This window comes from Aegilops tauschii, chromosome 2 (assembly GCF_002575655.3).
Source record: "Aegilops tauschii subsp. strangulata cultivar AL8/78 chromosome 2, Aet v6.0, whole genome shotgun sequence".
In the NCBI taxonomy this organism is placed as follows: Eukaryota; Viridiplantae; Streptophyta; class Magnoliopsida; order Poales; family Poaceae; genus Aegilops; species Aegilops tauschii.
This window is the reverse complement of record NC_053036.3, coordinates 637,534,755-637,678,933: the sequence shown is the minus strand read 5'-3', so window position 1 is coordinate 637,678,933 and position 144,179 is coordinate 637,534,755. Positions and strand designations below refer to the sequence as shown.

The 144,179-nt window shown below is 45.9% G+C and overlaps 3 protein-coding genes and 3 pseudogenes across 7 annotated transcripts; 3 read left to right on the top strand and 3 right to left on the bottom strand.

Moving 5' to 3' along the window:
* Nucleotides 1–27,155: 27,155 nt before the first annotated feature.
* Nucleotides 27,156–67,119, top strand: LOC109765855 (uncharacterized). The gene is made up of 5 exons (XM_073507545.1): nucleotides 27,156–27,769; nucleotides 33,227–33,376; nucleotides 33,525–33,914; nucleotides 66,808–66,922; nucleotides 67,007–67,119. Exons 1-5 carry the CDS (start codon nucleotides 27,158–27,160, stop codon nucleotides 67,117–67,119), a joined length of 1,380 nt encoding a protein of 459 aa, XP_073363646.1. The 5' UTR covers nucleotides 27,156–27,157.
* LOC109765852 (uncharacterized) lies at nucleotides 27,953–32,896 on the bottom strand. Of its 5 annotated transcripts, XM_020324623.4 has the most exons (5): nucleotides 30,127–32,896; nucleotides 29,851–29,901; nucleotides 29,608–29,657; nucleotides 29,297–29,393; nucleotides 27,953–28,207 (listed from the first exon to the last, which is right to left on the bottom strand). In XM_020324623.4, exons 1-5 carry the CDS (start codon nucleotides 30,253–30,255, stop codon nucleotides 28,160–28,162), a joined length of 375 nt encoding a protein of 124 aa, XP_020180212.1. In that variant the 5' UTR covers nucleotides 30,256–32,896; the 3' UTR covers nucleotides 27,953–28,159. The 5 variants fall into 5 exon arrangements, 2 of the variants coding, with proteins under 2 accessions (XP_020180212.1, XP_020180213.1); XR_012203626.1 differs by having other exon boundaries at nucleotides 27,953–29,393; nucleotides 29,851–30,037; XR_012203625.1 differs by adding an exon at nucleotides 29,997–30,037 and having other exon boundaries at nucleotides 27,953–29,657.
* A 24,888-nt stretch (nucleotides 67,120–92,007) lies between the features above and the next one.
* On the top strand, nucleotides 92,008–93,830 carry LOC109765857 (F-box protein At4g22280-like; annotated as a pseudogene).
* Nucleotides 93,831–97,063: 3,233 nt separating this feature from the next.
* On the bottom strand, nucleotides 97,064–98,751 carry LOC109765858 (uncharacterized; annotated as a pseudogene).
* Nucleotides 98,752–113,218: 14,467 nt separating this feature from the next.
* On the top strand, nucleotides 113,219–115,481 carry LOC109765853 (heat shock 70 kDa protein BIP5-like; annotated as a pseudogene).
* A 540-nt stretch (nucleotides 115,482–116,021) lies between these two features.
* Nucleotides 116,022–121,197, bottom strand: LOC109765854 (uncharacterized). Its single transcript, XM_020324625.3, has 7 exons — nucleotides 120,471–121,197; nucleotides 120,161–120,366; nucleotides 117,379–117,484; nucleotides 117,197–117,273; nucleotides 116,921–117,012; nucleotides 116,750–116,847; nucleotides 116,022–116,529 (listed from the first exon to the last, which is right to left on the bottom strand). Exons 1-7 carry the CDS (start codon nucleotides 121,137–121,139, stop codon nucleotides 116,362–116,364), a joined length of 1,416 nt encoding a protein of 471 aa, XP_020180214.2. The 5' UTR covers nucleotides 121,140–121,197; the 3' UTR covers nucleotides 116,022–116,361.
* Nucleotides 121,198–144,179: the final 22,982 nt, after the last annotated feature.

Here is a 144,179-nt window from a genome sequence, read left to right as displayed (position 1 = left end):
GGTGGGCACAACCCACCAGGGCGCGCCTGGGCCTCCTGGCGCACCCTGGTGGGTTGTGCTCCCCTCGGAGCACCACATGCACTTCTCCGGCCCACTGGATGTCTTCTGGTCCAAAAAAAATCTAGGAAAAGTTTCACTGCGTTTGGACTCCATTTGGTATTGATTTCCTGCGATGTAAAAAACATGCAGAAAACAACAAGTGACACTTGGCACTATGTCAATAGGTTAGTACCAAAAAATGATATAAAATGACTATAAAATGATTGTAAAACATCCAAGAATGATAATATAACAGCATGGAACAATCAAAAATTATAGATACGTTGGAGACGTATCAACATCCCCAAGCTTAATTCCTGCTCGTCCTCGAGTAGGTAAATGATAAAAACAGAATTTTTGATGTGGAATGCTGCCTAACATGTCATCTCATATTATTTTCTTTATAGCATGGACATTTGGACTTTTATATGGTTTAAAGCAATAGTCTAGTTTTGACATGAGACTTAAATACTCAAGCATATCAACAAGCAACCATGTCTTTCAGAATATCAACGCTAAAATAAGTTATCCCTAGCCCATCATGCTCAATCATTGATCCATTCATGAAACACATTCACGTATTAGCTACACCCAATGCTCAAGTACGATCATAATGCCTCCTAGTTGGTGCTTTATAAGAGAAGATGGAGACTCAAATTCAAAATAAAAATTGCATAAAGTAAAAGAAAGGCCCTTCGCAGAGGGAAGTAGGGATTTGTAGAGGTGCCAGAGCTCAAAGCGAAAATTGAGAGATAAAAACATTTTGAGAGGCATACTTTTCTCACCAACGAAAATGACTTAGAGCTTCCAAAACTTTCCATGCTAGATATATCATAGGCGGTTCCCAAACAGAAAATAAAGTTTATTCCTTTTTCCACCATACTTTCACTTTCCATGGCTAGCCGAATCCAAGGTTGCCCTCCATACCAACACTTTCCAAGGAATTTATTATTTGACAACATAAAGTAAATTCATTTTTCATTTTGGGACTGGGCATCCCTAATACCTTTGCCTTACTCTCATGGAATGACAAGTGAATAAACACTCATCGTGAGAATAACACATCTAGCATGGAAAATATTGGCCACCCTCACCGCCTCGCGAGCGGTACGAGCACACAAAAGAGAAATTTATTTGGAAAATTAGAGATGACACATACAAATTTTCTTAGAACGGCAAAATAATACCGCATATAGGTAGGTATAGTGGACTCATGTGGGAAAACTGGTTTAAAGGGTTTTGGATGCACAAGTAGTGATCATACTTAGTGCAAAATGAAGGCTAGCAAAAGATTGAGAAGCGACCAACCAAGAAATGAATAATCTCATAAGCGAGCATTAAGCATAATTAACACCGAATAATGCACCACAAGTAGGATGTAATTTCATTGCATGACTATTGACTTTCGTGCTTGCATACGGAATCACAAACCTTAACACCAATATTCTTACTAAAGCATAATTACTCATCAACATGACTCACATATCACATCATCATATATCAAAGCTTTTACAAAGAATCAAAGTTTATTTTGTCCAATGATCTTCATAAAAGTTTTTATTATATCCTTCTTGGATATCTATCACTTTGGAACTAATTTTCATGTGTTGCTTTTGATAAGCTCAAACAAATATAAGTGAAGATCATGAGCATAATATTTCTTTCTCTCAAAATAATTTAAGTGAAGCAAGAGAGAATTTCTTAAAAAAATTACTAACTCTCAAACAAATCTAAGTGAAGCAAGAGAGCATTTCTTCAAAAATACTAAAGCACACCGTGCTCAAAAACATATAAGTGAAGCACTAGAGCAAATCCATAGCTCATAAAAATTGAAGTGAAGCATAGAGAGCTATTATAACAACTCATGGCATAATTTTGGCTCTCTCAAATAGGTGTGTCCAGCAAGGAATCATGACTTAGAACACAAAGCAAAACAAGCAAAGACTCATATCATACAAGACGCTCCAAGCAAAACACATAGTATGTGACGAATAAAAATATAGCTTCAAGTAAAATACTGATGGTCGTTAGAAGAAAGAGGGGATGCCACTCGGGGCATCCCCAAGCTTAGTTGCTTGCTTCTCTTTGGATAATAACTTGGGGTGCCATGGGCGTCCCCAAGCTTAGGCTCTTCTTACTCCTTATTCCTTCATCCATCGTAAGATAACCCAAAACTTGAACACTTCAATCACACAAAACTCAACAAAACCTTCGTGAGATCCGTTAGTATAAGAAAGCAAATCAATACTATGAGTACTGTAGCAAACCAATTCATATTTTATTTTTGCATTATATCTACTGTATTCCAACTTTTCTATGGCAAAAACTCATTAAAGAAAACCATATAATCATCAAAACAAGCACACAACGCAAAGAAAACAGAATCTGTCAAAAACAGAACAGTCTGTAGCAATCTGAATATTTTGAATACTTCTGAAACTCCAAAAATCTTGAGAAATTAGAAAAACCTGAGCAATTTGTGTAGTGATCTTCTGAAAAAGAATCAGGGCAAAAGCACGTTTCTGTGATTTATGAAAGTTATTTTTGTGAGTGCATAAGTTTCTGTTTTTCAGCAAGATCAAACAACTATTACTCAAGAAGTTTCTAAAGGCTTTGCTTGGCACAAACACTAATTAAAACACAAAAAACACAATCACAATAGTAGCATAATTGTGCAAACACTCAAGAACATAAAGCAAAAAGTAAAAATAAATTTTATTCATTGGGTTGCCTCCCAACAAGCGCTATCGTTTTACGCCCTTAGCTAGGCATAAAGCAAGGATCTAAGTTTTGTCATTCGTGGTTTTGGAAACTTTTGTAAGGGTTTTCTCAAACCCGGGAGGCTCTTTATGCTTCCCTAAATTCTCCGAAAAAGATACCATCTTGAGATCTAAAATATGTAGGAGATATGCCCTAGAGGCAATAATAAATGTTATTGATTATCTCCCTGTTCATAATTATGTTTATGTTCCATGCTATAACTGCAATGATTCTCGAGTCTGCAATATCCACGAGGCTCAGAGGAAGACTCATATGCACGTGTGGAATAATAAACGGTAAGAAGTATTCCTAGTCTGGCCTCTAAGACTAGCTCAAGTGTTGCATGATGATTCTGTTTTCCTGGTCATGGGCATGTCTATGCCAGCAACTTTGAGGGCACAATGTTAAGAGAACATTTGTGTTGAATCGACCCGGATTGATGTTATGCTATGAGATTCATTCGTCACAAGTTTATTGGTACATAACACAGAGATGGTTAACGTTTGCATGATTCCTTAGACCATGAGAGTATCGAGTTTCTTCATGCTTGCTTCATGAACTTTGGGGTTTGTTAAACGTCATCCGTAAATGGGTGGCTATTACGGCGGCTTACGGGTTCATGGAAAAGTGTGTCAAGTAACTTGATAGCTCAAGATTGGGATTTGCTCCTCCGACGATGGAGAGATATCTCTGGGCCCTCTCGGTGTTACGGTATCCATCATCGTCTGGCCAGACACTTTGTGATTTGATCACGGGGATGCCGGAACACGATAACGAGAAAAGAGAACAATACCGGTAACGAGGTAACTAGCATAGTGGACAAGTTGTTGATCCACGGGAATGCCAACATGTCTCACCTCGGGTATTTGTAACATATCGCGAAGCAACAGGAATAGCACACGGCAACTGGAGGTTCACTCGAATATTTATTCGTGTGGGTATAGGGGTCAATATGGGTGTCCACGGCTCCGATGTTGATCATTGATCGGAAGGGGTTCCGGGTCATGTCTATACTTCACCGAACCTATAGGGTCACACGCTTAAGGGTCATCTATCTGCTGAATACTAGACAGGGAGTCTGAGAGAAAATCATCGAAAAAGTTTCTGACACCGAAAAGTTTCGGACAGCGGAATCGTACCGCAGAGAGAGGTCATCGGATAAGTTTCGATGATACCGAAATGTTGTTTCGGGATACACCATTAAGTCAAATTGGTTTCGGCACATGCCTGATAATTCTTGGAGGATGCCAGAATCATTCTGGAAGCTTTTTGGAATTTTCTGAGATAAAAAACCGGAAATGTTCCGGAGCTGCCGGAGCCACTTCAGATGCGTTTCGCAGATGAAAATCACTAAAACCGGAATTGTTTTGGAACGCGTTGAAAATCATTTAGTGGGTATTGGAAATGTTCTTAGCCCACATAAATATTTTCAGTTCGATCAGACGCTGAAAAATGTCGTCGTGAATAGTGAAAATCAGCTTTATGGTTACTTTATGGAAAGCCACCTTTTGGGCTTTGCTCCAAAAGATCTTGGGGATGACATGGATGGATAGGAGCCATTTTTTGGGCCCCTCATGGGGGTGTGGCCGGCCACATGGGGTATCCCCCCTTGGGGACCCTCTTGTTCCTTGGTTTCACTCCTAGGTCCTTGTGGAAGTACTTCATTCATGTGCATTTTGGGTTTTTTGTGAAACTACCCTACCCCCTTGGGATTTCCTATAAATAGAGGTGGAGGGGCAGCCCTCCACACTCATCCCTTGCTCTCATACACATGCCATGCATTATCTGGCTTCTTCTCTCCCTCCCACGAAAAGAGTTTCGTAGAGCCGTAAGGCTGTCTGGGTTCCGGCAGGAACTAGTTCTGGACGGCGAAGCCCTGCCGGATAGATGACACCGCATGTGTGCAACTCTGTAGAGAGATCGTAGTTTCGGTCTTAGTTCGTGAGTGCCTCCCGAAGAGCTGTCCGTGTGACCGTCCGATTTTCGAAGGTCCTCCCGAAGGGCTGTCCGAGTGACCGTTCGAGTTTCGAAGGTCCTCCCGAAGGGCTGTCCGCGACACCGTCCGGGGGGTTGTTCGACCGCCTCCCGGAGAGCTGTCTGAGGAGAAGATGAGGGTATACATCCTCGCGGTTGGGAGGTTATAAATCCTAGCTGCGGGGATCTGCACCGCCGATCGTCATCGACTCTACTTCCCGCTGCACTACGAGTCAGTAACGAAAAAGATCAAACCATGTATGCAGTCTCCATAGTGGTCCTGGGCTGGTGCGTAGGTCGGAAATTTTTTGTTTTCTGCTGCGTTCCCCTACAGTGGCATCAAGAGCCGTGCTATGCGTAGATGCAGGTTTCGATCTAGAATACATGGAGATGTATGGGTATTGCATAATATAATTAGGTAGTAGATGAGATCTATTGCTGAAAATTATTTATGCGGGTGACAGATGAAATCTGTTACCCGAGGTTCTTGTTGCTTCCCTAGAATTTGCGTTTGCTCAATCTCGAGACAGCATGGTGGAATTTGACAAAGTTCTGGCAATCCGTGATCCTGATTGATCATGGAAGTGCTATCCGTTCTTTGGGTCCTGCCGTAGTCAAAAGAAAGATGAAATTCGCAGATGAAAGGGCATTGCAGATATTATCTGCACGGGGGTCATGCGTATGACGAAGTTTAGTATGGGGCTCGAGATCTAATTATCTCGTGTTTCATACACCCCGAGATGTTAATGTAGCAACTTGAATAATCATACTTGATGATAAAACGTTGGTAGCTGCGGTTTAAGTCAAAACCTTAGAAGCCACGTAAAATAAAATTTTGCATAAACCTATTAGAGGCGTCTAACTTGGTTTTGCAGGATGTGCATGTGATGTGGTATAGCAGTGCTCATACTAATTCAATTATGTATGAGATGACTATATGATGTAATTTGATTAACATGACTTGCGTGTCATGATTCGGCATGATGGCTGGAGCCATATGATTGCACTTTAATGACCTGCGTGTCAACCTTGTTGTAATGCATTATTTTGTTAGCTATAGAGATAGCAATATTATCTGGTGCATCAACAAGGTGGTGGCAATCTTCGCGAAGGTGAACACCGACGCGAATGCCGAAGACGAAGAAATGAAATACTTCTCCGTCAGAAAGGGCTATACCATATCATGCTATTATGAATTGCCTGAGATGTTTATCCCTTATGATGCACCCTTCTTGATTGCGCGGTAGTCGCTTTTATTAGGGTGATCTCTCACTTAAAATATCAAGTAGTTAGTGTTCTCCCAAGTGTAGCACCGTCACGGCACCTATCTTTTCGGGGTGCGCCATGGATGCATGGGTACGAACGACTAGAGAAGTGTGAGGCGGGTGAGGTCAGACCTCGCAGCAAGATCACTTGGTTGTCTTGACGTTCATGGCAGGATCGTCCTGAGCTCGGAACACACGCATCGAAAGATGAGCAAGAGTCACATAGAGATGTGATCGGCAAGTTGGCCTACCGATTAAAATTCCCGTTATGAGATGATGATTCTATGGCGATGAATTGAAGTCTGGATCTTGTATCACTCAAAATTAATTGTGAGAGATATTGATTTGAGTGGGAGCGCACTGTTGAATTAACATGTTTAATTCTCAGTGCAATTAATTATGAACACTGTCTAAGTGTTTCTTGCATAATAGTTGTAGAATAATGGCTCGCATTTCCACCTTCCCTATTAAAATTGAATAGCTGTTAAATATCTGGTTAAAACTTTACGATTGGTAACGTAATATGAGGATTGTCCTCAAAAGTGCCGAGAAGGACTTTGTCCTATCGCATGCTTTCCGTATCCTCCCGCTAATGCTATGGATCATGTGACTCTCGTCCTTTGATCCAAAAGCTAGAATTCTGTTATGGTCAAGTGGAATATGTTTGCTTCCATGAAACCCAAACTTCGAAAGTTGGGATAGTTATATGATATTCATGGAACTGAAAATTATTTTCAGATACAAACAAAGCAATGTTTGTTTGCAAGTATTAGTAAAAGTGTTTACTATGCATTTGACTGTTGGGAAAGGGATCCAGAAGAACACCTGTCATATAATGAAAGGTGAATAAAACAACAACTTAAAGAGAAAGGAAGTGTCCAAAGGGTGTTAGTATGACTTACACGCCTAGGAAGTCCGGGGCTAATGCCACTCTTAAGTTGGGTGCTTCTTCTGAGAGTAGGAGAAATACTAAAAGTTAAACTGCTAGAAGTATAAAGGCAAAAGGAAAGAAGACTGGAATATCCAGCTCATGTATGAATGTCATACAAGTTTTTGATGTATAGAAGGCTGGTCAAAGATATAGTTCTTGCGAATTATGGTTAAACATGTTAATCACTAATTCTTGGGTATTGTGAGTTCATCACAAAAATGCCCGCTCGATTGCATTCTGTTGCAACTCGATGTAAGAACTACTATGGCATGAAAGACTAGCTAGAAATGAGGTTAAGGTATACACATGGAACATAGTAAATGTTACTATACCTTCCATCGGTGTATTGCCGTCTGTATTTATTTTCATAATTCATTTAGAGTTTTACAAACTCTATCCCATTGCATAAGGCATCTTGCAAGAAGGTTGTTCATAAGAGAACTTTTTATGTTCGATGTTATGAATAACACAAGGGCCATACTTTCATTATGAATGAGATGTATGTTATGAATATTGATAATAATACAATACCTCTGGGTTTACTTTTCATAATTCATTTTAGAGTTTCATACACTCTAGCCCATTGCACAATGTTTGTTGCAAAAGAGTTGTTCATAAAAACAACAATTGTTGTTAAGTATTATGAATAACATAAGGGCCATACTTCCATCATCGATGGGACGTATGTTATGAATATTGAGGGTAATATGATACATCCATAACACTGACGCTAAATGTCGCAAGACTAAAAGAATACCACACAAGTGTGGCACTACATTTGGTCACATGGGAGAAACCCGCATGGAAAATTCCATTATGATGGATTTTGAAGTCTTTTTGATTTTGAATCATCTGACACTTGCAACTTTCCTCCGAAAAGTGAAGTGACTAAAATACCGTTCACAGGCCATAAGGAACGAACAACAAACTTATTAGTGATCATACATTTGATGTGTGTAGTCCGATAAGTGTTGTTAGTGGTGGATTTATTTATCTTCAGAAATGACTCAAGTAGATATACGGATATTTACTTGATGAGACGTAAGTCTGGATCTTTTGAAATCATTCGAAAGGTTCTCCAAAAATGAAGTAGAAGTTATTGTAACAAGAAAATTATGTTTCTGCAATTTGATTGCACAAAGGAATATTTGAGTTACATGTTTAGCGAATGTCTGATGAGTTGTGAAAGGGGTTTCATAACTTGCACCTCCCGGAACACCACTGCAAGTGGAAAGTCCGTGGAGATGTAATCAAACCATTTATGACATGGTAAGGTCAAAGATGACATAAATAAATTTGCCATTATCCCTTTTAAAGTGATGCTTTAGAGACTGCGGCTTTTACACTGAAAAGAGTTACATCGGGTCTGTTGAAATGAAGCCATGGTATGGTACGCCCAACCATGTTATATCTTTTCTTAACATTTGGAATATGGGGCTTGTGTAAAAGGTTACAAACCTATTCCAAATCAGACAAGTGCTACTTTGTAGGTTATACCAAAATGTTGGGTATTCCTCCCTCACTATACCGAGGCAAATAGTTTTGCCGCGAAACGGCGTGCTTTTAAAGAGAATGGTTCTTTCAAAAAGGTGAGTGGGAGAATAGTGCAACTCGACGAGATAAACAGTATCTACGTCATCAGATCAAAGGAAAGAGACCTTGGAAGTAATTCCAGAGTTTCCTACTGCGACTGATACGGAAGTCTCTACAATAAAATGTATGAACTTCGGTCGAACTTGCAGCTGAACCACGTAGGCAAGGCTCGTGCAAACCTCTCAGGTGCGCAAACGAGATATTGTTGTTAGACAACATTATACCTACGATACACAAGGAAGCGTTGATGGGCCCTGACTCCGGAATTGGCTAAATGCCAATACAACCCAAGTTAGTTTCCATATAAGTGATTCAAGATTAAAACCTTGATACACCTTTCGGAAGACTTAGAGTCTAACGAATATTTATGGAACTTAAAACTGATACGGATAAAATGTTTTATCCATAAAGCTTGACTTGTTGAAATAACAAGTTCAAGAGTTGACTACGATGAGGTTGTTTTCATCGTAGCGATGCTTAAAGTCGGTTCGGGTTGAACTAGCAGTTAATACATATTTCAATCATGAGATATGAAACATGGATGATAAAAGGATTTCCATCTGATGGAAATGAAAGCTAGGACTTGTATATGATACAGTCCAAAGTAATTTGTCGATCCAGAGGATGCTAGTAGGTGTGCAAACTTCAGAGTTCCAGCAATGGACAGAAGAGAGCAAAATGGAGTTGGAATCTTCGTGTTTTGATGAAATGGTCAAAGGGGTTTTGACTTCATCAATGGGTAACGAAGATGCTTGTAATTCAAGAAAGTAAGTGGGAGCGTAATAATATTTCTAAAAACCTTATGTGCTTGGCACATTGGTAATTGGAAATAAATTTCTTGACACAAATTAGGACTTCATTTGAAAATAGTTTTTCGATGAAGTGCTTAGGCTAAATAGCCTCAATATTAGGCATGATGATCTATGGAGATAGATTTACCTAATGGGGCTAAGCAATGAATACATATTGACAAGATGCTAAAACCTTTTAGCATTTAAAACGCCAAGGAGTGATTCTTGCCAAAGTCACATGGAAAGAGTTTTTGCAAGACTCGGTGTCCCAAAACACTGATGAGTAAAATACATGATGCATATTCCACACACTTTTGTGTTTGGATTAATCATGTATTCCATGGTATGTAAAACAACCAGATATGTCCGATACTCCCAAGGTGTTGCGAGTATGGATACCAAAGTGATCAAATTACTGATCATGGGACAACAGTGAAAGATGTCACAGAGTACTAGAGTAAGTACTGATGACATGGTTTTCTCGCAAGCAGAGATCATGAAGAGTTCGTTGTAAAATGTTACATCGATACAGTCTTCATCTTTTCTCCATGCGATTTTCGATTTAAATTAAGGGTTTTGTGTAACACACAATGTGGTGGCACAGTTAGTTGGAATTTGTTCAAACTAGTTACTGTGGCGAATTCTATAACAAGGGCTAAGTATGTTGACGCTTTAGAAGCGACAAAGAAGATGTTGAATCATATAGTTCATTCATGGCTTTTGACAATGGGACACTACTGCAGGTAGTTGCTCCATAACTCAGTCTGAGGAATCCAGGTTCGACCTGTGATTCACATACATACAAAGCCAAGTCCACGCAAAATATGAATTTTGTGAAAACGTGAAAACGCGTGGACATGCATAGATACACACGGAACTGAAGTCGTCAGATCCGTTGGACATCAGGCTATACCACAAGCGAAGCATATTTACACCGGTGTGCCACAGGTGTGAAGTGCATTAGCATAAGCTAGATTATTGTCTCTAGTGCAAGTGGGAGTCTGTAGGAGATATGCCCTAGAGGCAATAATAAATGTTATTGATTATCTCCCTGTTCATAATTATGTTTATGTTCCATGCTATAACTGCAATGATTCTCGAGTCTGCAATATCCACGAGGCTCAGAGGAAGACTCATATGCACGTGTGGAATAATAAACGGTAAGAAGTATTCCTAGTCTGGCCTCTAAGACTAGCTCAAGTGTTGCATGATGATTCTGTTTTCCTGGTCATGGGCATGTCTATGCCAGCAACTTTGAGGGCACAATGTTAAGAGAACATTTGTGTTGAATCGACCCGGATTGATGTTATGCTATGAGATTCATTCGTCACAAGTTTATTGGTACATAACACAGAGATGGTTAACGTTTGCATGATTCCTTAGACCATGAGAGTATCGAGTTTCTTCATGCTTGCTTCATGAACTTTGGGGTTTGTTAAACGTCATCCGTAAATGGGTGGCTATTACGGCGGCTTACGGGTTCATGGAAAAGTGTGTCAAGTAACTTGATAGCTCAAGATTGGGATTTGCTCCTCCGACGATGGAGAGATATCTCTGGGCCCTCTCGGTGTTACGGTATCCATCATCGTCTGGCCAGACACTTTGTGATTTGATCACGGGGATGCCGGAACACGATAACGAGAAAAGAGAACAATACCGGTAATGAGGTAACTAGCATAGTGGACAAGTTGTTGATCCACGGGAATGCCAACATGTCTCACCTCGGGTATTTGTAACATATCGCGAAGCAACAGGAATAGCACACGGCAACTGGAGGTTCACTCGAATATTTATTCGTGTGGGTATAGGGGTCAATATGGTTGTCCACGGCTCCGATGTTGATCATTGATCGGAAGGGGTTCCGGGTCATGTCTATACTTCACCGAACCTATAGGGTCACACGCTTAAGGGTCATCTATCTGCTGAATACTAGACAGGGAGTCTGAGAGAAAATCATCGAAAAAGTTTCTGACACCGAAAAGTTTCGGACAGCGGAATCGTACCGCAGAGAGAGGTCATCGGATAAGTTTCGATGATACCGAAATGTTGTTTCGGGATACACCATTAAGTCAAATTGGTTTCGGCACATGCCTGATAATTCTTGGAGGATGCCAGAATCATTCTGGAAGCTTTTTGGAATTTTCTGAGATAAAAAACCGGAAATGTTCCGGAGCTGCCGGAGCCACTTCAGATGCGTTTCGCAGATGAAAATCACTAAAACCGGAATTGTTTCGGAACGCGTTGAAAATCATTTAGTGGGTATTGGAAATGTTCTTAGCCCACATAAATATTTTCAGTTCGATCAGACGCTGAAAAATGTCGTCGTGAATAGTGAAAATCAGCTTTATGGTTACTTTATGGAAAGCCACCTTTTGGGCTTTGCTCCAAAAGATCTTGGGGATGACATGGATGGATAGGAGCCATTTTTTGGGCCCCTCATGGGGGTGTGGCCGGCCACATGGGGTATCCCCCCTTGGGGACCCTCTTGTTCCTTGGTTTCACTCCTAGGTCCTTGTGGAAGGACTTCATTCATGTGCATTTTGGGTTTTTTGTGAAACTACCCTACCCCCTTGGGATTTCCTATAAATAGAGGTGGAGGGGCAGCCCTCCACACTCATCCCTTGCTCTCATACACATGCCATGCATTATCTGGCTTCTTCTCTCCCTCCCACGAAAAGAGTTTCGTAGAGCCGTAAGGCTGTCTGGGTTCCGGCAGGAACTAGTTCTGGACGGCGAAGCCCTGCCGGATAGATGACACCGTATGTGTGCAACTCTGTAGAGAGATCGTAGTTTCGGTCTTAGTTCGTGAGTGCCTCCCGAAGAGCTGTCCGTGTGACCGTCCGATTTTCGAAGGTCCTCCCGAAGGGCTGTCCGAGTGACCGTTCGAGTTTCGAAGGTCCTCCCGAAGGGCTGTCCGCGACACCGTCCGGGGGGTTGTTCGACCGCCTCCCGGAGAGCTGTCTGAGGAGAAGATGAGGGTATACATCCTCGCGGTTGGGAGGTTATAAATCCTAGCTGCGGGGATCTGCACCGCCGATCGTCATCGACTCTACTTCCCGCTGCACTACGAGTCGGTAACGAAAAAGATCAAACCATGTATGCAGTCTCCATAGTGGTCCTGGGCTGGTGCGTAGGTCGGAAATTTTTTGTTTTCTGCTGCGTTCCCCTACAAAATATCCAATCGCTTATTGCAAAGAGTAATCAAAGTATTCATGCGATTGATACTATGAAAGAACATGCGGTGCCCCCATGTTTGGTTTTGGTAATTGATGACAATCTCTATGGACTAATGGTTGCTTTGAGTTATATTTGAAGGATTTGTCCATAGGCATTTCTTGAAGTCCATGTGTTGGTTTCAAGGAGTTTATGTGGTGACCAAGGTGTTATTAAGGAATTATCCAAAGATTGGTCATGTGAGAGTTGAGCTTATTGCAAACATGTCTTGAAGAAGAAGATTGTGTGATCATTCATGTTTACCTTCAAGACATCATCCAAATGAAGAGAGTTGGAAAGTGTCAAGGTTGATCAAGACTAAGTCAAGAGTGAATCAAGTTGATCAACAAACAAAGCGCACAAGATGTACCGAGGGATCAAGCGATCCCATGGTATGGTAAGCATTGTCAATTACGCTTTGTGTACTAACCCATGGTCTTCGTGAGAGTTCCTTGTGGGGTTAGGTTGCGGTGTGCAAGTTCAAGTGAAGCGGGCAAGTTCAAGTAAAGCATCACGAAGAGATCAAATGCTTGAAGCCATTGTGGTGACAATGGACTTGTGAAGATGTGTGGAAGGGTGGCTCACCCATAGTGGAGTATGGGGGAGCAATCAACTAGTCTTCATCGAGCCAACGCAATCAAGAAAGGTGGTCCATCTTGAGGGAGTCAAGATCGTCATCATCTAGCTCAAATGGACCATGTGCAAGGCAAAGGTTTGCTCTTGATAGATTTTCTATTTTACCGGTCTCATGATGGTAGTTGGGAGACCGGGTTATAGGATCGATTGCCGTACTATCAAGGGGGGCTCTCGATGAGTAGATTGATCGTATCATTCGTAGAGAGCTCAAACCAAATAAAATAAATAAGTTTTTTTGTTGTAATTAGAAACAAAATGGAATAAAATAAATAAGTTTTTTTGTTGTAAGTAGAAACAAAACAAAATAAATAAAGCAAAAGAGAAAACAAAAAACAAGGAAAAAAATTATGCCACCTACTGGGCCACCACGGCCTGAATACGACTTGAAACCCATCCATGGGCCAGGATTCAGGCCCGCAGAAGGCCCAGTAGGCCCCACAGGCAAAGAGAACGGTTAGGCCCGAAAGCCTGCAGTTGAGAGGAGCTCGAGAGGGTGGGTGCAGCAGCGCTTATAAACCACTCTCGAGCTGTCTCAACTAGCGAGGTGGGACTAAACTTTTGACGCGGGGCAGCACAAGGCCTTTGGTCCCGGTTGGTGCCACCAACCGGGACGAAAGGGGGGCATTGGTCCCGGTTCGTGGCACAAACCGGGACCAAAGGCCTTTAGTCCCGGTTGGTACCACGAACCGGGACCAATGAGTTGCCTATATATACCCCATCGCCACAGCAGAGCACTCCACAGTGCTCTGTTTTTTCTGGCCGGCGAGGGGAGGGCATTTGGGTGCTCTAGCTCACCTCCTATGCACATGAGGTGTTCGATGAAATGTCTGAGCCACACTAGTTAATCTTTCTCCTCTCGAAACTCGACCTCCGAGCTCCATTTTCCCCGAGATTTGTCTAGGTTTAGCGGTCCGTCACGTCCCGTCCCCGTCTTCACCGCCGTCGATCGCCCGCGGCGATCTCGTCGCCAGCACCACCGTGGTGAGCCTCTTGTTCTTATCTTCTTTCTGAAAGAAAAAAATGCTTACTTTAGATAGATACTTGTCTAATTTTGTTACTTTTATTATTCCTTCTTATTACATAGTGCGATGGTTTTGGTATCCGCCCCCGTCGGCCCTCGTCCTGTCTATGATTCGGATGTGGTATATATTATCTTTTTATAACTATTTGGTTCATTTATTGTTTATGACAAATATGCCGACCAACGTGACATAGATTTTATTTATCTAGGAGGTGGTTGAACCGGAAATTCTAACCGACCCTATTGTCGAGAGGTTAAATTTAGTTGAAGAAGAAAACAATTACTTGAAGGAAAAAATAAAAAAAATTGAGGAGGAGAAGATGATATTGGAGTTGCATGTTGCGGATGTCGTCGATGATCACAAGATCAAGATGGATGCAATGCGCTTGAAGATTAGAAAGATTAGAAAATATGCCATTCATACCGAGGCTTGGTATCATTATGCCGTTGGATCAATTGTTACCTTGGTTGCGATTATGATCGCATTTGTTTTCGCATTGAAATGTTTTACATAGTTTCAGTGTATGGTTTAATTAATTAGATGCTCTGGAGAGCTATATATATGTTGTTAGATGAGAACTATGTATGTACTTTGGTTTTAATGTGATGATGAACTTCTATTAATTTGGTCACTTAATTATCTATTCATGATGTTCTGTAATGGTTTTTGACACACTTAATTATATATAATGCACGCAGATGAACCGGCAATGGATGTACGGTGACAGACACACTTCGAGTACATTAAGGGCGTGCATGATTTTCTCGAAGTGGCTGAGGCAAACAAGCAGAATGGTTTTATGTGTATTCCATGCCCTATATGTGGGAATACGAAGTCTTGCTCTGACTGGAAAATCCTTCACACCCACCTGCTTTACAAGGGTTTCATGCCACACTATAATGTTTGGACGAGGCATGGAGAAATAGGGGTTATGATGGAAGACAGCGAAGAAGAAGAGGACGATGACAACTATGTGCCCCCTGAATACGGTGATGCTGCAACGGGGGAAGCTGCTAAAGATCAAGAGGAACCAGACGATGTGCCCAATGATGCTGCAAGGGGGGAAGCTGCTGAAGATCAAGAGGAACCAGTGCCCGATGATGATTATCTCCGCCGGGTCATTGTCGATGCAAGAACGCAACGCGAAAGTCAAAAGGAGAAGCTGAAGTTCGATCGCATGTTAGAGGATCACAAAAAAGGGTTGTACCCCAATTGCGAAGATGGCAACACAAAGCTCGGTACCGTACTGGAATTGCTGCAGTGGAAGGCAGAGAATGCTGTGCCTGACAAAGATTTTAGAAGCTATTGAAAATATTGAAGAAGAAGCTTCCAAAGGATAACGAATTGCCCAACAGTACATACGCATCAAAGAAGGTCGTATGCCCTCTAGGATTGGAGGTGCAGAAGATACATGCATGCCCTAATGACTGCATCCTCTACCACGGTGCGTACAAGGATCTGAACGCATGCCCGGTATGTGGTGCATTGCGGTATAAGATCAGACGAGATGACCCTGGTGATGTTGACGGCGAGCCCCCCGGGAAGAGGGTTCCTGTGAAGGTGATGTGGTATGCTCCTATAATACCACGGTTGAAACGTCTGTTCAGAAACGAAGAGCATGCCAAGTTAATGCGATGGCACAGTGAGGACCGTAAGAAAGACGGGAAGTTGAGAGCACCCGCTGACGGGTCGTAGTGGAGAAAAATCGAGAGAAAGTACCGGGCTGAGTTTGCAGCTGACCCAAGGAACGTATGGTTTGGTTTAAGCGCGGATGGCATTAATCCTTTCGGGGAGCAGAGCAGCAATCACAGCACCTGGCCCGTGACTCTATGTATGTATAACCTTCCTCCTTGGATGTGCATGAAGCGGAAGTTCAGTATGATGCCAGTTCTCATCCAAGGCCCTAAGCAACCCGGCAACGACATTGATGTGTACCTAAGGCCATTAGTTGAAGAACTTTTACAGCTGTGGAATGGAAACGGTGTACGTACGTGGGATGAGCACAAACAGGAGGAATTTAACCTGCACGCGTTGCTGTTTGTAACCATCAACGATTGGCCCGCTCTCAGTAACCTTTCAGGACAGACAAACAAGGGATACCATGCATGCACGCACTGTTTAGATGACACTGAAAGTATATACCTGGACAAATGCAGGAAGAATGTGTACCTGGGCCATCGTCGATTTCTTCCGACCAACCATCAATGTCGAAAGAAAGGCAAGCATTTCAAAGGCGAGGCAGATCACCAGAAGAAGCCTGCCATGCGTACCGGTGATCATGTACTTGCTATGGTCAATGATTTACACGTAATCTTTGGAAAGGGTCCCGGCGGACTAGCTGTTCCGAATGACGCTGAGGGACACGCACCCATGTGGAAGAAGAAATCTATATTTTGGGACCTACCCTACTGGAAAGAGCTAGAGGTCCGCTCTTCAATCGACGTGATGCACGTGACGAAGAACCTTTGCGTGAACCTGCTAGGCTTCTTGGGTGTGTATGGGAAGACAAAAGATACACCTGAGGCACGGGAGGACCTGCAACGTTTGCACGAAAAAGACGGCATGCCTCCGAAGCAGTATGAAGGTCCTGCCAGCTACGCTCTTACGAAAGAAGAGAAAGAAATCTTCTTTGAATGCCTGCTCAGTATGAAGGTCCCGACTGGCTTCTCGTCGAATATAAAGGGAATAATAAATATGCCAGAGAAAAAGTTCCAGAACCTAAAGTCTCATGACTGCCACGTGATTATGTCGCAACTGCTTCCGGTTGCATTGAGGGGGCTTCTACCGGAAAATGTCCGATTAGCCATTGTGAAGCTATGTGCATTCCTCAATGCAATCTCTCAGAAGGTGATCGATCCAGAAATCATACCGAGGCTAAGGAGTGATGTGGCGCAATGTCTTGTCAGTTTCGAGCTGGTGTTCCCACCATCCTTCTTCAATATCATGACGCACGTCCTAGTTCATCTAGTCGACGAGATTGTCATTCTGGGGCCCGTATTTCTACACAATATGTTCCCCTTTGAGAGGTTCATGGGAGTCCTAAAGAAATATGTCCGTAACCGCGCTAGGCCAGAAGGAAGCATCTCCATGGGCCATCAAACAGAGGATGTCATTGGGTTTTGTGTTGACTTCATTCCTGGCCTTAAGAAGATAGGTCTCCCTAAATCGCGGTATGAGGGGAGACTGACTGGAAAAGGCACGCTTGGAGGGGACTCAATAATATGCAGGGACGGATATTCTTAGTCTCAAGCACACTACACAGTTCTACAGAACTCTACCTTGGTGACCCCGTATGTCGATGAACACAAGAACAGTCTGCGCTCCAAACACCCGGAGCAGTGTGACTTTCAGCAGTTGGTTGGAAACACGTCTCAGAGGTGACACCACTATTTGTGATGAGTTGTACTCGTTGTCCAGGGGACCATCTTCGACTGTATTGATTTACAAAGGATACGAGATAAATGAGAATACATTTTACACGATCGCCCAAGATCAAAAGAGCACCAACCAAAACAGCGGTGTCCGCTTTGATGCAGCAACCGAGAGAGGAAAGGACACATATTATGGTTACATAATGGACATATGGGAACTTGACTACGGACATGATTTTAAGGTCCCTTTGTTTAAGTGCAAATGGGTCAATCTGTCAGGAGGCGGGGTACAGGTAGACCCACAGTACGGAATGACAACAGTGGATCTGAACAATCTTGGGTACACTGACGAACCGTTCGTCCTAGCCAATGATGTGGCACAGGTTATCTATGTGAAGGACATGTCTACCAGACCGAGAAAAAGAAAAGATAAGGAAGCGAATACATCATATGATGAGCCAAAGCGCCACATAGTTCTTTCAGGAAAAAGGGACATTGTGGGAGTGGAGGGCAAGACAGACATGTCTGAAAATTATGAAAAGTTTCATGAAATTCCTCTCTTCAAAGTCAAGGCTGACCCAAGCATCCTGATAAACGATGAAGATTATCCATGGTTACGGCGCAATAAGCAAATGACACAAGCGAAGAAAAAGTGAAGACTTTCTCCCGCAACTATTATGATGATACCATGCCAACTTTGTAACAGACGAGTATGATACCATTGTCCGTTTTGTACACGAAGTGCATCTAGTTTTTGCCGTAACGCTCTCAACTTTCTTGCACATGCTATGTGGATGAAATGATGATGCCATGCCAACTTTCAACCTTTTCAGAGTTCATTTGAAATGCTTTTCAATTTTAGGGTGTTATAGCTCAAAATTATTAGTAAAGGCATGAAAAATAACAGGCCAAAAATTAAAAATTATGCCACCTACTAGGCCACCACGGCCTGAATACGATTAGAAACCCATCCATGGGCCAGGATTCAGGCCCGTAGAAGGCCCAGTAGGCCCACATGCATGTACAGAGAGGTTAGGCCCGTAAGCCTGCTTTAGAGAGGAGCTCGACAGCTCAGGCGCACCGCACCTTATAAACAGGTGCGACTCTCTCTCAGCTAGCGAGGTGGGACTAAACTCCCACCACCACGCCGCTGTGCAAGGCCATTGGTCCCGGTTGGTGGCACGAACCGGGACCAATTCCACCCTTTGGTCCCGGTTGGTGCCACGAACCGGTACTAATGAGGCTGTGACCCCACGAGCACCTTTAGTACCGGTTCGTGGCACGAACCGGTACTAGAGTTTCTTACTAAGCAGTTTTTTAGTCCCACCTCGCTAGCTAAGAGGCACTAGGAGCGGTTTATAAGCCCTGAGTGCAGAGACGATGAAGAAGAGGCGCAATGCTCACCTTCACGTTGCTTAGCTTCAAGCCTTGAGGAATAAGGTAGACTGCATGGAGCTATGTGCAGTGCAGTCTACACTATTCCGAAAGGCTTGAAGCTAATCAACGAGCATTGCGCCTCTTTTTTATTTTTAATAACTTATTACAACTCCGGACTTCTTGTGTTACGACAAAATAAAATAAACTTTAATAAAATTTATGAAACTAAAATTAACAAAGTATTTTCTGTTCAAAACATTATAAGAAACCTCTAGTATTATTGAAACTAAAATCATATAAAATTGATGCAACTAAAATTATCGAAGTATTTTCTGTTCAAAATCATTGAAAGCAAAAATAATTCTCTCCCGATAACTTCAACACGAGGGGGGGGGGTCGATATAGCCCCTCCCCGATAATATTATTTTCCCATGTACGTATGTCATCGTTGTCGATATAACCCCCTCCCGATAACTTCAACACGTGGGGGGGGGGTCGATATACCCCCTCCCCGATAACATTATTTTCCCATGTATGTATGTCGTCGTTGTCAATATATATAACTCCCTCCCAGATAACTTCGACATGATGGATGGTCGATATTTATACCCCCTCTCGACTGTGATAACTTATACCATGGGAGCACCCCCCGACCCTCTCGCTCGACCAAAACTCTCGAGGACACCCAAACCCTAGAAAAAAACGATGTCGGTCTCCTGCCCCCTCCCGCCGCGCCCCTACCCTTGAAGCGTTGCCGAGGCCACCCCAAACCCGGAATAAGCTAGGTCTACGTTTGCACTAATATATCCACCTGCTGTCATGTTTGTGTAATAATTGCCATGTTGTAATATTTGCAGAAACAATGGAGCACGGACGAGACGAGCAAGCAGAAGAGGTGTTGGGGGACATAATCTTAGCCGGAGGTGATATCTTGTCGTATCTTAACGACAATGATGGTCTGAAAGAACAGGGTGAAGAAGCAGGCTACGGTGATCGAAGAGTGGAGGAGGAAAGACATGATTATGATGGCTCCGGTGACCCAATGCTAGTGCAAGAAGGAGCCCGTGGTGACGGCTCCGGTGCCGAACAGAGTCCGGCCAGGTAGATATATTATTTAAGCCTGTGCTGACTAGCTAATTGATGCATTCATTGTTTTGGTATGTACACATATTAATTAACACTCGTCTTTCTTCTTTTTTCTAGCCCTCCGGATCGAGCACAACTTCGGTAAAGAGACGAGGCCCGAAGAGAAAGTTGCGCTTGGATGAAAGGTTTGAGATCACAGCAATCGCGCGCGACGGCCAACCGATTGAACCCATCCGGACAAACGATGCATTTGCTGCTCAGTGCGGGGTTCTAGTTAGGGACAAGATCCCGATCAACATCCAGCAATGGTATAAGCCTAAGAAGGAAGACCCTGAGGTGTCTTATGTCAATGATATGCAGAAAGATGATCTCTGGACTGAGCTGAAGGCAAATTTCACCCTACCGCCAGAGGAGGATCCGGAGAAGCCAGTTAAAGAGCAATTAATCAAGTCTCATGCTCTTAAGAAGATGGCATACCTATTCAGGAGGTGGAAGAATGAGCTGAAAACGTTTGTCAACAAAGAAGAGACACCAGAATTCATCGGCCGGTATGAGAAGATCAGAGATCACTGGCCCGCATTTGTGGCCCACAAGACATCGGAAAAGAGTAAGAAGATGTCAGCGACAAACAAGAAGAATGCTGCGAAGAAGAAGCTTCACCATCGCACGGGGTCAGGTGGCTACCTCAAAGCCCGGCCTAAGTGGGCCAAGGCTGAGAATGATCTGCTTGAAAAAGGGATCGAACCACAGACAATGAACTGGACAGACCGTTGCCGGACTTGGTTCTTCGGGGCTGGCGGAACCTTGGACCCTGTATCAGGGAGGTGCGTTTGGACGAACGAGCTTTTGAGAATACCAGTCAAGAAGATTTAGCAATATATCGATGCAGCGTAGGAAGGGACGTTCTTTCCAGACAGAGAGAATGACGAGCTCACAATGGCCCTCGGGAATCCTGAGCACCCTGGACGGACACGAGGCACGCCAGGCTCCGTTCCGTGGAAGGCTGGTTTTCCGGACGCGGGCGGTTACAAAAGCCAGGAGAGGAGGAAAAAAGTGGAGCAGATCCAAATTCAGAAGCTGCACGAAAGGGTTGAAGCGCTAGAGGAACGAGACAGCAATCGACATGTCGAAACTACCCTCGAAGCTACACCGCCATCTCAGCGGAGAAGCAGCGTGGCTTCCACCGAGCTGCTTCAGTCGGAGCATGTCTTGACGGCTCCTGCTAGCTACCCCGTGGATGCTATCACGGAGTCTCAACATTGCCACCTTATGGCGCAATGGCAGAACTTCAAAGTCAAAGCGGCTGTTGGCTCTGTTTTACCTCCTGAAACCGGCGCAACCTACCACTGCCGGCCGATTCCAGAAGGATATGCTAGGGTGATGGTGGATGAAATAACGGAGGGATTTGAGGACCTCCAGCTTGACCACCCTACCGGTGAAGGGGAGACTCGGCTGGGTTCTGCTCTGAAGACTCCATGCCTATGGCGGAAGGAGCTCATCAACCTTCCGAACTGGACGGCTCCGGCGAGTAAGGGCACTCCGCCTCCTCCTCCGCCTCCTCCTCCGGCAAGTGATCAGGGCACTCAGCCTCCTTCTCCGGCGCGTGGCGGCACTCCGCCTCCTCCTTCGGCGAGTGATCAGGGCACTCAGCCTCCTTCTCCGGTGCGTGGCGGCACTCCACCTCCTTCTCCGCCTGCGCCGGCGGGCCAGAGCAGCCAGCCTCCTCCTTCTCCGCCTCGTCAGCAAGGGTGGAAGAGACCCGCCGCCGCTCCGGCTGCTCCGACGTGTCGTAGTCCTTCTCCTCCGCCTCGTAAGCAAGGAAAGAAGACAGCCGCAGCCGCTCCGTCTGCTCTGCCGGCGTCTAGCAGTACAGCTGCCAGAGGCGGGAGGCAATACAGATTCGGTCCTTCTCTGAAGACTCCAGAGAAGTTACCATACGAGAGGACCGAGGAGGAAACCAGGAAGATCGTGCGAGCCGAAGTGACAAACTTCTTTGAAGGGGTGAAAGCAAAGAAACATCCACCTCCGGAGGAGAAGGTAGATCCGGTGAAAGCAAAGCGCACTCTGGCTGCCCTGACAAAACCACCAAAGTCTCCGCCGAGAGGCAACTATGAGCGCATTCTTGCAAAGACATATGCCGAAGCGGAGCAGTCGGGAAGTACTGTCAGTGATCAAAGGTTAAAAGAACGACGAGCTGGAAAAAAAATTGCCCAGCTCGGCGAACAAGCGAGCCAATCGTGGCCCCCGCTCAAGGTGTCAAAAGACATCGTCGCTTAAGATCCGAGGATGGTGGCCGGTTATAGCAATCTTGGAGATTACCTGCCCGACGATGTACATTATGAAATCATGGAGGTGGACGAACACAAATACCATTACGGGAAGCCTGTCGTCAAAGATGAAAGATCTCTAACAACGATGATGCGAAGATTACATGATTGGTACATGAAAACCTGTAGAGAGTCTGATGGGATGAATACTTTGACGCTGAGAGTTAAACCGGAGCATGACCTCGTTGGAATTGAACTGCTGAATGTTCCATTTGAGGAGTTCTTCCAGTTTTTCAATCAAAAGGCCCTCGATAAAACAACGATCACTTGCTACTGTCTGTAAGTAGTACTACTTCTGTCATTAAGTCTCTCTATATAGGTCAGCTCTTTCATTGCATGTATTTATAATTATCCTCACTATATTATGCAGATTGAAGATCGCCGAATTGAAGAAAAGACAAATCGGTGATATTGGGTTCATTAACACAAATCTCATAGATGCATATACGGTTGAAAAACATGCCAAAGAAGCCGAGGCCAACTTGCTACGATCGTTGGTATTAAATCAAAACAAAGATATAATACTCTTTCCTTACAACTTCAAGTGAGTGTTACTGTCTTGTGCATATTCGGTTTCCCTTATTAGTTCAGGTTATGGTAATGTAATTGATGACTTATGCATGCATGCGCAGGTTCCACTATATTCTCCTAGAGATTAAGCTTGAGCAGGGAGTAGTAACCGTCTTAGACTCGAGACGAAAAGATCCCCAGGACTATGCGAACATGACTCAAATGCTCGAGAAGTAAGTTAAATCGATCATTATCCACCATATCAGCAACTTTGTTCATTTCCTGATATCAAGTAATTGTTTTCTTTGTCTGGCAGGGTTTGGAGAAAATTCACCACAAAAGCTCCAGGACTGCTGAAGAAGTTGCAATTTAGACACCCGAAAGTAAGTACTATAGTAGCATGTTCCGCCCATCTCCTAGTGATTCAAGCGCTAGTTTCATCAATACCATTTAGCATGCTTGCTTATCAGTTAGATTGACCTCTATTTCTTGTAAAGTGGTTGTGGCAAGAACAAGGGAATGATTTCTGTGGATACTACGTTTGCGAGTCTATCCGTCACACGACTTGTGAGCGGGGCTACTCTGACGAACAATATGAAGTGCGTAAGCAATAATATTCACAATTTTATTTTATCATTTGTGTCGAGTTTCATTTATTCATATATATATATATATATATATATATATATATATATATATATATATATTGACCCCCTTCTTCAAATTAGATGTTTCGGATGCGGGATGAACTCCTAGCAGAAGATCGTATGCGAGCAATTCAAGAGGAATTGGCGGCATTCTTCCTTGACCACGTGATCGCTGAAAACGGAGAATACTATGTGGACCCTGTGTTCTTACAATTTAATTAGGAGATTATATTGTAAGAGATAATTATTGTATATATATAGCCGGTAGTGTCAGATAGATATACGAGAACTTGTTGTTCGACCAATCTCTCGGAGAAGGAGAGGTGGTCGATATCACTTCTCTCTGTATGCATATGTTCATGACGATCTTCTGTTTCCTTCATTTGCTTACTAGCTAGCGTGTCTAGTCCTCTCCATACGTATATAGTACGTAGCGTCGACCAAGCACGAAGATAAGAGAGGACACTTCTCTCTATTAATTAGCTAGCTAACACAATATATGAAACACCTAAATTAACCCCCCCAAAACCCCCCAACCCCCCCTTTCAAAAAAAAACAAAAACCCCAGCCCCTGAAATGCTGACGCGTGGATGCCTATTGGTCCCGGTTGGTGACACCAAGACAAAAGGCCCTGCCCATTGGTCCCGGTTGGTGCCACCAACCGGGACCAAAGGCCCCCCTGCCTGGGCTGGCAGCAGCGGCCACGTGGAGGACCTTCTGTCCGGGTTCGTGTAAGAACCGGGACTAAAGGGTTAGGGCTTTAGTAACGACCCTTTAGTCCCGGTTTGAAAACCGGGACAAAAGGCCCTTACAAACCGGGGTAAAAGCCCCTTTTCCTACTAGTGGTTGAAACCCAGCTTGAAATATATGTGGATAGCATTGGATGCCCGGCTCCCGCATCCGCGTCCGCGAACTAGTCCCCCTGTCCGCGGCGAATGCCGGAGAGAATCTGCGGGTCAGCGTTGGAGATGCACTAATATCCCAAAAACAATTCTTGCAAATTCTACTCACGAGCGAATGACATGTGGTTTATTAATAATTAATTTAAAAAGATAAAAAAACAGGAGCCAAACTCCTCTTCTTTTTTCCTCTCCCCCTTCTCTTCTTTTTAAGGCGACGGCTACAGGCTACAGCTACGACCGTGCCATACCTTAGAGCATCTCTAGCCGTTGGCCCCCCAGGGGGCGCGTAAATTCGCCGCCTGGGGGCGAAGCGGCGCTAAAATCGGCGTGGGGGCTTTCGGGTTCCCAGCCGCCGGCCTGAGGGTCGCCCCCAGAAGGCGTTTAAAAAAAAGGTATTCGGCTAAAGTTCGGCAAACGGGACAAAGATTCGGCTAAAATTCGGCGAACGTGACATTACTTGGGCGACCTACATAATTTTTTACATAGCAAAGTGAATCACTTTTAAAAAAAGGTCCGCAACTACAACTACCGGCCGAAGAACCGACGTCGCCACCATCCTCGCCATCGTCCTCGTCGTCCTTCTCCTCCTTGACGCGGACGCCCCTGCTGGACCCCTGCCCGATGTCGCCCTGGCGGACTGGTGGCGGCGGCGCGTCGTTGTCGCTGTCGTCATCGAGGACGACGACACCTCCCTCGTCGCGGCCACGGCGCCGAGCGGCGAACTGCTCGTAGGCGCGGCACTGGCGCTCTAGCTCCGTCCGCGCCCAGTCTTCACGCGCCCACTTCAAGGCCGCCGCGTCGTCGATCTCCTCCTTCACGCCGCCGGCGAGCCCTGGCTCCGTCTTCACGGAGGCGAGCCCCGGCTCCGTCTTCGGCTTGACGTAGCGGGGAGGAGCCGAGGAGGAGGCGCGCCCGCCGCCCTCGTTGATGACGATGTCGGCGCTGCGGGTGCGCCGGCCGAGCGGCGTCTCCGCCGCGGGCTCGGCCTTGACGCCGAACACCGCCGGCGAGCCGGAGGAGTGGGAAGAGGAGCGGGAGGAGGAAGACGAGGAGGGGCCGAACCTCCTGGGCATCCATTGCCCGTCGCTCCGACGGTGTACCGGGGCGGCGGCCGCGGCAGGGTATGTTAGCGGCGGGTCGTTGTCGCCCTCGAGGTGCTGGAGAACCTCGTGGAGCGTGCGGCCGGGGGCGCCCCACCACAGGTGGCGCCCCTTGTTCTTGGTGCCCCCACCACCGGCGCGCCGTTGGTGGAGGCCAGCCGCTGTGCCTGCCGGTGCTGGAAATACGCCGCCCACGCCTCGTGGTTGTCGGCGGCGTACTGCGGGAGGGCGCGCTGCTCCTCGGTTAGCGACGCCCGCACGCGGTCGACCTCGTCGGCGAAGTAGTCGGCGCGAGCGTTGACGTCAGGCAGCGGGGGAATGGGGACGCCACCGGCGCTGAGCCTCCACCCGCCCGGCCCTGCGCGCATGTGTGGAGGCGCCGGGATGTTGGCCTCGAAGAGCAAATACGCCTCCCACGCGTGCAGCGAGCGGCGGTTGAAGCCGTTGGCCGCCGTCCCATCGCCAGGGAATCGCTCGCCCATCGTCGCGGCTGGGCTTGGGGAGAGAGGGGAGGATCATCGGCGGCGGCTGCGCATGAGGAGAGAGAGGCAGAGCACGTCGGTGTGTGGCCAGAGGCGAGGAGGATGCGTTGATTTTATAGCTGCCCGGCGCCGTGTGTACGCATGACGGGAGGGAGGGCGTCGCCGCGCCGCCCGTGAGGAAGCGCCGCCTCAATGGAAGGCTGACCGGCGGTAGCCTTGGCATTGATTCTCCGCGGGAAACGGAGGCGTTCTGAGGACGACGAGGGGGCGCGACTGGGCTGATTTTTGGGCGCCGGCGAGAAAAAATCACCCGGGAGAGGGGGGGGGGGGGGGGGGGGCGTGTTAGCATCACCGCCGACGCCTCAGTTCCGTCTTCGGGGGGCGCGTGGCCTCGGACGCGTCTAGCATCGCCGCCTCGCCGTTCCCATTCTTCCTCGGCTGCCGCGACATCCTGCTGCCGGGGCCAGTGTTTGGCCATTGGGTCTCCTTCCTTACTTCCTTCCTCTGAGGTACGAGCAACGCAGCTTCCATACTCTTTGCCGTTCAACTTAAATCAATTAATCACACTCGGCTGGTGCTGTTGCACGTTTCCATCTCGGAGTAACCGGACCCAATTGGCTCCGGGTTCAGTTCGTGTTCTAGTCGGACCTTCTTTTCAATAAAGGTGACAGCTTTGCAATTGCACGCTTCCGAATTTATTGATGTTATAATCATCCATGGAGCAGAATATTGCGCGCCGCCGATGCGTAAGCTCTTGCTAGCTTCTCTTCTTTTGGGGGTTCAGCTCAAATCAACTATTCATGGTCATGGACGATCTCGTCTTGCCGCAGAAGCCACAAGAGGAAGATAGGCTGGGAGCCCTGATTGACGACCTCCTGCTCTCCTGCGACGGCGGCAAGGACCAGCGCTCTGTCGACGCGCTGGAGGAGGCTGCCATGGCTGCTCCCTGAGCTTAACCTCCATCTCAGGGATTTCCTGCCCGTGCCATGCCCAGATTACCCTGTTGCTGCTGCTCTACGGATATTTTTTTATTCTAAAATACCAGCGCAACACATAAATCAAGCAATGGCGTCTCTGACAAGAGCCGCTAGGAGTTTCTTGCCCATCAATCACACCAGAACCGTCACAAAAATGTCCCTTGAGACCTACCTCGTTGGCAACTACTCGCATGACATTGGCCCGCTGGTCCGTGACGCCATCGACAACGGCACGGTAAGAGAGCTGGACCTCACCATTGCCGACGACGAGGATTTCAGGTGCAAACACGCAGATATGCTGCAGAAAGCACGGGACGTGGACGGGTTCTTCAGCGCGTATCCTAATGTGCTCCCTTGCCTCACGAGGCTCCAGCTCTACAACCTGCGCTTCGCCGAGGGGGACATGTTGCACCGCGCGCTGTTTGACTGCTGCAAGCAGCTGCAGCACCTCAGCCTGGACCACTGCGACGCCGGCGACGGCTCGGTGTGGCAGATAGACGCGCCGAGTTCGGATCTCAGGGTTCTGGAGCTCCGCTATTCCTACTTGAAGAGGCTCGAGGTGCTCTGCCTTCCCAAACTAGAGCTGCTCCGTTGGGAGGTCTGGCTGCACAATGAAGCCCCCTTGCATTTTGGTTCCGTGCCGTGTCTTAAGGAGTTATTCCTCCTATGTGGTGCAGACATCGATCACCCGGGGTTTAGTTTAAGCCGGCTTCTAGATGGTGCCACAGATATTCGTACACTGACCTTAAACTTCCAAGGAGAAAAGGTAATTTCATACTACTGCAGTATATATTGTGTGATGTGCTTCTAATTTCATCTGTACGAATTGTAAAGTTACCACAGATGGATTGCGGTTAATTACGACCATACGTTTGGTGCTATTTTTTTTATTGTTGCATGTCTTGATCAAGATATTTGATTTTGGGACTGTCTATTTGACATTCGACTATTTTTCAATTTGACAACATTCAAATTTCATAGCAAATGAACAGATGACACCTGTATGTCCCAAAAAACCCTCCCACCAGCCACTTTATTTTCTGTATTTCGGCAAAAACGGGTCGGGCATAACCCTGCCCCGGTTTCCAGTAAACCAGCCCCACCAAACTCTCCCTAGACCACAGCTAACAGCTGGCCACAACTTCCCTGCTTGCCATCAACTTGCTACGCACGGAAAAGGAAGGGAAACCCCTCTCCACCCCTCCTACATAACACCATAAATCTCAGCATAAATTTCACTGTAATCTCAACAGTAGAGAAAACTTAATACTCTGCAAATAGTTGATCAGTAGCAGTAGAAAAAACTTGCATAGTTGAAGAAATTACACTGAAACAACACCTTATGCCTGAAATGACAATACACAGGACAGTAGCAAAACCATGCCAACTTACACTGAAAATCAGGGTATTGCCTAAAATGGTAACAGACCTACAGTGTAACTGCCGATGAATTACAGTGAAATTTGTCAACTTACACTGAAACTACCTATGGAATAAACTGCAATACAACAATAATTACAGTGTAAATCCCATAGTAATTATAGTAATTCGAGTGTTAAAGTGTACAGGGTAAAAATACAAAACGAATTACAATGTAAAATTGCCAATCAATTACAGAGGGAAATGGGGAAATGGAATGTAACACAATTTTTACACTAGCAGAAACTTTCCGAATTATACTGTAATTCATCGGCAAATGGGGAAACCCCCCTAGAGATTACAGTAATTACTGTGTAAATCATTTGGACTGTTCTAGAGATTACAGGAATTATACTGTAATTCCTTTGGACTATACATATGTTTGTTGTACTAACACTGACATTTCTTTTCCAAAATATGCAGATGGGGAGCATGACAAGGATAATAACAGAAGACGAACTACTGTCAATGTCACATGAAGATCTCATCCTAAATGTAAGTACCAATAAACGTCAAAAACTTATAAGAAAAAGCTGAGTACATCAAAAACAAAATCTAACACACAAAAACACTGCAGGAATCATTTTCTTTTATTGCGCTCCTACACTCAGACATTATATACAAGGTAAGAAAAAATTCTTACAAAAACAGTACTACTTTTACAGCTTCTTGGAAAAGAAATGGGTTTCATTTGTTGTGATATTACAGCAAGAACTATATTTTATGAGCATGTTTCTTACAGGTACATTCAGCAAATGGAGGTGCATCGAGTAACAGAACTCATAACAGCAACAACACATCAGTCCATTCGACAGTAAGTGACAAAAATTTGGATAAACTATCATGATCTGACAAAAATAAGAGAGCTACTTACAGCTTCAGTACTATTCTGCAGACATTCGACGAAATGGAAACTGAAACTGCACCAACCGAAGAAGGTGCAACAGAAGAAAACCCCTAGCATGCAGACCCTTTTGGCACCATAAATGTGGAACAGGTAAAAGACCAAAATTCACTAACAAGATACATACATAGAAGTTGAAAACTAGTAAGAAATAAAATACTGAAGCAAATTGCTATGAATGCAGGTGGCTGAAGATGATGACCCCAGTTCAGCAGCAACAAGAGAAAACAATAGTTGCCAGAACAATGAAGAAACAAAAATACCAGAATCAGAGCACTCACATGAACAAGATGACAATGAATACCTCGATGAAGAAGACATTGAGAGATTCCTGCAAAATGAGCAAGAGGCTGCATCAGAGGGCAATCTAACTAGTAATTGACAAATGGAGGTGCATCGAGTAACAGACTGCATCAGAGAGCAAGAGGCTGCATCACATGAATGATGTACTAAAAAACAGTAAATAATAAAATGAATAAGCTAATAGTGAACGAGAGCATCATGGCAAGAGGAAGAGGACTAACCACATTTCTTCTACGAACAGATGATAACTTCCTCTTCAGTGATTTTCCTTTCTGAAAAAACATAAAGCCAAAAGTCACCTCAACAAGAGAAAATAACAAACAAACATAAAACAGCAAGAACAAGAAAAAAGAAGCAGATAACCAACTTGATTAACATAGAACTTGAAAAGAGCTTTGTCAAAGGCTCCTTCATCACCAGAAAGAAAGAAAATATAAACCGATTACATAAAATCAAAAAGAAAATATAACTAGAAAAAATAAGAGAGAAATAACTACCGTAGACATTGGATATGATCCATCTTCCGCAAAGTCATTAGGCACGAATGGTTCACGAATAGAATCTGCACTCTCAAAAGATGACATTAACGGAACATCCTGGTGAGAGACTTTCTGAAGCTTTCCCATAAATCTAAACCTGAAAATTACAGAGCTAAAGCATGAACATTACACTACAAAAAATAGGCGCAAAAATATATTATAAAAACATAAACTAAGCAAGATGATTACGGAATAAAACTACATTAAAACTACACTGAAAAAGGGGTAACTTTCCTCCCAGAATTGTTGTGTAATCATGACATACTAGATAGTGATTCTAGTGCATAATACACTGTAAAATCGGGGCATATACACTGTAAAATACATGAGTAGTTGGGCTAAAATTACTGTGTAAATGCTAGGACAAATTACACAGTGATTCCATGGCATAATACACTGAAAAATCTTGCATATCTCAGGACACTGTAAATCAAAGATTTACACTGGAACTAGGGGGAAAACTACACAGTACTGTTACGACAAATTACACTGTAATTGGATGATAAATTACACAGTAATTCTGGAGCATTTGGAAGTATTACACTGTAAATTACACAGTACTACTAGGACATGTTACACAGTAATTACAAACATGGGCATGAGAATTGCACTGTAATATGGGAGTATGACACTGTAAATTACACAGTCGTAAAACATGGGCATGAGAATTACACAGTAATTACAAAACAAATATGGGAGAATTACACTGTAAAAGCAGGGACAGTAGTTACACTGAAATTATGAGGGGTAAGATCCACAGTAGTTTTGAGCTACAAATACAAAGAGATCCACTTGCACGACTAAAAATACACTGTTGAAATTACTAGGATTGTGAAGTAAAATTACTGAAATTACACTGTTATTTACAGTGTAAGTACACCGATAGTACAGTGCCATTACATAGTTAGTACACTGATATTACAGTGCAAGTAACAAAGTAAATACACTGATATTACAGTGTACTTACATAGTTAGTACACTCATATAACATTGCAAGTTACAAGGTAAGTACACTGACATTAGACTACAAAATACACTAATAATACAGTGAAAGGAAACTGAAATTCGACTGGAAATATCAGTGGAAAACACCGGGCGGGGGGGGGGGGGGGGGGTAAAAACACTGAAATAGAAGCATCAAATTCAGTGAGATTACTTTAACACATTCAGACACACCTCAGCTACCAGGGGAAATCACGACCAGCCACCTACAACTATCATCTAACAGCAATAATACAGTGAAGGGGTATTACAGTGTAACTTTGGGGATGTACAGTGAAGAAGCACAAGATAACAATACATGCAGCACACCAACATAATACAGTGAACTTCAGAAATACATTACAAATATGCATCGGGCATGAAACTGCAGCAAATGAAAACTAGGGGAAAATACAGTCTAAGTCAGAGATACAACACATAGAAATTCAGAACCACACTGTGATGAAGGCAGTGCTACTACACATGCACAGTGAAGAACAGGGAGTATTACAGTCTAGAACAAGGGAATCTACAGCAGGTAGAAAATATGGGGATGAAATAATTCTTGTCTACAAGGACACATTAATCCCAAAAGCATAAACTGAAAACATGGGATGAAATACACAGTAATTACACTGGAACTACAACAGTAGCAAGGGATTACAGTGTAAATAATCGTAATTCTTGCGGATTACACTGGAAACAGGACCCTGGAATTAACAGTACTTGTAGATTACACTGAAATTTCGAGAAAAAATACACAGTAATTCTAGGTCAAATTACACAGTAATTGTAGAGCTCAAACTACGGGATAAATTACACAGTAATTCTAGGTCAAATTACACAGTAATTCTAGAGCTCAAACTACCGGGATACATTACACAGTAACTGTAGATTGAATTACACTGGAAAACAGGACACAATAATTATTGGGCAAAAAATACTAGAGATTTGACCTAGCGAATTGCACTGAAACTACAACAGTAAATCTAGAGTGAAATGGGGCAAAATACTAGTGCTTTCACTGATACACTGAAACTGGGGCAAAAACCACAGTAAAACTAGAGTGAATTACACTGAAAATGGGGCAAAAGAAAACAGAAGCACTAAAACTACAGGAACAGAAAATGGGGCAACAAACACAGAAATAATACTGTGAATTACACTGAAAATGAGGCAAAATACACAGTAAATATAGAGTGAGTTACATTGAAAGTATGGGCTGAATTACACAGTGACTAGTGCAAATTCATAGTATATGACATTCAAAACTACAGGGATTACAGTCAGTCTGGGGCAAAAAATGCAGTAAGTCCACGGTACATAACACTGAAACTAGGGGGATATACAGTAACACTAAACCTGCAGTTCAATCACCCAGGACTTAAAAGCACATACAGACACTCACAGGCCATAGAGGACATGCGCATTGCATCTAGCACAGCCCAAATGAGGAACCTAACCACACCTAAAGCTACCAACACACCAAAGGACGAACCCTAGAAGCTACGCACCGAGAAATGAACAAAAAAACACGCGCTCGAGAGGGAAATTGAGAGACCAACAAACAACAGGAGGGGGGAATCGAAGAGGAAGGAGAGAGAAATCAAGCTCCACTGGTGGGGGATCTCGGAATCGACATGAACAACAAGGAATCGCTCCGCTGCCCCGAGCGCCTCTTCCTCTCTCTGCCTCGCTATCTCCTCACTCCCTTATCTCTACAGTGCCGCACAAATGAAAGAGAAAAACGATGCCAAAAATTCAAAAAGGACAAAAACCAGGAGAGGGAGGGGCGACCCGGCGGACGGTAACGGGCTGGACAAAAAACCCGAACCCGACAAAGGAAAACAAGCCCGAAAACGAGACAGCCAAGCACGAATCTCCGCGCAACAGCAGACGGACAGCGATTTGAATGTCGGCGAATTGAATAACAGTCGAGTGTAAAATAGCAAATCCGTTGATTTTTTATTTATCATTGCTATGAAACATTTCGTTGATTAGCCTGGTGCGCACGTGATTTTTTTTCTCTACCTGTACAATGACGATCATTTTTTTTCTTTATTTGTCTGTTCACCAGCTTTGGATCCAGTCTGAAAGCAGGCAACTCCGCGCTGCATTCAGCAAGCTAAAGAAGCTGTCTATTCAAGGCATATATGTTGAGTTTGACCTGTTATGGACAATAAATCTCCTTGAAGCTACTCCAACCGTTGAGATATTTGGTGTCGAGGTACTAATTTTACCCGTTCCTTTCTCGATTGTTAGTTGACCATATATAAGCATTTCCTTCCTGGTTGGTGATATCATTTCATGATAGAACTTAGAAATAGGATCTCCTACTATACTTTATCTAATTAGGCCTTGGTTATTGGATACAGGCGTTTGAACATCCATGTTCCGTGCCATTTTGGGCACGCGTTGGCGTTCAAAGAGTGCAGCCTTCGTGGAAGACGCCTGGATTCACAAGCTGTAGCAAGTGGCAGCTGAGAGAGCTCCACGTTGCTAGCTTTAGTCCATTGGTGGGGCATCATATGTTATTTGTGCGTGAGGTGATGGGTCGAGCGCCAAAGCTGGAGACTGTTCTTTTGAAGGAAAATGAAGAGCCATGCAGGAAGTGCGAGGCAATGGGTGCACTACCTACTCCGATAGGAGGCATGTTTCCAAGGGGCAAAGATGAGCAAGAGGCCATAGCCAGGCAACTTAGGGACAAGAAGGTCGTCTCGTCGTCCTCGGCCAAGATAATTTTCAGCAGCACCGTTTCAACAGTGGTATTCTGAATAAGAGAACCTGTGTGCATGCCGAATGTAATAGACGCCAAGGCAAGGCTTTTTTTAATTAGTAGTTTGCTTAAAGGAACAGAACTGGTATGTAATTTTTGTGTTGTGGCAGCGTGTGGGACGATCATGACCATCCTATCTTGTATCCTTGGTTCTCTATTTCGAGACCAGTTTCTTTTTTGTGGATCTTTTGGATTTTTTTTGGTGTCAAATGACCTAATCCGTGGCTAGCACGCGCTATTTGTGGGGGATTTGTCTGGGTGCGTTCCTTAGCTGTGCCTAGTGATTGTTACTGGGGTTGATCTATGCCGGTTGGTCGGTTCCTTTCTTTCATCCGAGATATTTTGATATCTCTCTCTCTCTCTCTCTCTCTCTCTCTCTCTCTCTCTCTCTCTCTCTCTACCGGAACAACGTACTATGCCGACAGCCACGGGCCGTCGGCATAGGCCCCTCTCCCGTCGGCGTAGATCTAAGCCGACGGCAGCCGTCGGCTTAGCCCCGTCGGCATAGATAATGTCAGCTTAGTCTTGTCAGACCGTCGGCATAGATATGCCGTCGGCATAGGGGCCTATGCCGACGGCTTCCGTACAGCCGTCGGCATAATTTGACCGTCGGCGCAGTTTTCCACGGGACGGCCGTTGACGACGCCGTCACTGCGCCGGTCGTGCCACGGGCCGCCACGTGGTAGGGATAAGCCGACGGCCAGGCCGTCGGCTTATCCCTACCACGTGGCGGCCCCAGAACGCTCCTGGGCGAACACGTATTCCGACTAGCGTACACGACTTGCCCAACGCATCATCGCCGTATCACCTTACTATTAAAGGGGAGTCTATCGTCGTCGTGATAATTCGACCTCCCCTCCCTCGTACGTGTTTGTTCGACCTCATCGCACGATCTACACATCGTTCGTTCCACCTCCCCTTAGGTCGCCCCCATCACAAGTTCATCGTTCCCCGAATCCGGCCCCCAGTCAATCCGAACTCCTAGTTCCTGCAAAACGGCGTGCCCTATCGCACCTCCAATGTCCATTCTCGCCCCTGTTGTCGGTGTCAAAACTGGCCGATCTCGGGTAGGGGGTCCCGAACTGTGCGTCTGAGGATCGAAGGTAACAGGAGACAAAGGGGACACGATGTTTACCCAGGTTCGGGCCCTCTTAATGGAGGTAAAACCCTACTTCCTGCTTGATTGACTTTCATGAGTATAGGGGTTACAAGAGTTGATCTACCTCGAGATCGTAAAGGCTAAACCCTAGATGTCTAGCCTATATGAATTCTGATAGCCACTACGGACTAAACCCTCTGGTTTATATAGACACCGGAGGGGCCTAGGGTTGTACAAAGTCGGTTTACAGAGGAAGGAAACTATACATCCGGACGCCAAACTTGCCATCCACGCAAAGGAGAGTCCTATCCGGACACGGGGGGAGGCCTTCTTCCTTGTATCTTGACGGCCCATCAGTCCGGCCAATATCACACAGCCCAGACCCCCGAGGACCCTATAATCCAGGACTCCCTCAGTAGCCCCTGAACCAGCCTTCAATGACGATGTGTTCGGCACGCAGATTGTCTTTGACATTGCAAGGCGGGTTCCTCCTCTGAATACTTCAAAGCAGTCTTCTGAATAAGAGAACTATATCCGGCTCTGTATAACAGTCACAACCCTCAACCACGAAGGCAAAATACTTAATCAAAATAAGGTCTGTCTACTGACAACTTTTTTGGCGAAACGTTACGCCTGGCCTCTTTATCATTTCGAACTATTTTTTGGCCTCCCGCTTTCGAGGTGCGGCCTCCATTGACACGTCTTGTCAAAACAGATATCGTGTCCGCTTATTGTGGGTTTCTCATCAATATGGGTTTGGGTAATCCAACTGTGCCATTCGCACGACCCCTTGGGAACAGGCGAGTTTTAAGGCTTGAGGGAGGGGGGGGGGCGCTTGATATTCACTGCCTATATAAGTGGATAAAGATCCATCTTTTTACCTCACGCCTTCTTCCTTCCTCTGCTTTCCCGTCCTCGAGCTCCAACGCCCAAGCTTCAATCTTTCCCACCGCCACCAACCTCTCCGGCCATGTCTGGATCCGGCTCACAGGGCAAGTGGGTGGCCTCCTCCGTCACGGAGAAGGACGTCAAGGAGCTCCGGGAGGCGGGGTACCTGACTGCGGACGTCGCGCACAGGCTCCCTGCCAAAAAGCAAGTCATCCCCACTCCGGAGCCCGGCGAAAGGGTTGTGTTCATCCCCCACTTCCTCCGCGGGCTTGGGTTTCCCCTCCACCCCTTTGTCCGCGGTCTCATGTTCTATTACGGGCTAAATTTCCATGATCTAGCCCCAAATTCCTTCCTCCACATCTCGGCGTTTATCGTCGTGTGCGAGGCGCTACTCCGCATCCCCCCACACTTCGACCTCTGGCTAAAAGTCTTCAATGTGAAGCCGAAGGTGGTCGACGGGCAGCATCCGGACTGCGGCGGCACCATGGTGAGCAAACTCCCCAACACCACCTGGCCTAAAGGGGCTTTCATGGAGACCGTCAAGGTGTGGCAACAGGAGTGGTTCTACATCACCGAACCCCGCGGCGCCAGATGGGCGACCACTCCTGAGTTCAGATCCGGACCCCCTATGCGGCTCGTGTCGTGGACTAACAAGGGTCTGGACTGGGGGTCGACCGATGAAGTGATGATGCTGCAAAAGCGCATCAAAAATATGATAAGCAAGAACACCAGTCTCACTGACATGAGTCAGGTGATGCTCTTCCGCCGGATCCTCCCGTGCCAACGCCGGCCTCTCCATATGTGGGAGTTCAATCTGAAAGGGCCGCGAACCCTGCAACTCTTCTTCGGCACAACGCACGAGGAGATCTGGAAGCTGCTCTTCAAGGCCTAGAAGACGTGGCCGAACAAGACCGACGACATCGGCCTCGACAGCGCGAATCCGGCCACTCCGGTAAGTATTTTGTTTTCGAACATAATGTCGGTTATAGATCCGAGGGTATACCGAGCTTTCTATTCCTCGATCAGGGCTGGACAACGAATGCGGAGCGGATCAAGTGTCTAGCTCCGCTACCTGAAGACCCAACCACTCCTATGCTAACGAGGATGCTGGTTCCTGCGCCGTATCAGGTGCCGGAGAAGAAGGCCAAGAAGAAGAGAAAGGAGGCCAAGGGTGGCCTCCGCCGTAAAGGTGCTTCGGACGCAGTGTTCGGAGAGACCGAAGCCCTCTCCTTCCACGAGGGAGATGAAGACGAAGAGGAGGAGGAGGAAAGCGATTCTCCCCTTAAGGGAGGAGGAAGAAAAGGGCCGCCTCCGCAGACCCGGAGGCGGAGCCGTCCAAGAGGGGGAAGATAACCCTCTCGGATGGTTCGGACACAGATGCCGAACACACCCCCAAGAGGCGCCCCAGGGAAAAGCCCATGGCCATATTGTAAGTGCCAAAGGATACTCTATAGATATCCGGTCTTTTATGATTGTAATATAACATATTATGTTTGTGTGTTTCAGTCCGGCCTGCGACCTCCCCCAACCATCGTCATCTGAGGGGAACTCTCTTGCGCCGGAGATGGTGGAGAGCGAGTCGCCTTCGTGAGCCTCTCCGCCAACCACCGTGGACGACACCGAGGTGTTGTCCCGAAGGGCCTCTCCGGGCCATGGAGAGGTGAGGGAGGCCGCCAAGATGGCGCCAGAGGGTAATGCCTCCGCTGCCGAGAACATGGGGGTGCAACCCCCATGGAGACTGACGACGGGGGCCCCAGCGGAACACTATTCCGGAGACCCGTGTGGCTCCGGAATCGAGCGAGCAACCCTCTTCAAAGGAGGGGGGAGCGCTGATAACCCACAAGTATATGGGATCGCAACAGTTTTCGAGGGTAGAGTATTCAACCCAAATTTATTGATTCGACACAAGGGGAGCCAAAGAATATTCTCAAGTATTAGCAGCTGAGTTGTCAATTCAACCACACCTGGATGACTTAATATCTGCAGCAAGGTATTTAGTAGCAAAGTAATATGGAAGTAGCGGTAACGGTGGCAAAGGTAACAGTAGCAGTTTTATAGTAATCGTAACACTGGCAACGGAAAAGTAACTAAGCAAAGATCAATATGTGAAAAGCTCGTAGGCATTGGATCAGTGATGGATAATTATGTCGGATGCGGTTCATCATGTAACAATTATAACATAGGGTGACACAGAACTAGCTCCAGTTCATCAATGTAATGTAGGCATGTATTACGGATATAGTCATACGTGCTTATGGAAAAGAACTTGCATGGCATCTTTTGTCCTACCCTCCCGTGGCAGCGGGGTCCTATTGGAAACTAAGGGATATTAAGGCCTCCTTTTAATAGAGTACCAGACCAATGCATTAACACTTAGTGAATACATGAACTCCTCAAACTACGGTCATCACCGGTAAGCATCTCGATTATTGTCACTTCGGAGTTAACGGATCATAACACATAATAGGTGACTATAGACTTGCAAGATAGGATCAAGGACTCACATATATTCATGAAAACATAATAGGTTCAGATCTGAAATCATGGCACTCGGGCCCTAGTGACAAGCATTAAGCATAGCAAAGTCATAGCAACATCAACCTTAGAACATAATGGATACTTGAGATCAAACCCTAACAAAACTAACTCGATTCACTACAAAAAAAAAGACACATCCGTGACATTTTGGGCCGAACAAATTTTTTTCTGTCATACATATGACACTTCTATGATGATAATTGTGAAAAAAACCCGGTATCATCATAGATGTGGTGGGCTCCTACTTCTATGACAAAAAAACATGACAGAAAATGGGCTTTTCGTCATGGGCGGGCCGGAGACGCAGCTGCATGACATTCTTTGGGCCGTCCATGACGGAAAAAACCGTGGTAGAAGCGAGGGGGAGGAAAATTTCGGGGAGTTCCCGGTTACGGTGGGAGGTCGGGGGCCGAGCGATGCGTGTTTCTCTCGTACACGTACGCGCGTGTGTGCGAGGCGTTGGCTCTAACTGAACCCGAGCGAGGCGTTGGGCTCTAACTAAACCCGAGCGATTGCACTGCAGGCTACGTGTTACTGAATCCGAGCGATTGATCGATGGCTGTTAACTGAACCCGATCGAGTGATTCCTTCGCTACTGCTGCTAACTGAAGCCGATCGATTGGATGAACAGTGAGCGTTGCCGGGGGGGGGGGTTGGATGAACAGTGAGCGGTGGCGTTGCCTCTGGATGAATAAGACCCCGTGGTGTGGAGGGCTGGATGAACAGTAGACGGTGGAGGGGTGCCCGTGGAGGGGTGGTTGAACAGGACCCCGTGGTGTGGAGGGCTGGATGAACAGTAGACGATGGAGGGGTGCCCGTGGAGGGGTGGTTGAACAGTAGCCCGTGGAGGCTGGAGGAGGCGACGGTGGAGATGAACAGTATCCCGTGGAGTCCCGTTTTGCGGTACGCCACAACCCTCCCGATGAACAGAACCCCCGTTTCGACCGTAGCGCTCCAACAAAAGTCCGTTTCCTCCGTTTTGCGGTACGCCACACCCCTCCCGATCAACAGGACCCCCGTTTCGACCGTAGGAGGTCCGTTTCCTCCGTTTTGCGGTATGCCAGACCCCTCCCGATGAACAGGATCCCGTTTCGAACGTGGCCGGTCGAACACAAGGCCGTTTCCGCCGTTTTGCGGTACACCAGGCCTCGTTTTCATTGCCTGTTCCGTCCAAGCCTTCCCGATGAACACGACCACGCATTCCGTTCCGACCCAGCCGGTTGGCTCCCACGCGTTCCATTGCCTCCCGATGAACATGACGCATTCCGTGAACACGACGCATTCCGTTGCCTCCCCGTGAACACAACGACCACGCTGTTTCTCTGTTCCGACCCAGCCATGTACACGAGCCCTGGCCGTACGTATGCGCGAGTAGGCGTTCGAGACCCTGCCCGTATGTACGTACGTGGCCGTATTTTCTTTCTTGCACCCTGGCCGCTGTACGTACGTGTACATGCTACGTGGGCGCCTCTACTACGACATGTGCGCGCCTCTACATCGACCAGTATATATGTACGTACACGTTCGCGACCAGAATGACAATGCTACATACGCTTCGACCAGGTGGGTCCCGACTGTCAGGCACTTCCTTACCTGCGAAGATGTAGCTGGTGGGTCCCAGCAGTCAGGGGGGCGAATCGTTTTGTTTTTTTTTGCCCGGACGCACTTCCTTGCGTGTGAAGGTGTAGCTGCTGGGTCCCAGCAGTCAGGGGGGGATCGTTTTGTCTTTTTTTGCCCGGACGCACTTCTTTGCGTGCGAAGATGTAGCTGGTGGGTCCCAGCGGTCAGGGGGGCGAATTGTTTTTTTTCGGATGCACTTCCTTGCGTGCGAAGATGTAGCTGGTGGGTCCCAGCAGTCAGGGGGAAACGTTTTTTTCGCGAAACACGGTGGCCCGTCCGGTGGGTCCCCGCTGTCAGGTGCAGGAATAATTATTTTGCGCGTAATAAGGAGGCACTTCCTTGCTGCGGCCGTGGTCCCAGCTGTCAGCCTCTCCACTTACAGTCCACGTCCGATGGAAGCCATTCCTTGACCACGTTGACCACGCCGCGCCGAGAGCACTAGGGCAGTGGACGATGGCGAGGCCTAGGAAGGGGACGACGCGGAGCCGGGGAAGACGCGGTAGTGGATGCCCATGCGTAGAGGAGTATGAGGGTTCACTTGTTCGGCTGTGGTGTGAGGCTGCCGTCGCCGCAGAATAACAATGGGTGTGGGTGCGTAGAGGGATGGCCTGGCCAGCGGTGGGAGTAGTAGGGGCGGTGAGGCCTTTGCGGCATCACAGCCGGCCACGGGCGGCAGGAGCAGGCGGCACGACCGGCGCTGCTTTGGGCGGCTGGAGCAAGAAGACCAGAGGTTGAAGAAGCACTACGGCCGTTGGATGGACATCGTACGGTCACTGGAGCTAGAATCGTTCATATATTGACTAATGTTGACAAAGGCCTCCGTCCCAGTCAACTTAGTAGGCCCACAAGTCAGCCTCCCACCAAGGTGGGTCCCAGCTAGCAGGGGGGTATTCATTTTTTTGTGCATAATAAGGAGGCACTTCCGGTGGGTCCGAGCTGACAGCGGGGGGAACATCTTTTTCGCGAAATACAGTGGCCCGTCCCGTGGGTCCCAGCAGTCAGGGGGAAACGTTTTTTCGCGAAATACTGGTGGCCCGTCCGGTGGGTCCCTGCTGTCAGGTGGAGGAATAATTATTTTCCGCGTAATAAGGAGGCACTTCCTTGCGGCTGCCGTGGACCCAGCTGTCAGCCTCTCCACGTACAGTACTCTTCCGATGGAAGTCGGTCGTTGACCACATTGACCCCGCCGCGCGGAGAGCACCACGGCGGTGGACGACGGCGAGGCCTAGGAAGGGGACGACGTGGAGCCGGGGAAGACGCGGTAGTGGAAGCCCGCGCGGAGAGGAGTATGAGGGTTCATCGGTTCGGCTGCGGTGTGAGGCTGTCGTCGCCGTAGAATAACAGGGGGTGTGGGTGAGTAGAGGGATGCCCTGGCCAGCGGTGGGAGTAGTAGGGGGCGCTGAGGCCTGCGCGGCAGCACAGCCGGCCACGGGAGTAGGTGGTCCCGCCGGCGCTGCTTTGGCGGCTGGAGCAAGAAGATCAGAGATTGAAGAAACACGACGGCCGTTGGATTGACATCCAACAGTTACGTCTGCTAGAATCGTTTGTTGACGTATATAATAACTAAAAAAATCTTGCATACGCGTCAACTAAACAGGCCCACAAGTCAGACCACTCCCTCTTTTTTTAATAATTTATATATAGCTCATGGCAACTTCTTATGCAATTTATTGCAGTCGTTTTTTTTGGTTGGCCAGGGCCAATTTCGTATATTTCTGTGGGTTCCAAACTATTTTTAATACCGAAATGTCGAGCCAGATTTAAAGTACTTTGAAGATATATTTAAATTAGGTTAATGCCCAGTGAAATAGGAATCTGAAAATGTGAAAAAATTCAGAAATTATAAAGTAATTGCCAATTTGTCATCTGTTTTTATATTTACAACCCATTTCATATTACTTTCAAGATTTGCAGGCGTCTTGAAAGAGTTGCAGCCCATCAGGGCGTAGAAAAATAAGTAGGACTGGATTGGGTATTCTTCAGAAAAAATAAACTGGGCTCATTTTCACAAAGAAAAAATAGCTGGGCTGGTCACATGGTGAACATAAAATATAAGCCTGGGCTAGACGGGCCACAACCCAGTTCAAACCCCGCTCCGTCTCAACAATACCAAACAAAAAAATACTGCTCGAGTAGCTACGTCCCAGGTGTCAGCCGAACTTGTGCTGTTCTCTTGTCTATTGACTATATACGCTCACAATGTCGTGGGTCCCAGATGTCAGGAAAACACTAGGAGGAAGCATTTTATTTTTCCATACGCTGACGTGGTGGGCCCCTACTGTCATCCTCTCCACGTTCTTCTGCCGATTCCTGTTGTTTGTTGACCATGTTGACAACGCGAGAGGGCGGCGCCACGGCGAGCGCACCAAAGCGCGCGGAGGACGTTGACGTTAACGATTTAGGAGACGGTGGGGCGGCGATGCGTGCACTGAGGCGCAGCAAGCCGTGGGAGGCGGAAGCAGGCAGCCCCGCCGGCGCTGGTTTGGTTTTGGCGGCTGGAGGAAGACAGAACTGAAGAAACACGACAGACTGTAAAAGCAGCAGGAGTACTTAACAACCTTAGCTGAAACCAGCAGGGGCACTTAACAACCAAAGCTGAAAGCAGTATGAGTACTTATACAGGTTCAACCGTACAAAGCACGCCTCGAATAGTGCTACTTTGCCTACAGTTAACCAAGGGTGAGGCCGCCAAGCCCCAGGACAAGGCCCAGGCGCCACCCCGCGCATCCACAACCTTCTGAAAGCGGCTTCATCTCGCAACGTGGTCAATAAACAGGATATTCGCTTTAGAGCCATGGAAAAGCATGAACATAATCTTCTGTCCTATTCTCCAAGATGGACGGGCCTTCATTATTTGAGACCACCCATGAATATGTATCTTTTCTCCTCCAAGGGGAATTGAGTAGGTCGACATAAACATCATGTTGTGACCAAGCGCAAGTCTGACCCGACCATGGTCAGGCATCTGTATAGGAACAATAAAACTCGACAGTTCCTGTTTCAAGAAGATCACAGCTGTAAAACTGTGTATAAGCAATAGTTTATGAACAACATATATAACAGAAAACAGCTCGTACCATAAGTTTCTCGACACAGTTGGACCTGTTCAACGAGTGCAGCAGTGGCACACATATCCCACGTGGCCTTCCACCATTGAAACGCCCCACAAGGACCTCAAGACGATCAATAAAGTGTAGGAACTTGTGGATGTCGATCCAGTCAACTTCCGTGCCATTAGTAACAGCTGAGTTATACAGAGTAACAAACGAGCAGACTGCTTAACTCTGAAAAAACCTACACGTGCCACCAATTATAAGAAAATATTAGATAGAAGTAGCATCTTCGTGAGAGATTCGTTGCTACTTCTAAAGTTAAATTATGATTAGTTAGACAGAATAGGTGGATTAAGAAGTAATCGAGGCAACAAGCAAGAACCAGATACAAAACTAACATGGATGAACAATTGGAACGACGTCGGGGTGGAAGATCGCAGTGAAGATGAGACCAGGTTCTGCTATTTCCATCAACATTCGTGCGCCAACTTTCAGTCCGTAACATTTGAGAAAGTTTATCCAAGTTCGGCCATAAAAAAAGCAGCGATCTTCTTGGTTCATGAACCCAACTCGGAGCTTATATCCATGGCTTGTCTTCATTGTGACCATTAAACTAGTGTATTCAGTTATGGCAAAGCCGAGCATCTTGAGTACATGTGTTCTGGCAGAGCAAATAATACACTGCAGGAAAAATAATATGAGAACACAACATGTTCAAAAAACCCCCACCCTCCCGGATAGAAAAGAGGATTCTAGGAACATACTGTGCGCGTTTCAAAATGCTGTGTTAGGATGAGAAGGAACAAGTGTGGCGTCTCGCCGAGGGCGCAGAAACCTGTAGGGTACTCGCACTTTGGGCACTGCAAATGAAACACACTAGATTCAGTAGGAAGAAAAATGCATGAACGGCGGCGGCTGCCATCCTAGGATTACCTGCGACCAAGGGACTTGGATTTATCGGGGATGGATGAAGAATTCGTACCTGGTTCTCCATGAGAAAACCCTATGCAATCACCGAGAGGGGGTTTTCTTTGAACAAGCAGACGAGGGAGAAGGGGGTTCAGGCCCAGTGAAATATTGCCGCTTCGTCCGTCCAGCTTACTGCTAAAGCTGGAAAGGGGGGGGGGTTGTGATTTGATGGCTCATTGGCATTACTGCAGCGCTACGACCGGGGTGTGTCTACCGTGAAGTTGTGCGCTCTAATTTGTGCATATGGCACGTGGACCCCGTTGCCGGTTGCCCCACATATCAGTGAAAGGAAGTAGAAAGACAGGAGTAACTAGTTACACATAAATATATTTTTTGACAGAGAGATACTCCCTCTGTAAAGAAATATACAAACCTTTTATATCACAGGCTCACCTTGCCGAGAAATATACTCCCTCTGCAACGCACATGCATTATGGGGGTTCAGCTTTTTTTTATGGGGGTTCAGCTGAGAATATAATACTCAGATAGGCTCACGGTTCTGGACTTTGGGCCGCAGGCCGACCCTGCATGTTTGGGGGCCCATGTGTTCTACCTCAGCGCTTTTCATATTGCAAGCGATCGGTACGGCGCTGGTTTTAGATGCTGTCGCAAAGCGAATACACAAAATTGAATAAAGCACGACAGCTATTGGAATGAAATCGAACGACAGTTCCTAACCAGCAATCAGAGTTGCAATTCTATCAACGATATACCATGTGATAAATAATACTGTCGTACTACGTATACACACAGGACACTTGTTTCACCATGCCAGATTATTACATCAAAATCTCTCGGAGGATAGATCAGTTCGGCAGTTGCGTGCTGCTACTGAAGAATTTCAAAGTTGATTTGGATCAGCTCTCCTTGCCGAGAAAGTTCGATTTTGACATCATCCCCTACCGCAAGATATGATTTAGATTTGAACCTTGACCATCCTTTAGCATCAATCATCATGCGACCATCCTTTGTACTTACGGTATTTTGAGCAGGTTCATTCACACCAAGGCTGCGCATGGTAATAGAAACTTGGCCGCGGTCGCCCGGATTGTTGAACGACTCCCTCGTTGCTCTAGGAATTCTCTGTTTGCAAACAAGAAGACATACCCAAACAGTTAGATCAACACAGTGAATCATGTGAAACAACATGGAAAGAAAAAAGAACGAAGCACTTGGGCGACCAATGCTTACCAAGAAGGTGGACATGTCAGTTTTTGTAAGGACTTTGGTATATGAAGTGCGAACTGCAGCCCAGTCTGTTGCCGGTGCAAGTGCACGGGTCAGAGCAGATGCAAGTGCAAGTGTTGGTGCAGGTGCCGAAGCCGCCGCTGCTGCCGGAGATGGTGCTCCTTGTAGAGCTGGTGCCGGTGTCGGAGCAGGTGCCGGTGTCGATGCCCGATCCTCCGGTAGATCAGACTGATCCGCTGACGCAGTCAGTGCCCAATCCTCAGCTGGATCAGACTGAGCTACTGCCGATGTCAGTGCTAGAGCAACTGCCGGTGCTCGATCTGTGCGAGACAGCGGCGACCGTGTCTGGTCTGCTATGATCAGCTTTCTAACTTGACTAGGATCCGTGACCGTGATCCAGTTTTTTTCTTCATTTCTTTTAAACGCGAGAAGGACTAATTGTGGCATTTTTGTTAAACCAAACTGCAGTTCATCATAGGGATTCAACTTGTACTCAGACAACAGACTGATCCAATTTTTCCAGTAATATAAGTGATGGACAGTGCCTTAGTTACTGACACGACATAAGAAGTGAAACCTGCAAAAATAGCCATCGTAGAGCAAACCAAACGGTTTATTCTGTGATGAATGTCACATGGCAAAACGTGCATCGTAAACTTGTAGGAAAAGAAAGAAAACATGACATTAAATCAATAAGATTTAGACAGTAAATCAATAAGTATTACTTGATGTGACACGAGTGAATCCTTACCAGGAAATCACTATGTTGAAGTACTAAACAGAACATTGATCGTCCAACTACGCGTGGCATGCAGGGGCCCCGCCAACTCCCACAAGCAGGACAGTCCAAAGGTCGTGACAAATCGTATGGACCGAACATCCATGGGACTGGAAATCCTGGTGGGTGCGATAAACCCTGCAATGCATACAGATATTGGAGTGTAACCATAATTGATAAACCGTCCTCACAAAAAATATGATCTGGATACTTCAAAATATACAGACTGAATTGAGTGGACAGACATTAACATAGACCATTCACACACCAAAAGCGGCAGTACTAATAAACAATACAGGGTTCACAAACACAAATCAAGTACTGAACAATAGTACTTACTACAGACAAGCAAAGTTGCACTGACTAAACTCTGCAGACTATTTCTTGCCACCGACCTACGGGATGAACCCCGCATAACTGACTAGGCCATGGACTTCGTGTGAGATGTCTACATGCACCATCACCATCTTGTCAACCTTGGAGAACCTAACAGAGTGGTCTTTCCACTCATAAACATGATGATGAAGACAGGCCGCATCCGATTTGTTGGGAAGCTTTACAAGAACCACACCCTTCGTAATCGAAGGCACAGCCAGGAAATTGTTGCGGTCAAGTACAGCCTCGAGAACACGCCTGACAACAATGCTACAGGAAAACACTAGTTCAGGACACGTGGCGACAAGGACACAACAGCTGGATAGTTCAGCAGTAGAACTCATCATCAGGTCTTCTAGTTCACACGGCATGACTTTGAGAACTTCGTCTCCACCGCGGACCTGGTTCTAATTCAAATAGAAACCATATTTTATTACTACCTCCGTTCAGAAATATAAGATGATTTTCGATATTATACTCCATATATGACTACATATACGCACAGAAATGAGTGAACAAAGGCACTAGAACATGTCTTCAAAGGCATGAGAGTAGAGGGATTACATGCAATATCCATGACACAAGTTACCGAGGCAAATATACCCTCTCAAAAGGTAGCATTGATGTTCATAAAGTACTCCCTCCGTCCCAAAATTCTTGTCTTAGATTTGTCTAGATACGGATGTATCAAGTCACATTTTAGTATTAGATACATCCGTATCTAGACAAATCTAAGACAAGAAATTTGGGACAGAGTGAGTAGTTGAAAGTAATCTATAAGAAATCAGTGTCAACCTCTCGCATGTTTTGGTCAAAAGAGGAATTTAGAACCGTCATTTGGCACACTAAAATCACATGCAAGATCACCCAGAAGGTTGTACTACCAGTACTAGTACTGCGTGTTAGATGAAAAAACACGATCAAGATCGAGAAAAAGATCTCTCTTCTCCACCGTTCCCTTCCGCGCCCAGATTGCTCAAATCCCTAATTCGCCGCCAACCCTCGAATCGCCCCTCGTCTCGTCTCTTTCCCCACCGTTCCCCACCTCTGTGCCGGACGACGACGACGAAGACGACGGTCGCGCTTCACCACCGCACCGGAGCTACCTCATCTACGCCCTCGTCCACCGCACCGGGTGGTCCACCGACAACGTCGGCCGCCGCAACCGACGTGCCTCACAGACACCGAGTTCCACCGCATCAGGTGCGCTTCACCGACGCCGTCTCCCAGCTCACCGGGGCTACTTCACCGAGCACATCGTCGCACCTCCGCCCCCGAGGCCGTTGGGGCTTCACCAATGGTCTCGTCCACTGCATCGTAGCGCTCCGCTGCCACTCAAGATCTGCATCCGTGCGCGGCCAGCCAACGCCAGCGCATCACCCTCAACGGCTCTGAAGTGACCCGCACTCTAGCTAGGCGAGAATGCCCAAACGCCGGCCCGAACTAGGTATCCACACATCACTCCCTTGTGCACTGTTCCGACGATGTTTGGATATCCTTTCACTGCTCTCTTAGCTTACACGCCTATGCAACTCTGACTTTAACTCTTATTTCTTCTGGAGATATCATCTGAAACAAGCAAATCCATTTTTTAGCGAAGCATGACGGCGCTACGGGATCTGTTACACATCCTGCACACCCGTATAACCTTGTAAGTATCTGTCCTCCGGTACAACATCAAGGTCGATTCCTCTTATTTGATCAACCATTCGCCGTGTCAAAAATGCAGAGGGGGATGAAAGGAGCACAAGGCCTGCACATCCAAGCAAGTGGTAACATGGACTTGTACATGGAACATCCCAAGCGCAAGCAGAGCTGCAGTGAGCCTGTACAACGAGCTAGCGTAAGTCCCTGCATTTCATTTAATTCGTACTGGCATTCGTGTATAATTTGTGTGCAGTGGCTGATCCACGAATTCAAGTTACCAGGGGCGAACATTTAACTTAAAAAATATGAAGGCACTTGCACTCCGGAAATCAACATAACTTGAGAAATGTGAAGCGACATGCACTTTGAAAACCAGCTAATGATCCAAAAGTAGTTCAGATTATAAACACTAAACGATGCAAGCACCAAAAAACACAAAATGCAACATGGTGTACAAGGACTACAAACATGGTCTGTACCTGCTTGAATTATTCGTTCTCTGGCTGAAAATATCGAAGTGTAATTGCACGTATAACCAGTGCGCAAACTGCATATCAATATATCTATCCTGCACAAGTATGCCAATAGTTTCAAACAACAGATTAGAAAAGTATTTATGCTATGTTGTCATGATACAGGGACTTTCTGGTAGATGGCCTCGACGTTTCCTCAAGCTATGAAAATGCACTATAATTTGCTTGTCATCAATGCCTGCAAATCTCTGTCTCTCTCAACATAGTAGATCATCATTAGACACTAAATCCTTCAATGAGCTTGCAAAATGCTTGCATTAGATCCCTCATTAGACACTATATGTTCATCACCAGGAGCATGTAAAATGTTTCCATCAAATCCTTCATTAGCAGTCTGTTCATTAGACACTTCAGGCTCAAGAACAACATGAGCTTGTATGTTTGCACCGGAAACTTGATTAGATACATCAGATTCAGTCAGTTCAGTATTGATTGGGGGAGTTATAAAATAAGTAGAAATTGGTTTCATTTTCTCATAGATTCCCTACATACAAGCAGTTTTACAACACCGTTAGGTTTAACTATTGGCCAGAAATTGAAGAGTTGAATTAGATATAATCAGGGATGTGATGTACCTGCTCGTTGCGCATGCTACTCTTGCAAGCTGCGGCTGTCTGTTTGCGCAAGCTCAATGCCATGCCCGTGATGCCACCGCCGCCTCCCATGCAGGCTACACCCAGGGTTGGATCTTCATCTTCTTGTCCTTCCGTTCGCTTGAAGCCCGGCGACCGCCCTCCAACGAGGGCGCGAGGAAGTGCTGTGTCGGTCTGTCCAGCGGCGGCTAGGTTAGCAGCGAACCAGACTGGAGGCTGGAGCGAATGAATTGGGATTTTTCCTGCTATCGATCGATATGGGAGGCGCTCGTTTGGGCCACGAGCCTGCTATAGGGCCTGCCTTGCACTTATGTTATTGGCCCATCCAAATTGAAACATTTTTCTTCATTTTTTACATTGCCTGCTCGTGCGTTGGGACGAACAAAACTAGCGTGGGCCAACCTGGACGACTCAAACTAGGTGCACACTTTCCAGCCACCTGAGGCGGCCGCCCATACCAGCCCCTATGATGGCGTCGCCCCTTTTTGTGTGTATGATTGGATAGTGAAAAATATTCCAGTGGCGCTTTTGATTTACCCACAGAATGGTTGAATTGCTTGTTTCTATGAACTGAGTTCGCCAATAATGTGAAGGATGCCAGTCTTTCCATCCTATTGTAGATTGCTTAGATCTCGATATGCCAAAAGTAATCGCATGAAATATACAGTAAAAGCCAGTGTGATGTGTTTGGCTACAACTAGTCTGACTACACGTCCTCATATAACATATCAAGGACGCACCATCTTACCAGATTAACCATTCGACTTACCCATGCAGTGTGGGAAGAAAGAAGTATTGGGACCGCGTATCCAAGCAATTGATGCCATGGACTCCTTCGTACAACCTTGTAAGCGAAAAAGAAGTTGCAGTGTGCCTGTACAAAGAACTAGCGTAAGTTCAGTTACCTGCTTCTCGGAATTTTAGTTAGCCACTTATTGCAAAATTGTTCAATTACGTTGCTTGGCTTAATTTAGTTTGCTACTGATTACATAATGGCACAGCCTGTTAATCATATTGTAGACTGCGCCTATCTATGTGTTTGATACTTACTGTTAAGAATTACCTGTTTGCCTTAACTTAAATATCTACTTGTTTGTTTAACTGCTTTGCTGCTGCAACATCGGGTTACAATGATGTTAATAACTACTTTTCAGCATCCAATTGAAACTCTTTAATTCCTTGTTTGTTTAACTGGTTTGCTGTTATAACTCCCAGTTGAGATGTTTTGCTAACTTCAACTTTTCTGAATCCAATCGGAACTTTAATGGCAAAACAGGTTAGCCCAAGATCAAAGAGCGAGGTCCCCATGGACGTTGCATCATCCCACAGCAGTGGCACCGGCCCAATCGTGCATTATGAATTGCCAACTGCTGATGCTCTAGAGGCTAAACTAGTGGTAGAAAGAGATTCTGCTTCTGCACTTAGAGATGAAGTTGACATGTTGAGGAAGCAAACAACACAATCACAAGCAGTACTCAAGACAACCAGTAAATATTTGGTGGATTTCAAAACGAAGCAAGCTGAGACTGACCAGATTGTTAAGGTCCTGAAGGAAAAAAGGAAATTAAATTCCTACTTGGTAAATCATAGGTGAAATGTTCTTTCCATAGTTGAATAACCTTTGTGTTGTCTGTTCATGTAATCAATCAAACCATTTGTTTTAGAGATCATGTAATAATTGTTTTTTTTTGTTTTTTGGTTTGTAATTTTATTTGAGCACAAGTCTGTATTAATTGATAAGACTCAGAGACATTTCATTTGGATTGCTGTGCCAGACCTACAAATATACCAATCAGACTGAATGTGCATTCAACAATAGTAGTAGTATAGATGGACCATAAGTGGCACGCATCGGAAAGGGCCAAGATGCTGGCTAAAAAAAGGATGCTGTTGTAGCCAAAAAAAAGTACAGTGGCCTGGCTTATGTATGTTAGTTGATATTATTGATCCATATACTCTATAAGTGTTTATATGTCTGTTAGTTCTGTACATTCTTGGTTGATCGACTCGGTATTTGAATCTTGATACATCGCTTCTGTACATATCTAAATGGGAGTACACATTATGCTACGTGTGACATTTGAGTTGGACATGAAGTGTTCCAAATATTCAAATTCACCTTAAACTGGATTCTAGTTTCTGAATTTGAGTATCGGCATTTGTAAACCATATTCATATATGACAGTGGAATACATCTTTGTCGTCCTTTTGAAGATATATAAAAACACATAGAATGATTTATAAAGATTCATATAGGAATACAAAATGGATTCGAATTTAGTTGCCAGGGTAAACGTGGATGCTTATTGTCCCAAAATTCGAAAGAAGCAGCAAAATGTCCACTCCCACGTCGGCTGCCCGAAGCCAAGTGTTTGGGAGATGGAAATTACTGTCTACCCATTACACGGACAATCCATCGGCCCGATTTCCACTGCTCTAAATAGGGGTAGGTTAGTAACTTCAATTAGACGTGACACGACCGCCTCTGAGCCCATTCCGACACGGTGGGCGTCAAACATGGGCGGCAAAACTCATTTGATTCAAGCTTGTCCGAAAGACCTCTGTTTCTCCCTCCATTCCCCATTCATACACGGTGGGCGGCAAAACAAACTCGACTCGGCCGAAATCGATGTAGGCAAATATTTTCAATAGGGGCAGGTTTGTAACTTCACTCAGACGTGACACAACCGCCCTACCTGTCAGCCCCGTTCATACACCGTGGGCGCCAACCATGGGCGCCAACCACCTTATCCTCGACTGAAATCGCTCTGGGCAAATATTGGCGAGATGCGAGATTACCGTCCTATCCCCAACCGATGAGACGTCCAAATTTTAAACGGGGGCTAAGTTCGTAACTTTCCCATATTTCACACAGGCGCGTCCCAAAAACATGGTTCCCCGTACCTCTCCCTCCATTTTCCCATTCATACACCGTCCGCGCTAGAACACCCCATCCCCACACCAGCCTCCGTTCGCCACCCCATCCATCGCCGCCGTCCTCCACCACATCCATCGCCACCGTCCTCCACCATGCCGGAGCGCCTACCAAGACCGCGTCGTCCACTGCTAGAGATGGACGTTTCTCATCCACGGCAATGGACCAATAGCCTTGCATCGCGTCCTCTCGCTTCATCGGCGCCGTCGTCCTCTTTGCCGGGGCCGCTCACACGACCTTCTCTTCCACCGCAACGGGACTTATCCCCCGATGCACCCATCTACCGTCGCAGATCTGCTTCAACGCCACCGACAGCCATCGCACCCCCGATTCCTACACGGCGCCGCAAGAGAGGTGGTACTTCATATCTCCTCAACTTTTTGATCTCAACCAGAAAATAGATCTTAACTTGGTTACTCTACTTTCTTTTCAGCTCTTAGAATTTAGTTCTTAGTTCGTAGCAAACAATGGATGCTAAATATCATTTCTCCGGTTTGCAGCTTCAAATCTGTCATGGCACAGCCATAATACAGTTTAATTGATCATGCTTAGGGTTTAATTGATCATGTTGGTTCCGTGGTGGTTTCTTTAATAGAAATCGGAGGGGAAACCCTCTTTTGCTAAAAAAATATGCTTAGAGTTTCCCCCTTTTATGATCACTATACAATCAGAATACGTGCTTCGTGTCATAATAACACTGCTCCACCCATCAAGCTAAACAAGCTTAGTTGTTCAAATACGAATCTGATATTATTAAAACAGAGTTGTTTAATTGGTCACCTAAATGTTCCTAAATTAGTTTTGAAAATGCATGTTCGCCGCTCGGGTGTGTATCTCTACAGGGTGCCCACGGTGGACCGGTCCACCCTGGGATTTTGGGTCGTCCCAGGCCCCGATTCCCCTATGTTCTGCTGCGCGCTTCTGATCTCTACTCGCCCCCAGCCGCCTGCCTCGCCGGTGACTTGCCGTCCTCGGACGGCATGACTCTAGGAGGAGACACCGGACTAACATGAGGCCAGGAGCCGCTCGCCCAACAGCGTCACCGCTGCCCGGGCACGCCGCCGTGCCGACCTTCCCAGTTCGTTCAGGGCTCAGGCGTGCAGCACCCACCAAGCCAACCCGATTTATCCTGAGATACGTCCTCAACACTCAGCAGCCACTCCTCATCACCCATTTTCTAATTGATTCTTTACTCATTAGGCATGACTGTCATTAGGGTTTGTTGTGTGCTCAGTGCTACCTACACTTAATGGTTCAGATGTATTTCAGTAATCTTTAGTACCTCTAAAGTTCACATGGTTTTCAAAATTCCGGCCCTCGGAACAGAAACTAGTCATTTTGGATTGTTGGTCATAGTGACATTGACCCAGATTACTACTGCAAGCCAGGTTTGTTGACAATTTTACTGGTCTTTCTTACTCATTCGATATAATATCCAATTATTCATGTCGATTAGTTGCAAACAATAAGTGCTAGACAAACTTCTTCATTCAGATTTTGGACGGTCTCTTACTGCAGTTACAATTATGCATACTTGTCCTAGTAAGCTCACAAGTAAATGATTGATTCACTACATCCATGCTTGCCTTGTCATATTTGTTGTCAATATTCTTTTAGGGTGGACCACCCTGTTTCTAAATACTGGAACCGTAGACATGAGTGAATAGTATTTCTCTATGTGATCTCTTCCATCATGTGTGGGTAACGAACACTGCATTGTATAGAAAGAAAGTGTCATTTCCAGCTTTTACATAGGTTTTGATCTTTTACATGGAATACAATCTGCCTACTTGCTTTGTGTCGCACTACCAACACTCCACCCTTGAAGCTAAACATTACGCCACTCATAATTGCTTAGTTTATTTGTTCAAATACGAATTTCATATGATTCTAATGTTCCTACTTCAGTTTTGAAATGTGTGCCTGCCTGTTACAGAGACATAAGGGGTTTGTATTTCTGTGTGTGGTCTGGTCAGCACGGTTGGGGAGGTGAACTTTGCATATGCAGGGGTTTATAGGGAGACACTCTCCGAGTTGAATCCGCAATGCATTCCATAGATAATCTGACTACTTTTTATGTTTTCATGAATCTCAGATTCTGAACAGCATCATAATGATTATGAGCTTGCACGCATGAAAAGAATAAAGCAGAACAATGTCATGGCTGTCAAACTTGGCATTAAGGGACTGAAATCAAGTCTGGATGCAATGCAATGCAAACGCTCTCCACCTACAGATTCATGCTCAGAATATGATCCTAACAGTGATTCTGAGCTAGAGGGAGACCTAAGTCAATGTAGCTCCCTATTGGAGGAGTCAGAGGAAGATGCCCTATCTTATTCACCCATCAAGGTACTTGCTCTAACTTTCCAAGGTTACATTGCTCGCACATATCTTGCAACTGATGCTTTGCATTGCTTCTACTTTGTTGAACTGCCATTAGCTTAGTTTACACATCGTGTATGTGAATACGCCCTGCCTATCCATTTTCAGTACATATTCCATCTGTCATCATACCATATTTATCCATTCAAATGTTGTTCTTGTATATCAGACGTTCAAAAGGAAGAGGGCGATTGCTGATCGTGGAGGAGCACAAGCAAAGTATTTGGAAAAGGTAGTGGCACCTGATAAATCAAACAACTCATTAGGTGTAGTTGCAATATCACCTGACCCACAAAATACCCCAACTCTAGCAGACTCTAGCCCTACTACACTGGTCATTTCTGATGCCCCAACTCAGCAGACCCCAACTGCAGCAAACAGTATGATTATGCCAGTTGACATAGCACCAGCTGTACGACGCAAAACCCCCATTCCAGCAAAGAGTACACCAAATCCAGTTGCCAAATCCCTTTTCGAACCAGAGAGAGCCCCAATTGCAGCAAATAGGACCCCTGTTCCATTTCTTCCCAGTTTAGAAGACGAAGCTTATGTTGTTGTCAGGAACTTTGTGCGCATCTTTCCTTCATGGTCATTACTGCATATGTTTCTGCTGACAGAAGACACAAGATTTCATTCTTTTAAATAGGCGAGGAGCAAACTGGATTGTGATGACGAGCAAGGGTTGGTTGCACTTTTCAAGCACTCGTTGATGAAGTATCGTTCCTACCTGAGGCAAGCGCACTTCGATGGCAAGCCTCTGAACGAAATTTCTGTAAAGTCTCCGGTGCTACATTTATCTGACGGTGACTGGAATAATCTTGTTACACATTAGTCTCGGCTGCAGCGTAAGGTACTGTCTATGATATCACATCACAATTTGAACTACATTTCTGCATTTGCCTTAATGTTTCACTTGTACGAAAACTGTGAGCAGAAGAACATTCGTTCTCAAGGGACCACAGAATCTCGCAACTATACTGCACATTGCATTGCTCTTGTGAGTACCTCTTGCCCTGTATGACCATACTTACTTTCATAGCTGTTTGATTATGTAGCATCACTGCACATGTTACCCTCGTAATCGTCCATTTGGTGGACATTATAAGATCCGTATGGACTCTTACATACATTTAGAATCAACCCAATGCTTTTGAAGAGGTTTAGCTCTGCAGTCCTCTTGTAAGGACTGAACGTGGTCTATCAATGTACTTACATTAACAGCTACTCCCTCTGTCCCATAATATAAGAACGTTTTGTACAGTACACCAGTGTTCAAAACACTCTTGTATTATGGGAAGAGGGATTGGTTCATTTTGTAGCATTCTGCATCTTATCTCCCTCGCCCACCATTTACTAAAAAAGATCAGATCTATATTTAATCTTACCAACAAGTAGAATACACAGACAATGCCAGTGCAGAAGTGTAGCCCATTGCTCTTGTCAGTACATTTTGTCCTGTAATGCTTGTACTTCCAGGGATTGGTAGTTGATTATGTAGCATCAATCTGCATCTTATCTTCATTATCCTCTATCCCTTCCAGTATTATCATATCTATAATTACTCTCTACAAAATGTAGAGTACAGGCAATGCTTATGAAGAAGATTATGTGCTGAAATTCTTGAGTTATCCTTCCCTTGACATGGAGAAGGGCATTATAAAGCCGGTGTTAACTGTTAATGTAAGTCGGTCCTTCTAAAGCCTTTATCCTCAACTGCTGTTTAATTTGCTCATACTCCTTATCGTTTACTGCTGTTTACTTTGCTGTTTCTACCAAAATGCATGTTCGTAAGAACCGTAAGTTCTAAGTTTTACTTGTAAAACCAAATTCCTTATTGATACCATGCACATTACTTAATACTCCCTATATGTATGCTTGTTTTTGTGGATCTATAATCTAGTGTGTGGTGAAGCAGCCCACGTTTGCACCTTGTCATCTCCTGTTTTATCTTACTGATGTGGCTGATGATATGAACAACATGCCATGCACATTATCCAAAATAGATACAATGATTTTCTTTGCCCTTCATCTATGCTTGTTATGTTGACATGGTAATCCAGTAGTGTGGTGAAGCTCCCCGCATTATGAACAATGCCAAATTATGCTATTGATATTTTGAACTTACTCTTTATTTTCTAATTTGAAATTGGATAGAATTGATAGAACAGTTATCATCTTTGTTTATACACGTGCAAAACCTGTCATCTCTCTGCTTTGTTTCAGGGTGATATGCCTGATGGCGTGCACAAGTCTGCTGAAGGCTGTGAGACAAACCCAACATATATTGTAGCAAAGAAGGCAAAACATCTTGAAGATAGCGAGACAACCCCAAAGTCTTATCTTGATGCAGTGTTCAAGTTACTTGAGACTAACAGTCAGACAAGCTCATAGAATTCGTTGTCTGAAGCAGTTCCCCCGCAAGGCTAACCTTTGTTGATCTGTCTTGGAAGTGGTCTCGGTTCAGTATTATTTTGTTACGCTGCAATGGTGCCCAGTTTTTGTAATCTGCTTCTTCGTTGCGCTTTATGATCACTGGTGGCGAACTTCGATGCCCAGTGGATGTAATATACCTTAAATCCTTTATTGTATAGTGTAGGTTTATTCTTAGTTACTATGCCGTAATTTCTTTATTCTATAGAGTAGGTTTGTTCTTAATTCCTACTAGTTACTGCCATCATTTGCTATTTGAAAAAAAAATCAGATGTAGTCGACCGGACCGAAACATTCGACTCTAACGGGCCAGGTTTTTAGCGGGCCACAATTGGGCCGGCCTGCGTCTTTCTTGGGCCCGAATGATTGGGGCCTTCACACATTGCGCCAGGCCCAAACTTACACCGGCCTATATTTTAGTTGGGCCTTTTGTCGACCCAGCGCTTAGTTTGGCCCAGGTAGCGTTGGGCCATTAACAGGCTGAATATTGTACTCGCCTGTTACGGCCGAGATGAAACCACGGGCCTTTAGCAGGCCAAAATGCATGTTGGGCCTCAATTTTCACTAGTCGTCGACGGGCCTTCAGCAGGCCGAAATGTAGACCGGGCCGTTTTGGGCCCAGTTAGCTCACGGGCCATTACCAGGCCAAAACATATCTCGGGCCTTAGTTGGCCCACTGATATCATGGGCTTTAAGAGGCCGAAAGCTTAGCACAGGCATCAACGGGCCGAATTACGCGACAGGCCTTTAACAGGCCCAAAGTCACATTGGGCTTAACTGTTGCCACCTTTAGCACGGGCCGTTAGTGTGCCCGATGTCCCGTAGGACCATATATGGCCCATGGGCAGCACGGGCCATTCCTAGGCTGAAAGTCACACCGGGCTGAAATGGGCCCATGTCTACATCAGGCCTCTAACAGGCCGAAAGTCACTGGGCTGTAGTTGGGCCCAAATATTCGACGAACAATTAACGGGCTAGATCTGGCTTCGGGCCGCAAATGGGCCCAAATATTGGGCGAACAATTAACGGGCCAGATCTGGCTTCAGGCCGTAAATGGGCCCAAATATTGGGCGAACAATTAACGGGCCAGATCTGGCTTCGGGCCGTAAATGGGCCTTTATTAAGCAGGCCGTTATTGGGCTGGCCCATTAGTACCTGATTAAGTTCTACGGGCCTCTAACTGGGCCGTCCTTTTAAACCTATATGGGCCTTTGTTGGGCAGCCACCTGTCGACATATCATAGGCATGTCTCCTCTAATGGACGGGCGACATCTGGCCCACTGACGAGCTGACAGGTGTTCCCTTCGGCCAATCAGAATTTTACACGTGGAAATTTCCCATTGGTCAGGGCTGTTAACGGGTTATCGGATCCATAATCCGACCCGATAGCTTAACGGCGTTCCGTTACGGTGGATGCCACGTGTCGGTCACCCTTGACAAAAGCACTTTTGTGACGCGCGATTTATCATCATGGAAGTGGACACTTCCATGATGATAATTTTGGTAATGTCATGGAACACTTCTACGACAGCACAGGTATGACTATCTTGATTCTGTCATAAATTTGTCACGGATGTACATGCATGACAAAAAACGCGACCTACTGTGACAAACACGTATCATCACAGAAGTGTATTTTTTTGTAGTGATTACATGGTAAATCTCATCCAACCCATCACCGTCCAGCAAGCCTACGATGGAATTACTCACGCACGGCGGTGAGCATCATGGAATTGGTGATGGAGGATGGTTGATGATGACGACGGCGATGGATTCCCCTCTCCGGAGCCCCTAACGGACTCCAGATCAGCCCTCCCGAGAGAGTTTAGGGCTTGGCGGCGGCTCCGTATCGTAAAACGTGATGAATCCTTCTCTCTGATTTTTTTTCTCCCCGAACGTGAATATATAGAGTTGGAGTTGAGGTCGGTGGAGCTCCAGGGGGCCCACGAGGCAGGGGGCGCGCCCCCACCCTCGTGGACAGGGTGTGGCCCCCTGGTCTTGATTCTTTTGCCAGTATTTTTTATAAATTCCAAAAATATTCTCCGTGAAGTTTCAGGTCATTCCGAGAACTTTTATTTCTGCACAAAAATAACACCATGGCAATTTTGCTGAAAACAGCGTCAGTCCGGGTTAGTTCCATTCAAATCATGCAATTTAGAGTCCAAAACAAGGGCAAAAGTGTTTGGAAAAGTAGATACGATGGAGACGTATCAAATCCCCCAAGCTTAAACCTTTGCTTGTCCTCAAGCAATTCAGTTGACAAACTGAAAGTGATAAAGAAAAACTTTTACAAACTCTGTTTGCTCTTGTTGTTGTAAATATGTAAAGCCAACATTCGAGTTTTCAGCAAAGATTATGAACTAACCCTATTCACAATAACATTTAGGTCTCATGTTTACTCATATCACTGACATAATCAACTAGCGAGCAATAATAATAAATCTCGGATGACAACACTTTCTCAAAACAATCATAACATGATATAACAAGATGGTATCTCGCTAGCCCTTTCTGAGACCGCAAAACATAAATGCAGAGCACCTCTGAAGATCAAGGACTGACTAAACATTGTAATTCATGTTAAAAGAGATCCAGTCACAGTCATACTCAATATAAATTAATAGTAATGGATGCAAATGACAGCGGTGCTCTCTAACTGGTGCTTTTTAATAAGAGGATGATGGCTCAACATAAAAGTAAATAGATAGGCCCTTCGCAGAGGGAAGCAGGGATTTGCAGAGGTGCCAGAGCTCAATTTTGAAACAAAGATACATAATATTTTGGGCGGTATACTTTCATTGTCAACATAACAACCAAGAGATCTCGATATCTTCCATGCTACACACATTATAGGCAGTTCCCAAACATAATGGTAAAGTTTATACTCCCCCACCACCAACAAGCACACTCCACGGCTGGTCCAAAACAACGGGTACTGTCCATACCAACAACAGTCCTGGGGGAGTTTTGTTTGCAATTATTTTGATTTGATTTGAGCATGGGACTGGGCATCCCGGTTACCGGCCATGTTCTCGTGAATGATGAGCGGAGTCCACTCATCGTGAGAATAACCCACCTAGCATGGAAGATATAGACAGCCCTAGTTGATACATGAGCTATTCGAGCATACAAAACATAATTTCATTTGAAGGTTTAGAGTTTGGCACATACAAATTTACTTGGAACGGCAGGTAGATACCGCATATAGGAAGGTATGGTGGACTCATATGGAATAACTTTGGGTTTTATGGAAGTGGATGCACAAGCAGTATTCCCGCTTAGTACAAGTGAAGGCTAGAAAGAGACTGGGAAGCGACCAACTAGAGAGCGACAACAGTCATGAACATGCATTAAGATTAATCAACAATGAGTGCAAGCATGAGTAGGATATAATTCACCATGAACATAAATATCGTGGAGGCTATGTTAATTTTGTTCAACTACATGCATGAACATGTCCCAAGTCAAGACACTCGAATCGTTCAAAGGAGGATACCACCCTATCATACCACATCACAACCATTTTAATAGCATGTTGGCATGCAAGGTAAACCATTATAAACTCCTAGCTAATTAAGCATGGCATAAGCAACTATAATCTCTAATTGTCATTGCAAACATGTTTCATTCATAATAGGCTGAATCAGGAATGATGAACTAATCATATTTACAAAACAAGAGAGGTCGAGTTCATACCAGCTTCTCTCATCTCAATCAGTCCATCATATATCGTCATTATTGCCTTTCACTTGCACGACCGAATGGTGTGTACAATAATAATAGTGCACTTGCATTGGACTAAGCTGGAATCTGCGAGCATTTAATACAGAGGAGAAGACAAGGCAATATGGGCTCTAGGTTAAATCAACAATAATGCATATAAGAGCTACTCAACATTTTAATCAAGGTCTTCTCCTCTCGACCCCCCAAAGAAAAGAAAAGAAATAAAACTATTTACACGGGAAAGCTCCCAACAAGCAAAAAGAAGGATGAGAAATCTTTTTGGGTTTTCTTTTAATTACTACTACTACAAGCATGGAAAGTAAACTAGGTAAAAGCTATAACTATTTTTTTTTGGTTTTTCTTAAGGTTTCTCAAACACACAAGAAGAAAGCTTAGAAAAGAAAATAAACTAGCCTGGATAGTACAATGAAAAAGTATGAGCACCGACAACTGGAATGAGTGTGTGAACATGAATGTAATACCGGTGAGAAATACGTACTCCCCCAAGCTTAGGCTTTTGGCCTAATTTGGTCTACGCCCATGGATCAAAGTGACCCTCTCCGGTGTACTGAGGAGGATCCTCAGGGTGCCACTGGTTAGCGAGCTCTTGCAGATCCCACTGATAAATAGACTCCTGATATGGGTCGGGAGATGGCTCTGGCTCAGGCTGTGGGGATCGTGTTCGCTCCCAATATGCATATATGTCATCGGGCAGGACGATGTATGTGCCTGGATAAATGTTAAACAAAGAAGGTGCAGGCAGGGTAATAATCTGACAAGTCTTTTCACTGAATACCAGGTCATAAATGAGTCTCTTCTCCTGAAATTTTTAGTGACCCAAAATAAAAGTGAACCAAATTCAACAAGATTGATAGCAACTACTCCTACAAATGCCTAGAGACTATATCATGCATTACAACTACTTGGGACCATATAAATTTGACATGCAAACTCAAGAATAGGGTCACCTTAGCAGCAAAAATTTGCAATGAATAAAGCACTAGAACAAAAACTAATTGGACCATTGGAGGAATCACATACCGAAAACAATCCCCCAAAGCAGTTTTGTGTATGAAGCTTTGAGCAAGGAGATCGAAAATCACAGCAAAATGAGCTAGAACACGGGTTTGAGCTGTGTGGTGATTTTTTCTGGAGGAAGACGAAGTGTGTGGGTGCTGGAATAAGTGGAGGGGGGGCACATGGGGCCCACGAGGCAGGGGGCGCGCCCAGGGGGGTGGGTGCGCCCTGGACCCTCGTGGCCAGGTGGTGGCTCCCTTTGCTGTGTTCTCGGTGCCAGATATTCTCAAATATTCTAGAAAAAATCATATTTCATTTTCGGGACATTTGGAGAACTTCTATTTTTGGGGTATTTTTTTATTGCAAGGATAATTTAGAAAGTAGACAGAAAATACTGTCTTTGCTTTATTTAATCTAAATAACAGAAAGTAAAAAGGAGGGTACAGAGAGTTGTGCTTTCTAACTTCATCCATCTCATGCTCATCAAAAGGAATCCCCTAACAAGGTTGATCAAGTCTTGTTAATAAACTCATTCCGAATCGCATGAAACCGGAGAATTTTTGAATAGCGCTAAGTTACCTCAACGGGGATATGCACGTCCACAACAATAAGAATATCATATTTCTTCTTGACAGTAGGAAGAGGAAATTCAAAACCTCCAATAGTGATAGTTGGAATTTTTCCAATAGAATTTATACTGTGGACTTGAGGTTGTTTCCTCGGAAAGTGTACCGTATGCTCATTACCATTGACATGAAAAGTGACATTGCCTTTGTTGCAATCAATAACAACCCCTGTAGTATTCAAAAAGGGTCTACCAAGGATAATCCACATACTATCGTCCTCGGGAATATCAAGAATAACAAAGTCCGTTAAAATAGTAATGTTCGCAACCACAGCAGGCACATCTTCACAAGTACCGACAGGTATAGCAGTTGATTTATCGGCCATTTGCAAAGATATTTCAGTAGCTGTCAACTTATTCAATTCAAGTCTACGATATAGAGAGAGAGGCATAACCCTAACACCGGCTCCAAGATCACATAAAGCAATTTTAACATAGTTTCTTTTAATGGAGCATGGTATAGTTGGTATTCCTGGATCTCCTAGTTTCTTAGGTATTCCACCTTTAAAAGTATAATTAGGGAGCATGGTGGAAATTTCAGCTTCCGGTATCTTTCTCTTATTAGTAACAATATCTTTCATATACTTAGCATAAGGATTCATTTTAAGCATATCAGTCAAACACATACGCAAAAAGATAGGTCTAATCATTTCAGCAAAGCGCTCAAAATCCTCATCATCCTTTTTCTTGGATGGTTTAGGAGGAAAAGGCATGGGTTTCTGAACCCATGGTTCTCTTTCTTTACCGTGCTTCCTAGCAACAAAGTCTCTCTTATCATAACGTTGATTCTTTGATTGTGGGTTATCAAGATCAACAGCAGGTTCAATTTCTACTTCATTATTATCGCTAGGTTGAGCATCAACATGAACGTCATCATTAACATTGTCACTAGGTTCATGTTCATTACCAGATTGTGTTTCAGCTCAGAGATAAAAATATAATTGGGATTCTCAGGTGTGTCTACAACAGGTTCACTAGAAGCATGCAAAGTCCTATCATTTTTCTTTTTCTTCCTCTTAGAAGGACTAGGTGCATTAACATTAGTTCTCTGAGAATCTTGCTCAATTCTCTTAGGGTGGCCCTCAGAATACAAAGGTTCCTGAGTCATTTTATCCCCTCTAGTTGCAACTCTAACAACATTATCGTTTCCCTTATTATTTAATTCATTGAGCAAATCATTTTGAGCTTTAAGCACTTGTTCTACTTGAGTGGTAACCATAGAAGAATGTTTACTAATGAGTTTAAGTTCACCTTTAACTCTAGACATATAATCACTCAAGTGTTCAATCATATAAGCATTGCGTTTCAATTGTCTACCAACATAAGCATTGAAGTTTCCTTGTTTAACAATAAAATTATCAAATTCATCTAAGCATTGGCTAGCACACTTATAACGAGGGATATCACCTTCATAAAATCTATAGAGAGAATTTATCTTTACTACCTGTGTCGGGTTATCAAGACCATGTATTTCTTCAATAGGTGGTAAATTCTTAACATTTTCAGCTTTAATACCTTTTTCTTTCATAGATTTCTTTGCCTCTTGCATATCTTCAGGACTGAGAAATAGAATAACCCTTTTCTTCGGAGTTGGCTTAGGAGTTGGTTCAGGAAGTGTCCAATTGTTTTCATTAGTCAACATATTATTCAATAACAACTCAGCTTGATCAACAGTTCTTTCCCTGAAAACACAACCAGCACAACTATCCAGGTGGTCTCTGGAAGCATCGGTTAGTCCATTATAAAAGATATCAAGTATTTCATTTTTCTTGAGAGGATGATCAGGCAAAGCATTAAGTAATTGGAGAAGCCTCCCCCAAGCTTGTGGGAGACTCTCTTCTTCAATTTGCACAAAATTATATATTTCCCTTAGGGCAGCTTGTTTCTTATGAGCGGGGAAATATTTAGCAGAGAAGTAATAAATCATATCCTGTGGACTACGCACAGAACAAGGATCAAGAGAATTAAACCATGTTTTAGCATCACCCTTTAGTGAGAATGGAAATAGCTTAAGGATATAGTTGTAGCGAGTTTTCTCATCATTAGTGAATAGGGTGGCTATATCATTTAATTTAGTAAGATGTGCCACAACAGTTTCAGATTCATAGCCATAAAAAGGATCAGATTCTAGCAAAGTAATTATCTCAGGATCGACAGAGAAATCATAATCCTTATCGGAAATACAAATAGGTGAAGTAGCAAAAGCAGGGTCATATTTCATTCTAGCATTCAAAGACTTTTCTTTCAACTTAACTAACAATTTCTTAAGATCGGGTCTATCATTGCAAGCAAGGAAATCTCTAGCAGTTTCTTCATCCATAACATAACCCTCAAGCACAACAGGCAATTCATATTTAGGGGGAGAATCTTCATCATCACTTTCATCAATATTATCAGTTTCAATAATTTCATTCTCTCTAGCCCTAGCAAGTTGTTCATCAAGAAATTCACCTAGTGGCACAGTATTATCAAGCATAGAAGTAGTTTCATCATAAGTATCATCCATAGCAGAAGTGGCATCATCAATAACGTGCGACATATCAGAATTAATAGCAGAAGCAGGTTTAGGTGTCGCAAGTTTACTAAAAACAGAAGGAGAATCAAGTGTAGAGCTAGATGGCAGTTCCTTACCTCCCCTCGTAGTTGAGGGATAAATCTTGGTTTTCTCGTCTTTCAAGTTCCTCATAGTGATCGGCAGATATAAATCCCAAGTGACTCAAAGAATAGAGCTATGCTCCCCGGCAACGGTGCCAGAAAATAGTCTTGATAACCCACAAGTATAGGGGATCGCAACAGTTTTCGGGGGTAGAGTATTCAACCCAAATTTATTGATTCGACACAAGGGGAGCCAAAGAATATTCTCAAGTATTAGCAGCTGAGTTGTCAATTCAACCACACCTGGATGACTTAATATCTGCAGCAAGGTATTTAGTAGCAAAGTAATATGGAAGTAGCGGTAACGGTGGCAAAGGTAACAGTAGCAGTTTTATAGTAATCGTAACACTGGCAACGGAAAAGTAACTAAGCAAAGATCAATATGTGAAAAGCTCGTAGGCATTGGATCAGTGATGGATAATTATGTCGGATGCGGTTCATCATGTAACAATTATAACATAGGATGACACAGAACTAGCTCCAGTTCATCAATGTAATGTAGGCATGTATTCCGGATATAGTCATACGTGCTTATTGAAAAGAACTTGCATGACATCTTTTGTCCTACCCTCCCGTGGCAGCGGGGTCCTATTGGAAACTAAGGGATATTAAGGCCTCCTTTTAATGGAGTACCGGACCAAAGCATTAACACTTAGTGAATACATGAACTCCTCAAACTACGTCATCACCGGTAAGCATCTCGATTATCGTCACTTCGGGGTGAACGGATCATAACACATAATAGGTGACTATAGACTTGCAAGATAGGATCAAGAACTCACATATATTCATGAAAACATAATAGGTTAAGATTTGAAATCATGGAACTCGGGCCCTAGTGACAAGCATTAAGCATAGCAAAGTCATAGCAACATCAATCTTAGAACATAATGGATACTTGGGATCAAACCCTAACAAAACTAACTCGATTACATGGTAAATCTCATCCAACCCATCACCGTCCAGCAAGCCTGCGATGGAATTACTCACGCACGGCAGTGAGCATCATGGAATTGGTGATGGAGGATGGTTGATGATGACGACGGCGACGGATTCCCTGTCCGGAGCCCCGAACGGACTCTAGATCAGCCCTCCCGAGAGAGTTTAGGGCTTGGCGGCGGCTCCATATCGTAAAACGCGATGAATCCTTCTCTCTGATTTTTTTTCTCCCCGAACGTGAATATATAGAGTTGGAGTTGAGGTCGGTGAAGCTCCAGGGGGCCCACGAGGCAGGTGGGCGCGCCCCCCGCCCTCGTGGACAGGGTGTGGGCCCCCCGGTCTTGATTCTTTCACCAGTATTTTTTATCAATTCCAAAAATATTCTCCGTGAAGTTTCAGGTCATTCCGAGAACTTTTATTTCTGCACAAAAATAACACCATGGCAATTCTACTGAAAACAGCGTTAGTCCGGATTAGTTCCATTCAAATCATGCAAGTTAGAGTCCAAAACAAGGGCAAAAGTGTTTGGAAAAGTAGATACGATGGAGATGTATCAAGCGCCCACTCCAATGATGACCTCCACTAATCCGGAGGCGCCGAAGACTCTGGCGGAGGCACTAAAACGTGTTGCCATCATGGAGGAGCACCGCACCCTAATGGGTGTGGTGGTTGAGAAGGTTCAGTCCGCCAAGAGCGGGCTGAACGAGGCCTTTACCAGCCTGCTAAAAGGCTTCGAGGTATGCGACGTAATACTCTTAGACACTTTTCATATAAAGGAAATATGCCTGTATGTAGATAGTAGCCCCTCAGACTCTATTCGGTTTTGAAAAAGGCCGAACAGAGGATCAAGTAATAATCGTAGGAGGTGACATACTTGTCTATCGTATAACAGGCTTCTTTATTGGCGGCGACCGCCCAGGGCACTGAAGTTTCTGAACTCAATCGGAAGCTGAAGCTGGATGATGATGAGCTCAACCGCATTAACAAGCGGTTTGATGAGGCGCAAGGTATGTTGAAAAGAACTCTCATATGCCTGAAGTGATATGCAGATTCAGAGTTAAGCTCATGTACTGCTATGATTATGATTGCAGGTAGCGCGGCCGAGGTCGAGACCCTCAAGCGCGCCCTTGCTCAGGCCGAGGAGGAGGCGAGAGCGAGCAAGGCAGCCGCTGATAAAGCGGCTGCAGATTTGAAGACCGAATAGGTCGCCCGCCGCCAGCACAAAGAGAGGGTGAACGAAGTGGATCAGGAGCTGAAAGACGCCATCAACAAATGCGAGACTTTGGAGGAGAAGTCTACGGCCCAAGCGACCGAACTCACCAAAGCCCTCAATGAGGCCAAAGAGGCGCGGACCGAGTCCCGGGCGGCTCGAGAGGAGATCCGGCAGGCCAAACAGATAGCGGCTGGTAAGCCATTTCTTTTGCAGAGTGTATTTGGCGGTCAAAGATATGCTTTGCTCACTCGACTGTGGAGTTCTCCAGACGCCTTTGCGGATCTCCCGAAGAGTGCGGCCGACGCCGCGTAGTTCTTCCGGGTCCAGGAGGGGAACACAATAGAGAAGCTCTTCTAGTCACAGTACCTGGCGCCAGAGCGTCCGGCGCTGTTGAACAACTAGATGATGCAGCTGGCGGAGCTGCATAAGATGTCCGGCTTGGCCATGAAGGACGTCATAGTCCGGCTTTGGCCAACTGATCCCATTCCTAGCAGCTACTTCGGCCTGGTGAAGCGACTCACCAACGCGCTGCCCCGAATTGAAGCTGTCAAGCGCTCGGTGTGCATAGAAGGTGCGCGGATGGCCTTTGCCCGTGTGAAGATGCACTGGGCGAAAATGAAGGCCGCCTTTGTGGCGATCGAGGGCCCACCCGAAGGCAAGGACCACCGCAAGCCGAAGCGGTATTTTGAGGACATCCTGGAGGGTGCCTGATTAGTAGAGGGTCAATGCTCGAAGGATATCATGTTTGAGTGAATGTATCCGGGCAGCCCAGACGTTGTTTTATGAACCAAGGCTTTGTAATATATTTATGCCTTTATCTGAAATTACTTTCCTCCTGTGCGGCCGTTTATTAATCTTGAAAGTTTGCCAGTCATCGGCTTCAGCCCCCACGTAGATGCTACGGGGGTGTTCGGAGTAGCGCACGATCACACTTGACCCAACGTCTTGGTCCGTGAAGGAGGTGTCTGCGCAGCGAACCAGGCAATCAGACTATGCGGCTTTATTACTTTCACTTAGCCATAGGAGTTTGACGGTGGGGCTAAGGACTAGCCCCTGGTGCGTATGCGGCTATTCGAACTGGGATGCCTTAGGCACGTGACTGGACGAGGCAGTCCTTCGTATAATACGGAAGAAATCACAAAAGATTTATAGCAAGTCGCTGAATCGCCGACCAGCTCTCGCCGTATCATGACAGTCAGTTTTCGGCTTTCTCTACTGAGGCGTTTGACCGGACGAACCAGAAACACAATCGTAGTATTTCTCCCTTTACTACCCTAGCCGAACAAGTGGAACGTAAGGTAGTAATCACAGGAGCCGGGCAACCCAACTATTGACCAAAGACATGATTCGGAGCTGATGCATATAATGCAATATTCGGGACGCCGAAGTGTACTCTAGAAGTGTTCAGACTTGTGGAAAGTATATGTGTGGCCGAATAAAGCCCCTGGCATTTAAGCCGTACCGAAGTATATATGGCAATCCGGCGTAAAGAAGGCATACAGATTATTAAATAAACCAATACCGAATAGGAGTTGGTGAAAAACTGTTTCAATTATAATCTGATTAATAAGTCAAAACGTGACCTTACAGATAATGCCATAAGGAAAACAAGGGAAAGTTGTATACAGGTCCTAAAAAGGAAAAGGTAGTCTTGAAGATCCCTTGAAAAACCTGCCGCACGTCTGCGCCACTTTTCGCCTTGGTGAAGATCCTTTAAGAGGAGCAATCGATGATCGTGTATATAAAAGGGGCCTGGGAAAGGGCCCTCGTGCAACCGTAAAGTGATTAGGTTTTAAAGAACATGTAATATGAGAAAAAGGATCAAAAAAAGAAAAAAGGTTAAGGTCAAATGGGGTCAAGCCGCACTATAGACCTTGTACGCCGTGTGCCTCCGTTGTTGCCCAGGATATTTTGAGTGCGTAATTATGCACACGCGGTACATATGCTGCGGTTGTGTGGGGCGATCGACGGAGGCGAGACTACTAGTCTAGCTCCGGATTCACTGAGCTATCATTATGCGGAGCAGGCCGGACTCGTTTAACAGTGTCCGGAGGCTTGATGGCCGATGAGGTGTGCGGCCTGATGAGGCCTCTTTATACTTCGGCTGTGATGGCCGCGGTATGCTCCTCAGTACGGAGGGAGCGCTCCATGTTTCCATTGACTATGATGACGCCGCGGGGTCTAGGCATTTTGAGCTTTAAGTAAGCATAATGCGGGACTGCATTGAAGCGGGCGAAGGCGGTTCGTCCGAGCAGTGCATGATAACCACTGCGGAAGGGGACGATGTTGAAGATCAAGTCTTTGCTGCGGAAGTTGTCAGGTGAACCGAAGACTACTTCCAATGTTAATGAGCCCGTGCAACGGGCCTCGATGTCGGGTATCACTCCTTTAAAGGTGGTGTGACTAGGCTTGATTCTTGATGGGTCAATACCCATTTTGCGGACAGTGTCTTGATAGATCAAGTTAAGACTGCTGCCGCCATCCATAAGGACTCGAGTGAGATGGTATCCGTCGATGATTGGATAGAGGACCAGGGTTGCCGAACCTCCATGACAGATACTGGTCGGGTGGTCTGAAAGCACAAGTGCTCCCTGGGTGATTTTGGTAATTAATGTCAACATATCTCTTGTTGGACTAATACTTTTATCTAGTATATTTCAGATGAGTTCAACAGTGGAGTGGCATGGACAAGAGGATGTGGAACCCCTTCAAGATGCTAAGGACAAAAGATTGGCAAAAGCTCAAAAGCTCAAGACTCTACATTTTCCATTTTAGTGATCTAAGATCACGTTGAGTCCATAGGAAAGCCAATACTATTAAAAGGGGATGAGATGTTGCTTAATGTCTTGCTTGCTCAAAGTGCTTAGTGATATGCTCCAAAGCCCTCAACCACTTTCTCATTCCACATATGTCCTAAACCAAAAGTCAAACTCGGCCCAACCGATTTGATCTATCCGGCGCCACCGGGTTCATCTAACATAGCCACTGCCAGAAAGCCTAATCAGTTCGGTCTCACCGATGGGATCTCGGTCTCACTGAGATGGGCTTCCAAACTCTCTGTTGCCTGTTGCAATTATTTTGTTCCCACCGAGATGTGCAATCGGTCCCACCGAGTTTGCCTGACCAACTCTTTGTTTTGCTTATTACCCAAATCGGTCCCACTGAGTCTGCGTAATCGGTCAAACCGAGTTGAGGTTTTACCCTAACCCTAGCACATCGGTCCCACCGAGTTGATCATGTCGGTCCCACCGAAAAACCTAACGTTCACATTTTGAATTAAATCGGTCCGACCGAGTTTCACGATTCGGTCCCACCGAGTTTGGTGAATTGTGTGTAATGATTAGATTTTGTGTGGAGGCTATATATACCCCTCCACCAACTCTTCATTCATGGAGGAAAGCCATCAGAACGAGCCTACACTTCCAGCATTCTTTTTCTGAGAGAGAACCACCTACTCATGTGTTGAGACCAAGATATTCCAATCCAACAACAAGAATCTTGATCTCTAGCCGTCCCCAAGTTGCTTTCCACTCAAATCATCTTTCCACCAAATCCAAGTCTATGTGAGAGAGTTGAGTGTTGGGGAGACTATCATTTGAAGCACAAGAGCAAGGAGTTCATCATCAACACACCATCTATTACCTTTTGGAGAGTGGTGTCTCCTAGATTGGTTAGGTGTCTCTTGGGAGCCTCCATCAAGATTGTGGAGTTGAACCAAGGAGTTTGTACGGGCATGGAGATCGCCTACTTCGTGACGATCTACCCTAGTGAGGCAAGTCCTTCGTGGGCGATGGCCATGGTGGGATAGACAAGGTTGCTTCTTCGTGACCCTTCGTGGGTGGAGCCCTCCGTGGACTCTCGCAGCCGTTACCCTTCGTGGGTTGAAGTCTCCACCAACGTGGATGTACGATAGCACCACCTATCGGAACCATGCCAAAAATCTTCGTGTCTACATTGCGTTTGCACACTCCAATCCCATCCCTTTACTTTCTTGGAAATTGCATGCTTTACTTTCCGCTGCTCATATACTCTTGCCATGCTTGCTTGAAATGTATTGTGAATGTTTAAACTTGTGCTAAAAGTCCACCTTAACTTGAAGAACTTAAAAACTGCCACCTTTCTTTGTTGAGGGTCTAACCACCCCCCTCTAGACACCTCTTCTCTATCCTTTCAATTGGTACCAGAGCTTTGGTCTCCATTGCTTTGGTTTAATCACCATTGGAGGAAGATGGATGAGTCTACGTTGGGGAGTCTTAGATATAGAGTGCCTATACTTGATGGAGAGTTCTTCCATGAGTGGAAAAATGAGATGCTTGAGATTTTCAATGAATATCACTTGAGCAAGTACATTACTACCCCTTGTGCTCGCCTTGTTGACCCATTGCATCCTACCCTTGATGAGTCTATTGACATGATCCGTAATCTTAGAACTTTCAATTTAATCACTAGAGGATTACCTAGAAACTTGATTGCTAGCTTGCCTGCCCTTGATTGTGCTTACACCATATGGAGATTTGTAGAGGAACGATTCCCAAATTATTCCTTGCAAAACTTAGATGAGATTCTTCACAAGTCTATTGTGTTGAATAAGATGAGACCTAATGATCCTAAGTTTGGTGATTGTTTATTTGAGCTTCGTAACCTCATGCGTGCCAAAGGATATGTTGGAATCATTAGTAATGTCATCTCCGAAGCTATTAGAATTCATAAAGATGAACATTGTGATGATCATTTATCTAATGAATCACTCTCTCTAGGAATTGATCAATCACAAGATGATGTTGAACATGGATACTATGATGAGGATGATGATAGTGACTTTGATCTTGATGAGTCTATGAGACACTTAGGTCTTATGGCAAATCTTCGCAGCTACATGGCTGGAGGAAAGGAATGGGTTCTTGATAGTGGATGTACCAATCACATGACTCGAGACAAGGATATGTTTCGTGAGCTTGCTGAAAACGACGGCCCACGAAAGTATGTCACCTTTGGTGATAACTCAAAGGGTAAGGTGGTTGGCCTTGGTAAGGTGGCCATCTCACATGATAGCTCCATACAAAATGTCATGCTCGTTGAATCTCTTGGCTATAATTTACTTTTCGTATCTAGACTTGCTGACTTTGGTTTCAATGTCCTATTTACTGAAGTAGATTGCCAAGTGTTTCGAGGAGACAATCATAAAATGGTCTTTACCTGTATACGTAGAGGTGATCTATACATTGTTGATTTCACTAAAAAGGCTCAACCTAGAACTTGCTTAATTGCTAAATCCTCTAAAGGCTGGTTGTGGCATAGAAGGTTAGGTCATGTGGGCATGAGAAATCTTGATAAGATTATTAAAGGTGATCATATCCTTGGAGTTAAAGATGTTATATTTGACAACGATAGACTTTGTAGTGCTTGCCAAGCAGGAAAACAGGTTGGAGGAAGCCACCCCGTGAAGAACATCATGACCACGAGAAGACCACTCGAGCTACTTCATATGGATCTCTTTGGTCCCAACGCCTATAATTAAGAGTCTCAGTGGAAACTCATTTGGTCTAGTCATAGTCGATGATTTTTCAAGATTTATGTGGGTGTTCTTTCCTGATGATGAATCGCAGGTCCAAAAGATCTTCAAGAACTTCGCTAGGAAGGCCCGAAATCAATTTGAAGTGAAGATCAAGAAGGTTCGCAGCGACAACGGAACGGATTTCAAGAACGCCAATGTGGACACCTTTCTTGACGAAGAAGGGATTTCACACGAGTTCTCGGCTACGTGCACGCCTCAACAAAACGGAGTTGTTGAGAGGAAGAACCGGCCTCTTATTGAGATGGCAAGAACGATGCTTGCTGAGTACAAGACGCCAAAACACTTTTGGGCGGAAGCGGTTGAGACAACTTGCCATGCAACGAATCGTCTATATCTTCACAAGCTACTCGGCAAGACGGCATACGAGCTTCTCACCGGTAACATACCCCAAGTTGGATACTTTCGAGTATTCAGCTCAAAGTGCTACATTCTTGATAAGCATCGTCGTTCGAAATTTGCTCCTAAATCTTATGAAGGTTTCCTACTCGGTTATGGCTCAAACTCTCACACATACCGTGTCTACAACAATTTCACCCGAAAGGTTGAAGAGACGGTAGATGTGAAGTTTGATGAATCTAACGGCTCGCGAGTAGAGAAATTGCCAATTGATGTAGGTGACAAAGATCCTTCGGAAGCAATCCAAGACTTGTCTATTGGCAAGATACATCCAACGGAGGTGAAGGAGAGTACCTCGTCCATCCAAGTGGAAGCTTCTACCACACGACAAGGTGAACCAAGAGTTGACACGGAGGCATCCACGAGTGGGACACGCCAAGATGAAGAAAACGAGGAAGTACATCAAGATGAACCTCATCGACCTCCTTCTCCACCTCCACAAGAGAACGACAGCATCAACAACGCAGAAGGCCAAGAGGAAGAACAAGATGATGAAGAAGATGTTCCACCCCGACCCAAACAAAAGCTCTCACGAGTTCGAGCAAGAGTTTCACGAGACCATCCCGTCGAGCAAATCTACAATGACATTCAAACTGGGAGAATTACTCGCTCTAAAAATCGTTTGGCTAATTTTTGTGAACATTATTCATTCATCTCTAGCATTGAACCTATGAAGGTTGAAGAAGCATTGGAAGATTCGGATTGGATAAATACCATGCATGAAGAGCTACACAACTTCGAGAGAAACCAAGTGTGGACATTGGTCGAGAAGCCCGACAACAACCACAACATCATCGGTACCAAATGGGTGTTTCACAACAAGCAAGATGAAGATGGACAAGTCGTTCGCAACAAAGCACGTCTCGTCGCCCAAGGCTACACTCAAGTCGAAGGTATGGACTATGGTGAGACATATGCCCCCGTTGCTAGACTTGAGTCCATTCACATCTTACTTGCCTATGCAAATCACCATGATATTACCTTGTACCAAATGGACATTAAAAGTGCTTTTCTAAATGGTGAAATTGAGGAGGAAGTTTATGTTAAACAACCTCCTGGCTTTGTTAATTCTAAGAAACCCGACCATGTTTACAAACTTCACAAAGCTCTTTATGGTCTTAAACAAGCTCCTAGAGCGTGGTATAAATGCTTGACCAAGTTCCTTACTGAAAAAGGCTTTGAGATTGGAAAGATAGATTCCACTCTGTTTACTAAAAGGGTTAATGGTGAATTATTTGTGTGCCAAATTTATGTTGATGATATCATATTTGGTTCAACTAACCCTCTTTTTAGTGAAAAGTTTGGAAAGCTAATGTCGGAGAAATTTGAGATGTCTATGATGAGTGAACTCAAATTCTTTCTTGGTTTGCAAATCAAGCAAACTAAGGAGGGTACCTTTGTCTCTCAAACAAAGTACACCAAGGACTTATTCAAGAAGTTCAACATGCAAGAATGCAAAAGTATGAATACACCCATGCCTACTAGTGGACATCTTGACTTGACTAAGGATGGCGAACCGGTTGATCAAAAGGTTTACCGCTCTATGATTGGTTCATTGTTATATCTATGTGCCTCCCGTCCCGATATTATGCTAAGTGTGTGCATGTGTTCACGATATCAAGCGGCCCCCAAAGAATGTCATCTTAAGGCTGTGAAAAGGATAGTGAGATACTTAATTCACACACCAAATTTTGGCATTTGGTATCCTAAGAGGTCCTCTTTTGATCTTGTTGGCTACTCCGACTCGGACTACGCCGGTGACAAGGTTGATAGGAAGTCCACTTCGGGTACGTGTCAATTTCTTGGTAGATCTCTTGTGTCTTGGTCTTCCAAGAAACAAAACTCGGTATCCTTATCCACTGCCGAAGCGGAATACATTGTCGCTGGTTCATGTTGTGCTCAGTTACTTTGGATGACCCAAACTCTTAAGGATTATGGGATATATGTGAAACATGTTCCATTGCTTTGTGAAAATGAAAGTGCTATTAAGATTGCTCATAATCCCGTGCAACATTCTCAAACTAAGCAAATTGAAGTTCGTCATCATTTCATTCGAGATCATGTTGCTAAAGGAGACATTGATCTTAAGCATGTTCATACCTATAAGCAATTGGCGGATATATTCACCAAACTGCTTGATGAGAAAGTATTTTGCCGTTTGAGAGGTGAATTGAACATCATTGATGCCTCAAACTTGGAGTAGTAACTCCATTTGGATACATGCAAGGCATGAGCTTTGACTAATCCTTGGTATTTCTCTTATGATGATAATCATATCTCATGGATCTATACTTGTACCATTGCATGTTATCTAACCCTTGTAGGTACTTGGATAAGCCCAACTCCATGAGATTGCAACTCACTCACATCTTGAGCAATCTCTACATCACCAAGTCTCTACAATATGGTGGTTGAAGACAAGGAAGCATGAAACCTTTCAACATATCCTTTAACAATTTATTTATTTGGTATCAAACCTCATGATTGTCATTTTGGATACACAAGTGCTCTTCCTTGCAAAACTAATCCATGTAGGTAGATGAACTCAAACTACAAGTGGTGCTCCAGATTCTTGATGAGCTACATCAACCTTGAGCATCCCACACAAGTTCAACTACATGATTATGATCAACACCACCACCCAAGGTATGTCATTCCATCTTAGAGAAGCTTTATCCCAAGTCATGGGTCAAAGCAGCTCAATAAGATGTGAATACATCAAAATGCTTAAACGAAAAATGGCAACCCCATTTTGAGCTTAAACGATGAGTATGATCTATGATCAAGTGCCTTCACTTGACCCCTAAGTCAATATACTCTAACATAGGTGACTTTGTCGCCGGCCAATTCTAGATGAAGTTCTCTAGTGTTTCTCTGTGTTCTTGCCTTTGTCTCATGCATGTTTGTTTCCTCTTTCAAAAAAAACTTCATCTAGATTTCTTTTCATTTCTTTTCTGTGTTCTGCATTCCCTGCATCCAATTCATTGCAAATCCTTCAGTTAATTCCCTGCAAATCTTTGTGAGATCTTATTTGCCTAGTGAGCTGAGATGACAACTGTTTTCTCTCTGTGTTGAACTCGGACACACCGGTCTGTTTCTTTCGGTCAAACAGAATCACCTCGGTGCCACCGAAGAAAACAACTCGGAGAAACTGATTTCAATGCTGAGGAGACACTTTGTCATTTGCATCCTGCATATTTGTTCCAGCTCCACTCGATGATTCTTATCCTCACCAGCATCTTATATTACATGTTGCTTTGTACTGTGACTCAAGGACCAAACCCACTTGACTCATAAACCTTCTTGGAAATTGATGTCAAAGGGGGAGAGAGAGATCACATCAAAGATTACTCACATCAAAGGGAGAGAGAGAGCCCAGATGCTTGGTGTTCAAGAGGAGAGAAGTCACATGTCTTCAAGAGGGGAAAGACATGTTAGTATATGTCATGATTGTTTGTTTTTTCCTCTAATTTTCTTTTCCCTATCTTCTCCCATTATCAAATATCAGATTCAGGGGGAGAAAGACATCCAAGGGAAGGAAATCTTCGAATTCATTGCGTATCTTTCTGGGACATGTCTATATCCAATAGAGTACCTAGTACTCACTCTCTACATGTCATCCCAATCTTGGTACTCTTGTGGTTTGTTGTTCTTGCTCTGTTTAGAAGATGTTTATGTGTTATCTAACCTTGTTTACTCAGGTTCATCTCTTCCAAATCTAGCTCAAGACCACAAGGTAAGTATATGCATCACACTCATGTGCATGATGATCTCTTGCTGATGTACATACTGTTTGCAAGAAGGACTCATGAACATGAAGGTACATTTTCTATATTCATTTGCTCTGATGCATACAGCCAAGATACATGTAACTCATTGCTTGCTCTGACATGCTTTTGCATTCACATGCATCTATATTCCATATTTACATGATTGCATACATGTAGGGGGAGCCTATGCATGTTACATGTCTTTCCAAAGCTTTACTTGTTATGTTTCATATCTTTATCTAAAGCTTTGACGTGTGTTGTCATCAATTACCAAAAAGGGGGAGATCGAAAGCACAAGTGCTCCCTGGGTGATTTTGGTAATTAATGTCAACATATCTCTTGTTGGACTAATACTTTTATCTAGTATACTTCAGATGAGTTCAACAGTGGAGTGGCATGGACAAGAGGATGTGGAACCCCTTCAAGATGCTAAGGACAGAAGATTGGCAAAAGCTCAAGACTCTACATTTTCTATTTTAGTGATCTAAGATCACGTTGAGTCCATAGGAAAGCCAATACTATTAAAAGGAGATGAGATGTTGCTTAATGGCTTGCTTGCTCAAAGTGCTTAGTGATATGCTCCAAAGCCCTCAACCACTTTCTCATTCCACATATGTCCTAAACCAAAAGTCAAACTCGGCCCAACCGATTTGATCTATCCCGCGCCAACGAGTTCATCTGACATAGCCACTGCCAGAAACGCTAATCAGTTCGGTCTCACCGATGGAATCTCAGTCTCACCGAGATGGGCTTGCAAACTCTCTGTTGCTTGTTCCAATTATTTCAGTCCCACCGAGATGTGCAATTGGTCCCACCGAGTTTGCCTGACCAACACTCTGTTTTGGTTATTACCAAAATCGGTCCCACCGAGTCTGTGTAATCGGTCAAACCGAGTTGAGGTTTTACCCTAACCCTAGCACATCGGTCCCACTGAGTTGATCATGTCGGTCCCACCAAAAAACCTAACGTTCACATTTTGAACTAAATCGGTCCGACCGAGTTTCACGATTCGGCCCCACCGAGTTTGGTGAATTGTGTGTAACGGTTAGATTTTGTGTGGAGGCTATATATACCCCTCCAGCCACCCTTCATTCATGGAGGAAAGCCATCAGAACGAGCCTACACTTCCAGAATTCTTTTTCTAAGAGAGAACCACCTACTCATGTGTTGAGACCAAGATATTCCAATTCAACCACTAGAATCTTGATCTCTAGCCTTCCCAAGTTGCTTTCCACTCAAATCATATTTCCACCAAATCCAAATCTGTGAGAGAGAGTTGAGTGTTGGGGAGACTATCATTTGAAGCACAAGAGCAAGGAGTTCATCATCAACACACCATCTATTACCTTTTGGAGAGTGGTGTCTCCTAGATTGGTTAGGTGTCACTTGGGAGCCTCCGTCAAGATTGTGGAGTTGAACCAAGGAGTTTGTACGGGCAAGGAGATCTCCTACTTCGTGAAGATCTACCCTAGTGAGGCAAGTCCTTCGTGGGCGATGGCCATGGTGGGATAGACAAGGTTGCTTCTTCATGGACCCTTCGTCGGTGGAGCCCTCCGTGGACTCGCGCAGCCGTTACCCTTCGTGGGTTGAAGTCTCCACCAACGTGGATGTACGATAGCACCACCTATCGGAACCACGCCAGAAATCTCCGTGTCTACATTGCGTTTGCACACTCCAATCCCATCCCTTTACTTTCTTGCAAATTACATGCTTTACTTTTCGCTGCTCATATACTCTTGCCATGCTTGCTTGAAATGTATTGTGAATGTTTAAACTTGTGCTAAAATTCCACCTTAACTTGAAGAACTTAAAAACTGCCACCTTTCTTTGTTGAGGGTCTAATCACCCCCCTCTAGACACCTCTTCTCGATCCTTTCATGGTCCCTTCGATCGAAGGTGATCGGACAAGCCGACCACGGGTTGAATTTAGGGGCGACAGGCTCTACGGCGTAGACGTCCCTTAGTGCGCGCTTGCGCTCCCTTTTGGGGATATGTGTGACATATATCATGTTCGCTGTTTTCACCTCAGGGGGGAATTTCTTTTGTCCCCCTCTGTTCAGCGGGCGGGGCTCATCATCGTCCTCGTTTGGCGGCCCCTTCCCCTTGTGTTCGGTATTTAACTTACCGGCCTGTTTGAAGACCCAAGAGTTTCTGTTGGAATAATTGGCAGGCTTGTCAGGGGTGCCATGAATATGGCAAGGCTGATCGAGTATTTTTGTCTAGATTAGACGGACCATCTTTATTTCCTTTGAATGGCTTCTTCCGCTGACCGGATTTAGAGCCACTGAATCCCGCGTTAACCGTTGTGTCTTCGGTTTCTTCATTGTTGTTTCGACGCTTATGTTTGTTGCGTCGTGGCCTGACGTTGCCATCCCTGGCTTCGGAGGTGCCAAGGTCACTGGTGCTGTTGCTTCTACGCGCCAACCAGCTATCTTCTCACACGCAGAAGCGGGTCATGAGTGCGGTAAGAGCTGCCATAGACTTTGGTTTTTCCTGACCGATGTGTCGAGCGAGCCATTCGTCGCAGACGCTATGTCTAAAGGCCGCGAGGGCTTGGGCATCCGGACAGTCGACGATTTGGTTGTGTTTAATTAAGAACCTAGTCCAGAGTTTGCGGGCTGACTCTCCGGTTTGCTGGACTATGTGACTAAGGTCATCGGCATCCGGAGGCCGGACATAGGTACCTTGGAAGTTGTCTCGAAAGGCATCCTCCAAGTCTTCCCAGCTACCAATAGAGTTCTCTGGTAGGCTGTTCAACCAGTGACGTGCTGGTCCTTTCAGCTTTAGGGGGAGGTATTTAATGGCGTGGAGATCGTCACCGCGAGCCATGTGAATATGGAGAAGAAAATCCTCAATCCATACCGCGGGATATGTCGTTCCATCGTATGATTCAATGTTTACGGGTTTGAATCCTTTTGGAAACTGGTGCTGCATTACCTCATCGGTAAAGCATAAGGGGTGTGCGGCGCCTCTGTATCGAGCAACATCGCGAAGGAGTTCGGATGACATCCGTGTTCGGTTTTTAGCCATAGTTCGGTTATGCTTATCACGCCAAGCTTGAGGGACGTCGTCTCTCATTGGAGCACGTCCCCTTGATCCGTAGATTGATCTGGTCTGTCCGGCTCTATTGTCCAGGTCCCGATGTAAGTCATAGGTGTAGCCCTGAGCTTCTACCTCTTTGCCTCGACGGCGAGGTGGCGCGGGTTGGTGTTCGGCATGAGTAGCCGCTTTGTCTCGCCCACGTGGTGGTCGGTCTGGTTCATCAGCATGATTATATCTTGGCGGTATTGGCTCTAGGGCATCGTCATCAATTTGTAGCAGTAGCCGACGCTTCGGATAGCTCTTTGTTGGATGTTCGAGGCCGTATCCTCGGTAGCTAGGACCTGGGTCCATTTGTCGTTGAGCGTATCTTGTTCGGCTTGAAGTTGTTGTTTCTTTTTTAGGCTCCTCGCAGTTGCGATGAGCTGTCGCTTAAAGTGCTCTTGCTCGAGGGGTTCCTCTGGTACGATGAAGTCTTCGTTGCCGAGGCTGGCATCCTCCTCGGAGATCGGTAGATAGTTACTATCCTCTGAATCCTCATTCCCGACAGGCTCGTCGGGGTTAACTTGTCCCTCTTCCCAATCATCCTGCTCTACGGCAGGCTCGATGGGTTGGTCAGAGTCTTCGGCATTCTCCGGAGTGTCAATGTCTCCGGTGCCGGTATTACTTTCTGTGGCACCCCGGCTCAGAGCAACCGGTTTACCCTGCATTGCCAGCCCAGTGATCGAGTCTTCTGGCAATACACAACAACATGGTACAGAAATAACTACTTTATTGATACTAGCGGGATACATAGGTCTGATATTACATCGAGATGTGGGGCCAAGCGGCACACACGGTGCTGCTGGAAAATATGTATATTATTTAATGAACATGGCTGGGGCCTCGATCACACGAAACTACACGGCAGCGGAAGAACGACGTAGCGGAACTCCATAGCACAGGGACACCGACGTGGACACGGCCTAGACACGAGATGCGCTCCGATACGAATCGACTTGCCTGAAAGCTGGCATAACACGCCAGGTCAGTACATTGAATGTACTTGCAAGCTCACAACAAACATAAGCACGATGACAGACAATATCATGATAATTAATCAAGTTAAATTAATGCAAGAAATACTACAGATGCAATGCAGCCAAACAGTGCACCGAGTCACGCGGACTCGCTTACCAGACGGTTACCTCATAACCAAACGGTGACCACATCGGGGTCACACCTGGAACCAAAAATCCATGAACACCTCGAGTGTTCAAGGTTCACCACGAAACAATGCATCACAACATTCGCTTAGTTTGCAAGATTTATAATAAAAGTTGATCCATGGTGTGACTTACTCCCGAGTCTTGCCCATAACCGAGGGCGCGGCTATCGATAGATTAAATACACTCTGCAGAGGTAGCGCACTTTACCCACACTACGGAATACCTGGCCTCGCACTCCCATTCGGGTGGACCAAAATATTCCGACGAAACCCTTCCCTTGTCATGCACTCTCCCCGGCTACTCCGACCATCTCCCTCTCAAGGCTAGGTCTTGGGTGGCCCCGTGTCTACCAAAGACACCAACGGCTACCGTCGTGGCAAAACGGTCCCAAACGGGGACAAGGTACCATAAAAACAAAACGAGCACACAAGGTTATGTCTGCCTACTGGGGCAGGGTATGCACGCCCATAACCTTCCCTCGCGGGAGGCACCGGTGAGAGCCACAACAAGGGACCAATTCAAGACCTTCCCATTAGGTAAATGTGGCCGCACTGAATTAGAAACCCGATTCAGTGGCACCATGATGCGATCAACATCATATTCAGGTTGAACTTAATCAGGTTTAACTTTAAGAAAACCTTTTATTACTAACATGGCATAATACCGGAAATCATGCAACTACTCGTCATGCAAAGAAAACAACTCATGCTCATGGATCAAACTTATCCACACAATTATCTTGCAACACTAAGGATCAAACTTTCTGGTTATACCTCATTTTTATCAGCAAGCAACATTTTTATTAGTTCTTTATTTAAATGAAAGTATCACTTAGTGAAAATTACCACCATTAATTTCCATAGCAATATGCATAGTGCAAAATCTTACTCTACTTAACCAAACAAGTTCATTGCATGCAACCAGTACTAAAACAAGCATTTCTAACAGGATAAAGTAGCTAATAATTTACCAAAATTATTTACCAAATTTTAAATGAAAATAAGAACTCATATTCAAGTAGAAAATCATAGATATTGAAATAACACCATCCAACTGCTGGTGTGGCATGCCTTAGTGTAGAGGAGGATCACTCCCCTCTTGGGTTGCTTCAAGACAGCTTCTCCTTCTGAAAAATAATTTAAAACCACAAAAATAAATGTCAAAACACATTCTGAAAATCACCAGAAATTCTAGGCAATAGAGAAAAATCCACCCTTTGGTGTGCTACTAGAGCTTTCTGTAACAAAGACAATGCAAAAAGAATCAATTCATTTGGACTTATAGTTTAGAAATGGTGGCTGGTCAAAGTTTAGTCAAATTTCTGAATTAAATTTGAATAAACAGAAAATCCGGGGGGGTGACGTCGAAGACGTAAAACGGGAGTGCGCCTCCACTCGTACCGCTTCGGGCGCGAGTGGTGAGGCTGACACTGGGCCCCGCCCGTCAGGAGAGAGAGGGGGGGATCGAGATCAGAGGAGGGGCGGCGTTTCGCCGGAGCTCACGCCGGCGACGAGGGGGTTTGGGGCTAGGCTAGAGGGATAGATTGGAAGTGGGGCTCGCGGCGCACCTGCCCGTACCCGTGGCTTGGCGAGAGGTCGACGGAGCTGCTCGGGGTTGAGCTCGCAAGCTTCGGTGGCGGACGGGGTTCGCCGGAGAGGTTGAAGACGGCGGCTAGAGGCAGCTCCGAGGGCTTGGCGGCCTCCAAGCAGCACAAACAGACCGCCAAGGCCCTGCCCAAGAAGTTGCCTGAGCTCGAGAGGCCCTGGAGAGAGGCAGCTGGCCTGCGGGGATCGCCGGAGTCCTCGGGTCGGGGCGACGGCCAGAGGCCTGCCCGACCGAACAGCGGTCGTTCTACGTGTTCGTGGTGGTTGTGTGGAGTGGTGCGTGGCCAGGATTCGAGTCGGGGTGGCTTTATATAGCCGGAGCAAGAGGGGGGGACGTGTCGCCGCCGGAGCATTCTGGACACGTGGCGAACGTCGACGAGAAGCTCCAACGCGAGGGGTAAGGTGCTGCGTCGACTCAGGGGCTTGCCCACGCTTGCGGACGCACACAGGAGGCGGTTGGGGAAGCAGACAAGCACACGCGCGCACTGTGGCGTTTTGGCCGCGACGCGCCCGTGCTTGCTGCGGTGGCTCCGGCGTCGGCGAGCGCCAGGGAGGGGTCAAGCTTGATGTGTCGAGGGTTGTGGTGCGGTGCGGTAGTCGGAGGCGAGCGCTGGAACGAGCACGCGCGAAACAGAGAGCAAGGCGCCAGCCAGAGCGCGTCGAGACGCTGCCAGGCGCCGTGTCCTCGCGCGGTCACCAAGCTGGCATGGTCAAAACGATGGCCAGGAGCGGCCAAACCTTGTCTACGCGCTCGACCGTGCAGTGTTACGTCTAGGAGAGGTGATGGATCATACCCAGGCCGACCAGACATGACTCTACCAAGCTGGCAAGTTTCTGGTCAGAAACTTGGTCGCCAAGTTTGGCCACCTTCTAGAAGGCCATTAGGGATAATCTCCCGGGGTTTAGGGTTTCTTAGGAAGGTGTTTAAGCTCAAGAAAACTCAAGGCCAAAAGCTAAAGGAAAAATGCACTTGCTGTACAAAGCGCATTTCTGGTCCAGAAGTGAAAAGATTTTCTACAGCAAAAATATTACAAAAAGTGATGCAATATTTTGGCATGGGAAGGTGTGCCAGGGTCCTAAGAATATTCATGAATTATCTCAGATTTTTCTAAGCAAGAAAAGTTGAGGTTGCTTTGGAGCACAAGGTTCTGAAGTGAATTTCACAGAGTGAAATGAATATTTTTCTTTTAGGAAAAATATTCATTTGATTATTTTGGGAATTTGTGGGAGGAATAAGATAGATAGGTCACTTGGGTGAAAGCCAAGGATATGCCCAAGTGACAAGTCCATATGAAGTGATTCAAAAACCAAGTCAAATCAGGGCAAAAACCACGGTGAAAATCAAGTCCAGAAAAAGAGAGAAGGCAAGTCCAGCAAAAGAGAGAAGGCAAAAATCCAGGCTGTCACACTTTCTTTTTCCCGCCGCGATCGTGAACGGTGCCGCTGACGTCGACGCCTCGGTGGTACCTCGACGGGCTTGTCCTCCATCGGATCCTGATTGCCATCGTCGTCCTCTTTGGGTGTATCCACCATGTACACGTCATATGTAGAAGTGGCAGTCCAATGTCCGGTGATAGGTGGGTTTTGGCCTGGTTCGGCTCCGGCATCGTCGTCCATACCGTCGATGTCTTCGGAGGCGTAGTCGAGCATGTCGGTTAAGTCCTCGACAGTGGCTATCAAGTAGGTGGTGGGTGGGACGTAAAATTCCCCACACTCAGCCCCTAGTTCGGGCTGTGCGTAATTCGGAGGTGATACCTCCGTGATGGTGAGAGATCGCATTAAGTCCAAGGCCTTGCTTAAGAGTGAGGGCTGGACAAGGAACCGACGTAGATCTTGGGAGCTGGGCATGGTACATGACACATGGCCGTGCTCAACAGACGCGGATCTTGGGAGTTCGGAGTTAGCATCCGGAGGCGGATTCGGCACTCCGATGACAGGGGGTCCTGATTGATTTTAGGCTTGTCGTAGACATATTAGCCTCTGGGTCTCCAACAAAGAGTTCCGTAATAGGAGAGAGTCCGATGAGTTTCAAACTCCCATCTTCGGATGAGGTGGCCTGCTCTGGATCTACGGCCAGGGCAGGGATGACAGTTGGTCTTTGAGCGGTGCCTGATGACGGCGCCGATGGGTTTCCTTCTTGGAGATGAGAAATAGTGATCGAAGCCGTGAACCCTTCGAAGATCAAGTCTCCTCGGATATCGGAGATGTAATTCAGGCTCCCGAATCTGATCCGATGACCAAGGGCGTAGCTGCTGATCTGTTCAAGGTGACCAATCGAGTTGGCGCGCAGAGCGAAGCCGCCGAACACAAAAAGTTGACCGGGGAGGAAGGTCTCCCTGGAAACGGAATCGTTGTTGATGATCGAACGAGCCATCGAACCTTCTGCCGACGATACAGTGGAACTCTCAATGAAAGCACCAATGTCGGTGTCAAAACCGGCCGATCTCGAGTAGAGGGTCCCGAACTGTGCGTCCGAGGATCGAAGGTAATAGGAGACAAAGGGGACACGATGTTTACCCAGGTTCATGCCGAAAAGTCCATTCTGCACCGGAGCTCATATGCTCCCGCATGAACAGTAAAATCGAAAAAAAATCAAAAAAAATTTAAAAAATTCCAATTTTTTTTAAAGAAACATTGACAAAAGTTCTAAGTGCCTGCAAAAATTCATCATGAAATCACATTCCTGTAAGGCTTTTTTCTGCAACGCCTTCTAGGAATGTGATTTCATGACGATTTTTTGCAGGCACTGAACTTGTTTTTTTTTGCCACGCCTTACAGGAATGTGATTTCATGATGAATTTTTGCAGGCACTTAGAACTTTTGTCAATATTTCTCTCAAAAAAAATTGGAATTTTTTGAATTTTTTTTATTTTTTTTCGATTTTACTGTTCACCCGAGCTCATTTGAGCTCGGGTGCAGATTAGCCGCGTCCGGTTCATGCCCTCTTAATGGAAATAAACCTTACTTCCTGCTTGATTGACTTTGATGAGTATAGGGGTTACAAGAGTTGATCTACCTCGAGATCGTAAAGGCTAAACCCTAGATGTCTAGCCTATATGAATTCTGATAGCCCCTACGGACTAAACCTTCTGGTTTATATAGACACCAGAGGGGCCTAGGGTTGTACAAAGTCGGTTTACAGAGGAAGGAAACTATACATCCGGACGCCAAACTTGCCATCCACGCAAAGAAGAGTCCTATCCAGACACGGGGGAAGGCCTTCTTCCTTGTATCTTGACGGCCCATCAGTCCGGCCCATATCACACAGGCCGGACCCCCGAGGACCCCATAATTCAGGACTCCCTCACCTGTGGTCCGCTTGTCCCTTCTTATCGCCCGCTGAGTGTTGATGTAGAGGAGCCGCAACCTCCCCCTCCCCTGGCTTCGATCCCATCTTGTGCCGCTGCGCAACCTAGCCCTTAACAAACGCTACTGGGTTCTGCGATGCAAGCAGAAGTTGAAGCACTGTTAAAGCCATTAAACTAGCGGACAAACACGGGATGGGGCAAGTCATCTTTGAAACTGATTGCTTGGCCTTGCAGCAAGTAATGTCCTCTGGATCCGCAAATCGTGGTCCCCTTGGTGTGTTATTTTGTGAAGCAAAGTTCTAGCTGAACCTAGTCTTTATAGACCACAAAGTTCTGTATTATCCCAGAGACTGTAACAAGGCACCGCATGTGCTGGCCTCTCATGATTGCCGGGGTTTTCTGAATGGCCAAGTTCTTTGGTATATGGATCTCCCGAATGATGTAACCTGTGTTGTGACCGTCCATTTGGTCGGCCCACCGTAATTGAAGAGCCAACTGTTCCTGATAGAAAAACTAAATATATTTGGGTGTTGAAGCTTCTTTACCCCCCCCCCCCCCCCCCCTTTCATTGGTACCAAAACACCTAGGTTTGTCGAAGTAGATTCCTGCCACGCACAATAATAATCAAGTTCCATTAGAATGTGCATGGAAATAGGTAAGTCAGCAACAATGAGAAAAAATCATCCATGTTAATCACGATTTAGCAAACAATACCTCCAATAAGCCCCCTAACAACCATGATGTGAACTCCTTCGGCCACCTCTTTCTTGAAAGTAGATACATCTACTAACTATAAATATGTTAGAGTGAAATCATGATTACATAAAGAACATTTGAGCAAACCGGCACATTATTCTTGGTATTCAACCACTAATAATTGAAATAAACAAGTTCATCATCCCAAATCTTGCAGCTATGACTTCCTTTGCTAGCATAACAACCAAGGTGAAAGATTCAACGTTATTAATTTTCATCATTTATGTCACATAAATTTTGGCTTATCTAAATCTTAACACATTAATGTCATTTCTAGTATGTTAACATAATTCAGGAACTTGGCTCTCTAACTAAACTCAAGATGACTTTTTTCAGGCTTATGTAGTATTCAATTGTATCCGCACTCTAACAAGTTTCATTTTTTGTCACTAACTCTTGTGTTATATTTAGAACACAAAATATTGAGCTTTTTGTGCAAGTATATTCGAACTATTTAGCAAGTATATGAACTAAACAACTAATGCGCATGACCTGGTATATATTTTGTCAATGAACCGTTGTAATGTAGGTACTAGAACTGCTACTAGTATTATATATATCATGTCAAAAGAGAAAAGAAAAAAATGCATGATCTCCACCGGAACATATACTCCAACCAGCCATACTTATATGACCTTCTCACACGGGATATTTCTCTCATATCTTCAAAACATAAATACAAGAGAACTTGAACTTCACACGTAGAAGAAGACTTCAACGGTAGAGGCAAACTCCCCCCTCCAAGCTTCACTGGCGAGCCTGTGGATTCGCCTCCCCTTTGCATGCCGCTCCAGCGGCCGGTGGCGGAGAGGAAAATACCGGTGCCTCTGCTCCGGTTACAAGTTTAGGTTAGGGTTTTAGTCCTCGCGGGTGCATTGCTCGGGCGGATAGCAGCACTTCTTCTTCGAGTTCGTCTTTCAGGCTCCGATCCTTCTTGAGTTCGCCCATCTGACGTAGTCGACGGAGCTCCGGGGTAGATTCCTATTTTCTTCTTGGGGCAGTGAGGTTAGGGTTTCTCATCGTGTGACGAGATTTAGTGTCAGGTGCTTCATATATATTCAATTGTTCAACGATGACGGCTACGGCTCCAGGCGGGCACTTGTCATTAGGGCCACGTGCACGAAGACTTCCCGACAGTCATCGACAATGTTAAGACGACTCTGATAGGGTGAGTGACGACAATAGCGCATTGGCAGCTCGTTCTGGCGGCCGTAGTGCTTGTTCGGTGGTCTCAAAATCTCGATATAATTTTTATTATGTTTGAGATGCTTTATACTTCCAATGAACTTTGATAATAGATCTAGTTCCTTTTGCACAAAAAAATAGTAGAACATATTCCATTTTTTATGCCAAACAGCTCCAGAGCAATAATAACAGAGAACTTGAACTTGCAAAAATAATTAATTACTCGGAAGTAAACTGAGGGTAAGGTAAGGTGGACTTTTATCCTCAACTTCTCTAAACTCTAACAATATTTCTTTATTTATGCAGCAAACCCGTACAAACACCCCCATGTTTCTTGACTTCAAACTTCTATATTGTTTTCTCACAACTTATGGTCTCTCGAGATCTAAACTAATGGTCTTACAAGTAAACATACAACTCTCACAAACTGATGCAAGTAAATGCAAAAAAGGTGATAAAGTTCATGTATATTAACCGAACAAGTTCAAAAAGAAACTTTTAAAAAGTGGGTACTATTTTTGTTATAACAACAATACTTATGTTGCCAACCATTCAGTTTTTGCCATAACAAAATTCACACATAACAAATTAAAATAACCATTAACCAGCAAGAAAATAAATTTGATCCCTAATCTCCAACTATCATAAACATCAGTACAAACCTTGAAAAAAAATCTCTTCACTTCTTCTAGGCATTATAACAAATACTTTGAGGGCAGAAAACATACCGGGGTGCTCGCTACAGCTTTAGTAGAAAATCTCGGCAGGCGCTGGTGCCCGTGGAGGAGGGTTACAGTAGGCTAGTAGTGGCGTACAGGAGTGCACATGGTGTGTGGGGGCGCGGCGAGCAGGTAGCCATGGTCGCGGCCAATTGGTCACCGAGATCTTGCGCGCAGGTGGCACGCGGTGGAGCGTGCAGTGGCGAGAGACAAGGAAGCGATGACGATGGATCTTTTGTTTGTTTATAAGGTTGGAGTGTTGCCCAATGTCAGCGTACTATTACAATTGGAAGGGTGACCTTCATATGGAAAGACCAACTAGGAATGTACCTGTTGTAATTTGTACTTTTGGTGGCTTGTTTGAGCAAGAAATTTAACCAGATATGTTGTTAGAATGATACCTATGGAACTAAGTGGTGTCTCTTAAATAAATTTTTTCTGCATCTTTTTCTTGCTGAAGGGTGACCAGTGTGCTCTACTTTAGAATAGATCTTATGTGTTTCGTAGGAAAAAAATTGTTTTCCATGCAACGCTCGCCTTCAGCTAGACCATCACCAAAAGTCGACATACACGTGAGAGAGAGTACACCATATATACAACCACTAGAGAGATGAGATTTGTAAGAGTTGTTCGGAAGGAAAGAAATCGACTGTTGTCGTTGGCGGTCGGTCTGGTTGAGCACCTTCCTATGAGACTTTGGTAACGTAGGAGGGGGCTCGGCAGATCGACCATCACCGATGGTCGAAATACTAGTGAGATGACTTCCCAAATGGTCTGATTTGCATGTCACTCTTCTTTCATCTAAGCAACCTCAGGAGTAGATTAGAAGTAATCTTTGATGTTTGAATCTTATGTTATTTTTCATTGGGTGGTGAAAGGTTTTAACACCGATCGATCTCGCGGTTATGGCTTTCTCCGGTGACGCAACTTCCATTAGGGTTGACTCTGCGATCAAGGAGAAGTGTGCCAATAAGGACCCCTTGACGACGCTCCTTGAGGAGAACCCGCATCTGATCCTAATAAAGTATTTTGCGGATCTGGCCAAGAAGAATTCGCCAAGGAAGGAGAGTGAGGCCCCGCCACGTAAGAAGAGTGATGCCCGGTGCCATTGACTCCACCGACCATCATTCCTGATGCCGCTTGGTCCTCCAATGTGGTGGATCTCCCCACTTACTCCGACTCCACGATCATTGGCTTCACCGGCTACACCTCGGAGTGATTTAGTGAGAGTAGTTATATAGCTGCTGATGTGGACTTGGATTAGCACTTGTGATGCTTTTGGTATATGAGTGATGAATGATTATGTTGCTTATGTATCATGTGTTAATTTTTAACTTGAATTCTTTCTTGAATTTTTCTATCTTTTTTTGTAGATGAAGTGGTATGTTGTGTACAAAGGTAGGTGTCCAGGAGTCTACGGTTCATGGTCTGCATGCAATGAACAAGTGCTTTGTTACAAAGGCGGCTCTCACGATTCGTTCAATAGTATAGAGGAGGCAAGATAATCATTACAATCAGTATGTACTTGACCAAAAGATAAATACTAAATTAGGCAATGGTGCAGGTCAGCTTATCAGGCTTAGTGGATTGAAAAACTTGAGAATTCTCTTTCAGTTTGTCGTAGCCGTGGTGTTGCTTTTATCATGTGGTCGTATGTAGACATGCATTGAGCACTTTGTTGTTTATTGAGAAGGCACTTGTGCTAAATAACTACTTCGTGGCCATATTTAATGCCTTCTTGGTGAGTTTGTTGCTATACATGTGTGTGATCCTTATGTAGTGACTTCTTCGTGGATATTATTACTATTTCTGTTTTTTTTGCTGCGGGGTCACATGAAAAAAAGGCAAAAACTCTGCTGGCAGTGCACATTTGCCGAGAGCTACACTCGGCATAAATATGCTGACAGTACCTTTTTCGAGAGCTACACTCAGCAGAAGGAGTGTTGCTTGAGCGGCTCGCCTCAGTAAAGCCGAGTTCTACGCCACCCGGCAATGTGCTCCACTTTGCCGACGGTACCTCTCGACAAAGACCTGATGGAGCCAGCAGCCCGTGAAGTCACTTTATTTTGCCGAGAGGTACTATTTGGCCCTCGGCAAACTCTTTGCTGAGTGCCCAACGATTGGTTCTCGACAAAGTTTTTTTTGACTGAGAGGTGTAAGCCGAGTGCTATTTGCCAAGAACAATTCTCTGCAAAGACTTTGCCGGGTATTTTTGGCCCTTTGCCTTGGCACTTGGCGTAGGGAGTAATTGCAGTAGTGTTCTTTTGAGAATTTCTGCTGGCTTGTGTTGGCATGTTGGATGCATTGGAATAGGAGGTTTTAGTTCTTAGAGATCGTCCATCCTGGTATTGATGGATGGTATTGGACGAGGAAAAGCACACAAGTTGTTGTCTTTCCACTCTCAACTAATAGCAGTTTTTCCTTTTCGATTTAAGAAGAACGGTAACATAGATAACAACAAACAAAATAAACTAAGTGTGATTGGGAAGGTAATGACCAGGCGCTATGCTTCCCGGCAACAGTGCTAAGAAATCTTCATGGCCGCAGACATACATGGCTAGATGTATACATTCAGCAACAATGTATCACACATGCGACCACCGTTCCTCCTACATTTAATTTACGACAGCTATGATTAAGGGTCTTCCGGTGGATACGACTAATAGACGCTCTTTGTTATTCCCATATCCAAGGTCCTCAGGGTCTCAAGGAGGGAGATAGCTTCTGTCACCGTGGTACCTCCATTCCCAGCTTCACTCGCATAGTAAGATTCTTCATGTCCATAAAGTAAAATGTTATGTGGCGGACTTTCACACAACATCATGTAGAATGATTAACACAATATGCTTATTCATAATAAGACATTAGTGTTTATCCAAATTCCCCAAGAACTAATGCAATTACTCAAACATGTATTGGGGTCACCTCGCCATTAGTTAGGTCCTGCACCAGAGGCGGTCGGGATTGCACGCTTGCCACTGGTAAGATATATTTCAGTACGCAATATTTTTTCCCTTGGGTGTGGTACTGGTTATGAAAGGTTTTTTTTGGGTGAGGGTTATGAAAGTTGGGGCACGCGAGGCCCAAAGCAGCACATTCCAGCCCGTATTTTAACATCGATTTTTTCTGGGGTTTAACCTTTTTATCATGGTGGTGGCGCGACGGCTGGTTCTTGCACGGTTCCATCTCCGGGTTCCAGTTTGTGTTCTAGTCGGACGTGCTGCGCTATGCCCTTTCTTTCTTTTTTTAATATAAAAAGACGATCTATCTCCAAGCTTTGGCCTACGGCGTCCTGGGTTCCGAATTACCACTACCATCCATGGAGCCAAATTATGTATGCCGCCGCCGCTACGTACAAACATGGGCGTCCGGTCTCTTCGTGTCGCAGAAGCCGCCGGGGGACGTGGATTTACCATTACCAGTAGCAGTACCATCCACAACATGTTTTGGGCAAGGGGAGGACAGGCTGGGCGCGCTGACCGACGACATCCTTCTCTCCGTCTTGGGGAGGGTGGACCTCGCGACGGCGGTGAGGACCAGCGCGCTGTCGAGGCGCTGGAGGAGCCTGCCGTGGCTGCTCCCCGAGCTTAAACTCCATGTCAGGGATTTCCTGCCCGCGCCATGCCCAGATTACCCTGTTGCGTTGCTGCTGCGCTGAGGATATATTTTTATTCCCAAATACCAGCGCAACACATAGATCAAGCAATGGCATCACTGACAATAGCTGCTAGGAGTTTCTTGCGCATCAAACACAGCAGCAGAGTCTCAAGAATGTCCCTTGAGATCTACCTGGTGGGCAACTACTCGCATGACATTGGCCCACTGGTCCGTGACGCCATCGAGAACGGCATGATAAAAGAACTGGACCTCACCATTGCGGACGACAAGGATTACGAGTGCAAAGGTGCGGATATGCTACAGAAAGCACGGGATGTGGACGGGTTCTTCAGCGCCTATCCTAATATCCTTCCTTGCCTCACAAGGCTCCAGCTTTACAACCTGCGCTTTGCTGAAGGGGACATGTTGCACCGCACGCTGTTAGACTGTTGCAAGCAGCTGCAGCACCTTAGCCTGGACCATTGCGACGCCGGCGACGGCTCGGTGTGGCAGATAGACGCGCCGGATTCGTCTCTCAGGGTTCTTGAAGTCCGCTATTCCTACTTGAAGAGGCTCGAGGTGCTCTGCCTTCCCAAACTAGAGCTGCTGAGTTGACAGGCCTGGGTGCACTGTGAGGCCCCCTTGCATTTTGGTTATGTCCCTCTCTTAAGGAGTTAGTCCTCCTATGTGCTGCAAAGCTTGATCACCCGGGGTTTAGTTTAAGCCAGCTTCTAGATGGCGTCACAGAAATTCATACCCTGACCTTAAATTTCCAAGGAGAAAAGGTAATTTCGTACTATTTCAGTATATATTGTGTGATGTGCCTCTAATTTCTTCAGTACGAATTTTGAAGTTATGGGCTTAATTAGAACCGTATGAGCTGTTTTTTTTTGTTTTGCTTTTTCATGTCTTGATCAAGATATTTGCTTTTATTTATTATTGCTAGGAAGCTTTTCGTTGATTTTTTTTCTTTGTTTATTCACCAGCTTTGGATCCAACCGGAAAGCAGGCAACTCCGTGCCGCATTCAGCAAGCTAAGGAAGCTGTCTATTCATGGCATATATGTTGAGTTTGACCTGTTATGGACAATAAATCTCCTTGAAGCTGCTCCAACTGTTGAGATATTTGATATTGAGGTACTAATTTTACTTATTCCTTTCTCGTTCGTTAGTTCAATAGATTTAGGTGTTTCTTTCCTGGTTGTTGATATCATCGCATGATAGAATTCAGATAGGATCGCCCTGGAATCCTAGCTACTATATTTACTTTATGTAATTATTAGGTCTTGGTTGTTGGATACAGGTGTATGAACATCCATGTATGGTACCATATTGGGCGCGCGTTGGCGTTCAAAGAGTGCAACCTTCATGGAAGAAGCCTGAGTTTACAAGATGAAGTGGCAACTGAGAGAGCTCCATGTGACCAACTTTAGTCCCCTCATGGTGCAACATATGTTATTTGTACGTGAGGTGATGGATCGAGCACCAAACTTGAAAACTGTTATTTTGAAAGAAGATGAAGAAGCATGCAAGGATTGCGAGGCAATGGGCGCACTGCCTACTCCGATAGGAGGCTTGTTTCCGAGGACCAAAAAGGAGCAAGAAACAATAGCCCAGCAACTTAGGGACAACATGGTTGGCTCGTCCTCGGCGCAGATAATTTTCAGAAGTATTGTTTCAACGGTGGTATTCTGAACTTATGTATGTCTGAATGCAAGTGCAAGAAGTAAACGAAAATGTAACATACAGGCTTTTCATTGCGGGGTTTGTTATATTTTTCTACTGTTAGGGTTGTTGTAAACACTAATGCATCAACATTAGCAGTTGCAATCAATTTATTTTAGGCGAGGCGGCTCCAGCAAAGTGGAATTATCGGACACAGGAATCCTAGGAGTAATCTGCCATTTTCTGGTTGTGGGCAAGAAACTTTTTTCTTTTGAAATCAAAAACCGAAAAGAAAAGTTACATGTAATCCAAGTTGAGATTACAACAGAAAATCGAAAAGTGAAATGACTAGTTCGCGATGAATAGCTAATTTAAAGTTCAACTGAGCAGCAAGCACCCTGTATAGATATGCTTTTCTAACGCTCCTCGTCGCACACAAGGAAGCCTGAAACCGTGGTATTCGGAAGATAGTTGCCATTACGTCCTGGTATTTGTGATGGGAAAGGCGCAAACTAATGCACAAGGAGAGCATTCAGGATGTCAAACAAATTTCAATGGGGAGACAACCTCTTACGGTTAATTATGTTGTTGCTTCCTCTCTAGAGGCTACTATGGAAAAGGGATTGGATTCGCCCGCGGCGGGGGGGGGGGGGGGGGGGGGGGGGGGATTTGTGAACCTTAATTTTGATGCTTCTTTTGATCATGATCTTCTTAAGGCAACATTGTTTAAAATTAAATATTCACTGAGTTCGCGATAAAAAGAACTCGGCAGTATTAAAGATTGTCGGGTCCCGTCCAGCCTTGAGTGATCCAGTTCTTGGAGGATTTAGGTGTTTGAGACTTTCAGCGTTTCTGGAGGATTTTCTACTCTGAAATAGTCCCACCGTTCCAACGATTTGAGACATAAATTTGTCCTAAAGTCAGAAATTTCTAAGTTTGACTGTGTTTCTACATAAAAATGTTGATATCTAGAATATTGAATAAATGCATTATAAAAATATATTTCATAAGGAATAGAATGATGTTCTTTTGATAGATATAGATATTTTTTTCTATAAAAACTTCTTCAAGCATAGAAAATGTTGACTTAGATAAAACTTACATGACTTATATTTTACTGGGGGAGTAGTCTTTACCTCGATATTTCACTCTAGTTTTTACCTCAATATTTCTTTAACTTTTAGGATTTCTGTGTCCTGAATAATTCAAATTTGCAGGAGCCGCCTCGCCTGAAAATGAATTGATGCTACTGCTAATGTTGATGCATTGGCGTTTACAGGAATGCTTACTTTAAATCATGGTCTGGGTACCGGGCGGTAAATTCGGTTACTGCCCGGTAACCGCGTTTCCCGCTCCCCCACGAGAATCATGTATACCGGGAAGAAAATCCCGAACTTTCTGAATTTTTTGAATTTAAACTTCCATCGTTTAGTTAAATAAGATATATCTCTAACTGAAACGCAAGCATACTTGTGCCGCAGTGGTAAGGATCTTTGACCAGCTTCTGCAGGTTGTGTGTTCGAGGACAGCCAGCAATCCGAGCAAACCTGTTACTACTGCAGACAACAGTTTGTGCTCAAGGGCTTATCTATTCTTGTCTTGAAAATTTTGATTTTAAATTCCGCTCGATTTTTTTTCAGAATTTCGTGGTTACCGTCGTAACCGAGTTTACCGCCCCCCTCGAGAAAAATGTTCCATTCGGAATCCAAAACCTTGCTTTAAACAGTAGAAAATAGAACTAGCAAGCCTGCATATTACAATTTCATTTACTACTAGCACTTGCATTGGACATACATACAAGTTCAGAATACCACTGTTGAAGTAATACTTTTGAAAATTATCTTCACCGAGGACGAGCCGACCATGTTGTCCCTAAGTTGCTGTGCTAGTGTTTCTTGCTCATTTTTGGTCCTTGGAAACAAGCCTCCTACCGGATTAGGCAGTGGACCGATTGCCTCGCAATCCTTGCATGGTTCTTCGTCTTCTTTCAAAATAACAGTTTTCAAGTTTGGCGCTCGATCCATCACCTCGCGTACAAATAACATATGTAACTCCATGAGGGGACTAAAGTTGGTGACGTGGAGCTCTCTCAGTTGCCACTTATTACAGTTTGTGAACCCAGGCATCTTCCATGAAGGTTGCACTCTTTCAATGCCAACATGCTCCCAATGCAGTACCAGACATGGATGTTCAAACACCTGTATCCAACAACCAAGACCTAATAATTACACAAACCATATATAGCAAGATTCCCAGGAGATCCTATTTAGAATTCTATCATGCCATGGTATCAATAACCAGGAAGGAAATGCATAAATCTATTCAACTAACAATCGAGAAAAGAATCAAGTAAAATTAGTACCTCAATGTCGAATATCTCAACTGTTGGAGCAGCTTCAAGGAGATTTATTGTCCATAACAGGTCAAGCTCAACATATATGCCACGAATGGACAGCTTCCTTAGCTTGCTGAACGCAGCACGGAGTTGCCTGCTTTCAGGCTGGATCCAAAGCTGGTGAACAGACAAATAAAGGAAAAAAAAAATAACAAAACGTTCCTAGCAATAAAAAAGAAAAGCAAATATCTTGATCAAGACATGAAACAGCAAAACACAAAAAACAGTGTGTACGGTCCTAATTAACCCCGTAAGTTCAAAATTCCTACTGATGAAATTAGAAGCACGTCGCACAATATATACTGAAATGATAGCTTGTAAACTGTTTATCGTGCTGTTTTTTGTTTCCCATATGTACATACTTTTTTTGATCCAAAGGGGTTGTCCCCGCCACATTTTTATTAAAACGGAACACAGCATAACCACGACGTTTTACAGCGCTCAGCCGCTCAGGCTGGGCCAGAGTAGCTAAGCCGGAAAAGTAACACCCTAGATCGAAGTATCGAACCATGCAGCGCTCAGGGAGAAACAGAAAGCAGGTTTTGGAAAAGACACTAGGCCAGAAAGCTATGGAAATTTTGGGCACAACGATGGTGCTCGCCTGCCTAGCCGGAATGTGCCCTGAGCACAAAGCCGCCCTGACCACTCCCCACTCCCCATATGTACATACTCTCATCCTTTTCGAAATAAAAGGCATGGTAGGGGCCTTTCCTACGGTTTTTCTCTCTCAAAAAAGACGGCATGAAACAAGAAGAAGAGAAAAACAGCATGTACGGTTCTAATTAACCCCGTAACTTCAAAATTCCTACTGATTAAATTAGAACTGCATCGCACAATATATACTGCAATAGTATGAAATTACCTTTTCTCCCTGGAAGTTTAAGGTCAGGGTATCGATTTCTGTGGCACCATCTAGAAGCTGGCTTAAACTAAACCCCGAGTGATCAAGGTGTGCACCACATAGGAGGAATAATTCCTTAAGAGATGGGACAGAACCAAAATGCAAGGGGGCCTCACAGTGCATCCAGGCCTGCCAACTGAGCCGCTCTAGTTTGGGAAGGCAGAGCACCTTGAGCCTCTTCAAGTAGGAATAGCGGACTTCAAGAACCCTGAGAGACGAATTCGGCGCGTCTATCTGCCACACTGAGCAGTCCCCGGCGTCACAGTGGTCCAGACTAAGGTGCTGCAGCTGCTTGCAGCAATCAAATATGACGTTATGTATATCCCCCTCAGCAAAGCGCAGGTTGTAAAGCTGGAGTCTTGTGAGGCAAGGAAGCATATTAGGATAGGCACTGAAGAACCCGTCCACGTCCCGTGCTTTTTGTAGCATATCTGCACCTTTGCACTTGTAATCCTTGGTCCACTCCTTTTACCATGCCGTTGTCAATGGCGTCACGGACCAATTGGCCAATGTCATGTGAGTAGTTGCCAACCAGGTAGATCTCAAGGGACATTCTTGAGACTCTGCTGCTGCGTTTGATGCGCAAGAAACTCCTAGCAGCTCTTGTCAGCGATGCCATTGCTTGATCTATGTGTTGGGCTGGTATTTGAGAATAAAATTATAGCTTCTGCTCAGCAGCAACAGGGTAATCTGGGCATGGCGCTGGCAGGAAATCCCTGACTTGGAGGTTAATAAGCTCGGGGAGCAGCCATGGCAGGCTCCTCCAGCGCGTCGACAGAGCGCTGGTCCTTGCCGCCGTCGCAAGGTCCACCCTCCCCAAGATGGAGAGCAGGATGTCGTCAGTCAGGGCGCCCAGCCTGTCTTCCCCTTGTGGCATCTGCGACAAGACGAGATCCTCCATGAATATTTGATTTGATTTTTTTATTTTTGCGGGAGAAACTTTCAATCTATTTATCATCTGTCATGAGTATTTGATTTGAATTGAAACCACAAAAGAAATAAGCTAGCAAGAGCTCACGCAGCGGTGGCACACATTATTCTGCTCTATGGATGATATCGGTTTTGCTAAAGCACATCTAGATGTGCCCTAAGTATTGCACATCTAAATCCTATGTCATTGATATTGCACAGAGATTCATGCAGCTATTTTCCTTTTGCTTTTTCTGTTTGATTGAGTCATTTATAGATGTGAAATAACTAGGGCATAATGATAATAATATGCTCGGAACTGAGGACGCGGTGAATCACGTATGTGCAGTCTCCATGGCAATACATGGGCGGCGGATCTAGATGTATGTCCGACCTAGTGGGATTGATTGATTTATTTAAGTCCAACAACCTAGCTGCGTTGCATGAGAAGACGACCTAGCTGCTCGTACCTCAGAGGAAGGAAGGGGAACGGCGATGGCGGCGGTGAGGATAGAGGCCGGATTGTGGCGTCGGCGCCGCCGTTGATAGAGGCGGGATTGCGTCGGCGTCAGTGGCGCGCGCCCCCGAGAGGTTGGATTGAGGCCAAGGTATGGCACGGTGGCAGGATCCGCCGCGTTGCGCTGGGAGCGAAAGGGGAGAGGGGAGGGCGCAACGCGCAAGGCGTCGGTCGAACGATTGCAGTCCCTGATCGGTCGTGTTGCCGGCTCCACGATTCCTCGTACGTGCATCGTTAGATCTCTCCCAGTGTCTTCCTTCCAAGCCTCTCACCTCCCTTGCAAAAACAAAAACAAAAAACACCATGCTCGCACTTGCGCCGCCTAGGTTGACTCACAGCATGCCGCACGCTCGTCGCGATGCTAACACAATGCTTTGCAACAGGGCTACTCCGCCGTAGTGGCCATTGTCGTCGAGCCTAGACTTGCAATAGCTTGTGTCTCCCGTCGCAGCATCGCGTTCCTCCATACGCACTAGCCCCTCACCCCCATGAGGCTGACACAAAACATCGACAAAGCCGGTCGTAGTTTCGCCTTCAACGGTTGCAGCTCTATTATCCACCATCACAGCACCACCGGCAACAGTTGCAGCTTTGTCATTCTCAGTCACAGCAGCACTAACAACGACCGCAGCTCTGTCGTTGCTGTTTGCAGCACTGCCGTCGACGGTTGCAACATCACTCGATTGTCACTGTAATTCCTGTGATTGCCGTCTGTTGAGATCCTAGCACCGCCGTGCATCCGTCGTAGCTCCTCGCATCGTTGGATCTAACATCAGCCACCTCCTTTTTGTGCGCCTATTGGCAGCTTCGTTAGCACGGGACTCACATCACCGACCAATCTAAGTGTCTGTCATCACAGTCGCGCCTCGGCCCACTCACAGCATGAGTCACTCGCCCTTGCAGCACCTCCGCCCAGCATCATTTCATCACATGTCCTTGGTTGTAGCACATCATGTCTCTAGTTGTAGTGCCGGTGAGCACATCCGCCCAACATTGCAGCACGTTGGCTCCGTCACTTGCACCGCCTTTGTCACCCCCTAACAGCACCCGATGACACTGTAAACGGGAGAGGGGGGAGGGGATGGGGAGGAGGTGGGTAATGTGGGAGAGACTCTCACCCGAGAGAGGTAGGGAGGGGGAGCTCCTCCATGGCGGCAGATGGGAAGGAGGAGGCGAGTGATGGGCTTGTGCTCTAGAGAGAGACCGGGAGGAGGTCAATAACGGGATCGAGTGGTCGGGAGGACTCGATGAAGGGATAAGATGATGTGTGGGACCCACATAGGGGGGCAAGCAGGGTGAGATGCACAAGAGTGTGGTGACTAATAATCCCCAAGTGCAATGAATTGTGTAGCACTTCCCAATATGGAATGGTAATTATGGATTTCCGTATCCCAAAGGAGGTAAAGGTACGAATAATATTCCTTCGGGCTCTCTCTTCTACTGATATAACCTTGCGCTCACCAAGTGTGTGCTTTACTTAGACTCCCAAACTAAAAATACATGAACGGTATAAAAGAGGTAGCAGACAATATTATAAAGTACTAATAGATAAAAGTTAGTTGTTGTAGTATAAATTTACAACAAATTAAAAGGGAGGGAATATGGAGTAGTGGTGATAGGTGTTGTGGGACCCTAGGTAACTGGTTATGATACTGACCGATTATGCATTGCAATTTTATATGTGGGAGAGACATACACTAGCATGCAACAAAATCCATTGACTAACATAGTCATGGTATTATAATTGAAACCCCTTAGAAAGCATTCACAAATACTATGGATTCATGAATGTAAACCCAGACATAGCGTTAAGATCTATGGGTTCTCTTTATCCCATATGCTTTCACTCCTGCACTCATGTTTAGTAATTTCTGTCACTCCGACCATCCTATGGATTTTCATCTCAACACATTGCTAACCCTCAAGTGTGATCTAACGTACACACATGCTCATACATTATCAAAAGAGGAATATCATAACATACAACTCATATCAATCGCATTAGATCACCAAAGTCATAGGACAAAATCGATCTAGTAAGACATAATGGAAATGGCAAAAAAAAAACATTAGAAGATAATTTACCACATCAAACACCATGTTCAAGTAGGGGATTATAGAGGTTTGTGAATGAAGGGACCACTGTATAGAGGGATGTGATGGAGTTGAAGATGGTGATGGGGTCGATGGAGACGGGAAGTTGTTGGATAAGATGGCGGTGATGACGGTTCCCATGATGGAATTATAGCACTGTTCAAAGAGATGGGGAGAGAGGCCCTCATCCCTTTTCTACTTCCTTAGACCCCCCCTAGGTGGGGGAAGAATTCCCTCTTTGGTCCTTAGTGTTCATGGCCCTCGGAGGTCGAGAGCCCCCTCTGAGATTGGATCTATCCTCAGGCAGTATTTTTCACCGTTTTATTTATTTTCGGATATCAGTAACTCTAAAGAAATCTGAAAAATAGGGTGATTACAAAACTTTGGGGTCAAGTTTGCAGTAAAAGAACGCCACCAAAGGAGCTTCCTAGCTCCCACGCGGCAGGGGTTCGCAGCACTGGCACATTGTTTGCAGCATCGACAACCTCCTATGTGCGTGCCTACTAGCAGTATCGTCAGCGCAGGATGCACCACCGTTGATCTGTTGACTCGTCATACCCGCACCTCGGTCCGCTCATAGTAGGAGCCACCAACCCTTCCAACACCAGCCCCTCACGTCGCTGCACCGCATGTCCTTGGTCGAAGCACGCAGTTTCTCCCTGTCACAACACGCTGAGCACCGTTGCCCCACATCACAACGCGTCGGCCTTCGCCGCTTGCACCATCTTTGTCACCTCCTCACAGTGCACTGTTCCGCCTGAAGTAGCCTCCCATACCCCATGACTAACGCAAACTGCTGATGACACCAGTTGCAACAGGATAATCATTGCTTCCAGCGCCACCATCCATGGTTGCAGCACCACCGACATTGGTTGCAGCTTCGCCATCCCCCGGTCGCAGCACCACTGACAGCGGTTGCAACTCCGCCATCTGTGGTCGCAACATAGTCGACAACAATTGCAGCCTTGTCGTCAAGGACCGCAACTCCACCGTCGCTGCTTGTAGCACCACCATCAACTGTTGCAGCATCACTCGATTGTCATCATAACGTCGGTGGTCATTGTACGTTGAGCTCACAGTGCCTACATGCATCTGTTGCAACTCACGGCGTTGCCGCTCACAGCCACTGACGCATGCTGGTTGTAGCAATGACCACCTCCTGCGCGCGCTTACCACCAGCATCGTCTGTTGGAAATATGCCCTAGAGGCAATAATAAAATGGTTATTATTATATTTCCTTGTTCATGATAATTGTCTATTGTTCATGCTATAATTGTGTTATCCGGAAATCGTAATACATGTGTGAATACATAGACCACAACGTGTCCCTAGTAAGCCTCTAGTTGACTAGCTCGTTGATCAACAGATAGTCATGGTTTCCTGACTATGGACATTGGATGTCATTGATAACGGGATCACATCATTAGGAGAATGATGTGATGGACAAGACCCAATCCTAAGCATAGCACAAGATCGTGTAGTTCGTTTGCTAGAGCTTTTCCAATGTCAAGTATCATTTCCTTAGACCATGAGATCGTGTAACTCCCGGATGCCGTAGGAGTGCTTTGGGTGTACCAAACGTCACAACGTAACTGGGTGACTATAAAGGTACACTACAGGTATCTCTGAAAGTGTCTGTTGGGTTGACACGGATCGAGACTGGGATTTGTTACTCCGTATGACGGAGAGGTATCTCTGGGCCCACTCGGTAATGCATCATCATAATGAGCTCAAAGTGACCAAGTGGTTGGTCACGGGATCATGCATTACGGTACGAGTAAAGTGACTTGCCGGTAACGAGATTGAACGAGGTATTGGGATACCGACGATTGAATCTCGGGCAAGTAACGTACCGATTGACAAAGGGAATTGTATACGGGATTGATTGAATCCTCGACATCGTGGTTCATCCGATGAGATCATCGTGGAACATGTGGGAGCCAACATGGGTATCCAGATCCCGCTGTTGGTTATTGACCGGAGAGTCGTCTCGGTCATGTCTGCATGTCTCCCGAACCCGTAGGGTCTACACACTTAAGGTTCGGTGACGCTAGGGTTGTAGAGATATTAGTATGCGGTAACCCGAAAGTTGTTCGGAGTCCCGGATGAGATCCCGGACGTCACGAGGAGTTCTGGAATAGTCCGGAGGTGAAGAATTGTATATAGGAAGTCCAGTTTCGGCCACCAGGAAAGTTTCGGGGGTCACCGGTATTGTACCGGGACCACCGGAAGGGTCCCGGGGGTCCACCGGGTGGGGCCACCTATCCCGGAGGGCCCCATGGGCTGAAGTGGGAGGGGAACCAGCCCCTGGTGAGCTGGTGCGCCCCCCCTTGGGCCTCCCCTGTGCCTAGGGTTGGAAACCCTAGGGGTGGGGGCGCCCCCCACTTGGCTTGGGGGGGAAGCCACCCCTTGGCCGCCGCCCCCCTTGGAGATCTTATCTCCTAGGGCCGGCGCCCGCACCCCAGGAGGCCTATATATAGGAGGGGGGAGGGAGGGCAGCCGCACCATAGCCCCTGGCGCCTCCCTATCCCTCCCGTGACACCTCTCCCTCTCGCTGAGCTTGGCGAAGCCCTGCCGAGATCCCCGCTACTTCCACCACCACACCGTCGTGCAGCTGGATCTCCATCAACCTCTCCTTCCCCCTTGCTGGATCAAGAAGGAGGAGACGTCGCTGCTCTGTACGTGTGTTGAACGCGGAGGTGCCGTCCGTTCGGCGCTCGGTCATCGGTGATTTGGATCACGACGAGTACGACTCCATCAACCCCGTTCACTTGAACGCTTTCGCTCGCGATCTACAAGGGTATGTAGATGCACTCCACTCCCTCGTTGCTAGATGACTCCATAGATTGATCTTGGTGATGCGTAGAAAATTTTAAATTTCTGCTACGATCCCCAATAGTGGCATCATGAGCTAGGTCTATGCGTAGTTTCTATGCACGAGTAGAACACAAACTTGTTGTGGGCGTAGATGTTGTCAATTTTCTTGCCACTACTAGTCTTATCTTGTTTCGGCGGCATCGTGGGATGAAGCGGCCCGGACCGACCTTACACGTACGCTTACCACTTAGATCGGAATAGCATTCACAGAAATGTTCTAACATAGAGTAGAATTGAACATTGAAAAGATTAGTTGACAACAGTCAATCAAAAGATGGGGCGCCAAATTACTAAACAATAGGGATCTTTGTTCTACCGGCACATACATTTCGATTTCCTTGGTCAACGGAAGTCACCTTTTCTTTTTCCTTGTTTTCGGCATGCCATCTTTACCAACTTCTACTTCTTGGCTGGCTTGATGCTTACAGGTCTTGCCTCTGCTGATACTGGTCATGGGGACAAGAACTCCGTGGGAAGAGAGCAGTTTTTGGGGTTGATAGTGGAAAAGTCGACAGAGAAGGATCAGCATATCCTTGTTTAAATAGGTCCACTAGACCTTAGCTACTTAATTTCATGGTATTTAGCACGGACGATAGAAGAGAGAATAGCTAAAATAGCCAGTCGGGTAGGCAAGTGCGGGTGGCTGTGGTCAAAGTGAATATGTCTTGTTTCGGTTAGCGGTTTCGGCTCTCCGAACCCTTCGAGAAATCGGGGCAGCTGAACTCTTTCTCTTTTGGTAGTGGATCTGAAATAGAGATTTGAGAGTCCCTCGTGTGAGTACGTGCTGAAGAGCAAGGAGTGAAAGTGCGTTCATCTTTCTTTCTGCTAGTTGTTTCCTGCTAATAGTGATTAGTGAGTGCCCCATACATAGCCAATGTCCGCCCGTGTTCACATCCAGTCTTCTCTGTACACTAGTGCAGCTTCCAGCTCTATGCTATGTATGGTAGTCGTTTGACTCGGGAATCCCTGATAAAAGCTTTTAGTCCGTGCCTGGCAGTTTCAGCCGTGGTCCAGTCCAGCAGCCCCATCTCGTGCTCGTGCTGTACGCGATCGAATCTTGCGGCCGGATAGAGCAATGGAATCACCGAGTCGTATGAAAAGAGGGCTCTTCTTTTTAATCTTAACACAAAGGCTCATTTTTGGATTAGGGAAGGGAAGAAGGGGCCTAAGCACGGCAGATGCCGTACACTTGAGTGGCAAAGGAAAGCGAGACCGTACTTCTTTTGCCAGGCCTGTTCTTACATAAGATACCGTCTTCGCATTTGAACTCTTTACATGTACGTACAATTACAGCTCGAATTACTTCGGATCTTTCTAGAGCCTCTGCCTATGAAAAGAAGAGAGAGACCACTTTAAGAAAGGCTGTCCACAAAAGAAGTTGCTCAAGCAAAGACTGTTCGTAAGTTCGTTACCAAAAGCAGAGTGAAAGGGGTTAGTAGCTAAGGGATAATAAAGAACTTTCGTGCTACTGCTGTTTTCTTGATTTACCCTATTGGTCAAGGAAGCTTTTCTGATGGTATGCCTTTAGGAATCTCTGGTAGTTCAACTTTATGATTGTATTCTAGGCAGAGCACAACATCCTTATGCATTGAGACAGGTTCCACCGACTGACATGCACTAGTTGCATAAGGTGGCTAGCGGGTGTCTGTCTCTCCCACTTTAGTCGGAACGGATTCGATGAAAAGGGTCCTTATGAAGGGTAAATAGAAATTGGCATATCACGTCGTGGTTTTACGTAGGTAAGAAATGTTCTTGCTAGAAACCTATAGAAGCCACGTAAAAACATGCAACAACAATTAGAGGACGTCTAACTTGTTTTTGCAGCATATGCCTTGTGATGTGATATGGCCAAAAGGATGTGATGAATGAAATATATGTGATGTATGAGATTGATCATGTTCTTGTAATAGGAATCACGACTTGCATGTCGATGAGTATGACAACCGGCAGGAGCCATATATAGGAGTTGTCTTTATTTTTTGTATGGCCTGCGTGTCATTGAATAACGCCATGTAAATTACTTTACTTTATTGCTAAACACGTTAGCCATAGAACTAGAAGTAATCGTTGGCGTGACAACTTCATGAATACACGATGATGGAGATCATGGTGTCATGCCGGTGACGAAGATGATCATGGCGCCCCGAAGATGGAGATCAAAGGAGCAAAATGATATTGGCCATATCATGTCACTATTTGATTGCATGTGATGTTTATCATGTTTTACATCTTATTTGCTTAGATCGACGGTAGTAAGTAAGATGATCCCTTATAATAATTTCAAGAAAGTGTTCCCCCTAACTGTGCACCGTTGCGAAGGTTCGTTGTTTCGAAGCACCACGTGATGATCGGGTGTGATAGATTCTAACGTTCGAATACAACGGGTGTAAGCCAGATTTACACACGCAATACACTTAGGTTGACTTGACGAGCCTAGCATGTACAGACATGGCCTCGGAACACGGAAGACCGAAAGGTCGAGCATGAGTCGTATAGAAGATACGATCAACATGAAGATGTTCACCGATGTTGACTAGTCCGTCTCACGTGATGATCGGACACGGCCTAGTTGACTCGGATCATGTTTCACTTAGATGACTAGAGGGATGTCTATCTGAGTGGGAGTTCATTGAATAATTTGATTAGATGAACTTAATTATCATGAAGTTAGTCTAAAATCTTTACAATATGTCTTGTAGATCAAATGGCCCACGTTGCCCTCAACTTCAACGCATTCCTAGAGAAAACCAAGCTGAAAGATGATGGCAGCAACTATACGGACTGGGTCCGGAACCTGAGGATCATCCTCATAGCTGCCAAGAAAGATTATGTCCTAGAAGCATCGCTAGGTGACGCACCCATCCCAGAGAACCAAGACGTTATGAACGCTTGGCAGTCACGTGCTGATGATTACTCCCTCGTTCAGTGCGGCATGCTTTACAGCTTAGAACCGGGGCTCCAAAAGCGTTTTGAGCAACACGGAGCATATGAGATGTTCGAAGAGCTGAAAATGGTTTTCCAAGCTCATGCCCGGGTCGAGAGATATGAAGTCTCCAACAAGTTCTTCAGTTGTAAGATGGAGGAAAACAGTTCTGTCAGTGAACACATACTCAAAATGTCTAGGTTACACAACCGCTTGACTCAGCTGGGAGTTAATCTCCCGGATGACGCGGTCATTGACAGAATCCTTCAGTCGCTTCCACCAAGCTACAAGAGCTTTGTGATGAACTTCAATATGCAGGGGATGGAAAAGACCATTCCTGAGGTATATTCAATGCTGAAATCAGCGGAGGTGGAGATCAGAAGGAACATCAAGTGTTGATGGTGAATAAAACCACTAAGTTCAAGAAAGGCAAGGGTAAGAAGAACTTCAAGAAGGACGGCAAGGGAGTTGCCGCGCCCGGTAAGCCAGTTGCCGGGAAGAAGCCAAAGAATGGACCCAAGCCTGAGACTGAGTGCTTTTATTGCAAGGGAAGTGGTCACTGGAAGCGGAACTACCCCAAATACTTAGCGGACAAGAAGGCCGGCAACACCAAAGGTATATGTGATATACATGTAATTGATGTGTACCTTACCAGTACTCGTAGTAGCTCCTGGGTATTTGATACCAGTGCGGTTGCTCATATTTGTAACTCAAAACAGGGGCTGCGGAATAAACGGAGACTGGCAAAGGACGAGGTGACGATGCGCGTCGGGAATGGTTCCAAGGTCGATGTGATCGCCGTCGGCACGCTACCTCTACATTTACCTACGGGATTAGTTTTAAACCTCAATAATTGTTATTTAGTGCCAGCTTTGAGCATGAACATTGTATCAGGATCTCGTTTAATTCGAGATGGCTACTCATTTAAATCTGAGAATAATGGTTGTTCTATTTATATGAGAGATATGTTTTATGGTCATGCCCCGCTGGTTAATGGTTTATTCTTAATGAATCTCGAACGTGGTGTTACACATATTCATAGTGTGAATACCAAAAGATGTAAAGTTGGTAACGATAGTCCCACATACTTGTGGCACTGCCGCCTTGGTCACATTGGTGTCAAGCGCATGAAGAAGCTCCATGCAGATGGACTTTTGGAGTCTCTTGATTACGAATCATTTGACACGTGCGAACCATGCCTCATGGGTAAGATGACCAAGACTCCGTTCTCCGGAACAATGGAGCGAGCAACCAACTTATTGGAAATCATACATACCGATGTGTGCGGTCCAATGAGTGTTGAGGCTCGCGGAGGCTATCGTTATGTTCTCACTCTCACTGATGACTTGAGTAGGTATGGGTATGTCTACCTAATGAAACACAAGTCTGAGACCTTTGAAAAGTTCAAGGAATTTCAGAATGAGGTGGAGAATCAACGTGACCGAAAGATAAAGTTCTTACGATCAGATCGTGGGGGAGAATATTTCAGTCACGAATTTGGTACGCACTTAAGGAAATGTGGAATCGTTTCACAACTCACGCCGCCTGGAACACCTCAGCGTAACGGTGTGTCCGAACGTCGTAATCGCACTCTATTGGATATGGTGCGATCTATGATGTCTCTCACCGATCTACCGCTCTCATTTTGGGGCTATGCTTTAGAGACTGCCGCATTCACTTTAAATAGGGCTCCGTCGAAATCCGTTGAGACGACACCGTATGAATTATGGTTTGGGAAGAAACCTAAGCTGTCGTTTCTAAAAGTTTGGGGATGCGATGCTTATGTCAAGAAACTTCAACCTGAAAAGCTCGAACCCAAGTCGAAGAAATGCGTCTTCATAGGATACCCTAAGGAAACCATTGGGTATACCTTCTACCTCAGATCCGAAGGCAAGATCTTTGTTGCTAAGAACGGATCCTTCCTGGAGAAAGAGTTTCTCTCGAAGGAAGTAAGTGGGAGGAAAGTGGAGCTTGATGAAGTACTACCTCTTGAACCGGAAAGTAGCGCAGCTCAGGAAAATGTTCCTATGGTGCATGCACCGACTAGAGAGGAAGTTAATGATGATGATGATCAAGGTACTTCGGATCAAGCTCCTACTGAACTTCGTAGGTCCACAAGGACACGTTCCGCGCCAGAGTGGTACGGCAACCCTGTCCTGGAAATCATGTTGTTAGACAACGGTGAACCTTCGAACTATGAAGAAGCAATGGCGGGCCTAGATTCCGACAAATGGCTAGAAGCCATGAAATCCGAGATAGGATCCATGTATGAAAACGAAGTATGGACTTTGACTGACTTGCCCGATGATCGGCGAGCCATAGAAAATAAATGGATCTTTAAGAAGAAGACAGACGCGGATGGTAATGTGACCATCTATAAGGCTCGACTTGTCGCTAAGGGTTATCGACAAGTTCAAGGGGTTGACTACGATGAGACTTTCTCACCCGTAGCGAAGCTGAAGTCCGTCCGAATCATGTTAGCAATTGCCGCATTCTATGATTATGAGATATGGCAAATGGACGTCAAAACGGCATTCCTTAACGGCTTTCTTAAGGAAGAATTGTATATGATGTAGCCGGAAGGTTTTGTCGATCCTAAGAATGCTAACAAGGCATGCAAGCTCCAGCGCTCCATCTATGGGCTGGTGCAAGCATCCCGGAGTTGGAACATTCGATTTGATGAGATGATCAAAGTGTTTGGGTTTACACAGACTTATGGAGAAGTCTGTGTTTACAAGAAAGTGCGTGGGAGCTCTGTAGCATTTCTCATATTATATGTGGATGAAATACTATTGATGGGAAATGATATAGAATTCTTGGAAAGTATAAAGGCCTATTTGAATAAGTGTTTTTCAATGAAGGACCTTGGAGAAGCTGCTTATATATTAGGCATCAATATCTATAGAGATAGATCAAGACGCCTCATTGGTCTTTCACAGAGTACGTACCTTGACAAGATATTGAAGAAGTTCAATATGGATCGGTCCAAGAAGGGGTTCTTGCCTGTATTGCAAGGTGTGCAATTGAGCACGGCTCAATGCCCGACCACAGCAGAAGATAGAGAAAAGATGAGTGTCGTCCCCTATGCCTCGGCCATAGGGTCTATTATGTATGCCATGCTGTGTACCAGACCTGATGTAAACCTTGCCGTAAGTTTGGTAGGAAGGTACCAAAGTAATCCTGGCATGGAACACTGGACAGCAGTCAAGAATATCCTGAAGTACCTGAAAAGGACTAAGGATATGTTTCTCGTATATGGAGGTGACGAAGAGCTCGTCGTAAAGGGTTACGTCGACGCTAGTTTCGACACAGATCTGGATGACTCTAAGTCACAAACCGGATACGTGTATATTTTGAATGGTGGGGCAGTAAGCTGGTGCAGTTGCAAGCAAAGCGTCGTGGCGGGATCTACATGTGAAGCGGAGTACATGGCGGCCTCAGAGGCAGCACAAGAAGCAATCTGGATAAAGGAGTTCATTACCGACCTAGGGGTGATTCTCAATGCGTCGGGCCCGATGACTCTCTTCTGTGACAACACTGGAGCTATTGCCCTTGCCAAGGAGCCCAGGTTTCACAGGAAGACCAGGCATATCAAGCGTCGCTTCAACTCCATTCGTGAAAATGTTCAAAATGGAGACATAGATATTTGTAAAGTACATACGGACCTGAATGTAGCAGATCCGTTGACTAAACCTCTCCCTAGAGCAAAACATGATCAACACCAGAACTCTATGGGTGTTCGATTCATCACAATGTAACTAGATTATTGACTCTAGTGCAAGTGGGAGACTGTTGGAAATATGCCCTAGAGGCAATAATAAAATGGTTATTATTATATTTCCTTGTTCATGGTAATTGTCTATTGTTCATGTTATAATTGTGTTATCCGGAAATCGTAATACATGTGTGAATACATAGACCACAACGTGTCCCTAGTAAGCCTCTAGTTGACTAGCTCGTTGATCAACAGATAGTCATGGTTTCCTGACTATGGACATTGGATGTCATTGATAACGGGATCACATCATTAGGAGAATGATGTGATGGACAAGACCCAATCCTAAGCATAGCACAAGATCGTGTAGTTCGTTTGCTAGAGCTTTTCCAATGTCAAGTATCATTTCCTTAGACCATGAGATCGTGTAACTCCCGGATGCCGTAGGAGTGCTTTGGGTGTACCAAACGTCACAACGTAACTGGGTGACTATAAAGGTACACTACAGGTATCTCTGAAAGTGTCTGTTGGGTTGACACGGATCGAGACTGGGATTTGTCACTCCGTATGACAGAGAGGTATCTCTGGGCCCACTCGGTAATGCATCATCATAATGAGCTCAAAGTGACCAAGTGGTTGGTCACGGGATCATGCATTACGGTACGAGTAAAGTGACTTGCCAGTAACGAGATTGAACGAGGTATTGGGATACCGACGATTGAATCTCGGGCAAGTAACGTACCGATTGACAAAGGGAATTGTATACGGGATTGATTGAATCCTCGACATCGTGGTTCATCCGATGAGATCATCGTGGAACATGTGGGAGCCAACATGGGTATCCAGATCCCGCTATTGGTTATTGACCGGAGAGTCGTCTCGGTCATGTCTGCATGTCTCCCGAACCCGTAGGGTCTACACACTTAAGGTTCGGTGACGCTAGGGTTGTAGAGATATTATGCGGTAACCCGAAAGTTGTTCGGAGTCCCGGATGAGATCCCGGACGTCACGAGGAGTTCCGGAATGGTCCGGAGGTGAAGAATTGTATATAGGAAGTCCAGTTTCGGCCAGCAGGAAAGTTTCGGGGGTCACCGGTATTGTACCGGGACCACCGGAAGGGTCCCGGGGGTCCACCGGGTGGGGCCACCTATCCCGGAGGGCCCCATGGGCTGAAGTGGGAGGGGAACCAGCCCCTGGTGGGCTGGTGCGCCCCCCCCCCTGGGCCTCCCCTGCGCCTAGGGTTGGAAACCCTAGGGGTGGGGGCGCCCCCCACTTGGCTTGGGGGGGAAGCCACCCCTTGGCCGCCGCCTCCCTTGGAGATCAGATCTCCTAGGGCCGGCGCCCCCCCAGGAGGCCTATATATAGGAGGGGGGAGGGAGGGCAGCCGCACCACAGCCCCTGGCGCCTCCCTCTCCCTCCCGTGACACCTCTCCCTTTCGCTGAGCTTGGCGAAGCCCTGCCGAGATCCCCGCTACTTCCACCACCACACCGTCGTGCTGCTGGATCTCCATCAACCTCTCCTTCCCCCTTGCTGGATCAAGAAGGAGGAGACGTCGCTGCTCCGTACGTGTGTTGAACGCGGAGGTGCCGTCCGTTCGGCGCTCGGCATCGGTGATTTGGATCACGACGAGTACGACTCCATCAACCCCGTTCACTTGAGCGCTTCCGCTCGCGATCTACAAGGGTATGTAGATGCACTCCTCTCCCTCGTTGCTAGATGACTCCATAGATTGATCTTGGTGATGCGTAGAAAATTTTAAATTTCTGCTACGATCTCCAACATCGTCAGCGTCGTACTCGCACCGTCGATGATCGACCGACTCGTCTCAACCGCGTTTGGCCAGCTCAAAGAAGGATCTAGCAACCCTTGTAGCAACGCCGACTCCCCCACGTTGTTGCACTGCACATCCTTGGTCGCAGCATGCGCATGCCGTCCGTTCTAACATATAAGAAACATAGTTTTTGTCCTAAAGTCACAGTTCTAAGTTTGATCATGCATCAAACATACAAGTGTAGATATCTTTCTATTTCTAGAATACCAAGTGTAGATATCTTGAATATCAAATAATAGACCCGCAAAAAATAATATCGAATAATATGTTATAAATTATATTGCATGAAGGATATTTTTTTAACACAGTACAGATGCAAGCGCTCATATATACGCGCATAGACTCACCTCTATGAACGCGCACACACACATCCCGCCCTTATGAGAACCTACGAGAGACTGAGCTGGCATATCATCTTGAGATTTACGAAGTCAGCGTAGTCGCCTCGTAGTCGACGGGGTCGCCCGAAATCTTGATGTTGATTTGATATTGTATAGATGCTGATAAATCCTTACCCCAAACTTAGAAATCTCCAGTTGACAATACTTTTATACTTCCTCCGTTCACTTTTATAAGTCGTTTCAGATAAGTGAATTGAGTTGTTTTGCATAGTGTCTGAAACATCTACAAAGTCTTATAAAAATGAACAGTGGGAGTACTTTAGACCGGAGGGAGTAGTTTCTATGTTGAAATTTCACTCCAGATTCAAAGTCAGTTAAGAACAAATTTGAATTCCGGTCAAATTTGAATTTGACCGGAGGGAGCTGTACCTGTCTGACATACATGTAGCCTGCAAAGTGGAGCCAGGAACGGATTCTTTTTGTTGGAAACATGATCGAACTATTGTTGACAGCCAACACGTCACGCAGCAGCCAGCCCGGTTCCCGCCAGCGTGTCATGAGCCCTCGCAGCCGTCCGATCGTGCAAGCCAACGGCCCAGATCGACTCGCACGCGTGTCACCGCGCTCCAGAGGGACGCAGCGCGTCGGAGACCACCTCCGATTCGTCCACGTCACGCCCTCGCTGTAGGTCTCCCTTCGCGCCATAAATAGCAGAGCACCACCTCGTCCCGCAACGTACTACTTGCAGCTAGCTTTGAGAAGAGATCGATCGACCGCCGGCGCCATGGCTCGCGCGACGAAATTGCTGCTCGGGCTACTGCTCGCGGTGTTGCTCCTCGCGGCCACACCGGCTCCCTCGGCAGCCGCGGCTGCGAAGGAGAAGGGCTCCGGCAAAGGTAACGGCGGGCCGGTGATCGGCATCGACCTGGGCACGACCTACTCGTGCGTGGCCGTGTACCGGAACCAGGGCAACCGCATCACCCCCTCCTGGGTCGCCTTCACCGACTCCGGCGAGCGCCTCATCGGCGAGGCCGCCAAGAACCAGGCCGCCGCCAACCCGCTCCGCACCGTCTACGACGCCAAGCGACTGATCGGCCGCAACTTCGGCGACGCCGAGGTGCAGCGGGACATGAAGCTGCTGCCGTTCAAGGTGGTGGACAAGAACGGCAAGCCGCACCTCGAGGTGGAGGTGAAGGCCGGCGACGTGCGGGCGCTCAGCCCGGAGGAGGTGAGCGCGATGGTGCTCGCCAGGATGAAGGAGACGGCCGAGGCGTATCTTGGCGAGAAGGTCCGGGACGCCGTGATCACCATCCCGGCTTACTTCAACGACGCGCAGCGCCAGGCCACCAAGGACGCCGGCGCCATCGCCGGCCTCAACGTCGTCCGCCTCATCAACGAGCCCACCGCCGCCGCCATCGCCTACGGCCTCGACAAGGTGGCCGACGGGAAGGAGCGGAACGTGCTGGTGTTCGACCTCGGCGGCGGCACCTTCGACGTGAGCGTGCTCGCGCTAGACGGCGGCGTCTTCGAGGTCCTCGCGACCAACGGCGACACCCATCTCGGAGGCGAGGACTTCGACCAGCGCGTCATGGACCACTTCATCCGGCTGGTCAAGCGGAAGCACGGCGTCGACATCTCCGGCGACGCGCGCGCGCTCGGCAAGCTCCGCCGCGAGTGCGAGCGCGCCAAGCGGGCGCTCAGCACCCAGCTCCAGGTCCGCGTGGAGGTCGAGTCGCTGGCCGACGGCGTCGACCTGTCGGAGCCGCTCACCCGGGCCCGCTTCGAGGAGCTCAACGCCGACCTCTTCCGCAAGGTCATGGCGCCCGTCAAGAAGGCCATGGCGGACGCCGGGCTGGCCAAGGGCGACGTCGACGAGGTGGTGCTGGTCGGCGGCAGCACGAGGATCCCCAAGGTGCAGCAGCTCCTCCGCGACTACTTCGGCGGCAAGGAGCCACACAAGGGCGTCAACCCCGACGAGGCCGTCGCCTACGGCGCGGCCGTGCAGGGCGGCATCGTGCGCGGCGACGCCAAGGAGGTAGTGGTGCTGGACGTGACGCCGCTGACGCTGGGCATCGAGACGGCCGGCGGCGTGATGGCGAGCGTGATCCCCCGGAACACGCCGATCCCGACCAAGAGGGCCAAGATGTTCACCACCTACGAGGACAGGCAGACGACGGTGACCATCACGGTGTTCGAGGGCGAGCGGAGCTGACCAAGGACAACCGGCTGCTGGGCAGGTTCGACCTGACCGGGATCGCGCCGGCGCCGAGGGGCACGCCGCAGATCGAGGTGACCCTGGAGGTGGACGTGAACGGCATCCTGCACGTGGGAGCGGCGGACAAGGGCACGGGCCGGTCGGAGAAGATCGAGATCAGCAGCGCCGGCCGCAGCATCAGCCAGGAGGAGATCGAACGCATGGTGCAAGAGGCGGAGGAGTTCGCGGAGGAGGACAGGAAGGTGAGGGACAGGGTGGACGCGCGGAACAAGCTGGAGGCGTACGTTTACAGCGCCCGCACGACGGCCGACGGCGAGCTGGGGGACAAGATGGACGGCGGCGACAGGGAGAGGGTCAGGGAGGCGGCAAGGGAGGCCGGCGAGTGGCTCGAGGCCAACCCAGACGCCGACAAGGACGACTACACCGAGAAGCTCAAGGAGCTAGAGGATGTCTGCAGCCCCGCCTTCGCCGCCGCCTACGGGAACACTGGCGGTGGCCATGATGACACCACCGAGGACCATGACCACGACGAGCTCTAAGATTTTACTAGTGGTTGCTGTTCATAGTTTAGTACGATTATTAGGACTTTACTACGTACCGACTGACCAACGCCCAAAGTCATAAATAAATCTACATCGTGCATTGTTTGGCAAGAAAGTTCATTGTTCATATATTGTCGGTTTTCCGAAAATTCCAATATTAATTTCCACACGGCAGCTATATGCACGTTGACTGAATTTCCATATTGGGTTAAGTTTACTGAATTTTCATATTGGGTAAGTGGATTTCATGGGGAGAGAAATGGTTGGAGGAAGAAAGCTGGAGATAGAAGAATGAAGGGCCGCCGTTGGATCCTTATTTAGTCCAATGTCGGGTGCTGGCACAATAAGGATTGAACTACGTACCGATTGACCAGTCATATAAAACTTGTTATAATAGTCCTCTGGCCCTTTTTACTCCATGTATTAGATTTGTGTCAAGTCAACCAAGTTTATATCAATCGATATCAACTTCTCTACAATGTCAACTATATACACTATGAAACTACATTTTGTAATGAATCTAACATTATTGATTTGACATTTTGAATGTTGATACTTTTTGCTATAAGTTTGATTAAACTAGAGATACTTTGAGTCTGGACAAAACTTATATGTAGACTAAAAAGGACCGGAAGGAACATCATGCATTGTTCCGCTAGATAACATATCTCATTTCTCATATTATCGATTTTCAAAAAAAAATCCAATATTAATTCTACAAAAACATAGTACTATTTAATTTCTAGTAGGAACATGGGCGAAGTACGTCCCAGATGAACAAGACCTCAGAGAAAATTCTGAAAATCAGAGAGAAATTTGAATGCCTAGCAGGAGAATTAACAATGAGAGAATGAATATTCACAATTTTCGGCCGCGAGACCTGATATTCATATATGTTTCCGGCCAAACCGTTGGCGTGCAGCATAAACACACACTAACAGTGTAAACCGTATACACGAACTACTGTACAAGATGTCTACCCTGTACTGAGATATCTTTCGACGTTTTGGCAACAGCCTATGTATTCTATGCGCAAAAAAAAAAAAACAGCCTATGTATTCGATGAGGTGTCATCTGGTTCATTTAGCTAATCGATCGAGGAGCACGGTATGTTTCTTAGTCAACGTATTGCCTGAGCTAATTGTGCGACATCAGTTTGCCGGCTTCAGGAACGGCCAGGCCGAGGAGCAGAGGTCAGGTGCGGTGTTCCCGTCGCCGTCCTTAATCTGGAGATCAGCACGGTGCTTGACAAGGAGTAGGGCGATGTCTTCCTTCTCACGACGGACAGCATAGTGAAGTGGTGTCTGACCTTGATCGTCCTGGATATGGAAAGAGAGAAGCAAGGTTCAGTTTGACAGCATAGCTCAGGGGTCTCAAACTTGCCGAGAGTGTAATGGATATAGCAAACGTTTTGCCCATCTGCATTTGGTGCAGTTTGTGATGCAAACCCAGTAAAAATACTTGGTTCAGAATTACCATCGGCTTCTTTTGCTCAAATACACTCACCCAATGAGTAAAGGGCACAGAAAAATCAGATACCTGAGCATCGACATCTGCATTTGAACTGACAAGAAGCTCGACAGCACCTAGGTGACCATGGTCCACAGCCAAATGCAAAGGAGTTCTCTTTCTGCTATCTGAAACCAAATTATGTCTAAATGAGTCATGCTGCATAAAGAAGAGAAAGATGGATGTTCTACAAACACAAACCTCTTGTGTTGACTGCTACTCCAGCCTCCATATGCTTTTTAAGATCTTCGATTTCTCCTTCCCTTGCAGAAACATGTATCTCGCCAAGTTCTCTGCAGGTACAAATAAGTTCATTGTAATCCTAGAAACAATAGTTCAGGTGAAGTACTCAATGGATGAAATAAATAATTAAAGCTTATTAGCACCAGGATGGAGATAACTAGCTGCACACCAAATAATGAATCACCTCACTTTTATTTGCTATGTTCTATCAGTTAGCAAAAGAAATAGACTTACAATTCATTTGTTTTCGATGCAGGTCCTGGCCCCTTTGAGCCTGTTGCAGACGCACTGGTTTCCTCATCTTTCATTCTCTGGAATCATGTCGAACAGATTATCAAACAGAGCCAACACTGTGGTGTGCATTCCTATGAAGATGGTAGCAAGTGGTGTGGCTAACGAGGACTTATAAAACTTACTGTATAATAAGCTTGGGCCCAGCTGGGGAAGAGCTCACGAGCAGCGGCGATATACTCGTTCATAGCTTCTTCTGGACTCATATCACCCAAGTTGTTCCACGCATTCCTTGCAAAAAAGTGCTCAACCAATAAGGATACTAGGTAAACTGAATTGACTTTCCAAATTGAGAAGCGCAGACAGAGCATAAGCAAAGAGGTATTGCTAATATCTGTTCAATGCAATAGGAACATCCAGAGGACCAAAGGCTCATCTTCATAAGGAAAATTCTTAGCTCTACACAACTATTCGGCATTATGATAAGTACCATTATTCGATATAGATCACGGATGCTCAGGGGAAAGTAGCACGGACAGACAATGCAAGCAATCAATAAATTGGTGAAGCCAATCAAGAACTTAGAGACAGTTACCAAATTGAGAAGCACATGCAGAGCAAGAACGAGAAGGACTACTGCATTTTCTATTCTTTTTTTGAAACAGCCTACTGCAAAATCATTCTCACTGTGAAATAAAATATGCCTGGGTTCCAGAGCTCATATATAAAAATCCAGAGCAGGAAAGGGCGTCATCAAAATGAAAATTCTAAGGCCTACATGACTATTCAGCATAATCAAAAGTGGCATTCCTCGATATAGATCATGGATGCTCCGGCAAAAGTAGCACAAACAAGCAACATAAGCGTTCAATCCATTGGTGAAGCCAAGCAAGAACCCAGGGACAATTACCAAAGTGAGAAACACAGACAGAGCAAAAGCGAAAAGGTCTACGGCTGATACATGTTCACTGCAAAAAATAGATGTCTGAGTTCCAGTGCTCATATTATGAAGATCCAGAGCTCTAAAGGGCATTATCAAAATGCAAAACTCTCAGCCCCACGCAACTATGCAGCCTGATCACAAACGGCATTCTTGGACATAGATCAGGTTTGTTGAATATAAGCACTTGGATGTTCAGGTTAAAGTAGCACAGACAGGCAATGCAGACACGCAATCAATTAGCGACACCCATAAAAAAACCTGTACACAATTTACCAATTTATCATACATGAACTGAACCTAGAGAACCCATAAACTAGCACGAGGAGGCTTGCTTCCTGTGCATCGAACCTAGAGAAGCAGTGGACCAACTCTCTGTCAGTAGCAAGAACTCGCTGTGAAATAATATATGCCTGTGTACCAGCACTCATAAATAAAAATTCCGGAGCAGGGAAGGGCATCATCAAAATGCAAACTCTGGTAAGAGCTCAACAAATAAGGTACTAGGTAAACTGAATTGACTTTCCAAATTGAGAAGCACAGACAGAGCATAAGCAAAGAGGTCTACTGCTAATATCTGTTCAATGCAATAGGAACATCCAGAGGACCAAAGGCTCATCTTCATAAGGAAAATTCTTAGCTCTACACAACTATTCGGCATTATGATAAGTACCATTATTCGATATAGATCACGGATGCTCAGGGGAAAGTAGCACGGACAGACAATGCAAGCAATCAATAAATTGGTGAAGCCAATCAAGAACCTAGAGACAATTACCTTATTGAGAAGCACATGCAGTGCAAGAACGAAAAGGTCTACTGCATTTTCTTTTCTTTTCTTGAAACAGCCTACTGCACAATCATTCTCACTGTGAAATAAAATATGCCTGGGTTCCAGAGCTCATATATAAAAATCCAGAGCAGGAAAGGGCGTCATCAAAATGAAAATTCTAAGGCCTACATGTCTATTCAGCATAATCACAAGCGGTATTCCTGGATATAGATCGTGGATGCTCTGGCAAAAGTAGCACAAACAAGCAACATAAGCATTCAATCGATTGGTGAAGCCAAGCAAGAACCCAGGGACAATTATCAAATTGAGAAAGACAGACAGAGCAAAAGTGAAAAGGTCTACGGCTGATACATGTTCACTGCAAAAAATGGATGTATGAGTTCCAGAACTCTAAAGGGCATTACCAAAATGCAAAACTCTAAGCCCCACAAACGGCATTCTTGGACATAGATCAGGTTTGTTGAATATAAGCACTTGGATGTTCAGGTTAAAGTAGCACAGACAGGCAATGCAGACACGCAATCAATTAGCGATACCCATAAAAAAACCTGGAGACAATTTACCAATTTATATCATACATGAACTGAACCTAGAGAACCCATAAACTAGCACGAGGAGGCTTGCTTCATGTGCATTAAACCTAGAGAAGCAGTCGACCAACTTTCTGGCAGTAGCAAGAACTCGCTGTAAAATAATATATGCATGTGTTCCAGCGCTCACATATAAAAATTCCGGAGCAGGAAAGGGCATCATCAAAATGAAAACTCTATTAAGTGCTCAACAAATAAGGTACTAGGTAAACTGAATTGACTTTCCAAATTGACAAGCACAGACAGAGCATAAGCAAAGGGTTCAACTGCTAATATGTATTCAGTGCAAATAGTAGACGTCTGAGTTCTGGTGCTCATACTGGAACATCCAGAGCACCAAAGGCATATTCAAAGTGCAAATTCCTACCCCTACACAAGTACTCAGGTAACATTCTTCGATATATATCATGGATGCTCAGGGAAAAGTAGCACGAACAGACAATGAAAGCAATCAACCAATTGGTGAAGCCAATCAAGAAGCTAGAGACAGTTACCAAAGTGAGAAGCACAGGCATAGCAAAAGCGGTAAGGTCTACTGCTAGCACATGCTCACTGCAAAATAATAGATGCCGGAGTTCCAGTGGCCGTACATGAGAAATTTAGAGCAGCAAAGGGCAAAGTGACAAACGAGGCAGGGGAGGTACCACTCGTTGTGGGGCTTGAGCTTGTGGGGGAAGGGCGGCGGCGCGGTGCAGGGCCCCTCGGTGGCGATCTTATGGAGGCCGTAGAACCGGAGATACAGACCATCGGGGACGCTCAAGGTGCAGGCCTGGACGAAGTCGGAGGCGGCGTTGAACTCCTTCTCGAGATCCTTGCCCTCCAAGCGGCGCTTGACCTTTGGGATGTGGATCTGTGGCAAATCGGGAACTCAATGAAACTGCTCAAATTTGGGGGAGAATAACCGCGCGGAGGGAGGTAGGGAGAAAGCGGAGAGGATTAGGGTGGTGGTGGTACCTGGTTCTGGTCCTGGCCCGCCTCAGATTTGTAAATCGGTTTGATTCCTGCCATGATGAACTCGAAATCCTCGGGCCTCCACGGTGTTGGCGCGGGGCCGCCGCCCCTGCCGTAGCTCCAGCCGCCGCCGCCGCCGCCGACGTAGTCGTCGGAGTCGTCGTCGGTGAAGGGGGTCTCGTCGTCGCTGGAGGTATCGTAAGGATCGCAACCACCACCACCGCCACCACCACCACCACCGAACATATACGGCTCGATGAGCATCTCGGCGGCCCGCTGAATCTGAGCCCGGGTTGCGTCCGCGGGGAGGTTTATGACGGCCAGCTCAGCGGGGGGAGTCTTCGGTAACGCGAGATGGAAAAACCTGTCTCTGGAGATGTCGTACATGGTGACGGGGATGGTTGGCGCGGGCGCGGGGAGCTCCTCCTCCTGCTCCTTCCTGGCGAGGGGGAGGGGGAGGGGAGGCGCCGTCTGCGCCGCGGGGAGCTCCTCCTCCTGCTCCTTCCCGGCGAGGGGGAGGGGGAGGGGAGGTGCCGTCTGCGCCGCGGGCTCAGCCGCGGGGAGCTCCTCCTCCTTCCCAGCGACCGGCGGGGGGGAGGGAGGCGCCTCCGGCGCGGTGGGCGCGTCGTCCTCCTCCTCCTTCCGCTGATCTCGAAAGAGCAAGGAACTCATCGGAGACGAAGCGGAGGGGAGCGGAGGGGAGAGGCGGATGGGGATTTTGGCCGGGACGATTTCGTATTTTGGAGCGGGGGAGGGAGAGGAGGTGTAAAGGGAGGGAGACCTCCTCGGCGCCTTCAGCGCCCGCTGTGTCGCTAGCATGGGCCTGGCCCACCAGCGCTCGCTCGATCGATGGCTCCCGCTCGACCATTTTTTTTTCTTCATTCTAAAAACTGCTACAGTATAGACTTTTGTTCTTAGAAGGAAAAAAAACCGGTTTGCTACAGTATGTACTCTTGTTCTTAGAAAAAATTTCATCGATTAGGAAAAAAATTATCAAATTTTAAAATAAGTTCGTTGAATTTGAAAAAAAATTCATTTATTTGGAAAAACTTCATCGAATTTGAAATTAAGTTCATTGAATTTTAAAAAAAAATCATCAAATTTGAAAAAAGCTCATCCAAACTAAAAAATTAATCAAAATTGAAACAACTTCATTGAATTTGAAAAAGGTTCACCAAATTTTTAAAATGGTTCATTAAATTTGAAAAAAAAGTTCATCGAATTTTAAAAAGGTTCATCGAATTTGAAAAAAAATCATCCAATTTTAAAAGGTTCACGAATTCTTTAACAAATTCAAGAAAAAGTTCATCGATTTTGCAGAAGAAAACTCATGAAGAAAGAAAAGTTTCATCAATGTGAAAAAAAAAAGACAAAAAAAATCTACGTAACCACACCAAGTGAATTTGCCAGGTGGTTTTTGCGTCACACTCGGAACTCGCCCATCACGGTTCGAAACCCAGCTCTCGCGGAGTTTTCGGAGTTTAGAAAACAGAAAGAAAATGGGCCGGGCCAACGTGACGAGGGGCTATGCGCCCGTTGAGGGAGTCCTGGATTAGGGGCACTAGTAGAAAAAGGGCTTAATGTGAAGCACATTAGTCCCAGTTTGAAACTGAACCGGCACTAATGTGATCATTAGTGTCGGTTCCAACGGCTAGGCAGGCCGAGCTCATTAGTACCGGTTCGTGACGAACCTTTAGTACCGGTTCGTGCCACCAACCGGTACTAGAGGTTTTTAGCTGATTCTTTCTGCAGCGGTTTTTTAGTCTCATCTCGCTCCGCTAACAGGGTTTTTACCACCTTAAATATGTTACTCCTCTCACTATCACAACCACTTGGTTTTCATTGAACTCTATGTGTAGAATTTGTGCCATAATATGAGTCTTCTCCGGTTTCTAAACCGGTGAGGACTCATATTGACAATTTAAATTGTACACAAAAGGATCATTGATGATCAATGTATTTTTGATATATTTATGTCTAAAGAAATATAAGAACATTTAGATCAGTATTTTAGTAATCTAAATGCTCTTATATTTCTTTACAGCGGGGGTATATTTTTACATGTTTACACATATCAGTAACGCGTTTTGGCTGAATGGCGGTACTGATCAATGTATTTTTTATGTATATTTTTACATGTTTACACACAATCTGTTTCGAAGTATCAGGGTTTCGGACGAAGACTCATCTGTTACAAAGGCATTTCATTTAGTACCGTTCTAAGGCTGGGGCCCACGAGGACCTTTAGTACCGGTTCGTGGCATGAACCGGTACTAGAGTTTTTTAGTTGATTCTTTCTGCAGCTATTTTTTAGTCCCACCTCGCCAAGCGAGAGGCACTCGCAGCAGTTTATAAGCCCTGAGTGCAGAGACGATGAAGGGAGAGGCGCAATGCTCACCTGGATGTTGCTTAGCTTCTCAGGCCTTGAAATGATGTAGACTGCACGGAGGTATGTGTAGTTTCTCAAGGCCTAAAGCTAAGCAAGATGCAGGTGAGCATTGCAACTCTCTTTTTTTGCGTTCAGTATGCACCATTCAAAGCCACGTCATCAACTTTTAAACCTTTCTGACATCCTTTTCTATTTTTCATTAATTTAATGATTTGTTTTGAGAGCTAAATGACCGTGAAATTGAAAAGCACTACAAAATGAATTCTGAAAAAGGTTGAAACTTGGCATGGTATCATCATTTCACCCACATAGCATGTGCAAAAAGTAGAGAGGGTTACGGCAAAAACTGGATGCACTTCGTGTACAAACTGGACAATCTATTTCGAAGTATCAGGGTTTCGGACGAAAACTCATCTGTTACACCGGCCCTTCATTTTTTTAACTTATTACAACTCCAGACTTTTTTTGTTTTCAGTATGCACCATTGAAAGCCACGTCATCAACTTTCAACCCTTTATGACATCATTTGCTATTTTTCATTAATTTACTGATTTGTTTTGAGAGCTAAATTACCGTGAAATTGAAAAGCACTACAAAATGAACTCTGAAAAGGTTGAAACTTGGCATGGTATCCTCATTTCACCCACATAGCATGTGCAAAAAAGTAGAGAGGGTTACGGCAAAAACTGGATGCACTTCGTGTACAAACTGGACAATCTATTTCGAAGTATCAGGGTTTCGGAAGAAAACTCATCTGTTACACCGGCCCTTCATTTTATAAACTTATTACAATTCCAGACTTTTTTTGCGTTCAGTATGCACCATTGAAAGCCACGTCATCAACTTTCAACCCTTTTTGACATCATTTGCTATTTTTCATTAATTTACTGATTTGTTATGAGAGCTAAATGACCGTGAAATTGAAAAGCACTACAAAATGAACTCTGAAAAGGTTGAAACTTGGCATGGTATCATCATTTCACCCACGTAGTATGTGCAAAAAAGTAGAGAGGGTAACGGCAAAAACTGGATGCACTTCGTGTACAAACTGGACAATCTCTTTCGAAGTATCAGGGTTTCGGACGAAAACTCATCTCTTACACCGGCACTTCATTTTTTTTAACTTATTACAACTCCAGACTTTTTTTTGCGTTCAGTATGCACCATTCAAATCCACGTCATCAACTTTCAACCCTTTCTGACATCATTTGCTATTTTTCATTAATTTACTAATTTTTTTAGAGCTAAATGACCATGAAATTGAAAAGCACTATAAAATGAACTCTGAAAAGGATGAAACTTGGCATGATATCATCATTTCACCCACATAGCATGTGCAAAAAAGTAGAGAGGGTTACGGTAAAAAGCTGGACGCACTTCGTGTACAAACTGCATAATTTCTTTCGACGTATCAGGGTTTCGGACGAAAACTCATCTGTTACACCGTCCCTTCAATTGTTTACACTTATTACAACTCAAGACTTTTTTTGCGTTCAGTATGCACCATTGAAAGCCACATCATCAACTTTCAACCCTTTCTGACATCATTTGCTATTTTTCATAAATTTACTGATTTGTTTTTAGAGCTAAATGACCGTGAAATTGAAAGCACTACAAAATGAACTCTGAAAAGGTTGAAACTTGGCATGGTATCATCATTTCACCCACATAGTATGTGCAAAAAAGCAGAAAGGGTTACGGCAAAAACTGGATGCACTTCGTGTACAAACTGGACAATCTCTTTCGAAGTATCAGGGTTTCGGACGAAAACTCATCTCTTACACTGGCCCTTCATTTTTTTTTACTTATTACAACTCCAGACTTTTTTTGCGTTCAGTATGCACCATTGAAAGGCACGTCATCAACTTTCAACCCTTTCTGACATCATTTGCTATTTTTCATTAATTTACTGATTTGTTTTGAGAGCTAAATGACCGTGAAATTGAAAAGCACTACAAAATGAACTCTGAAAAGGTTGAATCTTGGCATGGTATCATCATTTCATCCACATAGTATGTGCAAAAAAGTAGAGAGGGTTACGGTAAAAACTGGATGCACTTCGTGTACAAACTGGACAATCTTTTTGGAAGTATCAGGGTTTCGGATGAAAACTCATCTGTTACACCGGCCCTTCATTCTTTTAAACTTATTACAACTTCAGACTTTTTTGCATTCAGTATGCACCATTGAAAGCCACGTCATCAACTTTCAACCCTTTCTGACATCATTTGCTATTTTTCATTAATTTACTGATTTGTTTTTAGAGCCAAATGACCGTGAAATTGAAAACACTACAAAATGAACTCTGAAAAGCTTGAAACTTGGCATGGTATCATCATTTCACCCACATAGCATGTGCAAAAAAGTAGAGAGGGTTATGGCAAAAAAGTAGAGATTTTAAAGTTAAGTATTCACAAACTAGTGATTCACACAAATTTCAAATAATTCAAATTTAAACTATTCAAATTTGAAAACTACTGGCACTAACAGACAGTTTGTAATTTTTTGTACCTAAAGCAAAAATATTCACAAAGAAACTCTAAATACAGCAAAAAAACTACTCAGAAATAAATAAAAGAAAGAACTATATAAAAAAATTGCGCGCTGCTCAGTGGGCCTGCTCGGCCCTGGGCATGGATATGCAGGCCCATAAGGCCCAGCAGGCTCACAGGGCAGCGCGGCAAAGTTAGGCCCAGAAGCCTGCTTTAGAGAGGAGCCCAAAGGAGCAGCCGTGGCTGGGTTTATAAACCAGTGCGGCTGCCCTTCGCTCGGCGAGGTGGGACTAAACTTTGTGCACCGCGGGATGGGAGTGCACACCCTTTAGTACTGGTTCGTGGCACCAACTGGTACTAAAGGGATGGTCTTTAGTACCGGTTGAAGCCACCAACCGGTACTAAAGGTGGTCGTTTCCCGCCGCTTGGCCGGGCCAAATTTGACCTTTAGTACCGGTTGGTGGCTTCAACCGGTACTAAAGGCCACTCCTATATATACAACACTTACGAAAATTTTAGATAGTTTCTTCTTCGTCGTCTTCGTCGCGCGCCCGTCCGGCCCCGTCGCCGCCCCCGTCGCGCGTGTCCCATCCCCGTCGCCATCGCCGTCCCCGTCGACGTCGCCGGCCCCGTCGCGCGCGCCCGTCCCCGCCCTCGTTGCCGCCCCCCGTCGCGCGCGCCCGTCCCCGCCCTCGTCGCGGCGCCGCCCCCCGTCCCCGGCTGTCGACGTCGCCGCCCCAGCCCGTCGCCGCCCCCCGTCGCCTTGCATCGCCGGCCGCGTCACCCCGCTGTAAGATCGACCGCCCCGGCCCTGCATGTCGCGCCATGGCCGGCGGCCTCACACACACAGTACACACCCACCCACACACACAGTACACACACACAATACACACCCACCCACACACACAGTACACACACACACACAAACAGAGACAGATTTTTCTTAATAATTTTTTTCTGTTTTCTGTTTTTTAGGTTTTTATACTTTTAGTATATATAAATATGTTAGATTAATGTCAATTGTTAGATGATTATATATATATAAATGTTAGATATATTAATGTCAAATGTTAGATGAATTAGATAGAAATATATGTTAGATATTAATGTCAAATGTTAGATGAATTAGCTAGATATTAATGTTAGATGAGTTAGTTTACATACTTTTAGTTATAGATGAATTAGATATGTTAATGTTAGATGAATTAGATATATTAAATTTAGGTATAGATTTGATCATCTAATTAAAATTTTACTATATAGAACTAGCTACTTTATTTTTAGTAAGAAAATTAATACAACTAGTTTATTTTAGTAAGTGCTTAGTTGAATTAATAGAACTAGTTGAATTAATAGAACTAGTTGAATTAGTTGAATTAATAGAACTAGTAAGTGTTTATCAATTAATGTTTCAACTATAAACATAGGAAATGTCATCTGACGACGAAAACGATTTCGGTGCGAATACTACGAAGACGAGCGCGTTCTGTGCGACAGAAATTTCCTAATTGATGATAGACGCTTCAGCATCAAGCTGGATGAGACCTTCGAAGTTGATACAGTAAGTCACAACGACAAGTTTTTTTTCATAATTAAGCATGACTTATGCTTCACTAATTTGCTTCAACTTATAATTTTCATTTTTTACTATTCTACTAGCGTATCCCCTGCCATGCAAGAATTTTTGTCTTAGATAAGATAGGTTCCAGTCATATGAATATTATGGAGGTAAAGAGAGTTTACTTGAAGACCCAGCATGGTTATAATTTCGATGTCAAATTATACAATGCAGACACCTACACCTATTTTGAATGCAAAACTTGGCAAGCACTATGCAAGGCTTATGCATTTGAGCCTGATATGGTTATCACCTTTGATATTCGTCCGGAAGATGATATTGAAGGTAATAGAGACATTTGGGTCAATGTGCAGACGCCTCCAGTTCTACCATTATGTGAGTTTCTCAACCATATTTATGTCTTCGATATTGTTTATTCAAAAATAGTTGACAACTAATTTCTATTGACAACTTATTTCATTCAAGCAAACATGTCCAACGCTTGGTAGACAAGACCGTCCACTGTCTCGGGGCTGAACTAAACTGCGAGGAGATAAGTCATTATGTTTCATGGCTTGAGTATCTTGATGCTGTCAAGAGAAATTATTTTCCTGAATTTGAAAATCTTAGTACTCAAAACGTGCGACCAATAGTTTTCGTATTGAACTACGGTCACATCTATTTAGGCAAGATGGTAAGATTTTTTACTATTTGTCCTCAGAGCATCTTTTGCATACATTATTTTTCAAGCTAAACTTCATTGCTAAGTATGTTACTATACGATGTTCTTCAACAGGGACTCCCGATGACAGTTGTGCCTTAGTGGATCGGTACTAAAGGTCGCATGTCAATGGTTAGCTTACGCCCAAGACATCCTACATTGCACATGAGTGCATTCAGGATTTCTAAAACCGAGGAATGCTTAATAGTGAAAGACTGGAGCAAAATTCTGAACGATCGCAGAGAAGTACTAGGGGGCAGCAATCAGAAGCGCAACCCACGATTAGGAGACAGGTTCATCTGCATGCTCCAATATGATGAATCAGGAGAGCTACACATGTTCAATGCTATTTTACCTGAGAGAGAGCAGCAGGAGTGATTAGCTAGTTCATGCGCTCTTAGTACTTGTCATCTCATGTCCGTGTTCTTCGTCCTGAAGTTAATCTCTTGCTTTTGTGGTCTTATGAACGCTTATAATCTCATGACCATGTTGAACTCGATGATATCTTTGCTTCTGGTACAAGTGAATGTTTCTTCTTTAAGCTAGTGTTGGTGGTGATTAGATAGCGGTAATGACTATGATGATTAAATAGTGGTAATGACGACTATGATGATTATTAGCTAGCTAGTACTGTTTGTTGGTGATGATATGATGCAAGAGTTTTTATATTAATATGATGATGATGATGATGATGATGAGTTATTATATCATTTATGAAAGAAACCGCAGATTAGTTTCAACTGGATGGATCCTAGCTAAGTGATCAAGTATATGCCATATCCATATTACTTGATCACTTAGGATGATCCATATCCACTTCAAACTAATCCTCTGTACTTTCACCTAGTGATTTAACATCTCATTATAATGTAAAAACAATCTCTAAATTAAATTGAAAACACAAAATTAAAGGAAAAATAAAAAATAAAACCAAAACCCCACAAACCTTTAGTACCGGTTGGTGTTACCAACTGATACTAAAGGTCTCCCCGCCCCTGACCCTGGCTCGTGCCACGTGGTGGCACTTTAGTGGCGGTTCGTGCTGAACCGGTACTAAAGGGGGGGCTTTAGTCCCCACCCTTTAGTGCCGGTTACAGAACCGGCATTAAAGGCCCTTAGGAACCGGTGCTAAAGCCCGGTTCTGCACTAGTGGGGGTCCTCGGGTGTCCGGACTATTTGATATGGGCCGGACTGATGGGCCTTGCAGATAAAAGCAGAAGACTTCCCCCCGTGTCCAGGTAGGACTCCTATATGCGTGGAGGGCAAGTTTGGTGTCCGGATATGTTATTTCCTTTTCCCACAAACCGACTCTGTACAACCCTAGGCCTCTCCGGTGTGTATATAAATCGGGGAGGTTTAGTTCGTAGAGGCTATCAAAATTCTCATAGGTTAGACAACTACGGTTTAGCCATTACGATCTCGAGGTAGATGAACTCTTGTAACCCCTATACTCATTGAATACAATCTAGCAGGACGTAGGGTTTTACCTCCTTTAAGAGGGTCCAAACCTGGGTAAACATTGTGTCACCTTTGTCCCTTGTTACCATCGATTCTCAGACGCACAGTTCAGGACCCCCTACCGGAGATCTGCCGGTTTTGACACCGACATTGGTGCTTTCATTGAGAGTTCCGTCATGTTGTCGACAGCAGAATCGATGGCTCGCCTCATCATCAACGACGACGCTGTTTCCGGGAGACCTTTCACCCTGGCCAACTCTTTGTGTTTGGCGGCTTCACGTTGTGTGCCAACTCGACCGGCCACCTTGAGCAGGTCGATAGCTATGCCCCTGGTCATCAGATCAGGTTTGGAAGCCTAAACTACATCGCTGACATCAGAGGAGATCTGTTCTTCGAGGGGTTCACGGCCTCGGTCGCCATTCCCCACCCGTACGAAGAAGGTCCTTCGGATCCATCGTCAAATCCCGCTCTGGGATCGACTCTCATACCTGCCTTGGCCTTAGATCCGGAGCGGACCACTCTGTCCGAAGACGGGAGGATAAACCCCGCCGGACCCTCTCCCATTACGGAGCTTCCTACCGGAAACCCAGATGTGACCAGGCCGTCAGCGGGCCCGGAGTCAAATAGGACTCTCCCTGTCATTGGGAAGCCAGACTCGTCTCTAGATGTCAACTCCGAACTATCGAGGTCTGCATCCACCGAGCTCGGTCAAGTAGTGATTACCGGACCTAGCTCCGCAGGTCCTCAAACACTTGTCCAGCTTTCGCTCCTAAACGAGGCGCTGGACCTAATGCGATCTCTCGCCATCACGGAAGTATCACCTCCGAACTACGCCCAGCTTGAACTGGGGGCTGAGAGCAGGGAATTTTACGTCCCACCCACCACCCACTTAATAGCCACTGTCGAGGACCTAACCGACATGCTAGACTACGCCTCCAAAGACATTGATGGTATGGACGACGATGCCGGAGCCGAACCAGGCCAAAGGCCACCTATCACTGGGCATTGGACGTCCACTTCTACTTACGACATATACATGGTGGATACGCCTGAGAAGAAGGACGACAATGGCACTCAAGATCCGATTGAGGACAAGCCCGTCGATGCACCACCAAAGCGCCAGCGTCAGCGACGCCGCTCACAATCGCGTCGGGAGAAGGAAAGCAATACCGGCACCGAAGACAATGACATTTAGGAGAACGCCGAAGACGCCGACCACCCCGTTGAGCCTGCGTTCGAACTGGATGAAAGGGAAGAAGGTCAATACAGCGCCGAACACTACAAAAAAAGACACATCCTTGACATTTTGGGCCGAACGAATTTGTTTTCTGTCATGCTCATGACACTTCTATGACGATAATTGTGACAAAACCCGGTATCATCATAGATGTGGTGGGCTCCTACTTCTATAACAAAAAATGGGCTTTTCGTCCTGGGAGACAAACGTTACTAAATGCAACATCAGCTGGAGAGGAATTCTAATAAATAATAATACCATGTTGTGATAGTCTCACAGTGCAGAAGACAAATGTTGAATTTGCTTTCAATTCATATCCAAAACTCACAAAGTAAGAACTAAGGATTCCAGGCGAGGGATGTGGTGACGTACCAGAGAACTGGAAGAGTATGGAGGAAAGCAAGACAGGAGGACATCCATTGTGGTTTTCCTTAGTCTATCACTATTATACACAGGACGCTAATCGCATCACAAAGTGAGGCTGCCCCCCCTGCGTGCTGTCACAGCCTGATTTTTGGCCCTTTCTTTTTCTTTTGATTTTCTGAGATTTTCGCTTGAGTTTTCTTTTCCCGTGGCTATGTGGTCTGGAAACTGAAGAAGATGCCCTCTTCTTCCTTTCTAGAGTGGCTTGTCATCCTCAAACCCTTCCCAAGACCTTGCCATTTTTATCCTAGCCCTAATCCAATATTCTTTTCATTGGGAATATTCCTTTTTCTGTTAAAGGAATTATCTTTTTGCCCTAGGTTGTGTAGCAACCTATATTCTATATCCCTCGCTCCTAAAATTCCCAAATAATTCTCATAAATTTTTTGGGTCATATCTTCCTCAAATATGGCAAAATATTTCATTTGCCATGTTTATCATCATGCTCAATTAATTACTTTCCTATTCTATCCTAAATAGCACATTGTGAAGCAAGTGCTATTCATCTTTGCCCAATTGACTCCAAACTTCTAGGACATCTCTTCAAGTCCAAATAATTGCCTCATGACAAAGTTCAACTTATTTTTCCTAGTAAATATTCCTAAGCAATTTTTCAAAGTTCCTGTCTAAGGGAATTGGTTGTAAAGGAAGTACTATCTAGGTTAATCCAATTGAGTTGAATTTTTGCATGGTCTTTCATTTTATCAAATAAAAGCCCTCCTCAAGATTTGAGCTCATGCAATGCATCCATGTGAGCTGAGCATCAATTCTTTGGTTCTGTCCAAATTTTCAGTTAATGAAGCAAGTATATTTGATCTTGCTCCATTATGTCTGAAAATTTTCCTAGGCCTTCTCCTATCTATATAACCTAGCTCCACAAAATTTGGGCTCATTTCATCTAGCCATTTTCCCTCGGGAATTTTCTAAAGTTCCTCTTCAGAGAGGACCATTATGAAGGAAGTACCATTTTGGCTTGACCCAATGGCATGAAATTTTTATGGCACTCTCTTATGCCAAATCAACTAGCCTTGCCAAATTTCAGCTCAAGTGGTTACTCCTAGTGAGTGCCACTTCATCATTTTGATTCGGGACCAATTTAAGCAGTTGTGAAGCAACTATATTAAATCTTCATCCATTTCCTTCCAAACTTCACAGGACTGTAGTCCTTCCTAATCTAAACCTCCCAGACATCAAGTTTAGTCCTTAATCTCACTAGTTTGATCACAAAGATGTGGCCAAGTTTGCAACAGCAAACTTGTCGAGCTTGTATCCCTCTGCTCACTACACTTCTGCTCGTGCCATCACCTCATTCTTAATGAGATATGGAAGGACTAGCCACCAGGCAAGTTTTTTCAGCCCATTGTGTCCTCCTCGTGACTTGTCGCGTGGTGACCACGTGTATTTTTTCCCGTGCACGCGCTCTGGATGCAGCAAACACGCTATGGCTCCATCTTGGCGTTGTGCTCGTCCGTTCTCCCCTCGTCTCGACCCGCAGCCTTGTCCAGTAGCTGCCTCGTGATCGACTGTGTCACCCTGAGCCCTTGCCCCCTCCGTCTTCTTCCTTGGTGAGCCGTCCCCGTCGCCGAACAGTGAGCGCCCACGGGAGCGTTGTAGTCGACCGGCTCTGTCCGCGCCTCGGCCGCTTCCTCCCCGTGCTCCCTTGACCGCCTCTGCCCCCGTGAGCTCTCCCCTATGCCTTCCCTGTCATCTACCTTCGAGCCCATGCACGAGCACACGCGTCCGGGGCGACACACGCTCGGCCTCCTCCCCCTCTGCCTATATAAGGCCACCCCGAGCGCGTTTCTCTTCACCAATCGACCTCACGCACTCCTAGCTGCCTCCCCGACCACCCGAACAAGATCAAAGAGCTCTCTGGTTCCCTCGATGGTCGCTGAGCCCGCATCGGCCTCGGCCTAAATTCACTCAATGCCGAGCCCATCCCTCCTTCCTTTCCACCTCCACAAGCCCTCCACCAATCCCGTAGCCACCCCAGCATCTTTTCCCCTCCTCCGGTGGCCTCTGGCCGCGGGCTCTGCAACGGCCGGAGACGCCGTCCGCCCCAGCCCGATGTGTGCCTGCCTCCTTCATCCTCGAAGCTCGTGAACACCATGGATGGATGCGTTGCTCCTCCCTGAGCACGCCGGTGGGCAGAACTCCGCGAGAGGTGGCCGGAGCCGCCGGTGGTCGTCGTTGGGGCGGCCGGCCTCACCTCTGCCTCGCACCTCGTCGAGCTGGAGAAGAAGGAGGAGCGGGAGGAGAGAGAGAAAGGAGTAGGACCCGCCCGTCAGTGACTCTAGCGTCCGGCCCCGCCTCCGCTGACGTGGTTAAGTGGAGGCGTACTCCAGAGAGTACGTCTTTGCTTAACGAAAACGTATTCAGCTTCTTCATCGGGCGAAAATAAGTTTTCTCCGCAGGGAAGCGTATTCCCTGAAAGGCGCGTTCTGTTTTTCTGTTAAGGGCCTGTTTGTGATGATTTTATTACAAATAAGTCCCTGGCAGAAAAACAACTATATCTTTTTACTCCCAACTCCGATTTAGGCGAATCCAATGCCCACATCTTCGTCTCTTCGAGCCCGAACTTTTGGTATCATTTTCACTATGGTTTGACATACTTGAAATGACCATTTTGCCCTTGCCCCTAATCAGCCCCTCCGAGAGAGAACCCTTTCCGGCGATTCTTTCTGCGATCGTTCCGCACTTCTTCCCGGAGCCTTTTTCAACCCCAGGCAAGCCACAACCACCATTTGCATGATAGCCATGCAATAGCATTGGTTTTTAACTTGAATCTGTAATAACTGTCTGTTTGTTTTGCTACTACTGTCGTTATTTCGGTTATGCTTATGGATCAGTGGTTACCGTTATGCTATGTTTCTTGCACTCTGTTATTATGTTCTTCATGCTAGTATTACTTTAATATTGGCCATCCTTGGTAGTAGTACATGGTGATGGTCTTCGGTGCAGGACTATCGTCTGTTCCGAGTACCATTGTTATGCAAGTTCCTTTGCATTCAGTTGGTTAAAAGTTTGCATGGTAGTTTTATCGTTATGTTCTTGCCTGATGTTTATTGTTGATGCTAGTGGTCATGTTATGCTATGAGTAGTGTTATACTTGTGATATTCATGCTCGTCATTATGCCATGCTCAGTTGGATATGATTCATCGTTGCTATGGTTGGTAGTTATGTTGCACCCCATGCTTATGTTGATATCATGCTCATGCATTGTAGTTGCATCATGTTATTTTTATCATGGCTCAACATATTTGCATTCAAGTTTAACCGGATTAAATTGAACTTGAACAACTGTTGGCTGAGTCATGGTGCCACCATATCGAGCTGACCAGTGCAACCACGCTTACCTTTGTGGGAAGGTCCTAGCTGGGTCTATTGTCATGCCTCTCGCCGGTGCCTCCAACGAGGTAAGGTTATGCGCGGGTGTCGGTGTCAAAACCGGCAGATCTCGGGTAGGGGGTCCTAAGCTGCTTGTCATGGATCGATGGGTAACAGGAGACAGGGGACACGATGTTTACCCAGGTTCGGGCCCTCACTATCGAGGTAATACCCTACTTCCTACTTGATTGATCTTGATGAATATAGGGTTACAAGAGTTGATCTACCTCGAGATCATATGTTGTGGTCTAAGACCTAAGGGTATGATGAGTAATGTCATAATCATCTATCGACTAGCCTGGCCTCGGCTTATATAATGTACCAGAGGCCTAGGATAACAAGAGTCCTAGTCGAATACGCCGGTGGAGAGGAGTCCTTGTCTTGATCACCAAGTCTTGTGGAATCTTCCTCGTGTATACATCGGCTGTCCGAACTGGCCCATGAGCAAACGGCCATGGGGGTCCTCGGCCCAATCCAACTGATCGAGAGACGACGTGGTGAGTATCCCCTAGTCCAGGACACCGTCAGTAGCCCCCTGAACCGGTCTTCAAGTTGGGGATGCTCCTCGATTCTTCCGAATTGTTCTTCGTCTTCGGTCGTCGGTCTTGAAAACTGGTTCAATAAATCTTCCCATCTTCTATCTGGAGGGTTGCCAAGCTAAATCTGAAGATTTCACACGTCGGACATCCGAGGAGCCCTTTAAGTCTTCGGCCTTTATCAATGCCTTGTTATTTTTATGCCGCACCTCGGGTTGAAGTGTCTCCCGTGTGGCAGTGTCCTCTTGCGTTCGAGCTCCAACGCTGGATTGCATCCAAGCTCCAACGCCAGACTGTATCCAAGCTCCAACGCCGGACTGTGTCCAAGCTCCAACGCCGGACTATGTCCAAGCTCCAACGCCGGACTATGCCCGAGCTCCAACGCTGGACTATGTCCAAGCTCCAACGCCGGACTATATCCGAGGTGCCATAGATCACCTTGGTTCAAAATTTTTTAGCCGAGCTTAATGCCGGAAATGCCCTCTAAGGAGCCAGCCACTTGCATCCGAGCTATATGCCGAACTGCTTCCGAGGTGGCTCAGCACCTCGGTCATGGGCTGATTGTTTGCGGATTTTATTTCCGATGCGTATAAATTTATTTGCTGACGAGATGAATTGCCAGTAGCCCTCAAGGTGTCTGTCGGCCTAAAATCCGAGATGCACCTGAAGGAAAATATGAAACTGCTGATCCTAGTAGCTTCTGAGACTCAGGTCGTAAAATCGGCCTAAGGATCAACTCCTAGCTCGGCAGCATACATAGGAATAGAAACGCAGTGTAATATATTAGAGGTGATAATGATCGGGGACGGGCCCCTGAGAGAGGGTCGTGAGAAGTCGCCGTGATATATCAGCTTGATGCCGGATAAGTCCCATATGGTACTTATTGTCGCCCGAAGACGCGCTTGTCCATAGTTCGGTTATGCCGAACACTGAGCACTTTGAATTTTCTGCATTGAATAGGCAATGCAGTAGCCCCCGAGCCACTGGTCGGGTGGCAACACCAGATCAGGGGATCGATGTGCCCCTTTAATATTTATAAATAATGAGCGCAAAGCCCAGTAGCCCCCGAGCCTTAATGTGGGCACGGGTGGCCGAATTAAGGATCGATATCTGTTTGACAGAAAATTTTTGTTGTGTTTAACACAAATTTCTCGAAAAGAGAATAAAGATCTCTTAAAGGAGCTAGAGCCAGCGAAAACTGGGCTCGCCAAGGTTGGCCCCAAGGGGCTTAATAGATAGGAAATCAATGCCACTTGGGATTTAGAAGAGCTTTATGTAAGTTGCTCGGTTGTCTATTTATCCAAGTACTTTACGTCATTAATGCTCGGATTCGCATTGTACAAAACTTTGTTGACCGACCATCGGCTTCAACCTCCTCGGCCAGTAGCTGGGGAGTGTTTGTCCTACTTTATAAAGCCTTTACAAGGGCAAAGGTTTACGACAAACAAGGCAATCCGGCCATATGGTTTTATAAACAAAGGTACGCGAAGAGAATTTTATATTACTATTTGATGTAAGAAACATCTCCCAAAGAAAATAATCCCGCTATCGGTTCCTTTCTTTGGGTTGTCATGCCGACCATGATCATGAAACCTCACCTCCGATCAATGTGGGAGGAAAATAGAGGATTTAGTTCGGGGAAAGTTCCCGAACTCTATGGTATTAATGAACCAAAATTTTCACTTCCGTCGTTGCCAACCAATGTGATCCTTTAAGATTGCTAGCTTTCGGCTTCACCCAGTCTGAGGTACTAACTCGGATGACCCGGTAGTAACAATCACAGAGGTGCTCCCTTTACCGCCTAGCCGAACAATCGGGAACGTAGGGGTAAGCACAGGAGCCAGGCAACCCAGCTTGGCCAAAATCTTAAGTCAAATTGATGCATATGTATGGCTTTATAACGATGATTACGGAAGACGGCCCTCGTATATTAAATACAAACGCCGATGATATGTTTATTTTGACTCCGTTGTGACCGTTTATCAGTTGAAAGTGGCCCATCGTCGAGTTCCGCCCCCCTTGTAGATGCTACGCAGGGTGTTTTCGCAATAACAAAACAACCCTTAGCCGACGTCTCGGTGCCCGAAGGCGGTTGTGTTAGCGGAAACGAGGCAATCATATATGCGGGCTTTATAACTTTCACTTAGTCATAGGAGCTTAAAGTTGGGAGGCCAGTTACTGGCCCCCGGTTAGTGTTCGGCGACAGTCGAGGTCAAGCCGTAAACACTTCGGCCAATGTTATGAATGGATCGTATTTTAACACGGTGTGACCTCTATCGATCTTATAGTTTAATACGGTCATCGGATCACTGACCAGTTTATGCTTATTGTGACAGTCAGTTTTCGGCTTCCTCCACTGAGGCGCTTAACCATGCTAGCTGGAAGCACAATCGTAGCGGTTCTCCCTTTGCACACCTAGCTGAACAAAGCGGAACATAGGAGGCAAGCACAGGAGCCGGGCAACCCAACTATTGACCAAAGACACAATTCGAAACCAATGCATATATAGCAATATCTGAGAATGTTTTTGCCGAATCTCTAAAGGTGTCCGGCGCTGCACTGCGAGACTTATGCTGTAAACACACAAATAGTTTAAAAGTGCCATAGGCTCGAAAAGCCAAAAACTTATGCAAAAGCTTGACGTCCGGACTAAACCGAGATTTTGGTGCTAATCCGGAAATTGGTCTTTTTTTAAAGAAAAAAAATTGTGCTTCTGTCGTGCTTTGACATGACACATCCGATCTCAAGACTTCAAGCGGGTCAGCCTAAGGCTTCAAGCTCCTTATCCCAAAGGCGGAGTACTTCTCCGAGGCCAGTTTAGCGAACTAAACTCGAGCGGCTTTTAGAGAGAAGACAGGCTATCCGGCTATTGACCATACACTCGAGTCAAAAAAGGAGTGGTAGAAAAAGGCTGTGCAACGACTAAGAAAAACGGCTCATACTAATTTAAGAGCCCCCAAGTGACTTAGGTAAAAGAATTTTATGTATAATGATTGTATGTACCGAAGTACTTATATCATATATGTGTTCACCCGAACTTTAAACGCGTCTTAACCGACCGTCGGCTTCTCCCTCTTCGGTCAAGGGCCGAAAAGTGTTATGTACTCCACCTGTCAAGAATATCGACGGTGTTACCGATAACCAGGCAATCAGGCCATAAGGCTACCTGTAACAGACAAAGCGCGCTCAGAAAACTTATGCTATATTACTGACGAAGTGTAAGAAGCATCTTCGAAGAAAATAGTGCCCCCATCGATACCTTTCTTCGGTTGCTCATTGTTACTATGAGACTTGTGCAATAGATTTTTTGTACGCATGAGTTCCATTGTGTGCCGACCATGATTGAAAACAATAAGAGCGCTAGCTTTCGGCTTCACCCAGTCTGAGGTCCGAGCTCGGATGACCCGATCGTGACAATCGCAGAGGTGCTCCCTTTACTCCCTAGCCGAACAATCAGGAACGTAGGGGTAAACACAGGAGCAAGGCAACCCAGCTTGCGGAACACTTAAGTCAACATGGTGCATATTGTGGCGTAATACACGAACAAGGAACGAAGCCATACAAGTATAATCATATGCAAGAGGAAAGGCTTCATAAGGGAAGCCCCCAAATAAACGGGGTATTTGAATTTGTGTGTCACAAACAAAGTTTTGACAAAGTACTTTTTCACAAACAACTTTTTGCCAAAAAGTATAATGCTTGGTCGAACCGAACAAAATTTAAAAAATTTGAGCATGAAAGCGACTTAGCTGGTTAATGTGCTCGGTGTCGATGTGCGGCCCGAGCTTACTTCGGGACGAGGTCCTAGCCCCCTAGCCGGTCCCAAGGTGGCAGAGCGAAGAGCTCGGAACTCCGAAGTGGCGACATAGCGCGGCCAATGTGGCGAGGTGGAACCCCCAGTCCGACCGAGGTGACGGAGCAGGCCGGCAGTATGACGCCGAAGTCCCCGACATGGGTTAATAAAGTGATGCCGAAGCTCCGGTCCAGCCGAGGTGACGTGGTACATCGGTACGCCGAGCTGACAACGCTGCCCAACCCGGGTCATTTATCTGTGCACAGAAAATAGTGCAAGCCGGAGATAATAGTAATAATAGTAAAAAAGCATAGCATAATAAATAATTTATGCAAAATGAGTAATAAGAGAAATATGGCCCGTGTGTCGAACACTCGATGAGGTAGAGCTCTCTCAGCGATGCCGAAGTCCCCGAGGCAGCCGAACATGTCGGTATGGCAACACGACCAACAAGGTGATCACGCGAGCCGATTTACACCGATTGGGCCGACGGCGTCGGCTTGCCGAAGAGACCACGTGACGCAGTCGAAGTCTATTACCTGCACATGTAAAATAGTGCAGGCCAACAATAATAATATAAATATATATAATCCTTGCGTAATTAATTTATGCAAAATAATTTATTTAAAGATATGTGGCCCGGCATCGAAGTCAATGTCGATGCAGGGCGTCGGCGTGATGCGGTAAAGGCATGGCGAAGCCTGAATTCATAGGTCGGTCCGAGTTCCAGATGCGGCGTTCGCCGAACTATGTACAGAAACTGACCGAACCACCACGCGGCCGTCGTTAATGCGGCAACCATTTGATAGGCCTGTGTACAGATGATGGAACAAAGCAGAGTGATAATTTCTTGGGAAAAATAAACCCAAACAAGCAAAAATTGCTAGGATTAATAGCACCTGGTTTATTTTTTGTAGCAGTCCGAAGAAAAGTGACTCCCAAAATTGGGACTCGATCCGCACATCCATTGCCTGATGGGAGATAAAGCGACGGCATGGCGATGCTGGCAAAGGTTGGCTCGCCGAGGCAAAGCCCCTGGTCCAGTTAACGTGACGAAGCTGGTCGGCTGGTGACGGCGAAGTCACTGGAGTATGTTGATGAAGAAATAGCAAAGTCCCCGATCCAGCCGAGGTGTCGAAGCCTCCATGTCAGCCGATGAGTCGAAGCAGGTCGGCTGGTGACGCCGAAGTCACCGGAGTAGGTTTGATGAAGATATGGTGAAGCCCCCGGTCCAGCCGAGGTGACGGAGCAGGTCGGTAAGAAGACGTCGCAGCTGCCGTGTCAGCCGAGGTGTTGAAGCAGTTTAGGTTGATGGACATCGGCTTGAAGAAGCAACAGTGCGGCCATGCCGACGCAGGTCTTAACTTGTGACGCGATCAATGCCGGCTTGATGAAGTGACCATGCGGCGATGCCGGTGTGCCCGCTCCGTGTAATCCGTGGGGCGGCGAGGTTGGTGATGATTTATCCTTCGCAATGCCAAACTCTTGTTCGGCTTGCCGAGATGATGATCCAAAGAAGTTGAGCTCGGCTCAACAAAGCAACGACGTGTCTAGCACAGGTCGGCAGCCGTGGAGCAACGTTGTCGGGCTGGTTTGACACCAGCGTGATGGTGAAGATCATATTGAAAAAGACTTTAAAATTAGCGGGATGTGTTTGGGGACAAAACACAATACCCCATACAAAACTTCCTTCAAAAAGGATGTCCGAAATCCCGTTCATAAAAAAGATGAACTCGGGTCGGATTCGTATTCGCGCAGAAAACAGATCCGAAAAGTGATGCACTAATCGGAAGGTTCCCGGAGTTTGGACGGTCGGATCGAGCTGAAATTTTGACGGGTGGTAGATATAGGAATTCCGCAGCCGATCAACGGTTGGATCTTCCAAAGGACGTCCGAGCTAGATGCTGGAGACCACGCTCCAAACTTATCCAGATTCCCATCCGGATTCGACGGGGCTCCGGTATATCGGAGACCGGCGGAGATTGCTCCATCGGAACGCGACGAAATTTTGCAGTGTTGTTGTAAACTCAATTCCGCATAATTCCACCATCGTCAAAGCGATGCTCGAGGAGGTGGTGGTAGAGGATACAAGTTCGCTGTTCGGAAAAACAGCACGGTCGCCCGAGGGCAATGTTGACGTTGAGCCCCCGAGCTCCATGGATGATTCCTCCATGATCTTGATAGAGATCGGAGTTGATGTTGATGAAGCCCTCATCCGAACATGATGATTGGAGGTAGGGCACAGTCCTCGGTCAAGCCAAGGTGACCAGTAGAGGCGCCGACGAAGACGCCGACGTCGCAGTTGATCTGCAGGCGAGCCATTGATCCTTTTGCCGACCACACAGCGGAACTCTCAATGAAAGCACCATTGTCGGTGTCAAAACCGGCAGATCTCGGGTAGGGGGTCCTAAGTTGCGGTCATGGATCGATGGGTAACAGGAGACAGGGGACACGATGTTTACCCAGGTTCGGGCCCTCACTATCGAGGTAATACCCTACTTCCTGCTTGATTGATCTTGATGAATATAGGGTTACAAGAGTTGATCTACCTCGAGATCATATGTTGTGGTCTAAGACCTAAGGGTATGATGAGTAATGTCATAATCATCTATTGACTAGCCTGGCCTCGGCTTATATAATGTACCAGAGGCCTAGGATAACAAGAGTCCTAGTCGAATTCGCCGGTGGAGAGGAGTCCTTGTCTTGATCACCAAGTCTTGTGGAATCTTCCTCGTGTATACATCGGCTGTCCGAACTGGCCCATGAGCAAACAGTCATGGGGGTCCTCGGCCCAATCCAACTGATCGAGAGACGATGTGGTGAGTATCCCCTAGTCCAGGACACCGTCAGCGGGCGCTACCCTGATCAGGTAGGACGGCATAAGCCTTGTGTGCCCATTGTTGAGTATGGATCCTTGTCCCCGTTTGGGACCGTTTTGCCACGACGGTGGCCGTTGGTGTCTTTGGTAGACACGGGGCCACCCAGGACTTAGCCCAAAGGGGAGTTGGTCGGAGTGGCCGGGAGAGTGTCATGGCAGTAGGTCAGTTTTGTGGAACGCCGTTGGTCCACCCGAATGGGAGTGCGAGGCCATGGGTTCCGTGGTGTGGGTACAGTGTGCTAACCTCTACAGAGTGTGTGTTAAATCTATCGATAGCCGCGCCCACGGATAAGGGCCCAGTTCGTAGTTGGTCACACTATGGGTCAACAGTAATAATAATAATTTACTTAATAACAACCCTGGTTCGTTGATGAAAGAAGTTGGTTGATATTTATGTGATCGTGAGAGGATCACCGTGGTATCGAGGATACCGAGTTGTTGAAGATTTGTGGTGTTATGCGAGAGTCAAGGGTAAAGGCAAGCTCCTTGTAGTCATGAATGATTACTACGGTATTGTTAATAGCAAGCTTGATTGGATCCTGAGATGATCGTGTGATGTCCGTGATGGTAAGTTTGTGCAGGTGATGGTTACGAGGTAACCCGAACAGAGTAAGTTGGTGCATGATAGCGTCATCATGTTGCATGCTAGTACTATTATGTTCATATGTTCATGCCATGCTCGTATTGTTCTAGCTGTATCATCTTGTTCATGCTATGATTGATCTGGTAGTATCATGTTAATCCTTGTTAACCTGTAATTGCCATGCTGTTGTCTGTCTTGATTGCTTTGGTTGCTCTGAGCTTGCAAGTACATTCAATGTACCGACCTGGCGTGTCATGCCAGTTTGCAGGTCATGCCGGATTTGATTGCTTGTTTGCCGTGGATACCTTGTTTGCGAGCTAGGATAAGTGTTCCAGCCAGAGTCCCTGCGGAGTGGAGTTCATCACCGTTATCGCTGCTCCGCTGCTAGAGTTATTCCGCTGGGTCGCGTTGTTCCGCTGCTTGCATAGAGCAAGCGTGGCAGGCGTAGTGTCGCCGTGCCGATGTAATCCCCTTGTACCAATATAGATTGAAATAAAGAGCTGATTTGTTCTATGCTAAGCAGTGCCGTATTCCAGAAAACTTCTCCTCGATCTCTTGACTGGAATACGGGGTGTTCCGCTTTTTCTGAGTCGGGGTGCCACACGTGCCGACTTATGACCGTACACTATCACCTGCACTCGGCTCACCACAACCCTCGGATGGACTCCACACACACCTTTGCTGCTGGTCAACAAGGAGTCAGCCACGAGAAAATTCTGTAAACTTTTATCTTCCAATTTTAATCATTCCAACTGAATCTACATCATTTCATGTACAAAGAGAGCAAGTAAACCAAGTATAAACTGAGTTGAAGTCTGAACCAAAATATGCACCAGAAAAGCTGCAAGCAATAAGTCTGAACTAAAACGTTTTCACCAATCTAGGTGAACAGGTGTTGGGGGACAAGATGGCTGAGGGGGAGATGGGCAGCGGGAGGAGATGCTGGCGGCGGGGATTCGACTCAACTGGATTGACAACGGCAGCTCCGTTTGAGGGGAAGGGAGAAAGGGGGCGGCTCGCGACACGTAGGTGCTCCCTTCACCTCCCCGTCTTCATCTTGATTGGTGACGGGCGGCGTGTGAGCTCCGGCGAGCTCGTCCGCAGGCGTGGTGCACGCAGTGATCGCGGAGTTCGGCAGCGGCTAAAGCCGGCGGTTTCCAAGCGGGGCGGCAAGCCCCCAGCGTGGGCGTGGAAGAGCGTCGACGGATGCATCCTCCGATGAGGGTGGTCGGGCCTGTGGTGAACGAGGGAGCTCTGACCAGCAGACGACGGCGGCAGCAGTGGGTTCTGTGCCTCGATTGGACTCACGCGCGCATGAGAGAGAGAGGGCAAAAGAGGAAAGGGAGATACGGGATGCAGGTGCGGGCCTGGCTGCGGGATACGCCCGACTCCTGCCTACGAGGATGTGCTTAGGGTGTGCTTGGTTTGGGAACGTACGGGTGAAGGAATGGAACGATTATATTTTGATGTTTGGTTTGATGGTTTGATGAATGGAATGGAATGGATTTGTAAGTTATCATCCATCCATCTGTGCAGATAAACATTTTTACTTGTTAAATCGGTGCCAAAGTTTGATTTAAAATAAAGCTATTGGACATTTAACTTTTCTTTTCTGGACGAGTAGTTCCTGCACTTGCAGTCTGTCTCGCTGAACTGAACCGGGGCAACTAATATTCAGAGCGACGGAGACTCAAACCAGCAACCAGTATCAGGATCATCAAAGGCAAGAAATGAAACGCATCTCCCAACAATGAATCGAATCCAACCATCCATGCAACGAACAAGGGTGTGAGATACGAGAATCAGACTCAACCACAAGATAACACAAGCAGCTACTACAAGAGAAGAAAAACGGCAGCTGAGCGTGGGCGTGGCAGCCGGCTGGATACGCGCCTTGGCCTTGGCGTCCCCACGCGCGACGGTGGCCGGCTGCTCCGTCAAGCCCGACGGCACGGCGCGTCCCAACGTGTGCCGCCGATGTTGCCCTGCTGCAAGATCGACACGCACATGCTCGCCTGCCGCACGTGGTTCGGAGGAGAGGGAGGCTGTGCTTCAGAGGAGGATGAGACGAGGGAGCCGGCGTTGCAGACCGGAGGAGAAGGGCCGACGGCACAGACCGAAGGAGGAGAGCCGGCGGCGCAAATCGTGGGAGGGGAGAGGAGTCGCACAAGAAAGGATAGGGCTGCGGGAGTTCGAGGAGAAGAGCGGTTCCGCGTGGCCCGCTCGATTTGGAGGTGTTGAGATGTAGATACATAT

Excerpts from the sequence above, each read along its gene's own strand:
- LOC109765855 (XM_073507545.1), top strand. The coding sequence starts at position 27,158 with ATGTCCCTTGAGACCTACCTCGTTGGCAACTACTCGCATGACATTGGC. Across the intron at positions 27,770-33,226 it reads TAAACTTCCAAGGAGAAAAG|CTTTGGATCCAGTCTGAAAG; the intron begins GTAATTTCATAC and ends TCTGTTCACCAG. Across the intron at positions 66,923-67,006 it reads GCGGTTTGATGAGGCGCAAG|GTAGCGCGGCCGAGGTCGAG; the intron begins GTATGTTGAAAA and ends TTATGATTGCAG.
- LOC109765852 (XM_020324623.4), bottom strand. The coding sequence starts at position 30,255 with ATGGGAAAGCTTCAGAAAGTCTCTCACCAGGATGTTCCGTTAATGTCA. Across the intron at positions 29,658-29,850 it reads CTGTTCGTAGAAGAAATGTG|GAATCTCTCAATGTCTTCTT; the intron begins GTTAGTCCTCTT and ends CTCATTTTGCAG. Across the intron at positions 28,208-29,296 it reads TGCAGAATAGTACTGAAGCT|GAGGGGTGGAGAGGGGTTTC; the intron begins GTAAGTAGCTCT and ends GGTGTTATGTAG.
- LOC109765854 (XM_020324625.3), bottom strand. The coding sequence starts at position 121,139 with ATGAGTTCCTTGCTCTTTCGAGATCAGCGGAAGGAGGAGGAGGACGAC. Across the intron at positions 120,367-120,470 it reads CGGGCCAGGACCAGAACCAG|ATCCACATCCCAAAGGTCAA; the intron begins GTACCACCACCA and ends GATTTGCCACAG. Across the intron at positions 117,013-117,196 it reads GCATCGAAAACAAATGAATT|AGAACTTGGCGAGATACATG; the intron begins GTAAGTCTATTT and ends TTGTACCTGCAG.